The sequence below is a fragment of the Pezoporus wallicus genome, unplaced genomic scaffold (genome assembly GCF_028554395.1).
Source record: "Pezoporus wallicus isolate ANWC-B61680 ecotype Strahan unplaced genomic scaffold, APGP_CSIRO_Pwel_v1 contig_14428, whole genome shotgun sequence".
Lineage (NCBI taxonomy): Eukaryota > Metazoa > Chordata > Aves > Psittaciformes > Psittacidae > Pezoporus > Pezoporus wallicus.
This window is the reverse complement of record NW_026642838.1, coordinates 1-135,806: the sequence shown is the minus strand read 5'-3', so window position 1 is coordinate 135,806 and position 135,806 is coordinate 1. Positions and strand designations below refer to the sequence as shown.

Here is a 135,806-nt window from a genome sequence, read left to right as displayed (position 1 = left end):
GGCAGAGCTTTGTTATGGTTCTGGGGCCGCAGGAGGCAGCGAGAGGGGCCTGGCCGGTGAGTGCGGCTCCCACACCCCTCCTTCCGCCTCTCCGCCGCGCCTCCCCATCGGCAGCCACCCCGGGACCCTGCCTGTCACCTCCCGTCTGCTTTGCAGCTCCGGAACGGTCCGGGATCGGCCTCCCGCCAGGCCGGGACCCCGCTGGCGGTTGGCGGCGGGCGGTGCGGCCGCCCTGGGGGTGGGGGGGTGGGAGGGAAGGGGAATCCCTCCGCTCTCGGCCCGGTGCGCTCCCATCCTCGCGTCCTTCTGTGGTCCCGTGGGGAACCCAGTCCCGAATGCGGCGGCGAGGGGCTCCCTGCGGGGCAGGGCCGCCGGGCCGGGGGAGGGCGGTTGGGGCCGAGGCTCCGTCGTTTATTGTTTCCTGCTTAGCCGGGAAGTTCCGAGCGCTGGACACGGCCTGGGCGCTGCCGCGGGCCTGCTGGCTCCCGCCCGGAGTTTAGCCTTGTCCTGTCATCGAGCTGGCCGGTCGGTGGGGGGGGAGGAGGAGGGGAGGTGGCGGAAGGACGGGCCGGAACGCCGCGTTTCGCCGGGGCTGCGGGGTGAAGTCCCCGGAGGGCGGTTGGGGGGGGGGGGTGGGGGGCGGTCAGGCCGGGGCTTCCTGCGCGGCGGCCCCGGGCGGGCGGAGCGTTCGCGGGTGAGGCGCCGGGGCTGTTTTGATTGCGAGCTGGAAACGAAAGCGGAGGATCCGTGCTGGCTCGGGCCGTTTCCCTCCGGCTCTGCGGGGTTCACGGCCGCGCTTTCCGGCAGGCGCCGAGCGGTGACACGTGTGCTGCGGGCAGCCGAGCCCCTGCAGCCCCGGTCGACCGGGGCCAGGGCAAACGGCGGCCGGGAAACTTGTCAGGCGCCCCTCGTTATCTGAGCACAGCAAAGCAGCGCTTGGCGTGAGCGTGAGGTGGCTTTTTCTTTCGTCGTGAAAGTTATTTCTGTGTGTCCGGTGTATTTTACGTCCTGTTGGCCTGCAGTTTTGCGTGCGGCTGTGGCTGGACTGGATCAGGACAGCTGTGTTCACACCTAGCATTGCAAAGATGCGTTTCAGACTTTGAATTCACTTCGGTTTAGTAATAAGCTGTTTTGGAACGATTTTAGAGCGGTTAGTGGGCGTCTTCACAACTTACAAGTTTTTAAACATCTTTAGAGGAACAGTCGCTATTTAAATCCTTGTAAGTAATGGAGGAATCGTGTAAGAGCATTGCTTAAAAATGTGGAATGATTATTAACATGGCCAGGTAAGTCGGCCTTGCTTTCCCCGCCCCCGAGGTCGGAGTGACACGAGTGTTAGTAATATTGATATACTCTGAAACGTTGCAAGCAAATGAGTGGAGTATGAAAACAGCAAGAGGGTGGTATGGAGACAAGAAAACAGGTAATTGCGAAGACATCAAAGTTGAGTTTTCTGTGGAGTTGACGTTGCTTCCATAAAAATGTTAGGTGGTTACGAAAAAAGCTTATGCAAATGTTACTTTGTGAATGGATACGGCTGGTATTTCGGTGGAAAGGTTCCTCGTGCTCGTCCATGTGGAGACCTGTATTTTGAACTTCCAGTCTCTGATTTGGGAAGGAAATAGGTATAGAGCAGTAGCAGGAAGAAATAAAATCACCAGGTTTAAGTGTGGGTTTTACTATGACATTTTTTCTGATCGTTTCTAGAGAAACGTACCTTAAGAAGAGCTTGTTTCAAGTTTCGTATTTTGAACAGAAAACTTTCAGGTGGTACTTCCCTCTTTGGGTTTGTTTTTTCCTTTGGGTTTGTTTTTTTTTTTTTTTTTTTTTTTTTTTTTTTGCTTCTTATTTCTAGGGAAGTGCAGCCTCTGTGTTTTGTATTCATCTCTGGGTTGTAGTCTGAATCCTATATGACACAGAAGTTTCCATTGCAGATATACTAAGACTTAAAGTGAAAATATGCAAGGAACAGATGGCATTTAAAAAAAAAAAAAAAAGGTTCTGTGTTTTCTGCTGATGTCTCAGAAGTAGGATTAGCCGAATGCAGATGTGATATGTAACAAATCAAGTGAAAGTGCACACTTTGATTGTTAGGAAAAATACTTTACTTTGAGAACGTTTTGTGGGTAATGTGTACCTTGTCTCACATGTGGCTGCTTTGTCCATGGTGTCACTGCCTCTTGACATTCCTATTTTAAATTAGGAGATTAAGTCATGACGGAAAAATAATCTTTGCTAGCATTTTCATGAAATGCAAAAAAGTATTTCAAGAATTGTGGGCTACTTGTTTTTAATACAGAAAAATACTGCGGTTGGATCTGTGAATTTCTTCAGGAGTGTGGGTGTCAGATAACATAGTTCTTGGCTTTACCCAAGTGATCAAAAACTATTGGCTCAAGAATTAAAGTTGCTTTTAATTTGATTTCAGTGTTGCAAGATGTTTGAAGTTAGTTGTGTAGCTGCTGAATTGACATAGTTGTGAAGTACACTTCAGAGTGTGCTTTATTCATCTGTATGAACAGATTGGAAAAGGGCTGTGACTGTTCAGTAGAGCTAAAACATAAAGCACCTCTCTTCAGTAAAGTGCTGGCTGCTCTTGCCTGGATACAGCGTTTTCTTAGGGCTTTGTGAAAACACAGCCACAGGAGGACAGTTGCTATAAGTTATCCAGGGAAAGGTCATATTTACTGAGTTTTGCAGTTGGTGGGGTAGTGTGTGTACTGGGAAGTTTGTTTGGGATTTTTAAGTTCATGTTAATGTATTTGTAGAGGCAGGAGGGGTTTAGATTTTCTTCTGCTACTTTTTTGTTCTAGCAGTTTAAGTAGACATTTTACTGCCACTTACATAGTGACCAGGATACGAAGTAAATCGTATGTGGCCTTTGTTTCAGTAAGTCATTGAAGTGTGTGTTCTCTTTACTTGTCAGATTTGATGAAAACCAGTGAAGTTGGCAGAAACGTGGTCCTGCTTAGAATACTTCATGAATGCCAGGATGTTGTTTAACTTGTGTACTGTAAGTTAATATGTTCCTGTGAAAATGTGCCAAACTTTAATGAGTTACTGTATGGTCATAAGATAAATTTACATTTTTGGGAGGGGATTTAGGAAGAGATTGATAGTGGCCAAGTATCCACCTCCCCATGCGTGTGTGTACAAACACTCTGCAGACCTAAAATTCTAGGTTAGTGAAGGCCATTAGCATGACAATAAGTGGGAAGGGAAGCACATTGGTTAAATTAATCATACATATTAGTGATCAGGCTGTACCATTGCAAACTGGAATTTCTTGATTAAAATCTGCTCAACTATTGCAGCTCCTGCCTTCTTTAGCTGCCCTTCCAAAACATCAGAAGAAGAATTTTAACACTTCATGTTTTTCAGACCTTTCTGTATATAAAACAGCAGAAAGGCTTTACAAACTGTTGTTGTATGCAGTTCCGTGAAATGACTAAGCTGAAATAGTTCCACTTCCAAGGTCTGCCTTAACAAAAATCCTTTGAACCAGTGTATCCAAACAATATCTTGAGGTTTTCTGCAATAAATGATGCTCAGAAACAAATATTTTTGCAGAGTATGACCTTGTGCCTCAGGGACTGTTGTACACAAGAGAGTTCACTGGGAGCTACTGAAGTTTCAGGATTTACAGTCATTCTAGCAAAAATGCCAATGTCTTTTTTGTTTTCTTTTTCTGTTTTGTTTTTTCCTCTCCTTGAATTTTGTTATCACTTCAGTGTTTTCATAGTGTTACCTTCCACCCTGAAAGGAGTATCACAGCTTCATAGTGAGATGTTGGTGGCTGTTAATAAGCAAAAGTGGGGGAGGGTGGTGGTGGCGTATAATTTTGTCTAAAGGCATGTCCCTGGTTTTAGGAAACCCCCCTTTTCCAACACAGGAAAAAATGTAGAATTTTAAATTCATTTCCTTTGGAGCACTTTTATTTCAGTGTCTGTTCTAGGTTCAGGTAAATGTAAGGGTGAATGGTGGTATGGCCAAGAATGACTGGCAGCAGGGATAGGGGTTTAGTGTGGCAGGGTCTGCTCTCCTGGGTATCTCTGTGACCCTCATAGCATAGTTGCAACATACAGAACATGTGGCAATGATCATCACTCACTTGGAATTTGTCATCATCAGTTTGTGACGAACAATTACCTTGTAAATAAAGGACTGAGTCTGCCATGGAGGTACATGGTATTATTCTGGGCGCATAAAATATTAGTATTCACAAAGTTGCTGGTGGATTTGTACAGTGAAGATTCCTATAGGTCTCCAGCCTTTCAGCAGAAAGAAGTGTTTTGCCATTGTGTTCCAATGCGTCATCCATCGTTAAGGAATTAATCAGGATCCAACTGAGGTGGTCTAAAAAGACTTTTGATGCTAATCTTAAAAAACTCACCAAGGAAACTCTCTCACCATGAAAATGTTATATGTGTTGCGAGCTTTTACTGTTAGTTTGGGCAAACTGTCTTTTCATTTACTTTGAACTCTAGTTAAAGTAGAGAAACAGGTTAATAATGACTTTAATATCTTCAGGTTGGCTGGGGCTTATGGAATGTATCCTACAGTATTTAGGGAACTGACAGCCCGTGGGAGTAGGAAAAGTTCCAGAATACTGAAAAGAGTTGAGGAGTGCTTCCCCTCATAACATCCAGCAAAAGGCAGGACCTAGATATGTTCAAAGGAAGAGTGTTCACATCAGGGGGCCTGTCCTGGGTCATGTACTGTTCTGTGTTTTCACTTCTCTATGTTGAAATAACACTGAACACACAGATGATATGATCTTGACAAATTCAAGAAATGGCCTGAAATCAATAGCATTGATTTTAGCCATTTTGGTGTAGATGGGTTCAAATTACTGTGCTTAGGAATATTGCATTATGTGGACAAGTAACAGCTGGCTACGCAGCAGTTCTGTGGGAAGAGTATAGAGGGGTTGTAGTGGTTCCTAAATTGTCATGAGTCAGCAGCATCACTGTCATGAAGATTTCATTTGTCATACTGGAACGTATAAGAGCACTGTAAATAAGGTATAAAGCAGTTTACCCATTCTGCTGAGGAGTGTTAGGTCTTCACCTGAAAGCATCTTGTTCAGTTTGTGATACCATCAGACTTTGGGAAACTTATGGCTGGATAACAAGATCTGTAAAGATACCTAAGTCTGTAAAAGAAATAGTGAGGATGGGGGGGGGGAGGGAATCCTTAGCTCAGAAACAGCTTTATACAACTTGTATTTTCATCAGACATCAGCAGGTGATCTACAAAGCAGCTTAAAAAAGTTACCTGTAGGTATAACTGGGAGGCAGCTCTGACATCCTGTCACAGCCTGCAAGCTGTCATGCTTGGTAGGTGGGTCTCATCAGCTTTTTCATCCTCAGTGCTTTGAACTTAAAAGTTTGGAGCTTCAGCAGTAAGATTGGAGTGGTGGTGGTGGGTGTTTGGTTTGTTTTTTTTTTAAATAGACTATATTTGATCCCAGAATATGACATTATATACTGTTTCTGCTGCCAAATTGTGCTGGAATACAGGGTGGTCTAAGAGGCTTACCCCATGACCCCCTCCTGCTGACATTGCCTTTCAGGCAGCGAGTACTGAAGTACTGGTCTGGAGAAAAGATGTCTTAAAAGGTATCTGCAAAGAGAGGTTAGTCAGCTTGCCATATCTATCATGAATAAAATAAGTTATGAGTTGAAACTGCAGAGTGTATTTAGGTTAGGCATTAGGTACAGGGACAGGCTTTCAAGCTGTAAGAATAACCAAAACAGATTGTAGAGATACGCTGGAGAGTGTGGTATGCTAATAATCTCTTTTGATTTACAGCTCCCCCAAAAATATTCCAGTGGAGGTATGAATAGCTGCATAATGAATTCCAGTCTGCTGATAACAAACTCATTTTTTCTGATACTTTTTGAGACATCTTTGCGTTTAATGTTTGGGCTCCTGCAGCCTGAAGATCACTACAAATTGGTGGAGGAGGGCATTGCTTAGTTTGTTTTCAAAGAGATCTGATGGGTAAGGGTAGAGCTGAAGTGTTTTAAATCTCGGGAGAAGGAGATGAACTATGCAACCTTGAAGATTTCACCCATAATGTTTTCCTAGTATTCCCTAGTTTATTGTAGGACATAGGATAGGAGGATGATGTTGTTTAACTCCTAGCCTGCACAGAATATTCTCTGTAAGATCTCTAAGAGTTTCACAGACAAGATCACAGAGGACGCTCCAGCAAAACACTATGAACATCCAATAAGAATATATATACCAGCTGCAGCAAGTCATCAGACCACAGGATTAGGATTGCTTATTCCCTTTTTATTTGGTTTTTAAGCCAAGACCAAACAAGTGGAGTATTTATTATTTGTGCAGTTTATTTTGTGTTTATAGGACATGTTTAAAACTGAATTGTCTTGCGTGACTTTTCGGCACTGATGTTTGATAATGCTTTATCAATTAAAGAAAGTGCTGAAAATGTTAAGCTAGTGGAATGAAAACATAGCAGACAGTGAAAACTTTGCAAAGTGTAACCCAGGTGTTGTACACATGTTGAAAAATGCTGAGTGAACATGTCTTTGTTGTGCCCTAGTCACAGACAAATAAATGTGGAGTTTGTTCATATTGTCCTGGTCTTGAGGTAAAATGGGTTGGAAATAATCCAAGTGGAGGGAGGGGCAGAGAGGGTATGCTCAGTCCCCCAGTCTTAGCCTGTTGTTTTGCATGGGAAGTACCTACAACTGGAATGTACTGCCCTTCCCAGTTTGGGGGACTGGTCGTGTAGGGCTGCAGTGGTGGTATCAAGGGGAAGAATTACTATAATACTGTTTAGGAGAATGGTCTCTTTATTGCTTAGTGTCTTTCTGTGTTGAGTTCGTTGACTCTCCTCTTTGCAAGTGACAGGCCTTCTCTTATCCTTCATCTGGAATGCAGATCTGTACTTCCCTGTACTTGATTTATAGTCTCTTGCCTCAACACAAATATTTGATAAATAGTCTGGAGTATTTGATGCTCTTTTCCAAAGGAAATATGTTTTTCTCAGCTCCAAACAGAATAAATTTAAATGTAAATGTACTATAGTAGTGATAGTAACCCTTGTAAAATACTGGCTTATAAAATACCCTTAGTGGGAAACACCCAACCCATAGTTTAGGGTTTTTTTTAAGGTACTGGAGAGCTGCTTACTTCACTTCTCTTTAGGCTCTCCCTACACCTCTGGAAGACAGGTAGGCAGGAGGTATGTAGTATGCAGCAGGGATAAACCAGTAATTACATATTTGCAATTCTTTCCTTATGATGGGGAACATTATCCTGGCATACGTTACTGAGCAGAAGTGACTTGGTTCATTAATGCTTTGGGCAGACCATACAGATGGGTTCTTCATTGCTGTTTCACTCATTCTGTCCTGAGGTTTTGTGGTGATACTGGTACCTTTAAAGGCAGCCATGACAAGGTGTTGTGCTTTATAAGGTTCAGAGCAGAACAGCCTTAGCTTGACTTCAGATACTTTCAAAAGGTCTGTAGATCAAAGTGCATTACAAATTAGATGTTTGATTTTGTTCCCTTCAAGAGCTAAAAAGACCTTTGGATTTGATTAAAATTAGCAGAATGCCTTCTCCAGATTTAAAATACTTTATTTAATAAAATGCTAAAGCTGGTTGAAAGTTCAGAACATTGTTCACATTTAAAGCCTAATACTTTTTAAAATGTGTTTCTTTGTTTTGTATCAGTAATGTCAATAGATACACTTGTTTAATAGAGGTGTGTACGATCCCTGGAACCTTAGTCCCTGCAGTAGGCAGAGCAGTGAGCAGATTTTAATATTTCAGGTAAATACTGCAGTTCTCTAACATAAACAGTGCTAAAGACTGTTAAAGGGACATCAGAGGCAGGTGGAATTTTAAGTGGCATAGGAGAGAGGCATAAGGGATGACAGTATTGCCAGTGACTGTAGAGCATAAAATAGCCAGGAATAATTATTGGTAGGCGTAATAGTTAGGAAGTCTGTGGTGTCCCCATTCTGTGCTTATAAGGAATTGAGTCTTCTAGGTTTTACATATTTAAAATGGTCCTTAGTACTCGGAGTAAACTCAAAACCCGCTGGAACGGTTCAGTTGCAGTGTATCACACTAGCTGGCTGAGGGTCAGAGCCTTATCATCTTACACAGGCTTCTGCACAGGTTCCCAAAGATGCTGCCTTTTCCAAAATGTGCTTTGGGCTTTTGTGTTAAACACAGCTTGCTTCCAAAGGCAAGCTTGCTGCTTTGGGTTCTGTGGTCCCCTCGATGCACCTGATACTGTTGACCCAGTAGTGATGTAGTGCTGGCCTTGCTGGCAAACATTTGGATCAGCTGGGGCTGGAAAGGCAGGAATCAGTCAGTCAGTCAGTATTGCTTAAAGTGACATTGTTGTCAGTGGTGTTTTCCCATTCAGTGAAGTCTTTCCTACATTGCAGTCCTAGAAGTCACTTCCCTCTGTGATTTGGTTATGTGACTCTCATATGCCCTTGTATCTAATCGCTGTTAAGAAAAATACTCTGATCTCAGTGTGTATTCACAAGACTGGGCTTTGCAACCTACATGGCTGTGTGCATGTGTTTGTTCCAGAAATTTTGAAGGAGGTAAGATTTGGTCAGTGTGACCTTAGAGAAGTGAAAAATAAGTAGGTAAATGGCAAGGTTGTTTGTGAAGGAGTGTTCTGTGAGACGCTAGAGAAAATGGGTTTAGGGTGTAGACATGCCTTTGTTACGTATATGGTCCTTTCTTAACTTATTTTCAGTTTGTTCAAGTTATTCATCTGGTTTGCAAAAGTGATCAGATACATAACAGTTAATATGAATTTCCCCACCCCCAGCCTGGAAAAACTTTTGTATAGACAAGCTGCTGGCACGTTTTCATCTTGGAATATATAGATTTGCAGTGTTGTTTCTAGAACACAAAACAGTTTTGATGATTCTGCAAGACAGATTTGTTTGCTTTAAACTTGAAAAACAAGGTGTTAATCTGTCAGTAATAGCTGGTTTTCACAAGAACTTTTAATATCTGTATCTGGGGAGATTTGGTTTGGTACATGATTAACATTTTAATCCATCATTTAGTGTTTTAATGGGTTCGTGTTTCCAGAACGTTAGAAAAGCTGATGTGAGTGATGCTTTGCATTTTTAGCTGCACATACAATTTAAACAATGTTTTCTGCAGTATTTTTAATTGGCAAAAGTGTCCTTTTTATTCGAGTAACCCTTTTGGGGGTCTGGCTGTGTGATATAATGGAAAGAAACAAATAATGGTGGCAGATCTATGTGGTAGTTATTCTGGTGCACAATACCTCAGGTGTGTGAGCACTACCAGTTGTACGTGCCGTTCTGGAACAGCTACATTTGTCCTCTCAAAAGGTAGCCATATTTCAATGTAGACAGGCTGAAGGTGTGTCTAGACAATTGTACTAATGGAAGCTGAAAGCAAAATAGGAGTAAGTTTGTTTTGTAAGATATTTTATGTAGGTGAACTGCAAATAAATGATTTCAACTTGAGATGAAGTAGCTTACCGGTTATGACAGCTATTAAGCTAGTAAAGCTGCACTTGTGTCTTTTATAGTAAGGCCTAATAATGCATTCAAGGTTAAAGCAGGGTTTATAATTACATTGTTTTAACAGGGCTGTGCACCCAAATATGATTATCTTATTCAGTAAAATGTTTCTAATAATAGTAAGGCCAAGCAGCATTCTGCTTTTTTGGAAAACAGGATAATGAGATTTCATGTGTGGCTTTTTGCTATCCTTAAGGAAATTTGTAGTGTGCTTTTGACTCTTCCTAGGTTGTGCTCCAGACTGTGACTCCCTGTTTCTGTGAATGTGTTGGATGAATCAAAAGGTGTGAGAAAAAGGTCATATTTTAGTAAATATATATGGTGTTAATTCTTTATCATAAACTACCATACACCTATTAAATGGCAACTCTATCTACTCTGAAGAGTAGCTAAGTGAAAAGGTCTGTTGTGTATGCTTAGGCATATCTGCTTGATTAAATAACTTTAGAAGAGCTTCACAGAAAGAAAACTGATGAGGGAAGTAAATTCTGTTCTGCCTTATGCATCCATTAAATTGTTCACTAATTTTTCTGAATGCTTTTGCAACCCAGCTGACATCTGATCTTTAGGAATATTATTGGAATCCCAATTGACTTGGCCAGCTAGAAAAACAATTTTTTTTTTTTTTTTTTAAGTAAACATGTTCTATTCAGAGTCATACATGGAAATGCAGCGAAGTGAACTGAAATTGTGGCAGGGATAGACAGATGTTGTCCTTGTGACCTTTTATAGCTGCTGGTATCTGGATTGATAAATATATAATGAAGGGTACAAGTTTACTTTTTTGATGGTTTTCTGCTAGAACTTCCGCATCTTTGTGATTTGCTGTTGCAGGGGAGGAGACATGGAGCTAGCAGCCGTAATTAACAGGATTCTAGGTAGACAGCAGGATTGAAGGGACCTGAGGAGGCTTGCAGGGTATGGTGAAGCAGAAAAAGCATGCAGTAAAACCTGACCGGTTCAGAAATGTGCACTGCAGTATGTAATGTGTGCAAAGGTTAGAAGCCCTGGTTCTGGGTATTCCCTGAAAGCTGGTGTGCTGGAACAGCACAGTGTGGCCGGCGATCTTGTAACTCAGGGCAGATTTTGCTTCCTATTGGGCTTTTCCAGTCTGTAGACCAAGGCAGAAGATGGAAGAGAAGGTAGTAGGAAAAATGTACTGGTTATAAGGCTCGTCTGTGTGCTTTCTTAGGACTTTTGAAACATCTTGATCTGTTTCTAAGGAGTCATTTCATAGCCCAGTGGCTTTTGATTAGCTTGTCTCTGGTCACATTTTGGTCAGCATATACCTATACTATAGTATAATAGTATAAGTATTTGATACATATATATTGAATATCTCCTTGGTTCCTAGTGCCAGGCACATCTGGATACCTCAACTTGAGAATCCAGGCTTTAGAAACTCATGGTTTAGAGTAGAAATGAAAGTTAAGAGAAAGATTAAAACAACTGAGCAACTGTATTCAACTGCAAAACAGCCAGAACTCTTTATGAATGGTATATGGAAGAATGGGGATTTTTTTTCTTGGACTACATATGTTTCCTTACTGTGGTCTGTGTCTCTTCTTTAAATTGAATATGATTGTATGTTCCTTCCATTCTCATGTCAGTTTCTAATGTTTGTTTAGATGAATGCACAATGAAATCTGGCAATATAAAAGATTGCCTGACAACTTTAACTTGTTTTGTGATAAGTATCACTTCTTGCATGTTGAATGGCATGGTGAGTGATATTTAGATATGAAACTTAAGCACTTGCTTAAGGGGAAAAAAGTACTTTTTGTAACAACAAAAAATTACAAAAAAGAGGTTGCTCTGAAATAACAGTTAAAACATTTTTAATGCAACATGGAAAACTTGATAATTGAAATTATTTTCTTTAAAGGTTAATTACTGTTAGCAAGTGGAACCCAAGTGCTAATACAGAGTTTTAACTTTTTACGTGCTTATATTACTCTCTAAAGACTTCTTAATTTTGATCAGTGAAAGAATGTTTTGAGGGTAGTGACAGACAACCTTTTTTTCTTCAACAAAGCTCATTAATGCAGATTTCATTGTTCTGAAAGGAGGTGTCTGAAAGGATGCCTTTATAGAGCATCTCATTTAGTGATACTATTATTATTTTCTCTTTTTCTGAATTGTATTTCCAGAAATAATTCAAACTTGAATCCATTTAAAAGGAGAGAGAAAATGAATTAAATTTGCATTGACAAGCATTTTCATTTGCCTTTTTTTCCTGGAATTGGGAGTGGCTACTGGAAATGATCTTTGTCCTTGCTGTTTTCCATAATGAAGCAGAGACCAGTTTGACTGAACTATAAATGCAACATGAGAAGAATTGGGAACTTTGCCTTCAGGGAATGCATGAGTGTATTTGCACACACGTGTTTATGTGTGTGACCAGAGAAAAGCAGGCACCCATCTGTATTTTGAGGAATCTCTTTGTTCTATTCATTATTGAGTAGTTGGCAAAGGCCATTTCGGTTCTGTGTAGTAATAACAAAACAAACAAGAAACTATGTTAAATATTAAGAAGCAAGGTTAAAAATTGCACAGTTTTGCCACTGTATAAATTGGTTATTCTCCCAAATCTTAAACACTTTATGCAGATTTGGTGGTGTTTTATCTAAAACGTACTGTAAAGACTCATAAGGATAGTTCAGAAAGCTTCCACAAAATAGTCTGATTTAGCCTGGAAGAGGGATGACTCAATGAGTACATATATCATGTATACAACCATGAGTATTGTAAAAACAAAATGACTTGAATGTTGTTGGGCACAAGAAAATATTTGATTAAATTGAGGCTGACATTTTTATAACCACAAATTGACTTTTACACAAAGCACAAGTAAACTGTGCCCTCTCATTTGGGATGCAAAAATGTATAAGTCATAGAATCATAGAATAGTTAGGGTTGGAAAGGACCTTAAGATCATCTAGCTCCAACCCCTCTGCATGTGTCTAAATACAAAGGAATTGAACAGATTTATGTAGAAGCACTGACTGCTAATAAGCAGTCATACAGATCCTGGCTTAAGTCTAAGAAAGTATCCTGAGAGCCCCAATGCTGTTCACTTTTGTTCACGCTCTTTTTTTCCTAAGAACTTACTGTAGGTTGCTGTCGGAGGAGGTAATTGAGAGGCTTTGACTCTTGCCCATTATGATTTTGTGATACTACTGTTGTCAGGAGTATGGTAGGTTATGAAAGTGGTATTAGGTAGGTTGAAGGTGTTGTGTTGGACAGGATTCAGGGTGTGTTTGTGAGGAGGCTGTAAAGTTGAGCATGTGGGCTAAGCCTGAATTCTGAAGTGCTTCAGTAGTAGTGTAATTTCAGTGTTTCACGTAACAGAAAAAATACTGCATTTTAATGTCACATACCTTGTTCTTTTTGTGATAGTGTGTGCACAGAAGGCTGAAGAGCAGGATATGTGCCTACCGAAATATGGAGACAGCTACAGGCTGTGTTGGCATATAGTGCATTGGCATATAGCATTCAGTACCTTGCTCATGCCAGGAAACACAGCTTTGAAAGGGCTCAAGACATAAGTCTGCTTTGAGTCTACTAGCTGAAGTGTGCCTTCTGTGCACTACCTGAGGGTAAGTGTGTGGATATTAATTTAGGTATCTTGCTTTAATTTACTGCAACCTCAGTGCAGAACCTCTCAGCCACTGTGACACCCACAGATGAGATTGTTTCAGAATAAAGGTTACAGAAGTGTCAAAATACGTGCTTAGAAGGTTTGAGTTGATGCGGAGGTTGTTCCTTTAACAAGTATAAAGTTTTCTGATCACCAGTGCCTAATTCATGCTAACTGTTCAAGCATGATGTTTGCAAGATTTGGACATTAGTCCAAAATGTCATGTCTGGAAACCGCACTGGACCATTTACGTGTATGTTAGACACTGCTCCCTGATGAACTATCCTGGTCACTGATACTAGCAGTGATATCCAAATAGCAAGTTAGGAGACCTGAATCTTCTGCGATATCTTTTCTAAATTGATGGTTGGAGTTTCGCAAAGAGGTTCATCTGGGTTTTGATTGTGCTGAAATAGAAGATGATGTCTTGCACCATCACATGTTTTGCAGACCTTTTCCCAAAGATATTGGGAACCTTTTTGTGAAGTGGAACCTGAGTATTACATTTTTGTGATGGTTTTATTTGTGCATTGTACTCAGACCTAGTTCCTCCTTCAGAACAGTAATTCTCTGACATTCATTTATTTAGATACCCTTAAATCCAGAGAACAGTTCTGTGTGTGCTTGGCTCTGTTTAGGTCCATTTTTCGTATCACTGTGAATTGTTCTTATGGTTCATTAAATCGACTTCTTAAATTGTATGAATTCTGACAATAGTTTGACATGGCTTAATTGCTATACAGTTTGTTCTGAAAAGCATATTTATTCAGAAGGTAATGAATCTTGTTTAAATATGGTCAACTGCATTGACTTTTTCCCAGTTTCATCATCTACTTACTACTCAAACATTTGGTAGCAGCCTAAGAATGCCATATCTGAAGGAGTTCTGTGCCTGTGCTAAGTTCAGTGTGATGGGAAGACTGTTCTGTCTGCAGTAGATCACAGAATCATAGAATACCAGATTGGTAGGGGTCCTTAAGTACCATCTGGTCCAGCCTTTCCTGTCAAAAGCACAGTCTAGAAAAGATGGCCCAATACCCTGTCAAGCTGAATCTTAGGAGTATCCAGTGCTGGAGGGTCAACCACTTCCCTGGGAAGATCATTCCAAATGGCTGATGGTTCTCATTGTGAAAAATTTTCCTTTTGTGTCCAACTGGGATCTCCCTGGGAGTAACTTGAACCATTGCCCCTCATGTTTTCCATGTAACTCCTTGTAAAAAAAGTCTCCATCATCTTTGTAGCCATGTAGTGGTAAGGTCTCTCCTTAAGCCGCCTTTCCTCAGAGGCTGGATGTTCCAGTATGTCCCTATTCACACGGAAAAATTACCCTTTCATATAAAAACAGGCCTTGATAAATTAGTGCTTTTGTTGTTTGCAGTGTATGATGCTTACTAGCTTGTGGTATGGGATGCTAAGAAAGTTCCCAGGTCAGTATTGTGTGTGGATGGCCACGTTCACTCTGGTTTTGCCTCATCTTGGCTGATAGTTTGTAGGGGTTGTAGGGTGACTTCTTGTTGCTCTGTATCTGGAAATGTTGTCATGGCTCACAGCTTGTGTGCAAAAATGCTTCCCTCCTTCTAAAATCCACTACACAATAACATCTAGTTTCAGAAAGAAAAAGAATATGTGAAAATTAGGGGTTTATTAAAGGGAATGACCCAGAGGATGAAAAGGTGGTGATTCTTTTAGCGTTCTTTATGTGTATTTATATTGAGCCGCAATCAGAACAGTCTTAAAAAAAGAATGGCATTACCAAAACTGATCAAAGAATGGAAACATACCCAAGCAAAGAAAACAAACTCTGATAAATCAAATATAAAGGTATAATAAGGCACACCTAAAGGGATCCTGAGAAACCGCTGATGGCATCAAAGCAGTAATGTAACTTTTCTGGTGTTTCAGGAGTAAATCTGGTGTTTTCAGGAGTTTGCTTCTGGTTAGGTAAGATGGTTCAAGGAAAACCAGGCTGTAGCAGAAAAACTTTCTTTTTTTCTGTTGCTAGTATTTTCTGTGGAGGAGTTAATGGCAGACTGGATGTATTACTGTCAAGAGCCTCTTGGGAGGGGAGTCTGGCTGTATTGGAGCAGGTGAGGAATGATGTGGGCACACAGAGGAGATAAGGCACGTGGAATGGCCAAGCCTACCTGTGGCCTAGAGTATTACTAGTATTTTAGCAGCAGGTTTTTAAATTGCTACAAAGTGTGAAATTCCTTTCATCAGCCACATGCAGTTCCTCTGCTCTTCCCTTTACTCTGATTCAGCTTGTCTGTATTACCCTTTTTTATAAACCAACTCTGGGAAGTGATCATGTAAAAGCAAAAATGCCCTTTTCAGGGACCCTTTTTAAAAAAAAAATTAGGTTATTTCAGGTTTTGAGCAAGGATCAAACAGCTTTGCGCACTTGCACTGTAGTTGCTGAATTTCTCCTTCTGTTTTTCTCTCCAGTCATACTTTGTCATATTTATGGTGCTTATATTGATGGGAGTTTGTTTGTTTTTTATAGTGACTACAGTTCCTGTCTCACCTCTTTGATGGAAGAGGACTATAACCCAGAAGTGAACTCTCCACTGTAGAACAAGAAGCCCTTGTGGAATAATTGTGTCCCTTTAAAAGCAGCAGCCAGTCTACAAGAAATAGAGTAGAAGAAATTATTTTTGGACCTGGCATTTTTTTCGTTCATGTGACCTATGTTTCAGCATGTAAATGGTGAACAACGAGGAAAACATTTGTGCCTGCTTTTGAGCTTTATATCAAGTAGTGCTTAGCTCTGTGGAGCGTTAGCCAACTTACGTGAAGACCAGAGTATATCCTAACTTTCTTTTTTTAAAAATAGTATACCTTTTTTTAGCAGATGTATGTGATAAAAATGAAGTTTATATTTTAAGAGCATTTGGGCAGATGCTTCTTGTTTAGATCTCAGCATTTGGGGCAGAAGTTTTTACGCAACATCGTCACTTTTCCAGAGAGTTCAGGCTAATCTGCTGCAGATCATGAATTATCCAGCAGACTTGGGTGTATCTGTTCAGTATTAACCATGGTGTTGCTCTGAATACTGTCATGCACACTTGACAAACCTTTTTGTAATGTAAAGCCTGACTTCTGCATTACCACGACCAGAGGAAATTTAATGAGGTGAACGTGGTCGTGGCTCTTTTTTTTCAATATAAATTACCTTCTAGGGTATCTTTTTTTTTTCCTTTTTTTTTTTTTTTCTTTTTATAGTGAGAGAGCAAAGAGAAGTTAAAATGAGCAGTTGAGGGAGTGAAGGGCACAGTTGGCACGAAGTGCGGCCTCTCGTGCTCTGCTTCGAGACGCACTATTGCCTCAAGGCTGGCCTTAGAGCATACTGGGGAGGGAAGGAGCCCACAGGTCAGTAAAGCACAGAAACTGAGGACATTGGACTGCAGAGGCCAAACTCAGGGTAAGTGACCATGTGTACTTACTGCTTTGGTTATGTAGTGTTGACTTGTTCATAGGTAAATTAAAGTTGAAAAAGAAACAAAATGGTAATCTGGAGAAGCTTCCATAGACAGAATTCAGTTATACAGAGCAATAATGGAATTTTCATTATTTTGAGCAGTGGAAATTGCTATGACACGTTGGAAAGAGCAGTCCAGTTTCAGATTGCTCACTGAGATGCCTCAGCTGCTCTTCAGTTGAACTTCCATTAAGGTCCTTCAAACACCTTGTTTTCCTAACCATTTGGATTCTTAGCTATAATAGCAGCTTCAGCATGGGATATTCCCTGTGCATGACAGTTAGGGGATCTGGATATGACTTTAATTTGGAGGTGCAGGAGCTGGCATATGGTTGTCTATCAGGTCTCTGATCTGCTCTCAGCATCCAGCATCGCTGGTTTGGTCTTATTTGATTTACAGCACCTGGAATAAGACATGCAGTGATTAACCCCTTGTAGACTGAGACATTGAGCAGTGTATTAGAGCCCCACATTCTGTCATGTCTTGATTTTACACGTTTTTGCATTGTATGGCTTTCATGTGCTAGTTGATCTACTTCCTTCCCACCTTCACACCCATCCTATCACGAATGTTATGGGTGTGCTCATTGTAAACAGGAAGTAACTGGGAATGTTTAAGTTCTTACCTGTTTTGGTCAGAGGAACAAAGTCAGCAGGGAAAAAAGTACTGAAGTGTAATACGAAAATACAGCACTTTGCCCCTCCTATTCACGTAGGCCAAGCTTTGGGAAATAAATGGTATTAGTATTTCAGTTTGGAAAAGATGACAGAGAATGTTCTTTTCATTTACAGATCCTGGCCATGAGGTTTGATGCCTCATTTTATTGAAGGGAGACACTGGACCTAAATGGCGCAGCATGACTTTGTTCCTGCCTGGCTTAACTTCTCAACACCACAGTCAACCAAGGTAACATTAATCCAGATCACCTCCTTTTACAGCTATGACAATAATAACAGTTTAAAAATTGCTCCAGAGTTTTGTTGAAATTAGAATGTTTAACTTCTTTTGTGTTTATAAAGAAGGCTTTTGGAAACTAACACGGGCATAATGTTGGTTGTCTTTATTTCAAAAAATGTATCTTATTTCGGAGGAGGAACAATCTTTGTGTTCAGACGTGGAAGTAGTTCATGTCTTTGTGTTGAGAATTGAGTGGGATCCCAGATAGAAAATCATTAAAGAAATGGTTCTTAATCTTTGTGAAGTCAAGACTCGAGCTGCCACTTACTTAGAATTCAGCATATAATTTGGGTTTGATTTATGAAGATAATCTGACACTTGCTGAGTACTGTATTGATGATGAGCCCTGGGGCTCTAGCTGCAAACTCAAAAATACTCATTAGTTTTTTGCAACTTTAAAATGAGGGCAATTTGCCAGACACCTTTCTGAGACTGATTCCAGAGGCGCCTTAGGCTGACCCACGACTTCAACAGTTTGTGTTACTTGTGCATGGCAGAGAAGACAAACATTTTAATATCAGAACAGATCATGGTCAGCAATGTTGATGAATAAGAAAGAGTATGGCTTTCACCTTCATGCTTAAATACGAGAACACACAAATAATGTAAGGATCATTTTGATCCATTTAAAACAAACCTTTAGCTTGAAAGTTAGTACATGAAAATTAGTACAGGAATATGAGGGTTTGGTTTTAATTGTTTTTCAATTAACAGAAATATTGCTGTTGGACCAACAGGCTCCTGGAATGCCCTAATGAATGCTTTATTAAACCACTTTTTACTTTCTGCAGTCCCCTGCAGCCACCTTTGAGAAACATGGAGAGCATCTTCCACGGGGAGAGGGCCGCTTTGGCGTGAGCCGTAGGAGACACAACTCTTCGGATGGATTTTTCAATAATGGGCCCCTCCGAGCTGCGGGAGGTGAGTGAGAAGGCTCAGAATGCAGCCTGAGAGCAGGCATTTCGAAATGTTCTACAGAATGAAGAATTGTGCAGAATATAACCAGCATTTTTACCAAACTCTACATTCAAAATGTCACATGAGAAATTTGTGTTGTTCTCTTCTCCCATGCCATGTGCTCAGGCCTGAAGGGTTTTTTGTGATAGCTGTATGTGCATTGTGTAGCTTGGTTTGTTTGCTGATAAAATCACACAATAGCTTAATAAGTTTGGCATAATAGGTCCTTAGTGAACACTGAATTCACAACAAGAACTGCAGCCTGATATCTCCGGTATTCTCCATGCTGTGTTGACTTTTTTAATTGCATGCTTTTCTTCTTTTGTTTAGACTGCTGGCATCAGCCGTCCCTTCTCCGCCATGATTCTGTAGATTCTGGTGTTTCTAAAGGAGCTCATGTTGGGCTTTCTGGCAGTCAGCCTGGCTGGCACGGTCCTTCTCGGGGCCATGATGGTGTGAACCAGCGTGGTGGAGGAGGAACTGGAGTTCATCGCCACTGGAATGGCAACTTCCATTCTCGGAAAAGTTCCGCCTTTCAAGAAAAGCTGCCTGTTGAATCCAGGGAAGAGAAGAAGGAAGATAAAGAGCAGTTGCAATTTGAGGAAGAAGACTTTGTAAGTTGTAGCTTCACACTAGAAGTAGCACCTGTGAGAAGTGGCTTTTCACTTCTCATTTATTAGCATTGATAGGCGGCAGGGATCTGGAGTTGCGTTCCATTCCATGTTTGAGATCACAACAGATTATTCCAGTGCTAATTGGCACCCAGAGTCCTCAGGACTTGATGTCCTGTTGGATTATAGGGTTTGTCACATACGTTTTAACCGTATGGTTATTGTGAACTGAAGACTGTATTGTAACACACAAGCCAGATTGTCAGCAAAACCCGTAAGGTAATACCTGAGTCTGCCCAGGAAGAGCAGTTGTATTGACTTCATGGCTCTGCTTACAAAGCCTTTTTTTTTTTTTTCTCCTAAGTACATCTATTCAGCTTATTTTCAGTCTGCATGTTGTTCCTGTCTCCTGCACTGTGGTCCATGTTGGTGTTTGTGATAACCTTTCCAAGCTTATTCATGACATGCTCAGGCCTTTGCAACCATCTGTCTTGAGTCTTCTGGAATAGTATTTTGTGATCGGAGATGGTTTTCTATCTCAATTTGTGGATTCAGATTTCTCAAGATATTTCTTCCATCAGTATCTCCAATTCATGTTCCTATCCAGCATTCTGATTCACGTGGTATTATCAGTATGATAGGCTCTTACATCTTGGCTCTATTTTACCGGAATGTCTTCAGTTTTCCAAACTTTACCAATAGTACTTGGACTCACGGTTTTCATCCTTACCATGTGCATTCTTTAATGTTATTGCTTTGAGACATACACACCTTTTGTGCTTTCTCTTTCCAATTAAATGCATTCCCCTGTCCCTGAAGACCACCCGTTTTGCTTTTTGCATCTTGTTTCTTGCTATCTCTAGTCTCGTAATAACATCAGTATCATCTGTAAGGTTCTGGTAACTCAGTCCCTTTATCTAATGCAGTTCTTCTGACTTTATCTCCAGTGCTAAAGCCACTGCTGCATCCAGTAATGAGAGTTTTTGGTGAGAGTGTGCACCAAGAACATAGTTGTATCACCATGTTGAGCTTTTTGCTCTCCTGTTCAGCATTTATCTCTGGAAAGCTGTTTACAGCTGAAATTGTCATGGCAGTTTGATGGCACTGCTTCTATCAGGAAGTTAGGAGTTGGAATGAAATATATGAATGCCTGTAGCTGCTTCAGGCCAAAATCTAGAGTCTTAAATTGTAAAACTTAAATTGCCACAGGAGCCAGTTTGATTTAAGGTGCTGGGTTTTGTCACTGAGGTGTCTGGGGGGTGATTGCATGCTCTTGTTCAGCTGCTTCTGCTGGGAGTGGTAGCGTGCATGATGGGGCGGTTAACACCTGGAGAGCAGTGATAAAGCTTGTGTGTGGATTTCAGTTAATCTGATTTCTCAAGAATTTCTATAAGCCACCTCTTTAATCTGTCAAAAGCTTGATGAAATATAAAGTTACTGTAATGACTGGAGCTGTGCACTGTCATAGTCTATCTTGGTCTTGATCTTTCTTCCACATCCTTCTTCATTCTCTTCTTCAGTGCCTTGACAAGTGCCTTTCCCCATGTGCAGGGCTGTTGCTTCTGTAGTTACCTCCCCCATTTTTTTTCTAGATGACCACATACTGTTTAGTAGCAAGCATTGCTAAAGAGCTCATGTATTGTCTTTGCCATAGGTGGTGAAACTAATGTATACTGTGCCGAAGTATGTGGCTGTTAGGCCTGTGTGGCTGATGACTTTTCCTGGAAGGCCTGCAAAATAGTTTGTTAGTCCTAAATTCTCCTGTGGTATGAGCACGCCTGCTATAAAACTGACCTGTAACTAAAAAATGAAGCACTGAAACAGAGGAATTTCCAAGGTCTGAAGCAGGAATTTATGCTATGGTGTCACATTTTTTCCAAACTCTTATAAACAGGAATGCCTACTATTTCAGAAGCTCATTATTAAAGACTTACACTGTTGCCACAGTAACTAACATATGAAGAATTCATTAAAAAGAGGAAAAGGATGGCTTTATTTTGAACTGAAGTTATTTGGGATGGGGTAAGAGGAGTAGCTAATCAGGAAAGCTTGACAATGAATGTTGAGATTTTCTGTACTCTGCTTTGAGCTTGGACATGTCCTTAGTTGTTCTACTAAGCTGAATTCTGATACTGAATTAAAGGTAAGTCTGCAGAGATCACCGAGTATGCATGCGATATTGTCCTGACAAGCGGACCCTGAAGCTTAACGTTAATTTACATGTAGTTTTTTTGTCAGTAATTGTATATGTATTCATTATTCCTTTACATTAGGAGTCTAGTATTGCTTCTGGGTGGTGGTGTGTTGTGGGGAGTTTTTTATTTGGTTAATAATTGTAATTATTATATAAAAATATTTGGGAAATTAGACTAGAATCTTCAAATACTGATGATGTGGAGTCTGTTTTATAACTCGAGCTGCTGATTAAATTCTTAAATCTTTCATGTGTTTATTGATTGGTGAAATCTACTCAATTGTATAGGAGGAGACTAAAGGGCTTATCTTGAACCCACTGATAGTTCTGTTGAAAATACAGCAGAAGCCAAGGAGAATACAAACTTGATTTTCGGATGTCTTGTGACAAAGCACTCTCTTCTAATTCAGATGCTGTTCGGAGAAATTCACCTGTATTCTGGGTTCCTAGAAGCATAATATTATATTAATGATGAATTATTTTGTTATGTGCAATATAACGATACACTCATTTGCATTGTCTTTCTACAGCCATCTTTGAATCCAGAAGCTGGAAGACAAAACAACCAGAACAAACCTTTAGGGACACCTTCTGGAGTATGGGGTAGGTAAAGGTATTTACATAGCTGTACAGAATTTTCTGCTGAAGCAGAAAGGTGTTACCAATGATTTACATGGTATTTTTTTCACTCCAAACTATTTTAAAGACTTGAGTGAAACTTTGTTGTTTTCCTCCCACAATCCACTAATCTCTTGGCTTTTTTGTCTACTTGAAACTGTGCTTGTCATTGAAAACTACTGGTGGCAGTAAAGTCACTGTTCTGCCTTTGCTTCCTGGCTTACTCCAAGTTTATAATTTCAAGACCTCACTTGAAGGGCAGAGTAGATTTGACTGAACTAGACCTCAGTTCCTGACTTGTGATCTTTGTATTTGAAATAGAGCAAAATTGTCCTAATTCTGTGGTTTGGATTTACTTGATTTTTTTTTTATTTTTTTTTTTTTTAACTCAGAACAGGCTTGCTTTTTATTTTTGGTAGGCAAATATATGGAAAATAGAAATAAACAGGGTACGAGTTATGGCAATTAAATTCAGGTTTGTTAATACCTAGTTAGAATGTAGCTGCATCAGTTGGGTTAGATACAGTAAATAGTACAAATAAATCAAACCCACTTCTTGCTGCAGTACTGGATTGTATTCAATAGTTATTGTTCAGCTGCAAAAATAATAACAATCAGCATTTATGTGGCTTTTACCTGTTTTTGAAAGCACTGTGTCTTTTGAGGTATAACTTATGCAGTGTATTTTTGCTGTGTTAATGGTTTTTCAAAAAGATGCTGGTATCTGCTCTGATTCCTGTAGTATGGTGGAAGGCTGTTAGCTGATATCACTTAGTTTTTTTCCCTTCAGCATCAAGGGAGCTGTTGTGGTTAAATGAAAAAGATTGGACTTTGACATCTTTTTCCAGTATCTTTGCTCAAAGCTGAAACAAAAGAACATTTAATAGCAGTCTCAGAATCAGACATGTAGAACCTAAGATTGAGAGGGCAGAAACCAGAACAGTGTTCTGAAGCTGTTACGAAACTGAACATCTGTATTTCAGAATCTTTCTCGTTCTGTTCTTACAGAAAACCCCCCTAGTGCCAAGCAACCTACCAAGATGCTGGTCATCAAAAAGGTTTCAAAAGAGGATCCTGCCGCTGCCTTCTCAGCTGCATTTACATCACCTGTTTCTCACCTGGCAAATGGCAACAAAGCCACCACCATTGTCCCAAGTGTCTACAAAAATCTGGTTCCTAAACCTGCAGCTCCTCCTTCCAAGGTACAGGAAAAGTTAGTGAACTGCAGACCAAGGGAGAACTCTGTCCCTTGGCAAGTGAATCAGTCCCCTAACAATAGCAGGAGCTGGGATCCAGTAGTTTCTGGGGTAGGGGCTTTCAAAGCAGAGGTCTGTTTACTACTAAAATTGTTGTTCCCTGTTAAAATGCCATTTGGTCTTGTCCATACAGAGAATTAACTTCTGACTATAAAAATGTTTGAATGTCTCATGTATTAGACAAATCCTTACCTAAATTAGACAAAACAAGCAATGCTGGAGAAGTGGAATGTGTGCTAAGATGTGCTTGAATTGTTCACATGACTACCTTGAAAAAAATCTTTATTTGGGTTACAGCACTTTGATGTGTTTAAAACACAATTGAGGCAAAGATCAGATTAGATTGTAACATCCTGCAATTTAGCTCTAGTTTAGTTGAGCCTCAAAGACAACCTGGAAAAGTAATGGGATTTGTGCTACAATTCTTTTACTGAAAGAAATACGGGAGTGTTGGGAAAAAAAAAACCCAAGTATTTTCTTTTGTTTCTTAGTTCTATGCTTTATCTTGCCCTTTATTCCAGAGAACCTACATGTGTAGATGCCTTAGAAACTTTGTAGGATTGATAGGAAAAGTATTTAAGAAGCTAAAGGAAATTACTGGTTTGGTGGATCTTTAAAAGTGTGTCAAAATACTTCGAGTTCTGAAATTTAATTTATTAATTACTAATGCTGGCTGCAGCATTCCAGCAAAATCTTCCCTGTGATTAGTCTTACACTCTTCAAAGGCAAAATAGGAAAGATTAAGAACTTTTTTTGTGAGAAAGCAAGTTTTAGAGCTTCTTTCCTGTTGATAAGTTTTCCTTAATTCGGGCTAAATTCTGCCAGCTACAGGAAAAATCCTAATGGATAAAATGATTATCAGCTAATCTTGTGTAAACCCTTATTCTGACAAATGATCTCTTCCTCAGTGAGATGGGGTAAACTGACCCCATTTAACAGGCTATTAATAAAAGAGTTTTTCACTTTGCATAGTTTTCAGTCCATAATGTACTTGTTTGGAAGAGTTAAACAAGATGCAGCTTGTGATGGATAGGGAGTCTCCTGTGGCTTTTATTTTTGCTTGTACAGCTTGTTTGATATATGTGTGTATATAGTCTTACCTGGCTTTAGTCTGGATGTTTTGAATGGTCTTTGAAACAAAAAGCCAAAAATACAGTTTCTTTGCAGGCTGTTTGATTGTCTCTTTGATTGTTTCAAAGTAAACAGAATTTTAGTGAACAGGAATGCCAACAGCTTTTCTCGCTTAGCTGCTCTTGAGGGCAAAGATAACTTGTGAGGTCTTAAAGTTAGTGCTGTACCAGGTGTAGGGATTGAAAGGTTGAAATGTGGTTGTGAAAGCTATGTACATGTCTTGTTACTGTTACTGTTATTGAAGGTTTTCCTAACTGCATTCTGAAATTAGACTTGGAAGTTTTGCTTCTTCCGATTAAACAAAAAATCCATTAATCAGTGCTCACAGTTGGAATAAACCCTTTAATTTGTATAGAGAATTAGGTAAATATGGTCTGTTCTTCTGAGGCAGCCTTGTGGGTGGTATGGAAGTTCACCTTAAAAATAATAGTAGGGCTTCTTTTTGTTAGCTTGTTTTACATGTTAGGTAGCTCTCATTTGCATTCCAGATTGTGAATCTATATTTAAATCAGAGATTGTGGCAATATGCAGTGGTAGCTGCCTAAGTTCCTTTTAAGTAAGTATTTACTGTACTGAACCAGTTGGTAAGCCCAGATTCATACCTGAAGTATTACAGTATTGATAATATATGAAATGTTATTTGGCTAGTGGAGGAGGTTATAGGCCAAGAGATCAGTCATTTTAAGTAAGCATGTTGTAAGTATGTACTTACTACGTGTGTATGCATGACATGGTGCTGTGATTGTTGGCCAGTATACTGCTCCTCAGTGGTGGCAATTGCAGCAGGGAAGAATTGTTTGCTGATGTAATCAGTAGCAGTTCTGTTAATGAATGGAGATCGTGTAGCAAAGCTTAATAAAGGGATACCAGCATAGCCTTAGCAAGAAAACCTGTGTGCACGATGCCTTTTTTAAAAGGTACAGACATAAAGCAGCTATGGTAGGATGCATTATGCTAGAGACTTCTAGAAAGTTGTGCAGGAGTTGCAGTGCATTAAGTAGCAGAGAGCTCAAAATGTCCTTTTGACAAAGACAGTGATACTGGAAAGCTGTCACAGGCAAACTGAGTGAGAAATGTTTTTTTGTTAAGTTATACTGAGTAGTGTTGAAAGGAAGAGAACTGGTGTCAGTGAAACAGGTGCATTCCTTCTGGGCTAATTGTGATGGCTCACAGTCAAGAAATCCATGAGGGTCATAATCTGCAAACGATTCCTTTTGATACTCATCTCTAGTTGTGCTTGAATCTAGTGGCCTCCCTAAGGAAGCAGTAAGGGTCTGTCTTTGAATTTGTCTGAAGTGCCCCTTTGTGGAAGCTGGGAGAACAACAATCGGCAACAAAGAGCTGGGCAGCCAAACAGTACAGCCATCAGATCTGTGGAAACTTCTTTGTCACAGTAATTTTAGTACCAGCCAATATTGCACAGATCAGGATATTTTCTAGGTTTGAAGGGAATGTTTGGAATGTGTGCTGTGAATGCCGAATAATCTATTCAGTAATGTGGACTGCTCTTGTTTTTAAGTTGGAGTGGAAGAGTAATGCTGATGGCCTCCCCTACTGATTTGTTTATTCAAAAATGAATAAAATAACCCAGTGGAGAGTGAGAACATACTGCAATAATGGCTTCTGCTCTCATTGCTTGCAGAATGTTTTTTCAGTCTCAGATTTAACTGGATCCCACTTGTGCATGAGTTATTGAAGCTGGCTTAAAAAGTCTGATGGGTCACAAGAGCCAGTATGTTTTAATGCTCTGACAGGTGTATTTCTGTGCTATTTGATAACAAGTTTCTTGGTAGGATCCTCTTTGTAAAAGACTTAGCAGTTCACAGTGTTTGTCCTTGGTTGATAAGAGAGGCTCAAGGATAACATTCCAAACAACAAAACCTTATCTTTGTTTTTCAAAGTCTTTGTTTTTCAGCCAAATTGCTAGTGTGTTTGAAGGGGTACTGCAGAGTATGCAGAGCAAAACAGCAAGTGCTCATGCACTTTAATGAACCAGCAGCTTTTCCTCCTTTTTTTATTACTTTTTTCCTTGTAGTTGCTAAATCAGTGCAATGATGGACACTTTCAGAGCCCTAGGAAATAAATAATGTGCATTCTCAGCCTGGACAGAAATACTCCTTGATAATGCTGCTTCCTCGCACAGGGGAAGGTCCTGTCAAGTGTTGCAAACCCTTTCTTTGTGGCATACAGTGCTTCCATATGAAATGTGAATTTAATTGGCATTCTTACTGCCCATCTGTGGGTAGCTGTAAGATTACATTGCTTTACTTGGTGGTGCTTCCACTTAATGAAGAGCAGTGCTGCATTTTCTGAGATCTAATGGTGTTTTACTGGAGGGTGGTGCCCGTGAAGCAGAACTATGTGTGATTTGGGGGAAACAAGAAGACAGAGGAACAAATAATTGCTGTCAAGGTAAATTTGATGAGACTGTTCTTGTAGAGGGGAAAGAAATATCCACTTAACAGACAATGTTGATTTGTTTTATTTCTTGCAAGCAACCCCTTTTTGTGCCTTACCCTTTACTGACCAGTATCTTGTGTTCTCTTCAATATAGCCAAGTCCATGGAAAGCCAACAGAAGTGAACACAAACCAGGCTCGCTTTCCTCCAGCCGTGACTCTGCCTTTACCAGTCCAGTGTCTGTAACCAAACCAGCGGTACTGGCGAGTGGCTCAGTCCTCACCTCTCCCAAAGAGGTAAGGGGTTGGGTTTGGGAATAGGGTGGGAACTCTTGTCACTGTCACCTGCTGTAGCTGAAACATAAGGTCCTTTCTGTATATGGTACCTACCTTTGCACCCATGAAGAATGAGTCGCTTGTACATTCTTAGCATGTTCTGCCACATCTGATACACTAAAAGAAATAAAAATGTGGTTTACCTGAATATAAAGCCATTGGTGTTTGAATGTATTAGAATTTTCCTCAAATATGAAAAAACACACTAATGCTTTAAATAGTGTTGCATAACTAGACATGCACAGACTTGGTGGTACTGGAGTGCAGATACCAAGTACTGATGTAAATAGATAAGTAAACTGATTCCATGTGGTTCTTCAGTATGAGGAAAGAAGGGGAAGGAGAACAATCTGCCTCATATTCTTTCTCTAGGAGCACAACAGGACAAGCAGTGACCTCTGAGGAGGTTGGAGGAGTTTAACATGTGTGTATGTGTCTTCAGCTACAGTGTCTGGTTTTAATTTTGGTGTTGGAAGGAAGTAATGTGCTGAGGTGGAAACTGACTCCCTCTGGTTTTGGTCTGAAGTACAGAGAGAGCCTTGGTGTATAACTCTAGTAATGTTTCAGCAGTAATGATGATATAACATGTTTTGGCCAGCATTCCTATGCCTTGCTCCGTAGCTTGTATAGAAAATGCTGGTTTGGACCTTGGAAGTCCACGACGCTAAATAGAAAAGTGGCACTGAATAACTTCTCTCCTCTGCTTCTCAAAATTTTTGTGAGCATATGTAAAAGGAACACAAACAAAACCCAAGACTGTGATAGATGACATTCATTCAAGTGTAACAGCGGGTTGGGGTTTTCTTCTAGTTGTGCATTTGTCTTCTTCCTTTGCAGATCTTACTTCCAAAATACAGCCTTGTCATCTTCATGATTCTCTGCTTTGCAGGCTTTACAGTAGCATGTACTTTCCTGCTTTAGCCACTGCTGAGTGTAAAAGCAGTCATTAAAAAGCAATAGTTAACAAGCATAGGCCTGTCACTGACAAATAGATCTTACACTCCATTCCTTTCCCTTGCTTTTGTCTGTCCTTAGACTGAGTCCTTTGTGCTACTGACAGCTTGCCTTTTTGTGTAATGCACAGCACAGTATGGACACCTTTGCAGGATAAATATGTGAAGTTCAATAGGCAGATACTGAGAAGGGCATTCACTTCACATCATACAGCATATCTGTATCATATGTCAGTAACGCAAGTCGTCCCTTCCCCCCTTCAAGGTCTTGTGTGAACCTTTAGTCAGCAAAGATGCCAGATACTCGTCTGACAACCAGAGTAGGCAGCTGGGATTTCCCCAGAACAAGCAGTGCTGCCTTGAATGCTTCTTGTATTACCAGTGTCAATCAATTGAACAAAAGGGCTTAAAAATTCCTCCCCACTAAAACTGAACATTTTTTTTCTTTGAATCTGTTGGAGACTTGCAGTATAAAAACACAGGAGCATGGCCAGCAAATACTACTGTAATCCTAGTTCCACAGGCCTGATGCAAGCAATCTCTGCCTTTTTATTTCTGAAACGGGGATAATGACCCTCCTGCAGAAGTGTTGCAAATAGCACTTCTATTCATAAGAGACCGCAGTGTGTTGAAAACTGAAAGGGTGCCAGTGAGCACTGACACTGTGTCCCCACAAACCAGTCTAAAATAACCAGGTTAAGATACAGTCTGAAGTCTTAAAGTGATTCAGGGTGACTTTTCTGTAGGAGTAGCCATCCCTGTTACATAGATTGACATCTGAACAATCTGAGATGATGCAGTGCTCTCAATAAAATGAAAACAGCTGCCTTGATAAGTCAAAGGGTTAAACTTACCTTTAGAAAAGATGCCAAAAATGCCTACTTGTACCCCTTTAATACTAAAAGAGAATGGTATGTAAAACCATTTCTTCTGGAAGTTCTGCATAAAACCAGAATTGAGGTGAAATTAAATTCCCTTTCAGGAATCTGTGTTTCTAAACTTTCAGCTGTTTCCCACTAATGGGTAGAAATTAAGTTTTAGTACCTCAGCAGTTTATGAAACATTAAAACAGCCATTAGCAAAGAGCTAACCAGAAAACATCGAAGTTTTAGCCTCATTTATTGTTACCTTCCGTCTCTGAAGTTAAGCTAGTTGCTGTGTTAAGAGCATGATTTCAGTACTATGCTGGCTTTTTTATCCTGATATTCACAGTCACTTGTTACATCTGTTACGATTGCTGCTGTGTTCTTTACTGTGTTGAATTAGGCAAAATCTGCGAAGGCTCCTGAGAAATACTTACTGTAAGGCATTCCTTTCAGCACACACTTCCCTGAAAGGTGTTATTCCACACGTTTTATGTGCAACAGACATGACAAATTCAAGCAGCAGTTGCTGCCTTGGTTTTGTTTTGCTAAATATTTTAGTTCCCGTCATCATTGCTCAAAGAGCTATGAGTCTGTTAAGAAAGTACTTTACAAAGGAGATTCATTTTGAAGAGCCTGAATTTGCAACCTTCCCATCCTAGTTTTAAAAAAACCCAAATGGGTAAGAGAGAAATGCTACAAACTTTAGGAAATGTTACTCTGGTTTAATATTGAGGAAAAAAATCCAAGTAAGTGAAGGAAAAGAATAGTTTTGCATGCAAGAGGCTGGTGTCAGGTATCCTTATTAATGAATAAATTCCTTTTCTTAGAGAAAACAGACATGAAATCCACATGAGCAGAAGGTTAAGAAATCAAGAACTTTCACATAGTGTGCTTTTAGATTTCTTTTGTGTGTACAGTGGAAATGATGGAACAGATTAAATTGAAAGTTCATCTTCTTTAGCAGTGTTTTTGTTGCAGTATCATGGCTGGGCTACTGGTAATGCACAAACTGTTGTGCCTTACCCCTGGTTCACAGCTTCAGAATCATTAAGAAAGCTTAAACACTGTGGAAGAGCATGGGAGGTTACCTTGGATTTGTGAATTGAGCTGAGCAGAGTCCCCACAGGCTTCAGGGTTGTCTGTGTCTGGCTCCACACTGAACCATCTGGGCTGTGAGTGTACACAGCAAGGAATCAGCAGCACACTCTCCAGGGGAGGATACTGAGGCTGTGGCTACCTATTTCACATCACTTGTGGTTAGTTAAGCGTGTGACCACTCCCTGAAAGGAGATTATAACCCCATAGCATGATTTCAGGATAGAGTCTGTCAGGATGTCTTAAGATGCAAATTTTAACTGAGCCTAATCTTAATTTTTGGAGAGTAAGAGTCCTGCATGAAGTTCTTTGCCTTCATATTGTTGTAGGCTCTGGCACTGCTTTAGAGTTGCATTGGCAAGAAACAAAATAAACCTATTCATGGCCATGTGAATTGGCTCCTAGGAGAAGAAAAAGTTACGGGTTGATACTGATAAGTGGGGAGAACAGTGTACTGAAGAGGGCTCCATCTTTGCAGAAATACAGATTGAAGGTCTCTGTTTTCTACCTTCCTTGTCTAGAGTCCTTCCAGCACCACCCCTCCCATCGAGATCTGCTCTTCACGCCTGACAAAGCTGATGCGCCGTACCACTGATAAGAAGAGCGAGTTCCTGAAGGCACTGAAAGATGATAGAAATGGGGAGATAACCGAGAACAGAGAATGTGACAAGCTGGATGATGTAAGATCTCTGTCCTTACTGTATATGTGATCATTATGTATTTAAGGAGTTGGGTACTGGAGGAAAAAAAAAAACAGCTGTGTATGTAATTCAGGCCCTGGAGGAAGAAAGGAATGACTTCCAGTGGTCCAGCATACATGCCAGCAGCAGTAGTACACAGCACTGCCATGAAGGGAGATCTTAACTTGATGAAATACAAATGCGTAAGTAGTGAGATGGAAAGGCAGGTCTCAGATGGTGAAGGTAGTCTAGATTTTTGCAAGGGTTTTCTAAGGAGTGAAACAATACCATATTTTAATACTGGAATTAGCTTTCGAGGTTCCTGAAGCCACTGATGATGGTTTTGTAATGCCAGCACTTAACTCCTTTCACACAGAAGTGCAGTCTACCAAACATCATTCATACTGTGTTGTCACAGTCAGGCAGAAGTTGCATTAAACCACTGTCAATGCAGGCTCTGTAAAAAACACTGACTCAAGGTGAAAGGCTTGACTTTACTTCCAAAACCAGAAGCGTGGACTGGGAAATCTGCTATTGGCATGGTCTTTGCAAGCACTCTTTGATGCTTTTGTTTTTCTTTAGATGGAGAGCAACAGCACACCAGAACCAAAGGAAAACTGGGAAGAGAACTGCCATCAGAATGGCCTTTCTCTCCCTTTGCCAGAGGAGGGGGAAAACCTCTCTCATTCATTGGAAGCAGAACACAGGTGAGTAAATGGCAAAATAAAGTGTCTTGAGTAAAGGAGGGTGAATCCTTGGACTGTGTGAGGAGAAGGAAACTATTTCAGAAGCAGCAGTAGCTTTGTGCACACTAAGCCAGTGTGTGGGCTTCATGGGTAGTGCTGGACTAGGTGGAGCCTCACTGAAATTAAAACAAGACACTGATGACAGGTGAGCCAAGACTTTACCATGGTCTGTAATTAAATTCCAGTGCTTCTCCAGTGCCCACGTCCCTGTGTGTTAATGCTGCCTAGATATTTACCTGCCCACACTGGGAGTCAGCATGAACCTGGTGTGATTCTGGTTGATGTACAAGCAGGTGTCCTAAATGTAATAGTCTGAAGACTGAAGATACACCCTCACACACACACACACACCACTTCCTTCTGTTTGTGCATAGAATATTCCTGTGCTGCTTTAAATGCTGTAAAAGTGGAAGAGAGTGAATAAAGTGTTTACCTACTATCTAAGCTTGTATCTCCCTTCAGTAAACAAGCAGTGTGTGAGCATCTGGCGCAAGCAGATAGGAAGTTTTAGGACATTCTGAGCTGTGATACTGGTTTGATTGCCTCATGTCCTTCTTCAGTATCCTTGGGTAGAATTTCAAATCTCTGCCTTGCTTTTTTGTCTGCCAGGCCAGTTATTTACCCATTGTACAAGACTCCTCATGATTAAATATTTGTAAAAGACATTGAAAAATGTTGGGTGAACATGAAGCATTGTTGAAGTCATGTCTAATATCAGAAGTTTCCCTGGTGATTTGGGAGTGGTTTACTGCAAAACCTTGTGCTTTGTGGACAAAACGTCCTCTCCTTTGCAACTGTTGCCTTGCTTTAATTCCAATTTTTATTTCCTCCACAAATCAGGTTATTGAAAGAAATGGGATGGCAGGAATATCCTGAAAATGATGAGAACTACCTTCCCCTCACGGAGGATGAGCTCAAAGAGTTCCAAATTAAATCAGAGCAGGTATGTTTTACAGCTCTTGCCAATTGTGACTGCTCTTCTCCCTCTCCCTTCTCATGCACAGGTTGTCTGTGGTGTAGTTCTTACAGATACTAGAAAAGACAAAGGGTTGAATTGAAATTGTAGTGCAGTCAATGACTGCATTATCCATGCAGTGTGGGTGTAGACAGTTAAACATGTAATTTGTGCCCACAGATGGTTAGTGACAGTCACTCTCCATGCTTGTGCTTGTTTCAAAACTTACTTTCATTCCTACAGCGAAGAAGAAATGGATTTGGGAAGAATGGATTTCTTCAGGGCCGCGGCTCCAGCCTGTTGTTCCACTGGAGAAGCACTTTTAAGACAAAGATTGAGGACTCAGACACAGAAACTAGTAGCAGCGAAACGTCAGATGACGATGCCTGAAAGCGGGCACAAGAAAATTAAAATAAATAAAACCAACCCAATAAACTCAGTTCATAGTTCAACACGTGTTTGGGGTTGTATAAACTAAACAGAGTTTATTCTGTCTCCAGTCTGTTCAGTTTTTTTCTTTTGTTGTTGATACTTCATGCACAAGGGAAATAATTGTATCCCAAAGAGAGAAATTGGCTTCTTTAGCTTTTTCTTTTGGTTTTGCCCTAATGCTTAATAGAAGTTTGTGCAGCTAGCAAATTTTGACAAAAATCCCTTGTGGGGCAGTGCACAAGTTCAGTCTTGTAAGCAGGATACAAGTGGCTGACTGATCTTTGCAACAACAAGCTTCTAACAGTGCCGCCCGCATTACACAATGGCGTGCGGCAACAGTGTGCTAAAACAATCATTGTCAATGACAAAAATGGCTATTGAAGTTCTAATTATGTTAAATTAATGCTAATAACATGGATATTTTATTTTATTCTATTTTTTTTTTGGCGGCTCGGGGAGCTTCATCACTTAACCAGGCGTTTGTGGTTTTCTTCTTTTTTTTTTGGGTACAGCTGTAAAATATTTGGATATAGGAATTGTTTGTGTTCTTCTTCTTGCAGCCTTGATATTCAGGGTGGATTGTAAAATATAAATTTTTTGTGAGATTTCAAAGATTAAGATTATTTTGATAACATTATTTACAGATTTAAAAAAGTGACTATCACATTGAGTCTGTATGAGGGGGAAAAACTACTGCATCAAAAATAACTAACTTGGAATAAATATTTTGCATCAGTTTGCCAATTCTAATTGTCTTTCTTATGTAAGAGAAGCTTTCCTGTAAAGGGACTTGCAACTTTGGGGGATTTAATAGCACTGGGGATAAATAGTTTCTTCTCCCACTGTATTTTTTCCACTTGGCAAACATCGCTGTAGCACTCAGACTGCAGAAGCTAAACTCTCCCTTTAAGATGGGAGAGGGAGAACAATGCTGAGATGATAGCCCATGGTTGGTTGGTTTCTCTTTTGGGTTTTGGTTTGTTTTTTTTTTCTTTAAAGAAAATGATTCAAATTCTCTTCTACTGAAGCAGTTTGCTGCTTTTTTCTTTTTCCCGCTTCATACAAAATGGTGAAGCTCGACCGGTCGGTGTCACTTGTTCCTAGTGCAATGCTGCTGTTTCTGTTCACAACGTGGCAAGGGAATGTCTGAATCCAAAGCTGTTTTCATTGAAATCTTTTTTAAAACTTCATGAAAACATTTCTATTAGATTAAAAAGGATTTTACAAACAACTCAGTTGTGGCCTAAGCTATTTTAGTGTCTGTTTTAAGTTCAGCCGCTACACAAACGTTTTGGATTGGAAAGCATCCGCATGGTTGTGCACTGTTTGCAGATGGGTTGGAGGGAAGTGCTCGGGTCTCACTGACCTGAGGGGGTCTCACCCAAGGTCTCGCTTGGGTATTTCTCAATCCGCTGCTGAGCAGGCAGACAGGACAGATGTGTCATGGAACGGGAATGGTTAGTTGTGAATCTTTTCATCTGGACTCAAGGGAACACTCAGGGACACCAGGTCTAACTGCTGTTTGTGCCTCCAGCTCCTGCAGACACCAGAGCTCAGGAGTCCTTCTTCATGGTCTCAACCCTTTCCTTTGGGGAAGTGCTTTGGCTCCTCTTAAGATACTTCACAGATCACCTGAAGTTCCTAATGCTTTGCTGCTATCAAACATCATTGGTTTTGTCTGGAGAAGTTTGTCCAGTTTATAAAAGTGTAACTCCTTACCTCCATTTCAGTGAAAAACTGAAAGGTGCTTGTGGTGGTGTCAAGAAATGGGGTAAGTTAAATCAAATCCACACTGACAGCCACCTGTGGTGGGTGAAGTGGTGCTGAAGAGCTGCCTGGAGTAAGGAATAGCCTGGTAGAGGGACAGCGCAGCAGGGCACATGGGTAATGAGAGCTCTCTGCTTTTTGGTCTGATCTCTTCCTGCATTTGCTGTGTGGCTGCCCTCCTATGGGCTCTGCGTGGTTTAAACATCAGTGAAGCTGCTGGAGTGTTACTGGCTTCCCCTGGAACCTCACTGAGCAGTCCCTCACACACCAAACTGCTGCTTCTTCCTGAGTAAATCACCCACTCTCACCAAATCCCAGACTGGTTTGGGTTGGAAGGGACCTTAAAGCTCACCCAGCTCCAACCCCCTGCCATGGGCAGGGACACCTTCCACTAGAGCAGGTTGCTCCAACCCCATCCAACCTGGCCTTGGGCACTGCCAGGGATGGGGCAGCCACAGCTTCTGTGGGCAACCTGTGCCAGTGCCTCAGCGCCCTCACAGGGAAGAATTTTACCTTATCTGAATCGCAGGGGGAGGTGACCGGTGCCCTGAGGTGAGCCTGGCGGTGCCAGCAGAGAACGGGGCAAGGACCGAAGGAGGGCAGGGGTTCTGGAGACGCCTGTGGCCGTGACGGGGGGGGGGGGGGGGGGCAGTGGCTGGATGGAGCCAACTCACTTCGGAGGAGGAGCTTAAAGACTGCGGGGCACTGCTGTGAGCGGCCGCCCGGAGGAAAAGGGGCACGGCGGGGCCGGCGTGGCTGGCAGGAGTGCTCTGTACCCACGGAAGGGAGAGGACTGCGGGATGGGGCCTCCCCAGCCTGTTTGCTGTTCACTTCTCAAGCGCCATTTTACCCCCTTTCTGGTGCCCGAGCAGCGGGAATGGGCAGGGTGAGGGTGCGGCCGCGCGCCCAGCTTGGCCCAGCCTAGCAACGGTGGCTTCAAACACGGCAGCCACCAGCAGCACGGAGCAGGTCTGTGCCACCCCCAGCAGAACGCCCCGTTCTCCCCTGGCAGGGGCACCCCACAGTGACCCCCTCGCTGCGCTTCCAGGGTGCCGCATGCTGGACATGGCGGCCTTCACCTGCCCCCGCTGCCGCATGGCCTTCAGCTCCCGGCCACTGCTGCGGGCGCATGAGGAGAAGCTGTGCCTCGGGATTCCGGCGGCCGCCCGCTCCCGCCTCCCTAAGGGGGACCCGCTGCCTGTGGAGGGGGCTCCGGGCATGGTGGGGAGGCCGCAGGACACGGTAATGTGGGGATGGGGACAGGGACGGGTGCTGCGGGTGAGGAAATGGGGGTTCACAGCCACACCGGCTCCGTGCCCCACACACACACACACACCCCCCATCACACGGGGAACCCTTGGTGCGTCTATTGCCAGGAAAGCTCGCATTAATTAAGCAGTTTTTTCCCCCTTCCCATTTGCCTCCCGGAGGCCGGGGTGCCCCAGGCTGGGGACCACGCCGGGCCAGGCCGCCTCCTCCTGCTTCCCGGCTCCTCACCGGCCATGCAGGGGCCCAGGCGAGCACGGGAAGCTCCCCTGGGGGCCGTGCTCACCCCCCGCGAGAGGGCCCTGCTCCGTGCGGCCGAGCCCGCGTCCAGGAGGACCACAGTGGAGGTACGGCCAGCCCCGCACCCCGGGGTGGGCATCGGCTCCCTGCCCCATGGCTGGTGGGGTCCGGCCCCTCCCGCCCGCTGCAGCTCCCTGTGCAGCAGGATGCGCCCGCCCAGCGGCCAGCCCCACCGCAGGGGCACCGGCAGCGGCCACAGGAGCTGGTGGAGGCCCATGAACGCCACATGGCCGAAATCCGGGCCAGGACCCAGCAGCTGGAGCAGCAGAGAGAGGGTGGGTGCAGGCAGGGGTTGGGGTGGGGGGGAGAGGCACCTTGGGGTGCAGTGGGGGGTCGTGCTGAGCCCCTCAGTGTCCCACAGGGCTGTGCCAGCGGCTGGCGGCACTGCGGGCTCAGGCAGCCATGGAGGCCCAACCTCCCAGCCAGGGGGATGTGGAGCTGATCCAGGCCCCCGCAGCCCCGCAGGACCTGGTCGGACACCTGGATGCAGCACACAGACAGTGAGGCCTGGCTGGGAGGAGCAGGGCTCTGCACCCCATCACGGAGCACCCGTGGAGCAGGTGCTCTCCATCAAGAACCCCGTGGCCATTTCCCTGTGCCTCCCCAGGGCCACCCTGCACCTCGACAGCCTCCTGCCAGCCGCCGGGCCGCTCGCCGCCGAGGCCAGGTGAGGGCTGTGGGTGATGGCGGCTCTGAGCTGAGCGTCCCGATGAGCCCCAGCACCGGCTCATTCCTGGCTGCGGCAGGGCCCTGCGCCTGTCCTACCTGCGAGCTGGGGGACACGACCCGCACATCCTGGACCAGCTCCTCCACCTCCAGGTGGAGGCCACGGTGCTGGAGAAAGGACCCCAAGGGCAGCAGAGAGGCAAGAGGCCAAGTAAGCACTAACCCCAGCCCCATTGCCCAGCCTAGGCCCTGTACCCACTGCTGGCAACTGAGCCCCCCCAGCTGTGCCAGCAGAGCCCTCCAGCACTGGTGCCCGGGGCCTGGATGCGGCGCTGCTGGTGGTAGAGCTGGAGAACCGGCGGCTGGAAGATGAGCTCTTGGCAGTGAAGGTCAGGAGGGAGAGGAGAGCTGATGCCGGTAGGTGATGGGGAGAGACTTTTTAGCAGGGCCTGTTGTGACAGGGTGAGGGGTGATGGGTTTAAACTAAAAGAAGAGATTCAGGCAGGAGATGAGGAAGAAATCTTTTACAATGAGGGTAGTAAAACACTGGCACAGGTTGCCCGGAGACGTTCAAGGCCAGGTTGGATGTGTTCTGTGCAACCTGATCTAGCTGAAGCTGTGCTTGCTCACTGCAGGGGCTTGGAACTGGAGAACCTTTGAACGTCCCTTCCAACCCAAACTGTTTTAGGATTCTTTGATTCTCCAGTTCTGTGGGTTCAGGGAAGGGGGAGCCCCATCGGCACCCCACAGCCCCTGGGCTCATGCAAATACGTGCAAGTTGGGGTCTGTAACTGCACAGCCCACGGTGGGGGCTCTGTGCCTGACCTTGCACAGTGACAGCACTGACAGGGGGACAATGTTCCCTTAGACACTGCGTGGCTAACAAGGGACAAAGAATCAGAACAGCAGCACAAGTGGAACCCCCCTCAGTGACCCTGAACACGAGCCCAATGGGATCCCGAGAAGGGGTTGCTGGGGGGCTATGGGGCAGTATAAACCCCATGGTGATGGTGATCTGGCCCCCAGGCTCACAGGCAGCCCAGCGGCAGGCACAGGAGCTGGCCCAGCTCCAGGCAGAGGTGGGGATGCTGCAATGCCACACGGAGTGGATGGGGCCTCGGCTGCCCCCCACCAACCTCCCGCCCCCCGTGCTCCCCCCCATCCCACCAGCCTTGGCTGCACCAGAGCTTCTCGTGGTAAGAGCCTCATCTGAGGACAGTTTCCATCTCTGCGGGGAGGGGAGATGGGGTTGGGCTGCAGAGCCGGCTGGGATGATGGCTGTGGAGGGATGAGCTTGGGGAGGTGGTTCTGGAAGCGCTCCTTTGGCTCCAGCTGGGAACATGGGTGTCCTCGGAGCTGGGGCCACTGGAGCAGGAGGTGTGTGTCTTCCCAGTGCGAAACCGTGGCTTGCCTGTGGCAGGACAGTGCTGGGACCCCCCTCCCATTAAGGCCACTTTCCTCCTTTTCCAGGACTTTCCCAGGCCTGCCCTGGGCCCAGGCAGCCCCACAGCCCCCGGCCACCCCCATGTGCCCCGGGGCCTCACCTCTTTTGTGGCTTTGGAGGATCCTCCACCACCTGCTCAGGAGCTCCCAGCACAGCACAAACCTCCCCATCCCCAGAGGTGAGCTGGGAATGGGTCATGTCCACACAGCGCTGCCCCAGCATCCCAGTGTCCCCTCACCAGGCTGGAGCAGGAAATTGGGGCTTTGTTAACAAGTGTGATGAGGGGATGGCAAAATTTGTTACAGCTGCAGGGATGGGGCTTGGGCCCAGCTGTGTGATGAGCACAGGGCCCTGCAGTGCTGGGGAAGGGGGGAAGCACACGGGGCCCCTCCTGGGACCAGGGAGGCTCTGAACATTTTGACAGCATCAAGAGCCACCCCAGGGCTCAGCCTCCACCTCAGGCTGCTCCTTGCCCCAGCAGTGCCCACAGCTGAGTTGCTGCATCCTGTCATGGGGTGGTGGTGAGGACTGGTGGTGGGGCACAGTCGCTTTCCCCCTCTCCCCCTTTTCCCTATAGTTTAGCTCCACATCACCACAAGCCCGTTCTAGGGGAAGCCCAACAAGAGGTAACCACAGCTCACCCCTGAGAGAGCAAAGCCCGTGGTGAATTTCATCGTATCTGCCACGTTTAATAAATAGCTTCAGCCTCTTGGTCTTCAGTTCTTAGGCACCGTTTGGTTTTTATGTATATACATACACATATAAAACATATACATTTGCCCCAGAGCAGTCTCTCATCCACACTTGGGCACAGAGACTGAGGCTGGCTCAGAGAATGGCACCTTCACATCCTTGTGAAAAGCCATCACCTCCTGCCCCACCCCTCCCTCAGTCCACCCATGCCGGTTGAGCACAGTCCTGGCAATTACAGAGGGTGCAGGGGCCAGACAAGCTCTTATCAGCCATCCCCAGCCTGTTTAGCCTTGAGCAGCGTAAGGGAGGGACCCCAGAAACTCACCCCAGGCTCAGGGTAGGAAGAGCAAAATAACCATAGCTAGTATTCAGAGCAGCCCTGGGGAGGACTTGGGGATATTGGTCAATGAGAAACTTGAGATGAGCTGGCTTCAGTGTGCACTTGCAGCCAAGAAAGCCAACTGTACCCTGGGCTACATCAAAAGGAACATGACCAGCGGGTCAAAGGAGGTGATCCTGCCCCTCTGCTCTGCTGTTGTTAGACCTCACCTGGAGTATTGTGTGCAGTTCTGGTGTCCTCAACGTAAAAAGGACATGGAAATGTTGGAACAAGCCCAAAGTAGTCCATGAGGATGATCTCCTGTATGAAGACAGGCTGAGAAAGCTGGGGCTGTTCAGCCTGGAGAAGAGAAGGCTGCATGGAGACCTCAAAGCAGCCTTCCAGTATCTGAAGGGGGCCTATAGGGATGCTGGGGAGGGACTACTTCATTAGGGACTGTAGTGACAGGACAAGGGGTAACGGGTTAAAACTTAAACAGGGGAAGTTCAGGTTAGATATAAGGATGATCTTCACTGTGAGGGTGGAATTCACTGGAATGGGTTGCCCAGGGAGGTTGTGGATGCTCCATCCCTGGCAGTGTTCGAGGCCAGACTGGACAGAGCCTTTGGTGACATGGTTTAGCGTGGTGTCCCTGCCCATGACAGGGAAGTTGGTACTTGGTGATCTTAAGGTCCTTTCCAACCCTAACTATTCTATGATTCTACAACCCCAGGGCTTGTGCCCTAGCCCAGCAGAAGGCAAAAGAAGTCTGATCTAGAGTTGCCTTAGACACAGCTACAGTGAATTTTATTCCTTTCTTCTGCCCAGCACCAGCCAGCCCAGCCTGCCCCAGCACCCACCTTCCCTCCTGCCTCATTAGGCAGATTGGAGTGGAAAGGCTGAGGCCCCACACTGTGCCAAGTCCCCCTAGGGAGGGGACTGAGGAGCAGAGGCTGCAGTTTGTAACAGGGAGCAGGTCAAGCCAAGGAACATTTGCTTACAATCTTTATTGAAGTCATACAAAAGTTGCCAAAAAGTGAAAAAATACACTATATACAAAACCATTTTCCTTGTAAGGAGAGGAGTGTCCAAGGTTAAAGAATTATCATACTGTGCTTTCAACTGCAGCCCCTGATTCTGCCTGTGGCCTTTTCTCTGTCTAAAAGAGAAGAAAAGGGTTTGGTTTTAGAACACAAGGGACTCCCTGACAGCACCGACTCATGCAGCAGCTCAAGGTTCCTGCAGTCTGAGGCCTTAACTGACTCCTCCTGCTGGTCCTCAAAGCACAACACTACCCTAACATACTGACAGGAACCACTGCAGCCCAGGGGTATTGACAATTACTTGGGGAAAGGCCCTGTGCTGTAGCTCAGCACCCAGAACACATTTCTGTCCCACCCGACAGGCTGCAAGTCTCCACAGCTGTGTCTGTCCAGCCCATGTGGTGTTTGAGACTATGGTATAACACAAGTACCATACTATATATATAAAATATAACTGCTAAGTGGGGAATGTTCCCACCTCCCCTGGGAAGCCTTGTGAAGGCCAGCAGGAATAAACCCAGGCACAAACCCACACCTGAACAGAGGAGGGAGGAAAAAAGGAAACCAAAGCCCAGGGCAGGGTCCTGCCTCAGCTGCCCACCTCCTCTTCCATTTTTTCTGCAACCTCATTTCCACTGGGGACAGTACCACCACCACCACCATTGACAGCCGGCTCTGGTTTAGATTTCTTAGCTTCATTGTCTCCCTGGTGAGTCTCCTCCTCTGGTTTCCTCTGAGGACAAAATGTTTATAGTCTTCACTATGTAGAAATGAGATTTTAAGTATTTTTTAGAGAGTTAGCACCTAGACATCATTGCATATCATCTGCTCAAGCTCTGCTTGCCGGGTTCAACATGGATACTTCAATGTTCATTAAGATTTAACCAAAGCTCTGTGGTCTCAACCACAGAGGATTTCTAGTAAGCCACTACTGAAATGCTGGTACCTATAGTGCTTAGTTATAGTTTGGCAAGGAAACGTTCAACTGCTGAGCCAGGTAACAGTTAAAAGGGATGGAATTAGAACATCTATGACACAAACACCTGCATAAAGCAGATCAAAGTTGCTCCAGGCAAACCTGAACTGAAAGAGGCCAATAAACATAACACAGGCCAGGCTGTGCCACAGCAGCATAGAAAATAAAAGCTAAGATCCTGTGAGGGCTCTTCTCAGTACTATTAGTAAGCAATTCTAGGAAAAACACAACACACCTTTGAAGGAACCTGGTGCTCAATACCTGTCTGTTTAAGAGGCAGTTTATCATTACTACCATTAAACTGGCTTTGCTATTCATTAAGATTTAATTCTCCTTTTCCACTTGGAAATAAGGGAACCCAGCTCAGCCTTGCTGCTTGCGCTCAAGATCTGTAGGCAGCCCTGCAGCTCTTGCAGGCCCTCAGCAGAGGAGGGCACTCCTGGCCAGCAGAAGCCACACAACTCGGTCTGAAGTTAAACCAGTGTGAGTCAGGCAGGGTACTGAAGCACCCGGAACAGACTCCTGGAGGCTGGATGGTTCCCAGACTGCCTGGCTCCCAGTGGAAAGGTGTTTCACCCACTATTTCTGGCTTTCATTTTAGAGGGCTTTTGATCATTATAAAATTAAGCTCAGAAAAAAGCTTTAAGACAAGAAATCCAATGATGCAGAACAAGCCAGTGGTACTCTACCAAACTGCTCAACCAGTCACTTCTGGACTCACCTTTTTCCTGACTAGATGAGAGATGTCTGTAACACACTGAGATGCACCATCAGCTGCTTTTCTTACCGGAATCTATTACAAGATAGACGTGGACACATGAGTAACACCAGACAGTAATCCTTACAGCAGACATGAATTATCAGCATCCATCTTCAGCTAACTTACTGTGGAAACAGAGCCGCTGTCTTCACTTTGTGCAAAGCCAGATGTAGTTCCAACCTTCAGAAAAGCAGAAGAAACAGTGAACAAATTCTGGCAAGACCATGTTAGTTCAGAAAGGGACAGAAAACAGAGACCCTTCATGTCTTACCACTCCATTCTACATACACACACAGGACAAGTGCAACACTTGATCTATTCTCACATTTGGCTGATCTGTCATTGCCAGCCCCGACACATTAAATTGTGACAGAAGAGTACAGAATTCAAGTTTAGTTTGGAACACTTAATGTCAGGGTATTTATAAATAAAACACCCTCTCTTTAGATATCAAGTACCTCAATTACCTTCTCAACAATCACAGCCTGTAACGAATGTGAGCAACCACCAGCCCTCAATCCCAACAGCCAAGTCTGAGCTCCTCCCACTATGGGTTTACTTTAAGTCTCCCTGGAAAAGCGTTTGGGTAAAAAGAAACCACAGGACACACTAACCAGAGTTGCTTTCAGTGCCAACTCAGCTACTCTTGCACTCTTTTGAGACTCCTTTGAATCTTCTATCTTTTCTCTGATTTCAGGAAGCAGTCCCTTCAGTTCTTCAATCTCTTTCTCATCTTCAGGACACCCACCTTCTGCCTTCTTTATCCGCTCAGTAAGCATTGCTAGGATTAAACAGTTATCATGGCAAAAAACAAAAACAATCAAGACAAAGTAGCTGCCCACAGTTAACACCCAGAGGCAAGCATCCCCTAACACAGTTTCAACAACCCCGTATCAGTATAGCCTGCTGCCACTTTCAGACCAGCAAACATTGTCAAGGCAAGGTAATAAAGCACACTTAGCTACCTGTAGTGCAGTTAAAGTCTGCTTTGACTTGTGAAAGCTCTCCTATTCAGTATGCAGCTTTAGAAATCCACTTACCCAGCCTCTTGTCAATGACCTCCACAGATTTGCCAAACTGCAGAACGGCCTCATCGAACTGGCTGTTGTAGTGATATGCCAGAGCCAGCTGGTAGTGGCTCTCAGCAAGCAGGCGGTCATGAGCCTCCAGGTACTTCTGCTGCAGGGCAAGGCAGGCCTGGAACTCTTCTATAGCCTGTGTGTAGTTTTCTAGAGAGGAAAACCATGAGGTCTTTACAAACCACACTCATTTATCCAAACAAGCAAGATCTAAACCCTCATTCACTCTCTATTTTGTTACACTTCATACAGTCTGAAAACAGAACCACCATTGAACACAGCACCCGAGTTCAACGCCGGGCTGCTTTAAGACTATCAAATGACAACACTGCCTCCCTCCTCATAGATTTAGAGGCCAGTTCCTCAGGAGGGCTTTGTCTATTGGCAGCACCACAGTGAATTAAGCAGCCAAGTCAACCTAGGCACACAAATCCTCTTATTTTACCTGCTACCATGAATCAAATGTACCTGGTCACAACTGCAGCTTGAATCTAGAGCTAAGGATGGTCCCTTGCTACCTTCCAGTCAAGCTCTTTAGTGACACAGAAACACAACCTTCATTTTGTAGTCCCTGTCCAGAAGCCTGTCAAGATTATTACCAGTGCTTGCCATAGAGAAACATTATGTTCCATCTGGATTTACCAAGATTAAAACACTTTAAATGAAGGGCAGATAAGACACATTAGAAGGTGCAAACCTGGGGCTTGTTTCCTACTCTTCCTGATGCATAGCACTCTTTTCTGACCATACATACATACATACATACATTTTGGAAAGTTTAAGAGAATCAACCATTCTTCATCTGCAGTCTTTTTGTTCTGGACAAGGCATGGTACCAACACCTACTACTGAGCTCAGTGGCTCACTCCTTCAATAAGGAAAGTGTCTCCTAAGTTTCACAAGCTAACCAAAACTCGCCTATAAAGCACAACACAAGGTTGGTTTTGATCTGGCAACACATTACTTCTTACTCAAAGCATTCTTCCATTGGTCTGGAAAAGCATGGAGTATCCTGTTTAAGGAACCAACTTGATCATCCATTGATTCCAAAGCTTTTCATGCAGTGGCACCATCATAATTAGACAAAGTATTTTGTTTTCATCTTAACAGCCTTAACTCACCCCCACTCATCTGAAAGTCTGAAAGAGAGCTGGCAGGAAGTGGAACTGAATCGGTTGTACATGAGAATTAGTATGACTTACCAGATTCAATGCTAACTTCTCCTAGCTTCAGATGAGCTTGAGCTGCATGGAGCTGAGCTTCTTTTGTTTCTTGTCTGAAGAGAAATAGTTAAATCTTGATCAGAATATGCCACACTCACTAATTATGCCACCCCCCGATTTACAACGAGTTTATCCAGCACATGTCCAAATTAGGACAGAAGTCTTTACCTCTTGTAGATGACTTTTGCTAACTCCAACATGTCCCAGGCCAGCTCAAGATTTCCAATTTCATCCTCCTCACTCTCCTGTAAAGACTAAACGTGCATTAAAGATTAAGTGACTTGGTTACGTACCACATCAAACAACAACACCAAGTTTCTAAGCAGTGTTGTCAAGGAATAGATTTCAAGAGATATACAGTTTACAACAAGGAGGAAAAAAAAAGAACACGAAGATATTATTGCATCAACCGAGACTTTGCCTGCAGTGACGATGTTTTAAGTGAAATCCAAGCTTACATTGTTAGCTGATATGGCCTTAACATTTTTCCAGGAACAAGGCACCAAGCACCAATATTATCCCAAGAATAAGATTTTGTTTGAGGTGCTATTTAGATGAATAGAAAGGAGTTGATGTTCCACTTTACTGCACTTCCCATCCTAATCACTGGACTGGGTACATTCAATATGACCATAGTGAGACAACAACAAAACAAGCAGTGAATAAACTCAGAATTCCAAGTAACTCTTGCAGCAAGCTAAAGCAACTCTCCCTGCCTGCCCCTGCATTTACCAGGCTGCACTACTTATTAGCAGACCACAAGTGTTTGTTTCAGCATAGCTAAACAAGCCCAAGTTTATAGGAAAGAGCTGAGCAGCATCCTACAATGCAGACTATGCGCAATATTGCCTGAGGAAGGGGCAGAATTCGTTTGCAAAAGTCATTTCCTAAACAGAACTAGATGAAATACAGTTGAGCTTGTATAAAGATACTGACATGACATTTAGACAAGTACCATACTCCCCCCCCAAGCACAGATAACAGAGCTCACAATCTCACCTTGTCTTCCACTGTCAATTCATTCTCCTTATCATCTTCAGCTTTATCATTTTCTTTATCTTCTTCTTCAGATTCTTCTGTTTCTACAAGGAAAGTAGACGAATGAGAGCAGTTGTTGGCGCTACACTTGCTTCACACGGAGTCAGGTAGAACGTATCGTATCCAGCCCTCATTCTTCCAGCGACAGGTTAGATGTGCAAGAACAGTACATATGTATTAAATTCTCAGCAGCAGCAGCCATCTCGCCAAAAGTGTTGGGCACTGTAGACTCGAGTAGCTCCAGACTACCTTAGTCCACATTTTAAGTTCAACTTTATGAAGTTAAACTATCTAGAATGGAAACTTACACAGAATTGTGAACCCTCAATGAAGCCCTTGCACCCTGAGCAGCCCTGAAGGTACTGCTCATTTGCTGGACTTCATGCAACACATAGTGTTTTCAGCAAGATAGCTGCCAACTGTGTACAAGTAAGACCATTTCTGAATTAGTGTTCCTCACATAAGACACTTAAGTGGCAATGTTATTAACAAACCTGCTATTGTGTGGCACTGATTTGTCTTCTGATAAGAGCTATTCTACCAGTAGAACACATTCTGAGGACATGTGCAGTGAAGGAATATGGTCAGTAACTTTACATACAAATCAATTAGTGTTCTCAAGTCTCACATTTAATTCCTGCATCATGACCACTGACTAATTCCAAAATAACAGGAGCTTGATGAGGTGGGAACTAGGGAACCCATGAGCCTGTTTGTCTAGCTCCCCAAAAGCACACACCTACCACTGAAGGAGCCAAACCTGCGAGTGTGAGGACAGCTCGATCAAAGGTAAAACAGAAGAGATGTTAGGAAGTTAAAATTTAAGTAGTGGGAGGAGCCTGGAATAACACAGCACCAGACCAAGAGTATCCTCACACTTACAGAGCTGGGGACAAAAAGCAGCAGTGTGGGTACATAAGCAGCCTTTCACAGGATGGTGAGTGGATAACTGCTCTTAGTTTACGTTCTGTTCAGAGTTTACACTCTGTTCAGACAGCCACTTTGTTAGGCAGCTGCTCCACCACTGAGCATTCACTGTGCTCAGCAGCACAAATGTTTCAGTGTCCAGAACCATTTAGCCTGAATGTTTGCTACTCCCAATATGGGTTTTCCTGTGAAGCAGAGTTACTGACAAGCAAAGCTTCAATTATCAGCTCATCAATCTGTGCAACACAAAGCACTGGCCTACTAAGACCATACAAGTAATAAGTCAAAGTGCTCAAGTTTTACTCTGAAGTGGGTTACTTTAACATTATCCTGAAAACAACTGTCATGAAGCAGCGAAGCAGAATGGCAGAAAAAGCTAGATAGCTGCAAGACTGCACTAGATAGCAGCAATAAGCCTTCAGGTTCCAGGGCAAATGAAGTTTAGATTTGCCAACCAAATTCTCCCTGCAGTTACAACCAGAAAGACTCAAATGGAGAGTTCCTTCACCCCACTAAAAGCACATTTACTACATTAAGGCTTCAGCTGTTCTTACTTTTCTGCTCCACTGTTTTAAAATCAAATACAACACCAGAGGCAACTTGTGCTTCAAGTTATTTGGAGGTTAGTGCACTAAACCCAGACGCATGCAAGTGAACATCCATTCAGTATTCTCCACCAGCCTAGCCATTACTTACACATTTCACAGGGCTATAAGTTTGCTTTCAAATAAGATTTGCTTTGCAGTTAGTTAAGCGTTAGTCTGGCGAAACTGAGACTATTCACTACTCCTTGAAACTTTACTTGGATGTAAAATCCTCCAAGAGCCCCTTTACTGTGCCTTTTCCTTATTCTAAGGCAAACAGAAAATCCTGAATGGAACACTTTTTACCCATTGTTAGCCAAATCCATCAAGTCATCCACCCACAAGTACTTTTCTCCTGTTACCTTCTCCCTCTTGCATGAGGTCATCTTTCTCTTCTTTCTCTACCTTAGCACCTTCACCCTCTTCCATCAGGTCATCTTTCTGTTCCTCTTTCTCTACCTTAGCAGCTACTTCAGCCTTTTCTTCCAGGTCCTTAGACAGCTCTTTACCCTCTGTGGGCACAGGCTCCTTTGAGGACTCTGTCTCTTTAGATTCATCTGGCTTATCTTCCGTAGTGGTCTCTACTGGCTCTTGCTTCTCCTCCACCTTCTTCTGTTCAGCTGCCTCTGGTTCCCTTTCTGCAGTGTCCTTCTCCACAGAAACTGCTGCCTGTGCTTCTGCTGTCACTTGTGCTACTGCCTTCTCATCCACAGCTGTCTCTGCCTGCCCTTCTACAGCCTCTCCCTTCTCCACAGCAGGCTTTTTTTCTGTTGCTTCTGCTGCCTGCTCTCCCTTCTTTTCCACAGCCACTCTTCCAGCTCCAGCGTCTTCCACAGCTGCCTTTGCCTCCTCATCCATCACTTCTGTTGTGCTCTCCATCTCCTCAGTTGCCTCTGCTACCTTGTCTTCAGACATCACCTTCTGCTCTTTTTCCACTACCTTCTCTTCTGCAGCTGCCTCCTCTTTTGTGGCCTCCTTCTCCATAGCTTCCTGCTGCTTCTGCTCTTCTGAAGCTACTTCTTTTTCCACAGAAACCTCCATTTTCTCTTCAGCCTCTTCAGGCTTTACATCCTTGTCAGCACTTCCTTCTTCTGTTTTTTCTTCCACGATATCTTTCACTTCAACATCCTTCTCTATGTTTTCCTTCTCAGATACCACTGGAGACTCTCCTGTTGACTTTTTGGCCTCTTCTTTTTCACCCATAGCGTTATATACCTGTTCTCTCAAGTCCTTCCTTGCTTCTTCTACATGATTGAGGAAGCATAAACATTTCTTCGAGTTTAGTGTTAAAGACATTAACGGGCACTGACACCACCACCCTCAGACCCTCCAGTGTGTTGATTTGCCATCAAGTTAGATGACATTCCTAAAAGCTTCATTTTCAAAGTACAAGGAATTAGGACAGAACCAACACAGTAACTCAAACTAAGCAAATCCCTTCCCCTGACTGTATTATTGCAAGCGGCTGCTCAAGCAGTGTGCAGTTCTGAGCGCTAGCGTTTAGTCACAGCTAAGCAAGAGATGCCAGTGTTTTAATAGCCTGGATGGACAGGAATTCCTGTATTATCTCCAGCTGCAGGGAGTATAAAATAGCGACTGTTCTTGGACATTTTACTCCAACCTGTCCTACTACACACACTGTACTGTTGCAAGGTTACAAAGCAGGTCGACTGTGAAGCTTAAGAAAGCAAGTTTGAGTGCAGTGTTTCACAACACAGACACCTGGTGGCCATAACACATGCTTTCAGTGACCAGTTCCTTGCAGTTTTATTCAATCTTTAAGCTAGATTAGAAGAACAACAACAAAACAAAGTCTGTTAAGGCTGCTTAGTGTCTCAACAGAATGCTTCAGTCTACCCAAGATAAAGGATCATTCACACCAGAAAACGCAGCTTGGTGCCTCCATGACGCATCTGACAGCTTTACATACCATCAGCAGCTGGTAATGCAGAATCATCTTCAGCTTTTTCTCCTTCCTCTTCAACCTGCACCCCTTCTAAGGCATTTCCCAGCACGCCATTTTCCATTCTAAAGGGAAGAAAAGCTTGTTATCCCTTAGCTCCTGTAACAACACCATTTCAGTTCCACAAGCTGCAATGCCACGGCCCATCCCACCCAGCATAGATGAAGTTTAGTGTGTATTCCAGTCTATATGAGGGTGGAATCCTGTTACACCAGTTAGACTTAAACAAGAAACTGTCAGCGTACCTTGCCAACTCCAGAAGAGATTTCCCATAGTAAAAAAAAGCTTCCGCACACTCATCCGCTGTCTCACCGTATTTCTTACCCCTACAAAAGTTAATGAAGAATTATTTCCCTGTGCCTACTCTAGGTTTTAGTACCTATAAGCTAAAGACGCCTGGACAGGAAGAATCAGTTTGTTAGCTCAACTCCCACTGTTTCAAAGAGGTAAAAAATGTCTGACTTTGCAAGACACGGCTCTCCAACACCCAGCAAAGCAGATTAATCTAAAACACAGAGGCATCACCCTCAGAGTTTGATCAAGACGTGTAAACAAGTTACTAGCAAGTAACGCTACCTCATTATTGTCCTATTAACAGCCACCAGAACCATACACTGCAAAATCAAATACCAAATCCCTTTTCCTCCTTTGGGAGCTGCACTGGCAATTACTATCACACAAAGGCTGTCAAAATTGCACACCAACTACAGCACTGTCCAATGCTTGAGTTAAATCAAGTAGCTTATCCTAAGGTAACAATTTATGTCTTCTTTGTGTAAGACACAACAGCACAGACAAACTAAACCCCACACCCTGCAAAACCACACACAACATTCTGCTACTCACAGTAAGCTCGCAGCTTCCTGGAATGCATTAACAGCAGCCGGAATATTTCCCATTACCAAGTGTTTCTGTCCTAAACCCAATAGTTTCTTTGATTCTCCATCCACATCCATACTGGAGGGGGAATAAAACAAAACAGTATTCTGTTAGTTTCCACAGTAATTTCATATCCAGCTTCCAAATCTGAGTCAGCTTTACATAAGAGCAAGTTGCAGATGTCACACTGGTTGGAAGGACCAAGGCAGGGGGGTACTTTGTTTTGTTTAAATCTGGACCAACTTTTACTTGTTATGACTGAGGGCAGATGGTTTACTTTAACCAAACACTGCAAGAAGCAGGTATCAGAATCTGGTATGACAATGGATGCTGAAGAACATACTTTAAGAGTCACACAATGAGTACTGTGCAGTGTCTGAGCAGACTCCAATGCTAGCTAAGCCAAGAAAAAGAAGACTAAATCCAAGTTCTGACTTCTCATAGCACGGCATGATGCATTTGAGGAATGGCAGATGCAAGTTTTGTGTCAGTGCAGCACATGTCACAGTTTCATTTCCAAAAGGTCCAGCCCAGCCCAGAACCTTGGGCTGGGACAAGCGGAGCTGCACACACACAGAACTACTACACACTAGTCACCTACTGATACCTGCCCAATGCTTCCCCAGCACTAACTCAAAGATCAAGAACTTCCCAAACAACAGCCGGTATTTGTGTGTTTATTACTCCCTGAAGGCATTTTATTGGACTAGATTCATGCAGACTACAGGCGAGTACAAGTTGTGAGCATCTACAGCAGCCCCACCAGTTAAACTTCAAGCCTAACAACCAGTTTGAAGGATGACTTCTTCGTTTCACTCAATAATCCGGTCTAGTGGAGGGTACCCATGGCAGGGGGTTGGAACTAGATGATCTTTAAGTTCCCTTCCAACCCAAACCACTGTCATTCTTTAGTAACTGACAAACCTGACTCCCATCTCACCTGTCTGTCTTGTCTGTGGATGTGGAAGGAGCTGCCAATTCCTCTTCCATCCTGCAAACAAAATATCGAGTGTTTATGCCAGGCCGCCCGTTTCACGACGGGAGGTGCAGAGGCAGGGCCAGGAAGAGCCTTCCAGGTGCTCAGCCATCCGGAGCACGTTCGTAAGCTATGTTTTGGAGAAACGTCTACTTTCCGTTTTGTTTCCCGTTTCCACGAAGCGCTGTTAGGGAAGCAGCTGCTTTCACGCCCAGGATGTATCAGACCAAGCCCTGCCAGCCAATCCACCGTGTAAACTTGGCACCACCAATCCCCAGCTCGCAGCGGCTCAGCCCTGTCCCCACACGCAAACCCGGGCAGTTCCACCCCGCGTTTCCTACCAGGAGACCCCAGACCCGTGCCCACGGGGCCAGTGCCGCCGCTCGAGGAGCCCGGGCCCTGGCCACGGCCCCCGCAGGACAGCTGACAGGCACGGGGGGGACCCGTGGCCGCGGAGCTCCTGGGCGGAACAAAGGCCGCCCTCCGGCGGGCCCGCACGCCTTGACCTGCCATGGGGCAGCGGACAGGCGCTCCCCGCCGTGGGGCACAACCAGCGCACGCAAGGGCTCGTAATGCTCCACTGGGCGGTTGGGGCAGCAGTAGCGCCCCTGCCCTGGTGTAACCTCAGCCCATGCGTTTCCCACCAGCCAAGGCAGACATGGCTGCTGCTGCTGCAGCTGCAGAGACGGACAGAGAACTCGCACAGCGGCAGGAAAGCCGCTGGCAGAGAGCTGAAGCTCATTTCCCCTTGCGCTGTTTCAAGATAGAAGTTCAGCGGCCCCAGCGGCACCCTGTTAGTGCATGGAGTCACAGAGCTGGGAACTGCGGGGTCGATATGCCGAATTTAACTGCTTTCCTTAGGAATTCTCTGCCTGCTTGCTTACTCGCATTAAAGGAAGTAACTACAAAAAGTTAATTGGGGCCCCGACAGGAAAGAGGGGGAAACAGTCCCGAAGTCATACACCGAGTATTTACTTAAGACATGCAAGTGGAAATCCATGCAACAAAAGCCGCTCTCCTTGGCATAATGACTGCTGTTAACATCCCACACAGCGCCTGCAAAGGAGAATTGCTTCCCTACTGATGCGCAGTAAGAACTGTAGTTAAAGTCACCCGCGTTTGATTAGAATAATAAAACCCCAAACGGCAGGGATTTCATTTCCCTTAGAGAAAACGTTCCAGGGTAGTACAGATTGTTAATGGAGCTGTAATGGCTTTCTCCACCGAGGTAAATTCAGCAGGAATTAGGAAACACCCAACACAGGAGTTCTTCGGTTTTTACATAAGGATTACAAAGAGTGATAAAACAGGTTTGTCGCCGTTAAGCTGCATGCTGTGAGGCCCAGGGCAGGAAATACGTACGGCAGCATTCTGCTCGAGTTGAACATGTAGGTTTACTATAGGCCTACTGTAAATAAAGTTATCAAAACAGAAAGCTAATTCCTTTGAATTTTTGAACTATCTGAATACAGAGGATTATCTTTCTAAGTGCTCTTTATTTCATTTACAGTCAGTTAAACTTTCTTTATCCTGCAGCAAAGGAGAAGTCTATGACTGTCTCTGATTGGCATCAACAGAGATAAGAGAGTGCCCTTATTTTACATTTGAGAGGCCTTTAGAAACTGCCTTGCTACTGTGCCTGCACCAAGGCAAATGAGCACTAAGCCTATTTTACAGGTAGAGAAAACCGAAGTAAAGTGTTAACACTGCTAAGGCCACAGAAGGTATCACCTTCAGAGTACTGGTAGGTGCTGTCACCTCACAGCCTTTGTACCGATGGCTGAACAATTCCTTAAGAGACTGAACTGGTGTTGGAGCTGGAGTTCCGGTCCTGCTCAGCAGTGTATCAGCACTCCGTAAACCAGCTCCCACCACGGAGTAACATGGAGGCATGTCAAGTAGGAAAAGAGGCACAGGAAAGGCAAGTGACTTGCCCAGTGTTGCCAGCAGGTCGGCAGAAGAACAGGGGGCAGGACCAGCTTTCCCAAGCATCAACCCAGCAGCAGTCCAAAATGTGACATTAAAATGGAAGGGGCCCCCTGACAGGTCTTTGTTTTTAAAATCTTGTGACCTTTCAAAACTCAAACTGGGCATCTTTGGTAAAGGGACACTGGGAAACTACAGGAAAAGCAGGCTGGTTTGCTACAAGACTTGCAAAAACAGTCTGGATCCTTTTGTGACAGGATGATCAGAGCTACTGTCAAGAGCCAAAACCTATCCGTGTGAGAAGCAACACAAAAGCTTGCCCCAGAGGCCTGCACCAGGGTGCGCATTCATTCTCCTCAAATCTACACGCAAATTACAATAAAAAGAGAAAGGGAGAATTCCAAGTCCCACAAGTACTCAAAGTGGATAAAAAACACTGGGCATGGCTGGTTACTTGGGTTTTAGTGCATGGTTTACGGACATACTTCAACCACAGTAATTTACGCAGGGAATAAAGATATCAAAGTTGATGGCAAAGCAGTTGTGCAGACTTAAAATGCTTTCATTCCTTCACCTTGTGGTTTTTGTTTCCCTGCTTTGGCAATAACTAAAGCCTTCAAAACCGTTTCACAGACATTAACCCCGAAGTATTGCCCCAGCCTCATAACAACATGTTAGTAACTTGATTTAGACTCCCCCACTATTTATCTAATTCCCAAACGATTGATGCTTCCAGGAGCAAGTTTATGGTCATTGTAATAAATCCACAAACTTTGACAGGGAAGCTACAGTATCTCCAGAAAGGAGGTCAGTTAGAAGCAGTGTAAATAAACCTACTCAGGAAGGAAGGTTCCATCTGGACAGAGGATTTTGACAATTTGTGGAAACAATTACTTTGTGGAAACAATTATTTTGTGGAATGACATGCAGAGGAGCATGTTCCTTAACACCTTATTTTCTTGTAGTTAATAGGGGTCATTGAAGGGGTAGTGCGGGTGTCCAGCATCTCTGGCCACGAGCTTGCCATCCACCTGTGGAACAAGCAGACTCAAGTCAGAAGGACAGAAATTCATTCTTACTCTCAGTTTCAAGGTTTGCATGATTTCAGTTTCTGGGATAGGAAGATCCAAACACCTGGGAGTCTTTTTCAGCTTAAACAAGAGCCGGTTCCCTGCTCCCGAGTCCTCCTAGCACTTTGTGAAAGGAAAACTTAAAAATTCATTAAAAAAAAGGAGACAGGTTTCTGTAGCCTGGAGCAAGTCTTTCAAGCTGCTGAGACTCGAAGAATTAGATTAAGAATAGTTAAAAGCCTTTTGCCTTGTAGCTGTTATTGAGTCAATGTTGTAACATGCAGACTTCAAAACACTTTATTGGAATTGGAGCTTTTTCCCCGTGTTTCCATGATGGAGAGTTGCTGGGCTGCCAATTTTACACATGGGTAAGATGAAACGCATTGGAATGACTTGTTCAGGGTCACATACTGAAGCATTAACAGTGTCACTGAACTCCCTCACAGCACTTTTTGCTTAAGAACATTTCCATGGAAGACCAGCTTCTCCAGCTGTAAAGTGGGAATACTGAAACCAGTATTCACAGGTAATGAAAGAGAGGCTCCAGCTGGCCCAAAAGCAGATGTGGTCATGCAGAAGTCTCAATTCCTACATCCCACACCTAAGCACTCAGATGCACGGACTTAATGCATTTTTATTTGCACCAAGTCCATTGCAACACTCCCCAAGGAGCAAAGGTAAACCCTTGCTCCTCATCTGTAATGTCTGGGGAAATTTAGGTGCAGCACTGGTAGAAGACACACACATCTCCCTGGGCGACAGACTAGCAGCATTCAGCTAGAACTTAGATTAAGTCCCTCTAGTAGCCTTCAGTATAAAGCCTGCATTTCAAACCAACTGGAATCCCCCATGATGAATGTCACAGAGACTACTGAAGTATGAAATTAGTCACTTGGGGGCACTACAGAGCAGAAAACTAAGATGTTAAGGTTTGACTGATGCTCAGATTAATATGAAGCTGAAATGAAGCTGTCAACTGAAGGCAATCTTTAAAACTGTGGACAAGTGTCACAGCATGCCAAGACAGCAGCTGCCAGAAGCAATGTTTCAGGTACCTGATTCCAGTCTAGCACAGGAATTTGAGAGAAGGCAGTGGGGTAAAATCAGCAGTGAGCACACAGCAGATCAGTGGTGCTATCAAAAGCAGGTAATTATGTGTACAACACCATCACTCCTGCTCTTCCTGGCTTGCGAGTCATTCAGGTTTCACTTAAGTATATTCCCTGCTCAATTAAGTGTTTCCAAAAGTTTGGGATTTCAGGCCAGTGCAATGCAATTTCCAGCCTCTATGCAGATAATGAATTGTTAAAAGTATAAAGCAACTTGAATTGCCTACATGCAATGTAACAGCTTCTTCTTAGGCTTTAGACAAGACAATGTGGAGAGGAGCGGCACAACTGTAAGAACTTGTGGTTACGTATCAATGAAGCAAAACAAGGAAAAACTGTCTTGTCAGTTATGGCAGAAGCTCTGATATCACTGCTGTATCACACGTTGAAATCCAGAAACTGACTCAGAGGGGAGGTAGGCATAAAAGGTTAGACAGGAATTTTAATTCACAGTTGATGAAAATTCTTTTCTTTGAGCCCAGAAAGGGTGAGCAGGAGACAAAAGGTTCCACTAGAGATCTTACAGCTGCAGAGTCACCTTTTAATTCTCCTCATCGTGCTTCTTCCCATCTTGTTATCTGACAATATGGCAGTATCTTTGAAGCCCAGCTGCATCATTCACCCTTTTTCTAGTTGGATGGGCTAGCACTTTGAACTCTGTTTCATCTCTCCTTTGTGAATCACTGTGATCTGATCAGGTCTCCCAGGTAACAAAAGCACATGACAGCCCGGGCTCACCCAAGGAGGCTACATCCTAATGTATTTTGCAGTTTCATTAACAAAGCAGCTTTGTTTGCAGCACGAGTCGCAAAGCAGTTGAAAGAAACATCCTGTCAGCAGCAGGTGTGCTTGTCACTACTGCACACACAGATCAGAGCTAAGCTTGTCGTTTGGTGTACAGACTCCTGATCCATAAACACAAAGATAATTTTGGCTGCAGGGATGTGGGGGGTTTATATTTACACACACATACTGAAGCAACATACAGTTAAGAGCATGGCCTTGAAGCTCTTGGAAGCTGCAATACGACAAACAGCGAAAGCTGTAACCAGTATCTACCCTTGATATGAGACAGTTACTCACCACACTCACTTATTTTTTCTAATTCAGATTAGTCACTGACATGCTCAAGTACTCAAAAAAGCGCTATGAGAAATCCTGGAGAAAAGCTTTCCCCAAAAAAATTCCTATAGCTATAGCCAGCAGCCACTGACTGACTAACGAAGAATAATCTACACGTAGACAAACTGCTTGCAGAGGCAAGGGTATGCTTGACAGCTTCCAAATCTGCAGAGACCTACTGTGTTAATGCGGTGTACTGTATGATAGAGAAGGGATACATCACTTCAGACTCATTATAGCACAGTCTGGTGGTCAGTGACACACAAGGGAATGGCAACAGCTTTCTGTGGCATAATCAGAAGCAGGACAGTAAGAAATGAGGAATACTATGAAGACAGCAGACAACATGGCACTGACTTGGGTTTGGGGTTTTTCTTTGCACGGAGAGGAAAGGAAAAAGGTTAGTTCCTTTAATATAAAGGAAGACCAAGAGGACTTCAACACATACAAAGCTTCAGTTTCTCTAAAGCCAGACTGCCAACTGATAGCAGATGAGGTAGAAAGTTTCATGTGACAAGAGTAAAACTACTGATGCTAAAAGATGCTGCAGCTAATGGATGTGGACAGAAAAACAGAGCAGCCTAAGCCAAGCTCCTTATATTGGAGGAAAGTCATTAAAATAGATTTTGAAAGGGGGGACAGCCACTGGAGGGAAGCGGACAAATTACCCTCCATGACTTCTATGATGGGTATGGAGAACTAAAAGCACCTTCAGTCTTCACCGATCCTAGAGGCTTATGGTATAAAGTAGATGGGGACAGCTGGAACAAGGACTACTTCTGAAGGAATGCCATGGACCTCGGCCTGTTTGTACCTGAGAAGGACGTATCAGCAAGAGTCTGCAGAGATCTGAAGTAAGATGGGACTCTGGCTTAAAGGCCCATGGACAGGTTTGTAATGAGAACTCCCTCAGTGGCCAAAACAGAGGAGGAAAGATTTCAAAAAGCGACCTTTTTTGTACCTAGCTTCTGAAAAATCCTTTCATCTTAGATACCTTAAGAAGATAAAGTAAGTGCATCTTCTACTTAACATACTTATGCATACTACTTATGAGTAAGTAGTTCTGATGGGGACAGTACAAGAAAGAAAAATGCAGAAAACCCAAGCTGTGGCCACATGCACATAATGAAAACTATGAGAAACATGAGAAATTTACCGTGATCATTGGCACAATGTAACGCCAGTTTTTATTCAGGCTTCCAATGTGGCTCATCTCTTCTTCTGTGAGGCTGAAATCGAACACCTGAGAACAAAAGCAAGAGGCTTTATAACCACAGGTTACAATTAGTTTGTCTTACATTCATAAACACGATGTTGCCATTAAAATTCATTTTATAACAAACACCAAACAGAGGCTTAAAGTCTGAGGTGTTCATACACTTGCCAGCTCTAAGCCTACACTTGATACTGCAGAGCACTCTTCCAAAAAGATAAAAAGCAGTTGGACTGTTCCAAGTCAGTCCTGCCAATTGAATCAATGGTCTCTTCCCACACAGCACTAAACCTCAGTTAACTGCAGAATTTACTCAAGTTTCTGGAGATTTCTAGCAGCTTACTACACAGCAAGCTTTGTTTTAATGGGAGTAACAGTTATAGAAACAATTCCTAACAAGTGTGTAACCAGCCAATCTCTACGATTAAGGGCTGAGAAAAAGATCACAAGAGGTGATTCAGAGACCTCCCTCAAGGTTATCTGAAGTCAGTTTCCACACAATTCCTAAAGTGAACTCTCTCTACTTCAGAGCAGAAGTGAACCACATTTACTCCTTCATCATCATTAGCATGGCAGTTTGCTGCAGAAATAGTCAGCAACCCTCACTTACAGGGTAGAGCCACTATTATTCATCAGTAAGAACCACTGAATGTCATCAGAAGACTCCCTTGTTCAATAGATTTGTACCTCAGATAAATTTCAGTAAAGATTTTCCACTCAGACTTCTACAAAGTACATTCTTTACCTTTTGTAACAAGACTCTGCATGTGTACATGTGCACATGCTCACACACTTGCTTAAAACATATCAAGTTTGTTTTCCAAAAGTCTTTACCGTCCTTTTCAAGTCTATGCACACATTGATGAACAAGTATAAACCAAGTGCCTCAGCTTGTTGCTCTGCATGTAGTAGGACAGGACATTACTCACATGAAAAGGGCATTGCTGAAGCTCCTTTCCTTCATTTATACTTACCTGGAGATTCTGCTGAATGCGAGCAGGAGTGACGCTCTTGGGAATGGCAACCACTTTACGCTGCACTTGCCATCTGTTAAGGGGAGGAGAGAGATTTTCTGTGTGTGCAGCCCAAAACCCACAATGTTTATTTTGGTTGAGTAACAACCTGTGTCAGCAGGGATGCCACTTAGGTTTCTATGGGAAATGAAAATACCCAGAAGAGGGCTGGCATAGCACTGTACTCTGTTAGGAGTATGAGTATATGCAAGCTCAAGCAAGACAGTAGTCAATGAATTAAACAAAAGGAAGACATTCATGCCTTGAAAAAACAACCAAAGTTTCAGGTGCTTTAAGTAGAAGCCCAAGAAACAGTCACAAAAATGTACTTCAGCATTTTATGCAAGTTCTAACACAACCACCAAGAAACCAGAAGAAAACCCAGATCCCTCAAGTGCTTGTCTAGTGGCTCAAGCACAAAATCTTGAACTTGTTCAGCTGGCAGGGTAACTTGCTGCTGCCCAAGACTGTGCTAGTGAAATTAATAGATACAAAGCCCGACAAACAAAACAAAAAGTGAGGATAGAACCCAATTTTATTTTACAAGATGCTGATCACATTCTGGATATTACTCAACCATCTTGTCTCCCAGTATCCAGTGGTTCCGCAGTGCAAAGAAGGAAGGTCCCTTCCTCAGCCCCTCTTCCTGAGGGCCTACCTGAATGCAGCAACAAGCACTCCAGGGTTTAGCAACTGGCCAATATGCACATTCAGTAGGTGGCCCTCAATCTTGGCTCACTGCTGCAGTTATGCTACTGCTGTTTCACAGTGGAAATGGGTGAACTGTCCCAGGCATGCATTCAGGCCCTGAACAGACCCTTCTGATCCAGTCCATCCACCCACCCTAAGGCAGAGCGAACTCTACCAACTCTGTCAGACAAGCACCAAACGGGGTTTGCTTTTGGCACTTCCTGTGATTTTAACTCCCCACCGATGCAGAAGAACACACACTTTAAGTAGATTCCTTCTAACGTGAGTGTTTTGCTTCATTTAAGGCCAGGTCCCAAACGCCACCCTCTCTGACAGTTGTCCTGTACCTGAGGATGATCTGTGCAGGTGACTTGCTGTACTTTTCTGCCAGCTTTTTGATCCCAGGTTCTTCTAAAAGCACAGGCTCATCTGGGTGTTTCCACATGCGATCTGGAGAACCAAGGGGGCTGTAGGCAGTGACAACCAGTCCTCGCTTCTGGCAGTGAGCTATCAGCTCATTCTGAGCTAGGTAAGGATGGCATTCTACCTATTAAAATGTCCCACAGTGAGTGGCTAGAGAACAAGATAGCAACACAAAACTCTACACAAATAGGAAGCCAAAGAAGTCAAGAGCACAGCAGAACCAAACACATCACAGGAGGTCATTCCAGATTCTAAAAAGCCTTATAAGGATAAGGTTTAAGTTAAGTAAGGTATCCTTATGAGGATAACTTACTACCAGAATGAAAAAGCATCTGGTAGGCTATGTCTACAGGAAAAACAACAGATACCCAACTTTAGAGCACTGGATTTTCCCTATGTACCAAAACAGAATCCAACAAGCAAGGAAACTCCCTATAAGAAGCGATTCAAGTTACTCTCTCACAGTGCTTCTTCCTTATAGCCTGAATTGTCCCTCACAGGGAAGATGAGCTCTTCCCACAGACCTGCTTAACTAAGCAGATATAAACGACCACAGAATGTGGACATAGGTCACCTCCCCAACAAACTAATCTTCCTGGAATGATAGGCTCTGTGTGCCTACTCCTGCAGAGCTGGCTGTATTCTTCCCTGTACATAAGAAGCTGAACACCTTGTGCTAAACACACAGCATTGGTTTGAAGATTCTTCACTTATGGACAAACAGAAAAGTTATTTGTCCTCTTCTTTATTTAACTTACCTGGAGCACAGCTGGTTTGACAGTAGCCACACTGAGTATATCATCGATCTGACGGCTGTTGAAGTTTGACAGCCCAATGGCTTTCACAAGACCTTTTCCTACCAGCTTCTCCATAGCCTTCCAGGTATCCTTGTAATCAGTGTAATCGTAACGCATTGTGTTATCAGGATTCTTTGGGAAGAGATTGTCCCCTCGTCTACAGTAGCAAAGGTAAAGTGTAAGTACATTCACCACATTTATATTATAGTTCTTCACTAAAAGAAACCTTCCTGTATTCTTAAAAGCTTGCACATAGCTTAAAGGGTGGAGTACATACTAAGCATATTTGTCTGTTCAATGCACGAATTATGGCAACTTCACCTATAAAAGATTATTTCACATACAGCCTTTCCTATGGCAACTTGTTAGGCAGTACTTTGACCTACTTACCTATATAGTAGTGATTACACAGATAACCGATAAGCCACCATATACACGCAGCAGCTCTTTGCACACTTTGATCCTAGCAAAACAGCTAGATTTAGAGAGCACCAACTCAGAGGGTAGCTTTGGTTTCTCACCTTGAGAGGATTGATTCTTCATAGTCTGTTTGGAGCCGGTACAAAAGTGATCTTGGTTTAAGAGCTGTCTAGAAGAGACTGTATTCAAAGCACACTGGCCTTCCCACTCCCTCTGGACTCTATAGCAGTGACAGTACTTGATACAAGCACAGATTCTCACCGAAGTCTTAACAAATACATGTTGCTTATAGGCTGGGTGTGTTCCCAGTTAGTCATACCAACCCATTCAAAAAACACGATAAAGTAAAACACAAACCCCACACAATGAACCTGCTTCTGCCAAGTGACACCACCACACTGCCAAAGGGCTATGACTGGCCTCTGAGCAGTCCACACTCGGAGGGGTACATGTAATTCCACTGGCAGCATGCTTCTTATACCCAGTGCAGGACTCTGCTAGCTCAGATCTAAGAGGCTGCTTTACACTGCTCAGCTAAGCAGTGACATGGTGTGAGGAATGAGAGCTGGGGACAAGGGGAGATGGTTCTTCTTCATATCATTGATAAATCTAGAACCAAAAATAACTCTGAAAGCCTTATGAGCTCCCAGCTCAGAAAAGCAGCCTCATGTCAACAGTAGTACACAGTCAGGGATTAAGTTTCAAGACCTAGAGGCACTGTGACTTCCAGATGGAAGCCTGTTTTAATTTCTAATTAAATAACATTCATTTGCTCAGCTTCCCAGAGCTGCAGGCATTACAGGTAACCACACATTGCAAGAGTTGAGGCAGAGCTAATAGAAAACCGGAGAGTGAACAGTTTCCAATGAGAAAACATGAAACTGCTTTATTAGAATGGCAGTTTTGTCAACAGTTTCCACAGCATCAAGCTAATTTAAATATTAGTAATACCTAAACATACATCAATATTTGTGTTACCTGTCATTATCAAAGCAGTGTTTAATGCTGGGGTTTGTTGGGGTTTTTTTTCCAATCAACTGGGAAACAAACCTGTTTCATAACAGGGGAATTTTTAACAGCTCTTCCTCTGAACCAGCTCTAGTTGGCCACACTTCCTCATTCTGTTAGGCTGAGGAATACATTTATACTTCAAGCATCTTTCCTCTAATCATTAATGTTGTATGCTTTGTAAAATTCAGTTCATATCACTAGAAGCAGTCAAAAAATTCTTATATTTGCAGAAGAGACAGAAGCCCCTTAAACTGACAGGGGCTTATCTCCATGCAAGCATCTGGTCAGGAGATTTATCCTCCCCCTTCCATTTTACTGATTGTAAGGGGAAGTGGGGAGGACCAACAATGGCTTCCACATCTGCAAGAAAATAAAGCAAGGAACTCTGGTTCTGATGGGGCTGTAGGATAAGTGCATTTAGCGCTTAACTGGAAAACTTCCTTGTCTCTCATTTCCTCAAATCATAGAATTACTGCAATTAAAATGTTATAAGAAGTAATTTTCATTTCCTCATACAGATGTCACCATGACACTGCATGCTTGGCCACTCCAGTGCAGTTAATAACTATTAGTGAAAAGTGTGGCCTTTCAAAAGGCTTAATTCTCATTTTACAGATAAGTAAAGGAAAGGCACAAAGCAGTTTTGTTCTTTCCTCAGGGTTACCCTGTAGGTCAATGGCAGAACCAAGAAGAGCTGCCACACTTCCCCAGTGCCTGGATGAAGGCACCAGGCTATTTAAGCTTCTAATATATTTTAAACTCAGATTTCACCTCACAAACCAAATTCTCAGCTAGTATAAAATGGCAACCTTCAGTACAGACGCTTGTCACATACAGCTTCATTACTTTTTCCCAGTTAGACTAGTTTCAGTTACCTACCTTTGTCATCACTCATGCCAAACTGTAAGAAGTTTAGCAACCCTAATTTCATCACCTAGCTGTTCTCACTAGTAAAAAATTTAAGTAATTGCTTCCAGATTTTAAATGAAGATTTAATACTCATAATTGCTAAATAATAAGAACAATCATCCCTTTTCTATTTACAATACTTCTGCACAAAACAAGAAGTTTTGTCTCCTGTAATGTATGCTTGCAGACAAGCTACAAATCTGACCTAAACAAATCTAAAATCTACAAATCTAAACAAACTCCCACCAGACTAAAATTCAAAGAATGAAAACTGTTTCTGTGAACACATATGAATCAGTGCATAGGTTACAGGTAGAAAGTCGTGTCTATGCGACAGTCCACGGAACTACACTATTTAGCCACACTACAAAAAACCATCTTGCAGGCCATATACTCAGGAAGAAACTCACAGCTCACAGAGAAGGTCCTGAGGATGTGACACCAGCCACTCATGTAAAACTGGGGCTTCTGCAATCCATGCCCTTTCCACACAGAACTTACTCAAAGGCATGAGGCCAATGCATGAGGTACAGGTCCAAGTAATTCAATTTCAAATCTTCAAGTGTTTTCCTTAATGCTGGCTCTACGTCTTCTGGGTGGTGCTTGGTATTCCAGAGCTTTGATGTTACAAACAGGTCCTCCCTTTTAATAACCTTTAAGAAAGGAAGGAGAGCATAATTTACTGGAACGAGTTCAGGAAGAGAATTGCAGCAATTCCCCAACTACCTTTAAAACCAAAGAGAACAATTTAAGTTTTAATAAAAAAGGTAACGCATGGAACCCACAAATTAAACCTTTCAAAATACACTAGATAGAGAAAAGCAAGAGAAACACACACTGGCAAGACCTAAAGTGTACCAGATAGTTCACAAGTTCTGAAATACAAAACAATCCTCTCCACACACACTTCCCAATTCAAGGCTAAAAGCCACTATTAAGTGTTGAATGGTCAAAGGAAAGATTATTCCGTTTATTCCTATGTGACTTTTGTAATTCCTATCTAACAATTCAATTCTCTAGGCACAACCAGCTAACTTACTAGACTCATCACATGTTATAAACCAGGAATGCTTCTCAAGGGAAGGGCATGGGAAAATAAAGAAAAGGAGCTTCCCCAAAGCTCTGCACTTAAGTTTCTAGTTTCTGGAAGAAACACACTAAGAACTGAGTGCCCTGAACCCTGTATTGGAAGGGTAAGACACAGAAATTAAACAAACAGGGAGCTGCTTAACCAGGAAGTATAAAATGCAAAAGGGAGATCACGTTTGGAAAGCTGAAGCACAGCACAGCATCAGAAGGTACTTCTCACTGCCTTGTGTGACCAAATTTCACTCAAATCTATACTTTTCAGAAGATGGAATAACTAATTCCCTGTTTATCTCCTCCAACCATTGTTATTTCTGTTTCACATGTGGCTGTTGTGTTCAAAGAGAAAGATGTTTTACAAATTCTAGTTTTAAATTAGCTAGCTAATATGAATTGAGTAAGAGCCTCCTATGCTTCCCTGTGTAAGTTACCATATCTAGTAGGAAGGAATCCCCGGAGCAAGCCAAAAGCAGCCTCTCTTAAGCTACTCACATAACAAAGAGATTGCCCTAAAGCCAAGGCAAGAACAGCAGGAAAGCAGGAACATAAGAACTTTTCTTCCATGAGCTCTGAGGCTGCACAGGCAATCCTTCTGGCCCCCTGGGCTAACAAGAGGGCAAGGGGATGAATTTAAGATTCCACCCGAGGTCACCTATAGGAATGCCTGCCACATTACCATATATTTAGGTCATAGACTCTCAAGTGCAGGCCCTGGAGCCACAGTTATCAAATCTTCAAATGCAATCACTCTTTAAAACAAAGTACATATTTACTTACTTATTTTGTCCATAATCAAGAAGCCCCACAGTCACCAAATTTGCTATGGCTACTGACCATGCTATCCCAGAGGAGCAAAACAGAGTAATTTTCATATAAATCACTGCAAATACTTTACATTATAGCTACTGATTCTTGGTACCTCTGACTTCTGAACAGCCAAACTGGGATACTTTGAAAGGGGGAAAAGGGGTGGGGAGGGAATTTTAAAAAAAAAGGGCATTTTCTTTAGCTCCATGCAAACATTCCTGAAAATCTTTCCTCCTCCTGACAGCCAGGATGGGTATAAGAGGAGAGAAAGCCCTCTTTCATGCCTGCTCCTGATTAGTAACATACATCTGGGATAGACCAGGAGGAAGAGCCACAGATGTTAACTTTACAGTCTACTTTCAGGTCACAGTGGTAAATTTTGATACAATACCCAAGCAGTGTGGTGATTCTTGTGTTTTTACCTTGTTGGGCCCAAGGCACTCCTGGAAAGCCTCACCAATCTCTGTTTCATTGCTGTAAGCTGCTGCACAATCGATGTGGCAATAACCAACGCTTAGAGCATATTTCACCGCTTCTTTCACCTGTAATCAAAAACAGGTAACCCAATGTGATCACTGAAAAGGGACACATCACTGGGGGGGGAAGGAATCAAAAATTAGGGACTTAGTGACGAACACCCCCAAAGTACATAAGGTCATGAGACTCAAAGAGTAGGATATGGTCCTCCGTGGCACAGGAGTGAAGAGCTAACTGCTAGCAGACAAAAGCAACAAGAATACAGGCCATGCACACAAGCCAAGCATGCAAGAACTCACCAGATAGAGCAGGGATTAATTATTAATCATACTTCTCATTTTTCTTAAATGTAAAATGAGCTTTAAGAAGCAGTTTTTAAATAAATGATGGCATGGGAAGACAAAATTTCCTAACCCAATAGATGAGGATTCATCTATTAATTATCTCCTATTATATCTCCTCTCTCCCAGTAAAGGGAGAGCCTGGTTTCTAACTCCAGAACTGCCAGAATTCAGGGTTGGTTCAACTGCTCACACCTAAATTCCTAAGATAATGATATTTGATGGTGCATTTTTTCTTCAGGTCTCATTTGCACTGACTGCACAACAATGGAAGTCATTATACTGTTGTGTATTAATTCATGGCCTGCAGGGAATCTCCTGATGATGCTGACAACTCTGCAGTTTGCTTTCCACATTGTTGACATAGGTGTTACCAACAGCAACACTTCCCTTGCTACATATTATTACACATAAGCCAGAATGGTTGGGAACCAAGGCACCATGCTGCCAATCTTTTTGCTTTTTAAAGTTCTAACGAAGCCCAAGTACAAAAGATCTTCACATGCAGACCTCAGATATGAAGCAGGTCTAGAAACCAAGGAACAAAACACAGAACGTCATCTTTTTGAGGACTTACAAGCAGCTTCTGAATAAAGATTTCTAATAACCAACTGCACAAGAACCAAGAATTACCACAGATTCCACTGCAGGCATCATCTTCCATTAGGCTGATGAGCATTAAGTAAAATCTTAATGTCATGTCATTTGACTTCCAGTGGAAAGTAAGCACATGCTCTTTTACATCTATCCATCCAAAGTGCTGCAGTAAGAGTACATCTTACCTGTACAGGGATTCCTATACATTGCTCTTCACTGACTTGTCTCTCAAGACTGTGAGATTATAAATTAGTGTATAAAGCTTGATGCAATAGGGCCCCAAAATATTTACAGAGATTACATCTCTGTCATCAAGAGATTAAAAAAAAACATGTTCACAAAGGCTAGAGAGAGATTGATTTCTTTCAGTTTAATCAAAGTAGCACCATTTTCAATTTTAAAGCTAACAAAACTAGTAACAGCAATTAAAGACACGTACAGTCCTGCTTTCAGATGCTACAGAAAGACAAGGGGGAATCTAATGGGAAAAAGACCTCTCTTTCTCTGGTGGATTTCATTTGTTTTCTTGTCAAGAACAGCAGTAAAGGCAGACACAGGACATTCTGACTGCATTCTTTGGCATTTTGAGAGGAAAAAAAAAAGAAAAAAAAAAAAATCAGACCAGTTTCCCTTAGTCAGGATCACAAAGCACTTCTACTACAGCAGTGAAGTAAACTCTTCCTTTCTCCAGCAGGATGGTATTTACAGCCCTTGACGAAGACATTCCTAAGCTCCTACACAATCAATGTCATGGTAATGCTGAAATCACTTGAGACATACTAAAAGGCTTTTAAGATTTGATATCTACCCTTCAAAAAGTTGAGAGCTGTGGAGCTGAAGCAGAAAGGAAAACCAGCACTGTCCTTTGCCTGTATTAGTCCCTCATTTCTTCTACTGGATAATAAGGAGGCTTAATTCAAATAGGCACAAAATTTGCCATAAAATTAAAGTAAGAACCACTTGCAGGAAACAAGGGATAAAGCACTCCAAACATATCTCTGCAAAGCAATAAGCAGGAGGCTGCATTTCTGTATCAGCATGTTTTGATAAATTTCCAGCACTGAAAACTGGGACTGGTTATTTAAATAAGGTTTGGATTTGGACTAAATCTGTATTTGCTACTGTATTAATACTGTATAAATCTGCACTGAACTACTTTCAGCCTGCTAAGACATTCCAATGTAAACCAAGACCTCCACACAAAAGGCAAACAATCAAGAGAAAGCATGCAAAAAAGGCATTTCTTGGGGGGTGCGAATAACAGATAGATGTAAATTTAAGAACTTTAACAGAAAGTTCTGTAATTTTGAGATTATGTTCAGTCAGGGACATGCATTTCCTGGGACACAGAGGGGAAAAAAAAGCTAAAGACAACAGAAGCAGTTAGAGATTCACATGCTCTGGATATCTGTCTTGTGAAGTAACAACAGCCAAAGAATCCCTTGAACTTATTCTTTAGTTTAGCCTGTCAAAACTGCTATGGAAGGAACAATCACCAAGTTCATTTTCCAGTAGGCAAGTCAAGTCACACAGCTTAAGTGTGACTCACCAATGTAGCATCACAGAGCTACAGAAAGTAGGTCTGAAAGGATCTTGAGACATCACCAAGTCTATCCTCATGCCCCACAGCGGGGCCAACTAAGTCTAAATCACTCCTACACATATTTGTCACAACCCTTCTTGTAAGTGACAGGCAGTCTATTCTAATGCTCAGTTATCTTTTTTCAAGGCCAGGTTGGACAGAGCCTTGGGTGGCATGGTTTAGTGGGAGGTGTCCCTGCCCATGGCAGGGGAGTTGGAACTGGATGATCTTAAGGTCTTTTCCAACCCTAACTATTCTATGATTCTATGATCTTTATGTTCAAAGCGTTTCAGGTGTCTAACCAAGAACCACATGGTATTCCTTACAAATATGAAATCCACAGCTTCCCCTTTGTGAAGGTTTTTTGTGCCTTTTGAAAGGGCCAACATGCATCTCTCAAACCCCTCTGCACCATGTAACTGTAGGTGCTTCCATCTCTCATCACAATTCACCTCTCTCAAACCTTGCATCATTGCTGCTGCTGTCTCATCAGTTGGTTCATGCTTTTCTTTAAGTGGTTTGCCCCAAAACAGACACACTGTTGTAGCTGAAGTCTTACTCTCCTTCATAGTATAGTAAAGCCCTAGGAACTACACTCCCATTTATAGAGGCAAGGGATTTGGCCTTTCTACCCACTCTCTTTTCGCTCTGAGGATGGAGGAACACAGTATTGCTAACAATCAGTGGCAGATTCAGAAACTGAGTCTGTAAGTCCCAATCTAGTATACTATCCATGCCTAGATTTCCAGTTCTTCAATGTGCCCATCACAAGGTGAAAAACTAACAAGCCAACTTTATGCTTCCAAGGAGCATAGAGTTTACGTGACTAGGAAGCCTCTTCTGCATTGCCTCAACCCATTACAAAGAGGCCTTCCCTCTCACAGTCCCAGTCATTAATACTTGGAAAGAACAGGCTGAGTCTCCCACACTTCTGAAAAGTTGCCACAATTTAGCAGTCCCATCTGCTGACAGGAAACAGGAAAAAAGCAATAGATCATGGGTTCACATCATATTCAGATGCAATGACCAGTAAGTGTTGCTAAATCACAGTTTGTCCATACCACACTAAAATTTGCTGAAAAAGAACTCAGAGCACCACGTAAGTAATGCCAACTTCAGAGCTGATGTTCCATAAAATACATTTGCCTCCAATGCTTCATATAATGAATTTAAGTCCCTCTCAATACTGACCAGCAGCAGTGAATTTTTGTGCATGTAACTAGGATTCCCTAACAAACTTCCAAGAACTAAACAGCCTCCTCCATAGTTGCAATCCCATCACAAGATACCCAGTCTGACTGGTTTGCTGAGCCACACATTTCCTCTCCAGCTTTCCGGACGTTTCACACAGAAATACAACTTCTCAAAGCCCAGCATCCCTTTCCCCCACAGAACCAGTCCCTGCCACAGCAGGTTAGGCTGTTCATCAGGTGGGGATCAATCTTCCAGATTGAAAGCATGGCCCACTTGAGAGAACAGAACAAAGCATTAAAGGATTACAGATAATCAAGCCCTAATATTAAAACAAAACATGCAACTGATATTCTTGATGTTCCTGTCTGAATGGACTTCTCTTTCAACTCACTCATGCTGCCAGTTCACAAGCTTCTGTATTGTGTTCCCTTCCCATTCAATAGCCCTTCATCGTGTCCCTATGGTAACACATCAAACAAATTTCTCTTCCAGCATTTGCTCATGTAATACAGAAAACATCCTATTATCCTACAGTCTTCCAACATAGATTCAATAATTTACTCTCCATATTCTTATTATCTAGAAAGCTAGGGCTGCAATGACACCTTTGTACTGGACTTCTAAGGTCTAGCTACAAGGTCAAAGCTTGTTTAGTATCAGGAATAGTAACAGCCATAATAAAGAGATTACTCAAGAGAGTAAAGTCAAGACTGAAAAGCAGCTTGACAAGGAAAACAATTACAATCTGCAAAATATTTACCTGAAATAATTTAAAGGCCATCCATTTCCACTCTTGCTTCTAATGCAGCCCTTGCACAAAAAGCTTTTCATAAATAGCCTCTACTTGGGAAACAGATTAAATACAGTCAATAAGCGTTCTGCTTCTCTACGGTTTTGGCTTAGTCTTAAATTTGTAATTACAACTATTCTCCCTGAACTACATCATGTTCTTTTAAGGGTGAATCATATGCTTCCCAGTTTTCAAGAGTTATGAACAGGAATTTATTTATTCCAGAGGAACAGCAGCAGCTCCTGAAATTCCATTTTCACTGTGGTTTCCAGATTTTGCCTTCAATACATTCTAGGAATGTCTTTGAAGATAGATGTTCCAAAGAAGCGATTCCCAATGGCTTCCTTGGGACTCCAGAGAAGATGGCTGGTTTCAGCTGCTGAAGCACTGCTTACTATAGCAAAATCCATCTGGATTCAGTTTAGATTATGCACGAGCAGGATTTTCCCTGGTTCTTTTATAAGGCCGCACTTTCCTCAGAACAGTTAGTGCACAAAATAAACAAACAATGCATTCAGATTTTGTCTGTTTTGTTTCAGGCGTTGTTTTTAGACGACGCACATTTAACTGCCTTGAGTGCACAGAAATTCATCTTTTCAGTTGCTGCACATCAATAAACTTAATTTGGTTGTCAGCAGATGTTTTAAGTGACAGAGCTGAACACTCATTGTTTAGCTCTCGTCCTCATTTAAGAGGTTGACTGAGCTCTCACACCAACTTAGTTTCCACATTAGCAGGGCTTCTGTTCCCAATACATTCACTGTCCGCTTGTTTGGACAGGGAGACCAACAATAAAATGGCTCTGAAAAGATTTGATTTTTACAGCTTATTTCCCCATATTTTCCTCCAGCTGGTATGAGAGAATAGCTCACCATCTTGAGAAGCCTTTTAAATTTCCCTCTCAGTCACAAAGACAATGTCATCCAATCTACTCAAAAAAACATCATGGAGTTAATGCAAAACTATGCAGCATTTACTGTGCAGACATGCAAAGGTACACATAATCCAGAAGGCATTATAGACAATACTATCTAAGAATTCCACCAAGCAAAGGACGTTGCCTTTCACAGCAAGTGTGTGCAATTTCTTCCCCCAGGAATTTATCTTTTAACTAAATGAAACAAAGAGGAAAAGACAGACAAGGAGAAGAATTACAACAGGAGGTACAGTCCATAGCAAGCAAGCATTCCCACAGACAGTTTGTAGTAACACACAGAGCTGTTTCCCAGCACGGTGTTTGCCAATTCATTGCATTAGAAGCAGAATGAATGTCAAACGACACATTAGTCATCTTAGTCTAAAAGCAGGATGACCCAAGCAAATTCTGTTTTTCTGCTAAACACTGGAGCAGGACTTATTACAAAACCAACTGGAGTTCTTGCCTCCCAAAATAATGCTTTCAGCTCAGTCATCAGCCCAAGCCAGAGGAATGTCTGGTCAAACTGGCAGCCTGAAGATTTGCCAGTGGAAGTCCATATTAGAGCTACATATTGTAGCTACAGCACTGTTCCTGCCTCACCACACTCATTGGTGTCTTTCTGGATTCATCTCCCAAAGCAGCACTGCCTGAGGCCTGCATTAACAATTCTTAAAGGATCTGCTGCTGCTGCTTTTGTGCCTTAAGTCATGCAAATGCATACATCCCATTGACTTCAGTGTGCCTAAGATTAAAACAATTCAAGCAAAGGATCCAGGCAGCAAATCTAGGATCTTCAAAGAAGGTGCACAAGCCACAAATACTAGTTGAGAGCACAATATCACATTGTTCTTTGCTTACTTGGCCACGCTCACTTTTCCAAGTTCCCAGTCCTATGAGAGGCATCTTCTGCCCAGTGTGGAGTGCAACGAAGTCGCATGCTGCAGACATTTTTGCCTGAAGAAGAACAAATTCAGTAAATTGCAACAGTTTACCTTTTCTATGTAAAAAAATAGAGATCCGATATAAAAAATAGATGACAGAATAAAGATGAAGTAGGTTCTTTACAGTTTTTACCAGTATAAAGGAGACTAACAGTTACCTTGGAAAGACTAGAAAAGGAGCCCTTGAGCCTAGACTTCTCTCTCATGCTTCGAACTGTGATATTGAAGCATCTTCCCTGTGAAATTCAGCAGAACAGGAGTCCAACAGGATATTCCACTCCCTGTTGCTGGCCTTATAGCTACCACAAGCAGCAATCGACTACGAGTGTCAAAGCTTTTTTATCAAAAAAGGAAGCTTTCACAGTGTGTCCCAACATCCACACAATCTATGTTTCTAGTCAAACTGCTAAAATGAAACCACATTCAGGATGAGCTCCACTGGTGGCTAGCTGATTTCAGCAGAAATTGAGGAAGTTACTTCCCAAGTTCAGCTGTGTGCAAACTCATCATGCTATTTGTTTAAAAACAACAACAAAACCAAACCAACCAAACAACGCAGGAGTGGAAGCATGCAATGTTGGCTGAATAGCTGACTATGTAGGAAGAATGAGTATTTTCAAAGCAGAGCATTCACACAGCATACCATCCCAAAATGGCTCTGCCTTCTCCATGTTGTTAAAATCTTCATCAGCCAATGGATGTGTTCACACATAAGGTTTATATTTTCAATTTCTTGCTTAGCTTCTCAAGCCACATTCTGTAGACTTACAGCAGACATCAAACACCACACTTGGTTTACAGAGACACCTAACAAAGTAGTTGGAGTGATCCTGACCTGAAGGCCATTGTACACCAAGGAGCTGGTGATCCAGGTAACAGTTAACCCAAGCAGGTCTAGGCTTCCCTTGTGCTGTGATTCATGTACAGCCTGGCCTTCAAGCCTGCATTCTGGGGTATGCTCAGCAGCTGTAACAGATGAGTCTGCAGGCAGCTTGGTACCTGTGATTACACCACCTACATGTCCTTACCTTCATCTAAAAAGGCAGGACATTCTCATGCAAGCATCATTTGTTTGACAGAAGAAATGATGAACAGAGTTGTTTTCCTGTAAGAGGATCCCTAATAGCTCAAGTGACCAAAACAGGGTAACCCCTTCTACAGACAGGGCCTGTAGAGCACATTGTGCGCGAATCAGAGGAGACCTGTTCAATACTGCATAACTTGGAGCTCCCAGCTCCTGAAGGGATGCAAGATTATCAACTCTATCCTCTTTCTTTACAGGGTTAGCTCAACGAAGAGCATTTGATATGATACTTCAGAGAGTCTGAGTGACTTTCTTATCAGAATTGCAATGGACCAGCACCTCCTGGTGCAAAACAGCAGTTAAAGACAAAAATAACGGCTCTGGATTTGCATTGAGATGTATTAAGTCCAGATACGGGTGCTGAAGACAATCAGCACCTGATGAAACAAACTTTGAATGTACATCTAATTTCTGGGATATTTTTGAAGTCCATGAAAGTAAAATGACAACGCCAACAGCATTCCCTTCTATTGAATTTCATAGCCATTTTGTAGCCAGCAAACAGGTGCTTTTTACCTGAATTTAATTGTTTACAGGTACCTGCATATATCATGCAATACAACTGTAGACTTAAGACGTTTTGATTCACACTGGCCTATAACACAGATAAGGCAGAACCATATGCTTCACACAACCATGTTACACAATCATCTTAAATGCAACAGTTTGCCCCAGAAGACAAGGTACACATGTTTAATCAATAACTAGCATCAGCACATTTTCCAAGACCCATCCTGCTTCATTTAACACTGTCATATATTAACATTGCAGAGAGAGAACTACAGCCCCTGGAAGAATGGAAACATGCCAGAATCAGAGACAGTGGAAGACAATACACGAATTAATACTTTCCACTCAGATTCTTCCCCTAACAAGGAGATGCAAGAGAACCACAATATCTGCTAGCCATCATTATGTGGCTCATTAAAAAGCAGGAAGCCTCTTTGTAGAAAGGCAAAGACAAAAGCAAACATACAGCAAACCAATTCCAGACAAGTAAGATGTGGTTTTGGCTTTACAATACCCATCGATTGCCATATTTACATCAAAGAGTTAAAGCTCAGAATAATTCAAAGGCAGCATAAGCAGTCCAGCTAGGAGGATGCACTAACAACTACAGAAGTGTAAAGTACACCTGCGCATCAACCCATAGTTACAACTCACTTTTAATCCAGTTTAATCCTTTAAACTTAAGAAGACTTCCAACAGTTACAAGCATATAAATGTGTATTCAATTAACATACATAAATATGTAAATAGCTATACACTGGAAATACGGAACTCCCTGCTACCGAATCGCTCTTCCCCCCCCAAACAGGAGCTAACCCCAGAGGCGCCAAACGCTCCTCGCTGGGGCAGCGCGCCCACCACCCCCTTATCGTGGCGGCCCAGCCTCACATCGGGGGGACGATAAGACCCCGCCAGCGCCCCGCCACTACGGCACTCACCACCCGCCGCCGAGCATCACCCAGCCCCTTACCGCGCCGCCGACCGCTTATACCGCTGCCGCCTGGCCCCGAGCTTGCGCTTCCGCTTCCGGCCGGGAGGTGCCAGCGGAGCGGAGCGGCCCTGTGGGGTCATCCCTGCCCGGAGGGAAGAAAATAACCCAGCAACGTGGGGACGGGAAGGGCCGGCCTCTTTGCCGCCCGTCCTGTGGCGAGGGGTTTGCAGGTCCCTGTGTGCACCCCCCCGGCACGGCCTGCTCCCGGGTCTTCCATCGGGTTTGCTCTGTTCATCTTTCTTCTCCTCGCGGTGCGGTTCCCATCGGGAACTTCAGACAGCCCCCAGTCACAGCCGAGTGCGATAAATCAGATGGGTTTATCCGCCCACCACATGGAAGAAAGTACAAATACAGACTTAACGGATAAAGGTCGAGTGCATGAATTCACGTACAAGTCTCCTTGTCTTGGCCTCTCAAAGCTGGTTTTAACTGGTGAAAAACAGAATTTCCCCACTCTTATTCGCAGCCCTAAATAACAAGAATGCAGCTGAAGTGCAAGGCCGGTCACACTCGTTTTGCTTCAGCTTCTGTGCTGAAAAGTGCGGAAAAAGAAGTGGCACTTTCTGAAAAGCCTGAGGTTCCTTCTGCTGCAGGCACTCAGGAGTGCATGTCCTCATCCCAGCGAGACTGAAAGGAAGATTAAAGCCAACTGATTTCAGCATAGTTTTGCTTACGGGTATGTACAACCTTACTACTGTAGTCACAGATGCAGCCTGCAACTGGAGCGGACTGTGGCCTGCAACTGAGAGAAGACTGCACACCCAATATTAAACGTAACAAAAAAAACACAAAACAACCCAAACCAAACAGTTTTGACTTTTACTCCAGGCTACCATTTTTGTAAATAACTTACAAACATTCAAAATTTGAAAACAGTACGATTAGATGAGAAATAAGGCAATAAAAATACCCAACAGGGCTTTGAAGAGGCTGTTACTTATTTCCAGAAAGGTAATTCTGCTGCAGATTTTTTGCTGTTCTGACTCAACCTGCTCAGGAGGCTTAAAGGCACAAAGGTTAATGAATCCCTTGGGCATGCACGTGACCAGCTTTTTGTGTTGCACAGCCTGTTTTGAGCAAATACAGGAAAGTGGAAGCAGAGTGCAAGGACAAGATGACAAAGAAAAATAACAGGAAATAGAAAATTGAGAAGAGGAAAGAAGAAAGGGGGAGGAACCGCTGCTGGATTTGATTTATCTTATCCATAGTCTTAATACAACAGAAGATGCTTGAATTATATGACGATCACGTGGAAACTAATAAACCTCAGCCTTCAATAATGTAATAGGGAGTACGAGAGAAAAGGTAAGAAAGACTGTAACCTTTTGCCATCAAAAGACAGTGATTATTCAAACATACAGTAACAAAGTTTGTTAATTTAAATTAAAAAAAAGGATATGCAGAGAAGGAAGAGGTAATGCAAAACATTTTGACCTAGAAACAGTCTTCACTTGAGCAAAACAAGGAAAGCCAACACATGCATTGTATATTTAATAATATGTAATTGTTTTGATTAAAACTATTGTGCACCAGCTGCTTGTGCATAAATGCCCCACGGCTTGGGAACATGTGAGCTTTGAGTTTTCAGGTGACTTTTTGCATATATTATATTATAATGTCCCATGTGGCCAGGCTTTTACACTTCCTGCACCCCTGATATGTATACAGGAGGCTCAGCATGTTCTGGATTCAGCAGACGTTCTGCACATGCAGTGATGAGCTCTACAGAACATGTGTGATGATGTCCTAAAGTGCTGCTTTAGAGGGCATGCATGGATCATCTCCACTGTTGCACTAACATGGATATGCTCAAGTGGTGTGCCAGTGTTGCCCAAACCCAGATGACACTGCTGTTCTAAGTTCATCTTACTCTAGAAGTCCTGGATACGCTTGCATAAAATCCCCAAATTCTCTTCTGACAAAATGTGTGGAAACCTAAATGTGTGGTAGTGTTCTCATATAGGACCTATTTCTTTGCCTTTGTTTTTACACGAGGGGGTTTTGTTTTTCATATCAGGAACCCATTCCCAATGTACATGGGAGATACAAAATGATCCATGCAAAACCTGGCATGGTTACCAAGTTAGAAATCTTCAGGTAGTTTCAGTGCTCTGACACTTCAGGGCCAGCCAGCTCCTCATGTTAATACATAAATCGCTTACTGTGGCCATATCTGTTTGGATGCAAAGGGGCCTGCACTTGGGCTCCTGATGCTCCACACTAACCAGGTACGAGCTTATCCTGTCTAGCAGCGGTTTTAGCAGAATACTAGAGCGTGGTTAAGCCACTGTGTGAAGAACAGAGTGTAGAGAAGCAAAGTATGGGAAACTCTTGTCATTCCATCACCTGCTTGGGCAGACATGCTGTGTTTCTCTTGGAGAAGTCTGGTTTTGGTTTTGTTTTTTTTTTTTTCAATCTAGGTAGTATCTTGCATCTAAAGATTGAAAGAGGCTACAGAAACCCATCTGCTCATGAACAAGGAGTGGCTGTGGCAAGTTACCGCTCCAAAACCTACAGAAACTGATGTTGGAAAGACTAGCTCAGAAACTAATAAAAAATAATGAGGCCATGGACATATGAATGGAAATGTAATGCTTAAGGTGCAAACCTGGAACAAACTGCATTGTGGCAGCTATGTGAAATGGGTGTATTATGCATCTGAAAGTATGAGAAATGAGCACAAGCATTAAGGGAGTCTGAAGCCATGAGAAAGTCATTACTGCTTTGTCCATTGGTAAACTTGCCAGAGATGCAGTAAGACTACATTGTTCTAGTGGTTTTAATTAGGACTGCTTGACCTTTCGGGTCAACAGGGGTTGATAGGTTCATTTACCTGCCTGGGTTAATAGGTAGGTATATACATGTCTCAATTTATAGATGTTGATTGCCATCACAGCATTGATGTTAAGAAAGTAACATTTCTTTTTGTAAAAGACTAAGTATGCTATAGCAACAGAAACAGTAGCAGATAAATTATTTGCATTAAGGGGAATGCAGATTTTTTTTCTTAAGTACATGTATGCATGTTACTTGCTTTTATTATTTAAGGACTAATTTCACCTGGAACTGAAACCAGTTGTCTCTAGGGTGAATCACCATATGGGTATGATCACCCAGCAACACTACACAGTGATGCAGATTACAAACATTTAAAGTTTGTTAATCCTTTATGGTTTTCTCCACATTACAATTTATAATCAAGTTTTTAACAGGTAGAAGAAACACAGCTGTAAACTGCAAAATAGATGAGTAAAAATCAGCTGATAAACACCTTATCACTTTTGACTAAAGCAAGCAGCTTGTCATGGATATGTCCTTAATGGCCTTTAGTATTCATTGTCTAATAAAGCTTTTATATTTAAATTCAGGGTTTGGTCCTCAAAAAAGCACCACACTACTTCAGTTCAGTCTTGGTTCCAAACGCAATGTTTGTAAGGATTCACAGATGCTAAGTGTTCCTCAGAATTGCTTTCACTCTGTGAATGATGCAAAACTCCCTGAAGTGAGTAACTGTAGCTGTGTCTAAGAGTTTCCATCCTACTCCTCAAAGCTCAGAGGTTAGACTTTGATTTCTTATTTTAGTTTTAAGCTTTTTGCTGACTTGCACGACTTGGATCAGTCTTCCCATTGAAGGAGATCAGTGAAAGCTTGGGAATCAGTTTCAGGTTGAGGAGGAAGTTGGTAATGCAGAATGAGAGGATAAAAGATTTGACCTGCGTTAACACTGGGAACGCCTATTGCTCTGTAAGAGGAAGTCTGGCTTTACGGAAATCACCACCAGGTCCAGTCCGTCCCAATGATGTGCCAGCCATCTCTTACTCTCCCTCAAAATTCTGCCCACCCTTCGCCTCTTTGATGACTTTTCATATGTATAGCTTGGACCTATTAAGACATTAATAAAGCAGTTTCTTCTTGCAATAAGCCGCCTGAATCATCTTCCCGTTATTTGTTTACAACCATTACATTGCCCATTTCCACGGCACCTCCCAGGACCCCATCCACCGCATTATCTCCCTTTATTCGAATTCCTTTGCTGCTTTCCAGCAGCCCGCCGCAGTGTCTCCGTTCAGATAAGGGGCACCTTATCCCCGTCGGGGAACCAGCACAAACCTGCCGAGTCATGCTGCCCTTGCAGGCAGCCCGAGGCGGGCTGGGAGAGGCTCTCCTCGCGAGATCGGGGCGGCTATAAAGCGGGCGGTGCGGGGGGAGCTGCCGCAGTTTGAGTCGGCCGGGTGCTGTAGTGAGGGTGCGAGCTGCGAGGAGGCGCTTTGTGTAAGTCCGGGGGAGCGGGCCGCGTGCGTGCTGCAGGGTGGTGTTGGTTCAGGGTTTTGAGCAGTCTGTGTTTTCCGTTTTTTTTGTTGGTTTGGGTTGGGTTTTTTTGCGTTTATTTGGGTTTGTTTCCCCTCCCCCTCTGCGCGGATGGGCTTTTGAGCGCAGCGTTCAAGGGCGAGCTCTCGCTCCGTATCGCGCCCCCTAAGGAGCGCCGCTTTCTTTCCTTGTGCGGTTTTCCCCTTCTTTTCTGCGGGAGCACGACGACACACGACCGCAGAGAACTTCCCTGCACCCTGCCTTTATCGGCTCTGCTATTGTGCCGCAGGGGGAGGCTGGGAGCGAAGCTTTCTCTGCGTCCCGCTGCGCTGGAAGCCGTGGCTCGGCCTCTCGCTTCTAAATCCTTAAAACCCCTCAAACTAATGCTGGATTCGGCTTGGTAGAGCATACACGGTGGCAGGTGTTCCGTGTAGCAGGGCGATGTAGTGGCCTTCTGCGCAGGTAAATACTTAGAATTGGCGTAAGAGGGTTTTTCAGCGAAGCGCGTTCCGTGGTCTGGGTGTAGCTGGCTGCGGCGTGCTGGAACCCAGGAGGTCTGTGGCGATATCGCTTTTCTGTGACCGCAGCCCGGTAGTTTAACCGCGTTTTGGTGGCAGTCTGAAGGTAGCAAAGCGGAAGGTGGGTGGTGTGTTTTGAAATGGCCTTTCGCGTTTGTTCAGGATGTCCTAAAGGTATGAATTGCTGGCTAAGAGTGCAGGCCTGGCTTATTATAATTGCAAGTTGAAGATAATTGAGGCCGTGTGTGGCTGTGAGCAACAAAGATGTTCTGACCTGATTCAAGTGTACTTGATTGGCAGTGTCCACCCTTCTGTCTAGAAAGAAGAGCGATCGGTTCGACTTAGTGCCAGGTCATGCACTGGGGTCACAGCAGCCCTGTGCAGTGCTACAGGCTTGGGAAGAGTAGGTGGAAAGCTGCCTGGGGGGAAAGGACCTGGGGGTGCTGGTTGACGGCCAGCTGAATATGAGCCAGCCGCATGCCTAGGTGGCCAGAAAGGCCAGGAGTATCCTGGCTTTTATCAACAGGGTCACGGAAGTGATCGTCCTCTTGTACTGGGTGCTGGTGAAGGGTGCACCTCGGATACTGTGTTCAGTTCTGGGCCCTTCACTGCAAGAGGTATTGAGGTGCTGGAGCAGGCCCAGGGAAGCGCAATGAAGTTAGTGAAGGAGTGGCTGAGGGAAGCGGGGCGGTTTGGTCTGGAGAAAAAGGATACTCAGGGGAGACCTGTCTCTACAGTTACCTCACAGGAGGTTGGTCTCTTCTCTTAAGTAACAAGCAGTGGGACAAGAGGAAGTGGCCTTAAGGTGTGCAAAGGGAAGTTTAGATTGGATATTAGGAAAAACTTCTTCACTGAAAGCGTTGTCAAGCATTGGAGCAGGCTGCCCAGGGAGGTGGCTGAGTTGCCATTCCTGGAGGTATTTAGAAAGACATGTAGATGTGGCACTTGGGGGTGTATTTTGGCGGTGGACTTGGCCGTGCCAGGTTAACAGTTGGACTCAATCTTGAAGGTTGCTTCCAAACTAAGCAATTCTATGGCTCTATGAAATAACATTGAGTCTGGTCTGTTCCTCTGTGGATTAGGAAATGCTGTGGTTAAAAATCCAATCAGAGCATGTGAAAACACATGCTCACCCCACACAGAAAACCAGAAATGTTGGCCAGTCAGTCAGTGCTCTGAGGAAAGCAGATGATTCTCCTGCAGTACAAGACAACTGAAATCTCCTGCCAGTATTAAAAATACTCATGTAAACTAAAAAGAGGGCAGTAACTTGCAGCTTAGAAAGGGGAAGTATCAAAGAGCAGTCTGACAGCTTTTGACATTGAATGCATAGTAAATACTCCAAGGGATTGCTGGTGGAACAAATATAGGACTGTCATAGTACTGAGCAGATGGATGACCTTGAGTTTGAGTAATGGAGAAGAATGTGATTCAGTGATAAAATAAATGTGAGGTCCTGCACTCCAGACAAGAGCAGCTCTTGCTTTTGAGATAAAACTTGCTACTTTTAAGCATCTCAAGTAAATACTGTGCAGTGGCTGTCCTCCTGTACCTACTACAGAGCTGCAGTTTCAGAATTCCACCTGCAACACCTGTCACATGTGATGCTTGGCAGAGGGATTATTAATGCCTTCCTGCTAGGCTGCTCCTGTACAATTGTGTGAGCACTTGATAGTTCTGGCCACCTTCATTTGTAAGTCTCACTCCCAGCCTGCTGCAGTTGAAGACTGAACCCTTGTGTTAACACATGGATAAAGAATTTTATTGCAAAAAGCAGCTAGAAATGCTGAATGTATTGACACTCCTCAAGATGAAAATTGAGAGGTAGTTGATTACTGTCAGGGTATTGAAGATACCCTTTCAAATGTAAAACCGTTACTAAAAATACTAAACTTGGATTGAAAGCTAAATGCTTATGACTTACAGGCTAGTTTTTCAGGAAGAAAGTGGCTGGCAAGGGAGAAAGAGCCAAGAAATGGGGTAGGTGTTCTCAACCCTTTTTATAATGGACTTGGTGCCTTGCAGGCAGGACTTGGAAAAATCATTGAATCTCAGCTTTCATTAGTAACATGAGACTCATGCTAACCTTCAGAGGTTTTTTTTTTTCCTATTGTCAAGGCAGCTGGTGCTTGTAGCAGTGTAGGGAATGACTTAAGTGAAATCACTTAAGACTCCGAGTTGAAGAAACCAGGTTCATAATCAGTCAAATAGATAATCTTATGCTATGGAAGTAACTGGAATTCTAAAGTGATCCACTGCATTCCCAGACAGAGCAAAAATACTGTACAGGGCGTATTACAAATGACTGGCTTTTAGGGCAGGCAGCCAGAAGTAAAGTTCTCTTGTCCTTGTGTGCCCTCTTACTTTTTTCAGTAGACTTGGGGGGGGGGGCGCGGACGACAACCTGGCTGTACTGGTTTAAGACTTGGTGAAATTTTAATTGCTAACATAGGATATGATTGCCATGTATACAATGAGTCTTGTCACAAATAAAACAAGGTTTAATTGTTTGAAAGGCTGGAGTTATGCAGAGCACTGGTCTCTGGGGATTAACAAAAGTTCTTTTGTTCTGGAATCAACGGGAGGATAAAGTTTGAGGACTTAAATTCCCTTGTAAAATTGAACAAGGGTCTCCTCATGAAAAAGTCTTTAAAAAAAAAAAACCCCAAAAAAAACAACCCACCAAAAACCGAACCGAAAGTACAACTAGACTTTAGCTCATCCACCAGAGTGGAATGGGAGGGTGGAAAGATTTACAGAGTACTACTGAAATTCTGAGCTAGCCCTGTCCCAGACTCTGAGCTGTTCCTGGTCAAAGATCACTATTACTGTATCATTAGAAGGTGAATGAACCACAGATTGTGAAGTGCTAGTAGTGTTTATAGCAGGTTTATCTGGATATGTAGACTGAGGGGAGAAGTTAGTGCGTTGACTGGACTATCCAGGTGACAGAACTAATTTCACTCTTAAGCCTTGTGTTGCAAGACCAAATGCTGGAAAACTGTCTTCAGGGTTCAGTCTAGATTGATAGGATACTTTGAATAAATGCTTACTTCCAGGTGTAAACCTACTATTATCTAAACTATATTGTCATTAACCCCTATGTAGATTAAATCAAGATGTCTTCGGGAAACGCTTTCATTGGAAAACCAGCCCCTGACTTTACTGCCACAGCTGTGATGCCAGATGGACAGTTCAAAGATGTCAAACTTTCTGACTATAGAGGTAAGCTTCTGTGCTTCTCTAATCTAGCTATATGTAATGGTGGATACATCTCAGTTTGGTTTTGAAGTAATAGTGACCAGTTGTCAGTGGACTGAAATACACCACTTGTGTAGTGGTTCTCAGGCATAGCTGGACTGTGCTTGGAAGCTGTCAGCAGCATGGCTGAATGTCCCAGCTGTGGGAGTTGTGGGTAATTAGCATAAGATGCCTCTAAACTGTAATCTTGGATCAGATGTGTTTGTCCTGTCATACTATGAGACTGGTGTAACATCTTCAAACCATGTGGAACCAGCAAAATCTCTTGTAGACTGTCAATGGGAAAGTGGTTTCATTCCTCTAACTAGTGAAGTTCCTTTCTAGAGTACTAGTAAAATGTTTGCCTTGCCAAAAAAACTTACTAAAATCAAAGGGAAAGCCTGAAGTATTTGAATACTAATGTGGATGGCTTTAGAAAGAGATTTCTAAAGATGCTGTGGCTTGGACTGTGTGAGGGTGGTGAGTAGGTATAGGCTGGTCACCCACTCAATTAAAATGTCTCCTTGTCTTGTAGCCTTTCAGACCTGTGGTATTGCTGCACTCCTGTTAGTCAATCACAGGGTCTTCTAGTGTGTGTACTCTGGGAAGGCCCATGGGAGTAGACCCAGGAGATAGGCATTCCTGGTCAAATATAACAGTCTAGTTTTGGAGACTGAGTTGGGCTCTTTATTAGCTGTAGAGTGGCCTTGAATACTGTCGTAAATGGTATTTGTCTGAATTACAAATCCCCCAAGGTGCTTTATGGGCTTGCCACCTATATAGCAACTCTTAAAATAGAGGCATCTGTAGTTTTCCATTTGATCTTTAAAGTTGTATCAAGCCCTTTCTCTTCTACCGGTATTTGAATGGTTGATATTGAGTATGACATCTCTTGTAAAGGTAGGAGAGATTAACTGGCTGTACTGCTCTTCCAGGAAAATATGTTGTGTTCTTCTTCTACCCCCTGGACTTCACTTTTGTCTGTCCAACTGAAATTATTGCATACAGTGACAGAGCCGATGAATTCAAGAAAATTAACTGTGAAGTAATTGGAGCTTCTGTTGACTCTCACTTTTGTCACCTTGCCTGGTAAGAATTGGCCTCTTAACCTAACAGGATGTTCTGTCTGGTCTCGGTTCTTGCAGGAACTGAATCCTGAGTGTATTGAAACTTGCTTACTGAAGTATCAAAGGCACTTGAAGTATTGGTAGCACCAAGTGCTTCTGAACAGATCTGAGGATACGGGTTATCTGTTGCCTCGTGGCAAGCCAAGTACGATATTGTGGAAGGGATCAGCTTCTGTTATACCTTACATGGACAGTTTAGAATGAAGTGTTTATAACATTTGAACTGCCTTTTTTTTTAGGATCAACACTCCAAAGAAACAAGGAGGTTTGGGTACTATGAAAATCCCATTGATTTCAGACACAAACCGTTCCATTGCCAAACAATATGGGGTACTTAAAGAGGATGAAGGTATTGCATACAGGTAAGGTGCAAAAGGTAAACTTGCTGTTGAAGTTGTATGGTGCAATAGAGCATGTCAGGTGAACGCAGCTTGCGTATATTTGAACACCTACAGCGAGCTGAAGCTATTAGCTACTCTAGTTGTAAACTGCTTCAGACTGTCAGACATATCCCTACAAGGGGAGATGCTGCTTAGTTCTCAGTATTTAGACTTCATGGTTCTGGTAAGCAGAAGAAATGCCTGCTGCTTCCCTTGGGTTACCGATCTTCACAGTGGAAGTCTCTTGCAGGTGAGCTGCTGCAAACGTTGGTAATGCAAGACATACATAGTGAAGGCAGTGATTACAGGTATTTAGTAGTTTAAACCCAAGTACAACTTGGGTTTTAATTAATCTGTATCTTGTAGTTGACTGTTCCCTTAAAGGGAGTTGAACTTCTTTTAATTCTTAACATGACCTTGGAGGAATAAATGATGAGCCATTGCTGGGTTGGGTTTTTGAGAACAGTGTGTGTAGCTTTTCTTTGTATATAAGAATGCCTCTCCTTCACTTTTTTCCTTGGGCTTCTCTTCCACTTTGTTTCTCTGCTTGTATCTTCCTTAAATAGGAAGCACTGTTTTCCTGCCTAAGTGTTTTGACTTGGCTCCTGTTCCTCCTAGTTCCTGCTGAATGTTAGGCTTTCAGCTGCTAATGTTCCTGTGCTATGCATACACCAAAGGCTTTAGTTTTTAGGAAGAGGTAGTAATACAGATGTCACAACTTACTGCCATAATGGAATACTGAGCTTGAGTCTTTTGAAAGCTGTGTTTAACTTTGGGGCTGTTTTGTTTTTTATTTGTGGTTTGTTTTTTTTTTTTAGGGGCCTGTTCATAATTGATGAGAAGGGGATCTTGAGGCAGATAACAATCAATGATCTTCCTGTTGGCCGTTCTGTTGATGAAACCCTCAGGCTTGTCCAGGCCTTCCAGTTTACAGATAAGCATGGAGAAGGTAAGAGTTCTTCCTCTTTCTAATCTTGAGTGTGTTTTTCTAGAGCACAGTATTAACAAAGCAAAGCAGGTTAAATCAAGGTTTGCAGAAAGGTATGCAGTACATGTATTAATTGCAGGTATTAAGTACATGTAGCAATCAGTCTGAAATGGCACTGGTTCTGTAAAGCTACTTGTTGAAGGACACCATAGTGCTCTGTCTTTTTCCACTTAATTGTCCTTAATTTCCACTTAATTGTGCTGAAATACCATTTAAATCAGTTTGGTGCTGGGTGGCTTGCTGAGCACATAGTAGTTGTATCCCTTTCAGTTAGATACAGAAAATACTTGAGATGGAAATTAAGAACATGTAATAATTAAGCTGCAAGGGTAAGCATAATTTAGGCTTTCCTCTCAGATTTGGTAAGTTGAGACTATTAATACTAATGCAAAGTTTTATGCAGTGTTAGACAAGGTCTCCAAATTCCCAGAAAGCCTGCTGACTTTTGGCCCTGCTACACATGGACACAATGTAGTGAGGGGAAGATAGATGAGGGGAAAACGGAGTCTTTGTGCCCATAGTTCAGAAACGATAATGTGCTTCAGGCTGGTAGCTTTTCTGCAGGTATTTAAAAAAATAAAGGGCAATGGAGATGGAAGTTTTGAAAGGTTATGGAAACTCAAAATTGCTGTGCAGGTGTTAGCAGTCTTTGGCTGTCACTGGTTAAAGTACAGTACATGTGACTGCTGGTCACATGTAGCTTGCTTCAGAACTGGTACATAAATGGCAGGTTTTATTAAAATGAGCTGTAATTGTGGCTAGGTGCTAGCCTGAAGAGATTCAGTGTTTCATTTGTATGCCATCCTCTGTCAGCTGAGGACATGTCCCTAATACTTGATGGTGGAGTAGTCACATGTCATGCAAGCGAAGCCTTTGGGGATTTACTGTGCCCTGGAGTAGCCAAAAGCTGGCAAATTTTCTTCCAGAACTAGTACTGCAGTCTCATCTAAACCAGGATAGACCAGAGTAAGGTGTGGAGCAACAGTCAAAAGCTGACAATACTATAGTTAAGACTGCTGGTTGTGTGTGGAGCAAGCATTTTGCTTTGCATGGCTGTAGATGAGGAAGACCATGTCCAAAAAATACTGCAGTTTTGAGGCCATGCAACCTTTGCATCTTGGTAGCATTTTGATAGCCATATAGGGGATCTAGAGTTTAACTTTTCCTCCCCCTCCCCTTTAAGCTGGAGGATGTAACTAAGGTTGACTTAAAGATGAGAATATAGACTTGACTGGATCTAAGCAGAGAAGTAAACTGTAATCCTTATAAAGCCTTCCTCATCCAGGCTGCTGGAGTTGGTGTGACCTTGCTGTCAAGCTTCTGTGAAGCTTTTAAGCAGGGTGGGGATGGGTGTATGCGTAAAGGGCCCTCTGTTCCATGGTCAAACACAAAGTTCCTTGCGTGCTACTACCTAGTAAACAAATGTAAATGAGTAAAATGAATTTAACATATTGCTACACTGAATAATTCACCTTCTGTATGTTGCATAGGCGTATACATGTTTTGAGTTGCTAGTTTGCTTTAATGTTATGTAAAAAACATGTTCTGGGGGAGCAGCTGGTAAGACTTAAAACATTCTTATCATTTCAGTGTGCCCAGCTGGCTGGAAGCCTGGCAGTGACACAATCAAGCCTGATGTTCACAAAAGTAAAGAGTATTTCTCCAAGCAGAAATAAACCTCCAGTCTGCATGGAAACTAGTATGCCTTATGTAAAGAGCAAGCATCAGTTACTGAACTTTGACTAAGTCATTGCATCTGAGTCGAGGGATCATCCTATAGGTATAAGCAGTAACTTTTTTTTTTTACTTGAAGGAAAGTTTGTCCTGTTGACAGTACCTTCACAGAAAATCTTAATGATCAGTATCTGTACATTAAGCCCTAATGACTTTAGTGACAATGCAGTGTATGTGGTTAGACATGTGTTGCATATAGAGCAGTGGTATCCTTTTGTAACTCTATTAAACTTGTGGAAAGAGCATACTGTCTACTGTTCTTATGTATCATCATCAGGAGACCTGAAAGCAATGCAGGCTAAACTTCTGAAAGTTTGGTCTGCTGAGCTGTCTGTAGATATCTCAATTCTAGAGGCCTTTTACAGCTCTATTAGAATGGGGATATTAATGGTTTTCATGTTGCAGTAGTAAGGTACTCTTTACACTTGCCATAACTTTGCTACTAAGTAGTGGAGCATGATTTGATCTGTCACAGTTAAGCAATACTACAGTTCCCAGAGCATGAAGCATAGAAGTGACTAACAAAGGCTGGCTGTATTTTTCATGTTCTGTGTCAATTTGGTAATTTCTAAAACACAGGTCAGAACTGTGACTATTTATGCTAAATTTCTGGGCATCAGTACTCGGTTTCAACACTTCACAGAAGTGGAAGACTGGCCTTTCTGAAGGCAAGCTTCCTTGGATATACAACACTTGTCCTTAGTCTTTCCCACTACATGGAAGTGAGAATATGCCAGTTACCCATTAGCTTGTAGTTGTATGATTAAGATCAAAAGAAGGGCAGCACTATAAAATCTGGCACTTGGGTGTGCTCAGCCTTGTCTTTTATCTTTGCATTACAAAAGTGTGCATAATGTAAACCGAAAAGCACATGACTGTGGCCTTAAGTTACATTAAAGCTGTGTAGCTTCCTGGGTAAAGGTGGCCTGAATAAAGTCCTGAACTTCAGAGCTGGGGATTTGGGTAAGGAGCTATTGCCTAGTAATGGAAGTGAATTCGATCACATAGAACCCTGTGATCTTGATGTACCTGTAAAGATCAAACTCTTAAAGCCTGAGATCTTGCATATAACTTCAGCTCCTCAAGCAGTAAACAAGTTCTGTCCTGCTTAAAGTGAGCAGTAATGAAGTTGAGGCCCAGGGCAACTCAACATGAGTCAGAAGTGAAAGTCGCATTCCTTCTGCAGTTGGGAGAAGTACTCATTGCAGAAGCCTTGCTGGGGAGTATTGCAATAAACACTACAGTAGCTAATCCCCTGGGTCTTGCTTAAGTACCACAAATCTGAAGCTATATGAAAGTTTTGCTTAGTTGGATAACTTTTTGCTTTAGTGTTTAAATTCAAAATTCTCATCAAGATTACAAATGAGGGTAACGCTGTAGGGTGGCATTGAGAAGTAACAGGAGTGTTTGTATAGGGTTCAAGGTAAGTGAATGAATACTGATCAGTTTGATTGGAACTAGATGATCTTAAGGTCCTTTCCAACCCTAACTGTTATATGGTGACCTTCTTTCCTAGCAAATGAAAGGGAGTAAAATCAGTGCTAATCTAATGTAAAATGTATGTGAGTCATGTCTGGCTCTATTAGCATTGAAATGTTGTAAAATTGATTACAGCAGTTTAGAGAGTGTACAGTATTAGTGTGTTCATAGCTTGTGGAATGGGGAGTCTTTGGTGTAACTAAAGTAACTTCTGCTCTTAGAAAAATTGCACCTGTTCTAATTTGGCTATTTTATATATATACGCACACACAGAGAAATGCTGCATGATGTCCTCCTAACTCCTGATAGCATAGCAAATAAGGCTGTTCTGTGCCAAACTGAGGGCTTCTACTTTAATGATGAAGTTCAGGCCTTCGCTATGATAGAAACCCCTTCTCAAATCCTTAACTGTATTCACTCATCAGATGCTAAAACCAGAGCATTTAAAAGGAATAGTTACTGGCCGCCCGTGCTGTAGGGGTGAAGGGGTTCTCTGGACTTGGACCTCCTTCCCAAAAGCCACAGCGAGCCCCGCCGTGCTTGTCCCCGGCCCTGGGTCCGCCCGCCGCTCCTCACCACAGCGAGCCCTTCCTGCCGCCGCTGCCTCCCGCGCTTTCCCAACGGGGGCCGCCGGTTGGCTGTGGGCGGAGCCTCGCCTCACACAGTGCCCGGGCCGCCCCCCGGCGGGAGCAGCGGTGTCCAGCGGCCTCCGCGGCGTGGCTGCGGCCGGGAAGAGGCCGGGGTTGCCGCGATGGGAGATCCGGGAGCCGGTCAGAATAGCTCTTGTCCTCGTTTGTCTGACCCGCTCCTCTGATGCAGTGAGTTCGGTGAGGTGTTTCCTTTGAGTAATGGTCAAAGAGAATGGAGACTCCACTTCTGACAGGTTTGGTGTTCACCCTCCTTGCTAACACAGCTGCACTCCTGCTTTGAGTGATGTCTAGTGTTCAACAACGTATTTTTGACACCTCCCACCTTTTAAATATGCCAGTAGTCATAGTTGTGTTCATGTGCTAATTCTTCTGTTCTGAGAAGTGGTTAATCTTGATCACTACTTAAATAGCTATTAATTGAGGAAAACTTTTGTGACTGAGAAAAACCTTGCACTTATAACTGGACAGCTGCTGTCCACTGCGAGTTGGACCACAGAGACACTACTAATGGTATGTACTTAAATATCATAGTGATGGTGGAGTATTGTGTGCAGTTCTGGTGTCCTCAGCATAAAAAGGACATGGAACTGTTGCAACAAGTCCAGAGGAGGCCATGAGGATGATCAGGGGACCGGAGCACCTCCCGTATGAAGACAGGCTGAGGAAGTTGGGGCTGTTCAGCCTGGAGAAGAGAAGGCTGCGTGGAGACCTCATAGCAGCCTTCCAGTATCTGAAGGAGGCCTATAGGGATGCTGGGGAGGGATTCTTCATTAGGGACTGCAGTGATAGGACAAGGGGTAACAGGTTAAAACTTAAACAGGGGAAGTTTAGATTGGGTATAAGGAGGAAGTTCTTTACTGTAAGGGTGGTGAGGCACTGGAATAGGTTGCCCAGGGAAGTTGTGAATTCTCCATCCCTGGCAGTGTCCAAGGCCAGGTTGGACAGAGCCTTGGGTGATATGGTTTAGTGTGAGGTGTCCCTGCCCATGGCAGGGGGGTTGGAACAGGAGCGATCTTAAGTTCCTTTCCAACCCAAGCTATTCTATGATAATATGGAAGTTCAAACAGCCAAGAGTCAAACCACCTGTGAGTTAGGAACTGTCTTACATGTTTACACCAAATGATTGTGGGAATTGATGCAATTAAGTATTTTTAGAGTTTTGTTTATTCTTCAGGCATGTGAGGAATTCATGGGAACATTTGTGAAATTGTCATTTTAATGTTTCCAAGAGTAGTGTAACACGCAGTATGGGTAACGCTTACCACTTATACAGATCAAGAAGAGCCTGGGTTTATTTCTTTGCTTAAACTTAGCTCAGATGTAACTTGGAATTTCCAGTAAGTGTTCTAGGGTACACCTCACTCCTGGTATTGTAACATCTTAGATTGGTGTTCTATGACATTCAAATAGCTGTTATCCTCATTAAGAAACATTTTTTCATGTACCATTTTCATTACAGTTATGAACTGTTTTGATTTCATGATCAATGGTGTCATTTCCCAGTAAAAACACATCAGCAACACTCAGTTTTGGTAGCAAGACAGATAGCTGTTGCAGTGTCCTGTCCTGCTTACTGGGATTTTCCCTGAAGGTGTACACAGCAGATGCCATTTAGAAAGGATGGAATCTCGAGTCTGGTGTTTGCCCTTTTTAACGTGTGAGTAATTTCATCTTTCTTATTGCCCATTTTGGCTGCTTATTATAAATACAACCTTGTATTCATTGGTTTCTTTATATCTCAGAACAGTCAGGTGAAGGGAAACAAATACATCTTACAGTGTCTCTTTCATAGTTGTCTTTATTTGTAGCTGATTGCTGTGGTTACTGGGGGGTTGTAAAACTGGCTTGCTGCTTTGCTAAAGAACGTTTTACGAGCATGGGAAAATTTTACAAGCATATGAAGTTTCAGTCTTAAGATAATCTCTGAAAAATTATTTGTATCGGAGAAGGACAGGGGAAGATTATTCACACATTGTCACAGGCAAAACACTCATCTTGGGGGGGGAGGTAATAGCTTAATTTATTACCAATCAAATCAGAGTAGGATAATGAGAAATAAAAACATAATGTCTTCTCCACACCCCTCCCTTCTTCTCAGGTTTAACTTTACTCCCGAATTCTTTACTTTCTCTCTCCTCCAGCAGCATCAAGGAATAGGGCATGGCTCCTTTCTCCATCAAGGGGAAGACTCCTCAAACTCTTCCCCTGCTCCAGTGTGGGGTGCCTACCCCAGGAGCCAGTTCTTCACAAACTTCTCCAACATGAGTCCATCCTGCAGCTCTTCACAAACTGCTCCAGTGTGGGTACCTTCCGTGGATGCAGTCTTTCAGGAATAGACTGCTCCAGCGTGGATCCCTTCTTGTGCACCCCCAGCCTACTCACTCATGGGGTGAGGAGCAGAAAAAGTTTTGACTCTGTCAGCACTGCTCAGCACTTAACAAAAACATCCCTGTGTTATCCACTGTTCCCAGCACAAATCTAAAACAGCCCCATGCCAGCTGCTCTGAAAAAAATTAACTCTATCTCAGTCAAAACTAGCACAATGCTATTTCAAAATTAATGATTGTGTATTTATTTCTAGATGTTTTTAAGAACAGGAATGCTTAGTAATATTTAAAGAATTAACATGGTTACAAACCAGGTTTCTCACTGGCTTTGAAAAATACTCCAAACTGTTACTAAATTTAAAAAGTACTATTTTCTTGAGTGCTCCAGCCTTTTTATCGGGCCTTTGAAGAGCAAGTTGGATTACCCAACAGATCGATACAGTTCAAAGAACAAAAGCAAGTAGTTTACACTTAGCAGGTATTGCAAAATGATGTACTTTGGTTAGGAAAGCATGTTGACAAAAGCTCCATGGCTGTACTTTTTTGTAATGTTGTACATCAAAGCAACAGTCATGTAAAGATTTTGCTAAAGTTAACAGGGTTTATCATATTAATAGTTGGAAAAATATTACATATATCCTCTGAAATTTTCAGTGGGTCTGGTGTTTAATATTAGAGGACAAAATGTGTAAATATATATTCTGAAGTATCTTGCTAGACAGATAAAGCATAGAGGGCTCAAGACAGAAACATCATGGTTCTACTTTGCCAAGGGTGAAATGGAGTAAGTGCAGAAGAGTGGGCTGAAGCCACAGACTGGTGGTTCTGTCTAGCCTGTACTAGTAGGAACATACACTTACACATCAATTCAGAAAGTGTGTTAAAGCTGTCAGTGTCTTTTTTGGATACAAATCAATTGTACACACAGAACACTGCACTAGGCAGTCAAAGAAATAGGTATCATTTTGATCATTAATATATAAGCTTCTATTTTTAATACTAGAAGATAAAAGAAACCCAGATTAATTTGCATTTAACATACAGCCAGAACTGATTTAACTTTGGCTGTTCACATGTCTGTGTTTCTATCAAGTCACTAGTCAGTGTCTTCACCTGTAATGTTGGTGTAATTCAAACACGTCACAGAACATAGGAGTATGATATTACAGCATGGTTTTGCAGGCCAAAGCCTGTACAAATCAAACACCTGCATAATGAACTAATCTATGCTGCACATGCTTACGTGGCTGCAGAGAACAGGTTGCCATCGTGCTTTAAGTTGTTTGCAGTTCTCTAGAACAGGAGATGTGCCTGTGTAAGCTCCTCTCGCCACACCTAGTGATGATAGGTTTGGACTTTAATGTGAAACTTGGCTCTTTCAACTGAAACTTAATTCATTGTGCGTATTACAGGACACGTGTCTCAATTTAGTCTTCCTGTGCGAGATACCACTTGACCATAGATACACGAATATATGTGAAGTCACTAAGATTGTGCTGTCCTCTGAAACTGTGAGCTCAGGAGTTTTGTGTTCCATGTTCTAAAGCACCATACTTTTGAAGTATCTGCACTGACAAAGAAGAGTGATGTCCTTCATCAAGAGAGAAATCTTTAATCTACACTTATTAAAAAAATGTAATTAAAAATTATTGTATTCCATGAAATTTAGTGTTCACAAAAATAAGGTGATTTCCTTACTCATTTTTATTGCTGTAGTCTTTTATATTTTCACAGAAAAGCCTGTTAAAAAAAGATTGGCTGGTCAGAACAAGACTGGAAAAATGGTTCTGACATGAAATTAAAACCTAAAAGTAGCTAATTCTTTTGCAAGGAATAAGAGGTTTTATGCATTCATAGAAAAAGTAAGGATTCTGCATAAATTTAAGATTCTGTAGGGTATTTTTCAGCCTCCCAAATCCACCCCATCCTCTCTTTAATTTACTTGCAGGAATTCTCCTATCTTAAAAATCAGAAAAAGTTCAAGCTCTCTTTCAAAATTTCCTGTAGGAACTGTTTGGGAGAAATAAAACATATGGAGTTATTAAAAATAAATTTGCTTGCTCACTGAATTATGTACAAACATCAACAAAAATACAAAATGTATTATAGATGTAATATTAATGAATGATAGTTATGTGTTTGATTTTTTTCAGGAAGTAGCCATTCCAAATAATTTTATACATAAATAGTTACATTTTGCAGGTTGTGGTAGAATAGTGGAGAGATTTTAGAATTCCACTAAAATATCTTATTGCTCATTCTGTGATAGCATATTTCATTTTTTGAAGTTTCCCACCATATTTCCCATTGTTGTGTTTCAGTTATTTGAAAAAAAAAAAAGCACCTATTTTTTCATCTAAATGACTGTTTTTTCTAAGGAATGTGAACATCTGTCTGTTGTTTCAGTCACAGAGAGAAAAGTATGTTTGTGTTCCTTGGCTGTTTCTGTTTCCTCCTTGAAAACGTAGAAGGGAAGTGCTCTGAAGCAAACATGATGGATGATCTCTCACAGGATATATGATATGACATGAAGCCAACTTCACAGCAAGAAAAGTCTCATTAATACCCACGTTCATTTTAGTAGATGAATTAGTGACAGTTGAGGTTGCAGAGGGGCAGCTGGCTCTCTGCTGCAGTAGATGGCAAATCTCACTTCCCCTTAGAAGAACAACTTTGCAGCTCTTGCCACTTATGTCAGTATTCAAAGGTAACTTTTTACATGTATTCTTTGCATGAGGCTGAAGAAAGAGTGCTGATAACCACAGAGGTGCTGATCAGTAGCTGCCACTTCTTGGGTTTAGAAATACAGGAGTATTTACTCACTTTTTTTCTTTATAATCAAATTCAAGTCACTGCATTTTCAGTAATATAACCTATGTTAAATAGTAGCTATACCACCAATAATTTTGTTCACAAATGAATATAAGACCACATATACTACACTGAATGAGTAAAATTATGCTTCTGACCCAGAGAACAATCTAGCCCTGAAAAAACCCAAAACAAAACCCAGTGTCAAAACAGAAGAGTGCTCTGCTGTCGTAAGATTGGCTAGTTCTGACACACCGCTACTGATTTATACAAGCAAACCATCTTCAGTCTTTCATCGTTTAGACAAAGCCAGGATTGTTACAAGACACCCTTTTTATAGAAGAAGGAAATAAGGCAATATTGGGAATTAAGTTCGCCAAACTCAATTTCATACCCTAAAGAAACATCAGTGCTTATTCTTGTACCACTGAGATGTAACTGATTTAACTGGCACAAAAGAAAAAAAATCAAACCAGCATTTTTTCAAGTGTTTTTCCATTTCTGAGTAATAACCCTGATGGCTGCTCATCACCAGACTAGACCATGCTTTGCATTTGATCAGTATTTTCTGTCATATCTTTACTCTTAATAAAAACATTGTTTTAATGAAGCCAAAACACAGGAAATTTTAATTGAAGATGAATGATGTCATGTGCACAAAAAACATTACAAATTTGTTAATTCTTGAATATTTATTAGCTTGAAATATACTGAGTATTTTGTAGCTAAAACTTAATTCAAATTAAAGTAGCTTTTAATTTAAGTTTGGGTTTTTTTTTTACTATTCAGTTCTTGAATACTCACTTTTGGTTATATTGAGGAAAAAAGATACTTTAATATGTGTAAAAATTAGGATTTGGATAAACAACTTACTTGTCCAAAAACATAAGAGGTGATCCATGAACAAGTAAATCTATTCAAGTATTTGCAATTGCTTGTATTACTTGTTTGACATTTCTAAGTGCTGAAAATAAGAATGCCTTCGCAATGCCCCAGGATCCAAGAATGATCTGTTCCTCACCATGTCTAGTCTTGTCCCAAGAGATAAGTCAAACAGGTTCTCAAACTTCAGTTTTAAAAGACAAAGACCATTATACACTCCAACCAGCAAAGACAGAAAATTACCAGCTGCAGCTGTGGGTCTCAGTAATCCATCTAAGAGAAAGGCAGTAAGAACCAATCCAATTCACACCAAAATTACTGTAGTAGGAATGGAAATGTTATTAAATACTTGTACTTCGTTCTGCCTAACTATATTGCCAGAAGCACAAAGAACACACATTTGCCCTTCCTGTGACTCAGTATTCATTAATTTGTTTAATAAATAAGAATTCCCATACTTACAGGTATTACTTTTAAGTTCCTGAGGGAAAATCCCTCAAATATCAGTTATGCATCACTGGACACCTTGAACTTTTGTTACTGCAGGAACAGAGGAAAATATGAAAGTGCATTGTCATGTGCTTTCTGAAACGACCTGGCAAATATAAAAATTTATTAGACTTAGTCATGATGTGCTATATGTTTTACTTTTTGTTATATCCCAAGCTCAGAAAGCTGGGGCTGTTCAGCCTGGAGAAGAGAACGCTGCATGGAGACCTCATAGCAGCCTTCCAGTATCTGAAGGGGGGCTATAGGGATGCTGGGGAGGGACTCTTCATCAGGGACTGTAGTGATAGGACAAGGGGTAAAGGGTTCAAACTTAAACAGGGGAAGTTCAGGTTAGATTTAAGGAAGACGTTCTTTACTGTGAGGGTGGTGAGGCACTGGAATGGATTGCCCAAAGAAGTGGTAAATGCTCCATCCCTGGAGGTGGTCAAGGCCAGGTTGGACAGAGCCTTGGGCAACATGGTCTAGTGTGAGGTGTCCCTCCCCATGGCAGGGGGTTGGAACTGGATGATCTTAAGGTCCTTTCTGACCCAAACCATTCTGTGATTCTGTGATTCTATGAGCCTGCCATAATAGTTTACTAATTTCCACCAAGATAACTAACTTTTTCTTTTGTTTTCAGATACTGGATTTTGTGTGTCTTAGGTAGCTCACGTTTTCAGTATATTAAAAACTTAACTGATTGTTGCTTAATCTTTAGCTCTCTGCAAGTTAATCACTGCATTGTTTAAATAAAAATATTCAGTAACAGAGGGTTACTTACAACTTTGTATATTTTATTAACCAAAATACCATGTGAAGAGAAATAAATTACGAAAATTGAAATGAAATGGCAACAGCAACCTGATTAAAAAAAAACAAACAAATAAGACAGACTTAAATATATGTAAGAAATCAACCCCAAAACAGCAAAATATTTTACTTTAAATTGAAATGTGAAAAGATAAATCTGATTCCTTTCTGTATTTATCCTTCTAAGAGAATCAGTGTTTTGTATATGTTATTAATATGAACCATTAATTCAAGTCCCTGTTTAATTACAGTTCAATTGGAAAGGTCTGAAAGTTCAAGCAACACTTTAACCAGAAGTAATTCTATAACATACGAACAGAATTTATACAAATTTCCTTATTTTGCTTAAATAAAAAATCACAGTATCACTACCGCACAGTAAATAAGGTGTCTGCCTTAGTCAGATGTGAACAAAGCATGGAAACCAACAGAGATGTTTCTGTAACAGCAAATACACTGAACAAATCCAGTTCACTACTGTGTTTACAGGAAAACAACCTTATTACACTGAATTTAGATTGTGCTTAGTTAATATACAGACTATGAAAAAGTGTATCAAGCAGTGACTTAGTGTGAAGGCAATCTTAGTGTTTGAGTCTCCAAAAGGCACCAAGAATAACAATGTAAAATAAAACGAAAAGGCTCAGTTCTGCAGAGTATTTTTACTTCATCATGCTGATAGGCAGGGAAAAAGTGCTTAGAGTTTGCAGCACTGCACTCTAGTCAAGTAACAAAACTCTCACAAAATACTATTTTACTTTATTATATTATTTCAGTGAGGCCTGAGCCTCAAAGTACCCTCAGATAAATTAAATTGCAGATTCCCAGTATGTTGTAACCTCTGGACAAATCTAACAGGAGAAAATAATGAAAAAAAAAAATGTTTCTGTCTGAAAATATTTTACCCAGCAATATGTCACATGAATGTCATGAATATTTTCTCTTTTCTTCTCTCTGCTTGTTTGCCTGTGTACAGGACAGGCAAACCTGTCACACATTCAAACATTCATGCAATGGCTTTTATGTGTGTGCAGGTTTACCTCCCCCATACAGAAAGCACAACAGGAAGCCATGGTAGTAAAACTGTAGTGTGTGTAGCTTGTACCTTAAACGTAAACCTCATATACCTTAGGAAAAGGTCATGAGAACTGTCTTTTTCAGTCAGTTATTGTAACATGAATAAAACGAATATTCAGCATCTTGCTGAAGATGTTAGTTGGCTGCTCTATACAATGGATTAAAATTGACCTAAAGACATCACCTTGTTCTGAGGAGCTGACCCTCGGCCAAGAGGAAACGGCAGGCTTGAGCTGTGACCTTTGTACTGTCCTGTTCCCTTTCGTAACTACCCTGAAGGAGGTAGCTGTCGGCTCTGTTTTCTGTTTTCCTCACTCCTGCTCCATGTGCACGACCACACTACTCAACAAAACAATCTCTGGAGAATTTTCTTTTGGATGTTAAGGAAAGGAGACATTAAGAGTTCTTACTTAAGTTCAGCCAGCTTCACTGGAAGTGAAGGAATGCAGCTCAAATTTCCCTTCTGAGGAAGGCAATATTGAAAATACTGGACACTTACTCCCTAGGGAGAGTTATGACACAGGGGAATAAAACGCAGGATACATCTAAAAAAGCACCTGCCCTGAGGTCAGGCAAAATATTCTGGAGTACAAACGACTGAAATTTTACTTGTACACAGAATAAACCCAAAACATTTGGAAAGAAAATTCTTCAGAATAAGAATGACTTCTCTAATGAGCAGCATGAGTTTTCCAGCTGCCAGGGTGGCTGCACTTTTCCCAACCAATGGCTCATCGGCATCTTGCCGGACTCCCAAACAGACACAGCAAATCAGCAACAGCACAGACTGCTCCCACCTTCCTCCAGACCACAAGTGCCACGATGGCAGCGCTCCCTCTTACTCTGAGGAGCTGATGTTTGGATTGAGACACTGCACACACTGCTTGGATTTGCCACCTCTGTATCAGCGTATTGTCTTCGTCAGCACCATGGAAAAGAAGGTGCTGATGAGTTACACTCCACTTGCCCTCTGTCCCTTCATAGAACTGTGTTACTCAGTGAAATATGCTTCTGTGGACTTCCTGGGTCAGCCCTAGCAGTTTGAATCTCTCTGCTGGAGGGGTGGCAAAGTAGGCTTTCTGTTCCTCTGAATACTTTTCCCTCACTTCAATTATGTCCCGGTAGCGAGTGTCCTGCCAGTGGAAATTGAATTGCTCCAGCAACTCAATTCTTTGCTCCTCTGTGCTCACACAGTCAACCGGGGCACGCTGCTCCAGGAATGGTACCTGAATATCTGGGAACAGGAGAAGACCTCGGATAGCAAACCAGCCACCATACCTGGGATGGATACATACACCAAAGATCTTCTGGAAGAAAAAAAAGAAGGATCTGGGATGTCTTACTTTACCTCTAGTAATGGTTAGAGTTCAACGGATCAAGTTGCAATGCAGCTTCTTACACTCTTGCCCTCTGTTGGGGTGCCACACAGAGAAGAAAGGAATTCCTGAACATGTGGCTCAAAGCATTGCATTTCATTCCCATTTTCCCATGCCCACACCACCCTGCACTGTGGGGAGAGTAACCTTTTTGGAAATCTAACAAAGAAATTAAATATGGTGCAGTTTTTTTTTTTCTATTTATAATGCTCCAAGCAACAGGTTTTCTTTTACACTGAAATCTCTTGTCTAAGAAGATTTCATAGCTCAAGGTATTTTTCTCCATGTATGCATCTCCCCACTACCCTGAAGAATCCTGGAAGCTTCTGATTCCTGTCTGAAACACTTCATGCATCTATATGTAATCTGGACTTTGTATTTTCCAATGGGAAGAACTAGTGAGTAAACAATAGTTGTATGATTCAGTGACTGCAGTTTAGTGGTTCTTCCCAGGCTGTGTTTTTTGCCTCACCTTTTCCCCCCAAGGATCAAGCTTCACATCCTTCCTTTGGTAGTAATACGCAGCTCCAGAAACGTGGGCAGCTGTCTGAGCCAAGAACTTTGGCTTTCGGTTTGGCAGAAGCTCATAATCAAACATGATGTCCACTGTCTGGTCAGAGAATTTCTGGGAAAATTAAAACCAACAGTCAGCCCAGGCTCATGGAAAAAGATTTGCCACTACTTGCTGGATGCTAGCAAATCAGGCACCTGTGAATGCTCCAGACATCCTGCTAATGAAACCTATCAGCTTGTGGCCTTGGTTTTTCAAACTATGACTGTAAAGCACTCTACATTGCTACAGGTTGTAACGGCAAAGAGACAGAATATGTAAGTAAAGCAGGTCAACAGCCTGTGGATGCTCTTACAATCATGAATAATGCTTTACCCTTCTAAAGAGCACGTGCAGGAACCTGGAAGGCATTGTCTGCTGCTCAACTCACCCAGTTACATACAACAATAATAAAAGGAATCAATGTTTCAGGTTCTTACCTCCTTCAAACGTGACAAATGATAAGAAACACACTGATCCACAGGATCCCGGATTATTTTTAACCGTTCTTTGTTCACAAAAGGTTTAAGGGCTTTTTCAAACATTGAAGGTGTGCTGAGTACCACGAAGGCCAGTGTGTCATCTGGGTAGGGGAGATGAAAGGCGGGCTGCACAACAGCATTGTACCATCCAACCTTTGGCAAAGAAAAACAAATCTCCATTAGAACAGAGGCGCCACTCTTTGGCTACTGGGCATGCAGGAATTTAAAGAAGTGGAATGAAGTGTAGCCACCTTCATTTGCAACCTGAATATGCAGCCTCTCTGCTGCCTTCCATTCAAACCAAGTTGTTTTGCATATGGGATTCGGAGTTTCTGGAAACTGCCCTGTGAGGTGTGCGTGAGAGATAAGAATCATCTACTGCATTCAGCTCAAGGCTGCCCTTTATCCAGCTCTGCTGCTCAGAAACCCTAGAGGGAAGTAGCAGCAACCAGTTTTGCCAATGCAAATCAAGTGTTTTGGTTTAGATAAAGCTTTTACGGGTTGGGTTTGGGTTTTTTTTTTTTCACATCTTCAGCCAGAAAGAAACTGGTACTTCTGCTCATGTGACAAGTTGCATGGTTTATTTCTTCAGCAGGAAATGTTGATGTGTGAAAATGAAGGATGTGAAGCTCCTAGCAATGCTAAAACCTGCCAGAACCATCAGCTGTAGTGCATGGATTGTGACACACACACATTTTGGTGTTTGTTTCAGGGCTGGATGTGTTGTAACACAGTCCAGAAATGAGGGATCACACCGGGGCAGCAACAAGAGCAAGAGGACAGGCCTGAACCAGCAACTACCAGCAGGGGGAGGAAATGGCTGAATCCCCCCGCACCCCACTACTAATGTGCTGCACAATAACATCAGTCTTTTTAGGGGTTAGTACAACTTCCACTCTCCTGGGCTGCCATAAAGACCAGGACTAACGTTCAGAGAGATGTCAAGTAACAGAACTCTTACTATTTAGTCTGAAAACACAAAATACTGGTCACCTCTAAACAGTAATATTTCAGAAAGGAATCTGAAAGTGACTTTGCAGGTGACACTGGCAGCCAGGCCTGCCCACACGGAAACACAGGTTGAAAACTAAGTTTAATATGAAGATACATTCTTGTATCAGACCCAAAGTTTAATCAGTTTTGTAGCTCTTGTTTCAGATGCTGAATCAAGATGTTACAAGAAAGTACAGAGGTGAGAATCTAGGGTTTGCTGGTTTCCCAGTGTACAACAGTCAGTGTATCAGGTCAGGAGGTATGAAAATTAAACCTGGGAAGAGATACAGCACTATAAGGTTTCCCTCTGGCAGCTGTAGTCTTTCTGATCCGGGTTCTGCCCCTAATTCTGCTTCTGTGTTTTGGGAAAGCAGTGTTAGATTCTTCAAATTCTGGAGATTTCACTGCTCTCAGTGCCTCATTCCCTTCAATTGTCAGATTAAGAATGTAGTTGGAAATACGACTATTTCAGGTGACAAATACAACATTCCCTAAGGAAGGGAAGGTCATGTTTATTGTACCAATCTATATTTGACTGTCGATTTGTATTTGATATTGCAGACTGGTGATTTACTGCAGATTGCGCCTGTCGTGGGCAAAGAAGGAACCCCCAAGGTTTGGTGGGAGCTGAGGGAATACAATTCAACACAGAGATAGTGGAAGAGGCTGCCTGCTGTGTAAGCAGCCACTTACCACGATGAGGCACTCTGTACTGTGCGTGTTTGAGCTCCGTTGTGTGCAGCTTGCAAGCCTCACCTTCCTCTGTGGGTAGGAGCCGCTCACTAAGGCAGGTAGCACGGTCTCTGGTGATAATCCTTTTCTCTTTCCCCACCCGAAGGTACGTGCTCTTTGCTGCTTCCCTGTTCTCTGCCAACACATTTGCTATGTTGGAGACCAAGCCTCAGATTGGATTTCCTTACCCAAAGCTACTTAACATCATCTTTATGGTTCCTGAGCAACGTTCTCCAGCCATTAATCCTGAGTTTTATGAAGTGTCAGAGCACCAGACCTGCAAGTTCTTGAGGTCACAACTACCTCAGATATGCAAACCTCTTTCTTTGTGGAGTTCCCTTGTATCTTCTAGAACCCCAAGACCTGTTTCTTACGCTCCTCTGCAGGAGGAAGCAGAAGCATCCCTTGTAAGACTTAAGGTTTGCTCTCTCCGTGTCTCCCTGTGTTCCCAGCTCCCGAAGTTGAACCAGCCTGCTGACTGTGTTCTTTCCTGGAGTTGTTCTCATACCAAATCTGGTTTTGTCCATCTGCTCAGCTCACTGGATCGCTCACTCATCTGTGAATTGACTAAAGCAGGAGAAAGAGCTCCAGCAGGAGCAGATCAGGAAGCTAGAAGGCAGTGAAGGTAAAGGCCCTGGAACTGAAGCACTGATGGCTACAGGAGCCTCGCACACAGATTATTTCTTGTCTAGGAAGCCTCTGATGGTGGTTAGGTCAAATACGTGTATTTTTAATGGGCATCTTGCCTGTTTTTCTGTCTGAATCTGGTGGTCCAGGAAGACATGGTTCCTGTGGTCTGCTGAGCATATCACATAGTGGCAGAGGGGAATTCTTGGGCTACTCTGTCACTGTCGGGGATTGGTATGTGACTGAACCTTAAAACCATCTTACTGAGTGTTCCTTGATCCTATTCTTATTCCTTTTGTCCCAGCAAATGAAGAGCTATGCTAGGACCTCAACACCTCCTGCCTGTCCTGTTTGCTGTTACAGAGGAAGGATGCTCAGTGATTGTAAAGCAGCCTGGAGTTCTTGTCAAGGACAGAGGAGTTGAAAGATGAATGCTATAGTGAGTAAGTGCTTCCCAACAGCATGGAGATTGCACATCTCATTTGTACCCCAATGCCAACAGTCCACAAGAAATAAATGAGGTCAGTGCTAAGACCTTTGTAGATCCAGGATTGGTGCAGGGAACCAGAGGAAAATGTAACTTTTGCCACTTTCTTTAAGCAGTGAAAAACTATTGTGACAAATTGATAAATGTGTGAGGAAAGACTTGCAGCAACTGCAGCATAAAGTCAGTGAGTGGTGGTGTGTTCTGCTCCTTGCACGGTCAGAACTCTGATTCTGCACAGGACAACCTGCTGCTGCCCAAGTGGTCCAGCAGAACCAACCCCCATGGGAAGCACTGTAGTGTTCATAATGGTTTATTACAGGTGAGGATCTCTGCTTGGGAAAATGAAATCAGGGAACAGTGCTGAACAGGCAGTGCTGGAGGAGAAGTAAAGAATACACAGGGCTGGCAAGCTGTGACTCCATGCTGTGCTTTGGGAGAGCTGTGGGAGGAGAACATGCGTAGGGCTTGCCTGCAGCCTCTAAATCCACCCTTTGCCTTGGGAGAGATGTGGGTGGATAGGGTTCTGTAAGGTTTTGCCTGACAATAGATGGAAAATCAGGTGCAGGATGCAGGTTAGCCAGAGCCTTTCTCTGGGTCTGTGTGAGGTCAAGTTGGTTTACTGCACAGCTCAACAAGAGGAGGAACTACTGAACCTGATGTCTGCAACTGATTAAGTTAAGAGAACTTAAAGTCGACACTGCAAGGTGGGCTGCTTTATAGTCACACCTCTTCCATCCAAAATCTGGCACTGGATGGTTTGATGGCCCATGGCAGACCTGTTCTTGGAAGGAGCAAGCTTTGCTACTGGGATCTGTGGAGGAGACCTGAGTGTTGAAACTGATGTATAAAGAGTTTAATGAATAGTAGCCAGAATGAGAAATGCTGTTGCTGCCTGCAACAGAGGAAGTATTCTTTATTAAGAATTGCAGTACCACTAGAATTGTGGTGCTACAATGTTCAGGGTTCTCTGCAAGTGCCTTTCCTGCCTCACAGGCCTTCTTGTTCCAGTGTTGAATGATGGAGGGCAGTTAGAAAGGTATCTTCAAAATAGGTACTAAGTGGGGGGAAAAGATAAGTGTTTGTATGTATTCTGATAGAACAGATCCTACTGCAGCCAGAATGAAATCAATCGTTCTTTCAGTTGTTGCAGAAGTAGATGACCTTTGCAAAAGGGATAATCAGAAAAGACTTGATGGGAGAAGAATAGGGAATGGACAGAGCTGAGGGGTAAGGGTTGAAATGAGAGTAGGGCCGACAACTGGCCTATATCTTTCGCACCAAGCAGCATGTTACCATTCTTCTGGAAACCCTGTGCTGCAGGAGGATCTTGCACAGCCAGGGTTTGTAATCTGCTTCCCAAGTGGAGGTGGAAGCATGCTCTCAACTGCACTGTAGGGTGGGCACTGTGGGCGAAACTGCTATTCCACCTGTAGAAAACCTTTAATGACTGCCGAGGAGGACTAGCCAGGTATGGTATGCCAGGTATTGTGGTCTGAACCCAGAAGCATAGACAGAAACCAAGCATTACCTTTGGTACAAGAAACATGAAGTGTTCAGCGGTGGTGGCGTGTTCTATGTCCAGCTCTCTCCTATCTTCTCAGTTTTTCTGGCCTCATCTGGACATGATTTTTCTGCAGGGCTTAATGCTGGTGTGCTGTATCATAGGCTGCCTCTGGGACATGCTTGGAAGTGATTGTCCCCTCTTTCTCAGGTGCTAGCCACAAACCACAGTCTTAGAGTTCAGACAAACTCAGGCTGGAACTGCGGAGCACCTAACAGAAGCTTGGCCACATCAGGTAGAGGGGGTACCTTCAGGGATTTTGCCCAGGTCCGCGCATGCCTGGGACATGCTGCAGTGACAAACGCAGCTCTTGCATTTCAAGGGGATTAACTGCCTGAGAGCTGCAGGCGTGTGTCACATGAGGGTGCTCCTGGCTGGTGGCTGTTCAGAGCTCTGTAGGACAGCTCTTGCTGTTGCAGCTCGGTTTCACAGGGGCTGGATTGGCAAGCTCAGAGATGCTGGGGACTGATCTTGCTGTTCTTGTTTACCAGCTGGCCTTTGTACAGGCCTGGATAGAATATTTGTCTTGTGGAGCACAGTTCATTTCCATGGCTAGCACAGTACTGGCTTTACTAATACTGAAGGTAGTAGATTTGTCAGCTTTGTGAGGTGAGGTCTGTTTAAATCTTGTGATTAAATCCGTAACTGGTAAAGCTTGAAGTGGGTATGGCTGAAGTGTCTGCCCTCTCCTGGAGATAACCTCTGGCTTAGTGCAGACAAAACATTCAGTCCTTCTCAGACAGTTAGTCTGACACAGTTAGGGTGAAGTGGCAGCCTCTGTTATTGAGACATTTATATCCTGAAGGTTATCACCTTCAGCTTATTGCATGTAGGTGTTGAGAATAGGTACCTGCTGTTCCCTTCCCAGCTGCCCTTAGAGTTGAGCTGTCAGGATCTGAGTTAGCTCACAGCCTCCTCTCATCTGCCTTGTTTAATCCGGAGTGTTTCTGTCCCTGTCCAAGCCCTCTGTCAGGGTAGTGGTGGGCTCCATATGCTCCACTGGTTGCTAGTTGAACAGAACCTTACTTGTTTTTGCTGAAATAACTGGAAATAATACTCGGTCCCTCCAAGAAGAGGTGCCTAAGCTCTAACCCTCCCAGTTTCCCCAGTTGCCTTCACTTTCCTTTCTCACCGTGCTTGGCTGGTGGGAACTAGCGTTGCTTGTGCCTCTAACCTATGCAATCATGGCCCTTGCTCTCTTCCACCTGTACCTGAGGGCTCTGACCTGCTCCCTGGAGAAAATGAGCGACAGCAGAGCTTCCTTGTAGAGGATCCTTAGATGTTTCTGGCTCTGTTTAATTGTATCCTCTTCAACCCCATCTGCCAGATGTCCCAACTGTCACAGGTTTAGCTGAGGATTCATGTCACTGTTTCCAGTGTTTGTTTCCTCATACAGCTTTATGCAACAGTAAAACAGCATCCAGAGAATATGCATCACTCCCCTGGGGGAAGGCAGCGATGTCTCTCTGAAGCGTCTGTGTCCCAGGTATGGGTTTGGTTTGTTTTATTATTAGGAAAACCACAACACTCCCATTCATCTCCCTCAGGCTAATGCTGATGTCACAAGAGCTACAGGGTAATTTGGTGTCATCATAAAGTATTCATGCAGAAAGGTTCTTTCATCTTCTGTGTTCTCCAGAGCAGTAAATAAGTATCACCAGGACACAATGTTGGACTGCTTATAACATAAAGGACTTTCCTGCTGCATTCCATCCACAGCTCTTGAAACCTTTTTCTGATCCGGTTAAAGAACTATTGCTCTGCATTAGGTAGGAGCCCAAGAGAGAGCCACATGAATAGTTTGAAGACTCATGGCAATTTGGTAACTGAAATGGAGTTAAAAGTTATCTTAATTCCTTGTCTGTTTTTTCTGATCTTTCTTCCTCTTGACCATAAAGTGGGGAAATATTGGTGAGTGTGTAGGTCAACATAGCTCTATTATTAGGTTTCCTTTGATAAAAGATATTGTATCAACTTGATGAGAGGTTTTCAATAATGGAGCTTCACTGCAGTTCTACTGTAATTAAATATCGATTCCCTATTTCTTTCTATAAAAGCCTAAGGCCTTCCCTCATGTCACTCTCCCACGTCTTGTCAAGCTGTGATTTCATGAGATGTGTCTGTGCTGTCAACATCAGCTTAAAATGTGCCACCCCTTTGCTTTCTCCTGCCCTGGCCTCGCAGCACGTTGCCCCCCGAGTTGCTGCCGTGCTGTAAATCCCATCAAGGAGCTGAGCTGGTTCTAAACGTATGACATTGTTTTGGTTTGTTGTTTTTCCCCCCTGCAGTTGTGTGTGCATCACAGTGCTGCTGCAGGACAAAGCCCTGCTGGCACAAGTGAGATAACAACGTGAACAGGGCTTGGTGGAGAGGCAGAGGCTCTGCTTCCAGACTGTTCCTCTGCTGAAAGCACAACTGAATTGCTCATCAGAAGTGCCCTCTGCTGCTATGGAGGAAGACTGTGCCAGAAACCCTGGCAAAGGGGTTCCCACCCCATCCTCATCCCAATAACTATTCTAACAGGTATTGCTAAACTTAAGGGACTGTCAGTGTCACCTTTTTGCTTTAATCAGATCCACAGTCTCTGACCTGAAAGATCAAGTGAAAAGTCTGTTCTTGAAGGAGATGCCATCCACTGAGCCTGCAGGAAAAGATAGATCATAGAAACTATTCTTCACTTATTCCACGTGTACTAACACGTGGGGGCATGGTATTCCAACCTCCCTTTGCTTTGGAGATCTCATGGTTGGGTCAGGTGCCCTGATGTCCCTTTCCAGCACAAACTGACCCCTGTATCAGAAGGGTTTGGCATTGTAGCTGTGTCTTTGAACAGAAATGAGCCCATTCATTGTGTTTTAAATCTGCATGATGTGGAGCTGGTTGGAGCCATTGGTGTCAAAGACAGATGAAATCCAGTTCATGAACATTTTTGCCAATGTGTTTTCCTGCCTAGGTTTGTGTATCATAGAACCTGGTTTGTGCTGCCTCGTGCCACTGCTTATATCATGCAAGAATAAATAAAATGCTATTAAATCAGAATAGCAGCTGTTTCTCCAAGTGATGAGAGGTGTCACAAAAGGTAGACGGTGGAGGCTTAGGCTCAGCGAGTTCATCCTTGAACTTTTGACCTAATTTGCTGCTTGCTTCATTTCTTTCAGAGAGAAGCAAGAACTTGCTGAGAGAGGCAGAGTGGTTTTCAGCATCTTTGGGTGAGGTTTCCACCTCAGACATTTAAGCTCTGATGAGCTTTCCAGCCCTGCAGAAATCCGGGTGCCTGAAGGTTAGTGTGGCTGGTTCCTGCTCCCTCAGGATCTGAAGAACCCTAGCAGGGTTTTCCACAGTAATGCAGATGACAGAGGCCTGCAGAACCTGTCTACTGCTCAGGGCATTCCAGAGGTCATACAGATAATTTGATTAGAGGCACTTCTTGTGCCCAGTTTTAGTGGTAGGGATGAGTATTAGGCACCTAAAGGCAGGAAGGCAATACAATTTGGAGTAGTGGCCTACCACCTGAGCTGCGTTTAAAACTTTGCTCTGAGAGCACTACTGATGTGCCAGGACAGAGGTAACATGTGCGTGCGTGTCTGTTCTTTCATCCTCCCTCCTTCCTCATTTAGTGTCAGAGTAATGTAAAGCTGTATGTGAGGGCCAATTATGATACTTATCACTTCCTCTGACAGTGCCAAGATACCGCTTTTTAATGTGGCTCCATTTTTGTTTTGGTGCTGACACACAGCCAGTGAGATTAGGAAGGTGAAAATTGCTCACTTCAGGAAGGTTTGTCTCTCAGCCTCTTCATACCTTTGGATTTATGCCTTGATTTTAGGATATAAAAGCCCCTTGTGTTTGCATTAACACTTAGAATTAAAGGAAATCAGGAACAGAGGGCTAATGTTCCTTTAAAAGAAAAAAAAATCATGCCCTACTTTAGTAAGATGCTTAAGATTCTTGTGAATGGAGGCTGTAAGGCATATTAAACTGCTCTGTGTTCTGGTTTTCCAATTTACTAATCCTGCTGATTCAGACTTTACTGGTAAACGTGCTACAATTAACTGCTTTGTAGATGCAGCCCTAACACGTCAGGTTGCTGTTAGCACAATGCCTAAGGAGTCTTTATGTCCCATCAAAGGGTTAAGTTTTTCTCTTTAACTTTTATTCCGAGGCACGTGCCAGGTAGGGACTAATACATAGAGCTTTACTGATCAAATGCTCAAGCAGTACCACTCATTTAATACAAAGCAGATAGTTACCTGTTGCTTAGTGTTAGTAGTAAATATTTATATTGTAGTCGCATCAGAAACCCTGGCCAGTATTACAGTAGGGGCACGCAGTAGCTGTGGTGGAAGCTAACTAGGACACTTGGAACCATGATTCACTTACATAGACACCTATTTTTATTTGAGTTTATGTAGCTTGTGAGGATGCTTCTTGGTATTTCTCTGTTTCCACAGAGGATGAATGAGGATGTTTTTTATTAGAGTTTGATACTGACTGCAGTCCACACTGAGCAGTGCTGGAGAGGCTAGACATAGGCTGCCATTAGGGCTAGCATATTGGGTAAGGAATCTGGGGAAGGCTAATTCCTTGTTCTGTTGGTGTAGATTGTAAAGATATCTCCATGCTGTGTTTTGAGCTGAAGCAGTGCTGGAGAAGAGGCTGGAAATAGTCAGAGCAGGTGACCTCAGCAGTGAGCTGTCTGACAGCCTGCCTGAACTAAAGCTGCATGACCTTTAATGTTAACTGAAAGATATGTTCTTTACTGCAAGGAACAAGTAAAAGATAGAAAGGATATTGACTTCCCTAGGCAGGAAAACTCTTCTTGAGTTGTTTGTTACCTGGATTTCCCAGACCTGGAAGCTATGAGGTGTGGGTCTTACCCAGGGGAGGCAAGTAAAGGAAGGGAAATAGCCACTTTGAGAAGTCATTCACAGATCTGCCCAGTCCCACTCTCCACCCGAGACCTGAAATGCTGGCTGTCATCTCTCTCTCTCTTGCTTAAACCTACACCTTATGCCTTTACAACACAGTGTTCTTTCACTCCAGGTGACAGACACTGATGGAGGGCCTGATTTGTGGTGCCTCAATCAGCTTCTGCTGTTGCCAGCCGGCTTGCAGAGGGAGAGATGCTGTGGTGCTTGTCTGTATTGTGGGATATCCTCAAGGGTCAGAGAATTCCTAGGTGCAGCCCTTTTCTTCAACCCCCTCCCATGGGATGGACTGTACAATCCTGTCTTCTGAGCTCTCTCTTACTTGGTGGACCAGAACAAATTGAGAAAAGAGTGTGTGTTGTCTCTACTAATGCCTTCAAATGTTCCACCCCCTCCAATATACCCCACCAGTATTTGGATTATGTTGGATATTGCTTAAGTTGTTGGCTAGATAAAGCTCTGGGATATCTAGCTGGGCTTAGATTGTGCCATTTAGGGAGACTATACATAGCAAGAACAGATATAGACTGACCATATTTTCACTCTGTTTGACAAGACCTAATATGGAGCAGCTGATTTGACAAGTGTTGGTAAATTGCTTCCTCTTATATGGCTCAAACAGAGTAAGAAATGCTGTTCTTCGCACAGAAACTTCTGCAACCACCATAAAGGAGAGGTTGCTGGGTTTGTTTTTGAGAATGAAGTGGCTAAAAGGGGCCTTGTGAAATTTCCTAATGTGGTTTGAATTTTTTTAGTCCTTTTTCTTCTCAGAGAACTTACTTTAGAATTGCAAGCTGGTGAAGAAGGGAAGAGGTGAATGAACGACACTGTGTTCAGAAAGCCTTGAGAGTATGGGGAAAGAGGACCGCTGCCTATTTGATGGTGAATGCTTTGTAGTCTAGCAGATGGGACAGTGAAGGAGACAGATGTATGGCATTCTCTTTGCTGCCTACTTCTCAGTCAATACAAAGGACCTTGGGATGTGGGACTGAGTCAGGATACTGTAAAGGGAGGGGGGAGGCAGCACAGCTTGTTTAGGACTGGTTTGAAAGGCAGGCAGAGACTGGTGGTGCTGAGAGTAGCAGTAGGAATCGTCAAGTGGAGGGTTGAGCATAGATCAAGACAAGACACAGTGGCAGAGGCTGCTCCTGTGACCTCCATCTCATTCAGCTGCATAAATCATGGCTTTGAAGTTCAGGCTGAGATCAGTTAGTTTTCCTTCTCCAGTGAACAGCTGCTTCCCAGAGTTCAACTCTACTTCTTAGAGTGAACCTGAACGTGTGAACAGCCATTGGCAGATCATGGCCAGGATATAAACCCCTGCCTGAGTGGCTTGGATCTAACTGAAGGTGGACTGGAAAGTGACCTGATGCATCCAAGAAAAAGACTTGAGCAGGATGCAGTGACCAATTCTCTATCACTCAGTGTGATCCAGCAGGTTACACTTTGTAAAACAAAGGGAACTTATTTTCCTGGAGCCTCTCTCAGCCCTTTTTGAAAATGGCCTCTCTTTCTACTAGCCAGCCACAAATAGGGTTGTGCACCATTGCCTTCCACCTCTGAATTCTCATCCTGCCCCAAGCTTATCAGGGAAACTGAAGTAATGATTAAGTTAGTGGCTTGGTCTGCCTGTGTGATCAGAAGGGACAGCCAGAATTAGCAAAAAGGAAAACTGCTTATTTTGCAGTTGTCCCCAGTAAAACCCTTTTTAGAATCAAATGAGTACCTAAATCTGGCTGGAAGGCATGTTCCAGAACCCGTGAGCCTTGTCTTGTTTCAAGCTTCTAGAATTCAGACATAACAGCACATTTTGTAAGAAAACACTGAACAGGGCTGAGTGCTCATCCCCCTTCCTGCAGCTCCCAAGAAAGCCCAGTGTGAAAGGAAACACTCAAATGCTTCTGAGAGTCATCCTGTGGCAACTGATGTGTCTAATTTCAGAGCAAAAGTACTTCTGAAGGGCAGAGGATTAAAACAGGGTGGGGGGAGAAGTTACCCTGCGGGAGATTGTCAACAGATGTTCCATTATAGTTCAAAGAGCACCAGCAAAAGGCTTCTGCTGCAGGGATATATTAATTCTGGGCAGTTCATCACAGGGAGACCTGTTTTATGACTGGGAGGGTACCTCTGGTAACTTAGCTCTTTATTTGAATTGTGGGTGGGGGATTGGGTCTACCTTTAAACAGGGAGCTGAACAGCACAAACAAACACATATTTTTTTACACAGTTATTTCCTTGCTTCTGTGGCCGCTGTCCGCGGATCAGGATCAAGCTGGTGTTGTGGTTCAGGGGGTTATTTGACTGATGGGTCTTTCAAAAGGAACAATATTAGAGAGGAACTGAGGCTAACCATTGTTAAACTGCTGGTGCACATGAAGCAGACCTGTGCCGACTATATCTTTCAAGTGTATTTATTAGACAGGAAGTAGGAACAAGCACAAGGAAGGCTGTGCAGGCTGTCAAACAGATGAATACATCCATCCCTTTGTCTTTAGAATGCACACATCTATCAAATTTGACACTGTCTAGCACCCTATTTGTGCTTCCTTGCTGTAATAGTTAATGGTTTCTTATAAAAGGTTACTAACGTTGCAGAATCAGCTGTGGTGGGGTTCTAGATTACAAGCTGTGTAACACCAGCCACAATTAGAAAGTCTTCTGGGCGGGTCTAAGTGTTTTATTTTCTGAGAGTGTTCTGAAGTTGTGCTTTGGGTGAAGGTTGATTTTTCTCATGTCTCTGAGGAAATGTATCCCCTGTAGCATTAGAACGGGGAAGAGTCTTCATTCAAATGTGGTGGATGGGGGAGTTTAAAGAACTCTGTTATCTTACAAAGTTTTGGGGGAATTAAGAAAAAAACCCAAACAACAAACAGGTTTTGGGGCCTAATACTGACGGGAACGTTTATATTAGCAGTCATGGTCTTACAGATTTGCTTATCACTTAGCTATGTAGCAGTAGGACCACAGATTTGCCTGATTTATGGGCAGGAAATGCATGATTTCTATTTGCTTTGTGGGGGATGGAAGGGAGAGAAGAGCGAGAAGATCCCTTTCTCACTTCTCTGTGTGGCGAGACAGAGGTAGCAGTAGCTGGGAACATCCTTGGCAGAGCCTCAGGAGGTAGTTTAGAAAAACTCTTCCCCTCCCCCATGACAAATCCACATTTATACTGAATTGAATGTAGTCATAGAAAATCGAGTATAAATAATGTGGAGGCGTGCAGCATCCTGTTTCCTTCCTTCCTAGGTGTCTGGGAAATGACAGTAGGCATTTTCTGTTGTCTCCTGGGTATGAAAACAACACTAGCTACTAAAAGCTTCCCAGGTTATACATCATTTCATAGCCTTCATTACTGAAAATTTACTGCTCTGACTTCCTGGCTTGTTCCTGCATTCCTGCTCTCTGGATCAGTACAATGCCTTTTTCATTCTGCTTTAAGTGGTAGCAAGCACACAGGACTCTTATCCATGGGAGAGCCTCATGGGGTTGTTGGTCTTATGAGATCTACACGCTGCTTTGTACACTCGTGCTCCTCAAGGTGGTTTCTCTGTCTCTGAACACCACCTGCAGCCTTATTTGACACGATGGTGAAAATAAACAGTATTGAAAGCTAAAATCCCTGCTCCATCCCTGGCAGTGTTCAAGGTCAGGTTGGACAGAGCCTTGGGTGACATGGTCTAGTGTGAGGTGTCCCTGCCCACGGCAGGGGGGTTGGAACTTGATGATCTTAAGGTCCTTTCCAACCTTAACTATTCTGTGATTCTATAAAATCCAGGCACTGAGCCATGGAGGACAACTGAATGGGCAGAGAACTGGCATGTAGCACAGGTAGCCCTGCACTTAGCACAGCAGCTCTGGCACTGTCATGTTTCATCTGCTTAGATCCCCTACCCTTCAAAACATGAGTCTGCAGAGAGGAGGGGACGGCAGAGAAGGCAGGTGGGTCACAAACTCTGCTTTTACCTGGGTTTCTTTCCTTCCTATTTAGCTTGAAATGTGATTTGATTGATTCTCATCCCCTCGTTAATTAATAGCATAACTGTACCTTAGCCTAAGGGGCATTAAACTAAACCTCATCAACAGCAAGAGCTGTGTTCAAGGAGACATGCAGAAACTGGCAGCAGTTGTTTTCTGGTTCTGTCAGTCTGCTTTGCTGCTCATAAGGATGAAGCCTACACAACTGCCCATGATCCCTCTTCAAACCCGGCCACTCAGAGACTGCTTCACCTGGCTGGGAAGTCAGAACTTGGCTGGGCAAAGGCAGTCAGCTTTGTGCCTCCCGAGACCGGCTGCCTGCATGAGCCTGTCCTGCTGCTGCCTCTCTGGCTAAGGCAGATCTGCCTTGTGCTACCTCTTAGCAGTTCGTTCTGCAAAGAATGAATCAGCTCTGAGTGAGGTTGGTGGTAAAAAGGCAGAACAGAGGAAACTCCGACATCAATCACTAGAATGATGCTGACTTCAGGCCTGAGAAGAGACTGGCTTAGTTGTAGCATGTTTGTTCTGTTACTTAGCTCTTTCATTTTGTATGGTTGTATGTTGGGACAGGATTGAAATCTCTGCAGGGTTTAGAGCTCACTTGCAAGTCTTCCAATTATTCAGAGCAAGGACTTTGCTAGGCTGTGAAGTCTTTGTTTGCTCTCCCCTTGTTCTAGATCTTCCAGAGATTTGCTTTTATAGAGTAGTTTCACTCGCTGTACTTTGCTTTTGCAGTAGCAAATCTCAGAACACAGTCTATGACATAAGCTGGGTGATTTTGCTGAGGTATTGTAACAGCTCAGGAGAGACTCTTATCAGCTCTGTAGCAAGAGCTGGGCTTTTGAAACAAACCACAAATGCTTACCTTCGTGTTGGTCCGAGCTCCAAAGAGAAGAGTTCAAAACAGCTATAACGTTACACAAAAAAGCACGTGCCTTTCAATTTGCTTTGTCTTCTGTACTATAGAAAGAAGCATGACAGATGATGCTACTAAGGTTTGGATTAGGCTGGTTTTCAGGATATTTCTATAAATAGAGTTTGGGGTTACAGTTGACAACAGATGAGAATAAGGGTATCTTCAATCAGAGGCTAAGAAACAGAGTCTAAAGGTCTATGTTAGATTATTTGGTCTAGTGTGTTCTCTGAAAGAGAATTAAACTGATTAGACCACATAGAAATTAATCTCATTCAACCCAGACAGGGAATGACCCTGACAAGAAGCAACACAAGCAGGGGGTGGTGTCCTTCTGAACCCTTAGAGCTCTGATTTGTAGCTGTCTGGCATTTTCATCAGTATCAGGTCTGTGAGTCTTCCTACCCCAAACTACTGCTGTTTATCTACCACAGGATTCATTGTGATTTACAAACACTTTTCAGTTAGATGTTTGCAATGAAAATATGAGGACCAGGACACCATTGGCATTTGTAACTTTATTGCAGAAAAAAAAATTCACTATTAACATATTTTACACAGAAAGTTGCACTTTGGTGTTGGGTGAGTTTTCTTCCTCACCCCTTTCCCCTGGACAGTGATGCATGGGAAACCAGAACCACCAGCCCCTGCCCTTTCTGTTATGTGCAGAGACACTTTGCAGCTCTGCCAGCCTGCACCAGATCCACCCAGGATGGAGTTCTATTTTCCACCAGTAACTTGCCTCTCTTTGTGCCAAAAACCAGTAGCACCCTGCCCTCCAGCAGGGGAAACAAGTCTGTAGTTAGGGAGATTGCTCTGCGCAGACAATGCTTGATACAAAAACTTTGGAGTCGTGACAATTGCCCTTTAGTTTTCATGCAGTAATAGTAGGAGAGAACCAACCCTCTTCCCTATTTTACTGGGCATCCTTACAATAAACAGATGCAAGGCCAAAGCCAACATCAGAACCCAAATTGCACTGCAGCCTTTTGTCACTTCAGGCAGTAGTAGCACAGTAAGGAGGAACCACTGCTTTACCCAGTTCATCTATTTGACCCAAACCAGTTGTGCTCCATCTTTGGGCTTTGCAGATAATTTAAGACCTGTTGACTGGAAAATTGCCCTTTCCCTGCTAAGACAAGTAACGACAACACTGGAAAAAAAAGGTAGTTTTGCTAGTGAGGGCTGGTATCTGTCCTTTGTGGGGTCAGTGAGTGTTGCTACTGAGAGGATAGACTGAGGCTTGTAAGAGCAATGTGATAGACAATCTCTGTCTAGCTCTTTCTGTATCCTGTCAGGATACAGAAAACACTCTAGAGAAGGTATCTGTTTCTCTTTACCTGCAGTCAAATGTGAATTAGAAAATAGGAGCAAGTGTTAATTACACGAACATTTCCATGTCATGCACACTACCGTCTTTCTGAGGCAAGGGCACCAAACGATCCTCAGACTTACACTCAGAGACTCTGGTCCATTCCTTGAGGGGACTCAGGAGGCTTGGATGCAGTCTACAGCAGTGATACTTTGAGGCAAAAGTGCAGAATCTCATCAGCCTAACATCTAGAAAGGGAAGTGGAGGAAGGCACCTACACCCAAGATCTGTCTTCGTGATGAGATGCCAACTGGCATAAAGACCAACATTAGAAGGTAAAGGAGCTTTGACCTTGCATAGCAGAGGAGGCAGAGTGCAGTACTAGTTTTGTACAACAGCTTTCAGCAACCAGATGCTAGCAGCAAAATGGGAGGTACCTGAGGAAAGGCAAGTGTCAATCCAGGCAGAGAAATAGACTAAAGCATTCACTGAGCCTGGGCAGAGTTTACACATATGCTGAAGGCATCAAGTATGGGAGACACGGTTTCCTAATTTTGGTGAGACCAAATTAGTGTGTCTAATTGCAACAGACTGACTCCTATCAGGCCCTGTTAAGCTAAAATTATGTTCATTTTCCTCCCAGCAACTTCAAAGCAACATCAAGTAGCAAGGGCACTTCTCCAGTGGCCACAAAACTGTTTTCCCTGGTTAAAGAGAAAAGGTATGCATGTAGGAAGGAAGCAGAGCAGTCTGTCATCCTCCTGGTAGGTGTTTCAGGATGGGCTGTGCCAATCCTGGGACTAAAGCTGAAACAGGAACAAAAAAAGTGCAAGAAAAAAAACCCAAACCAAACAACCTTAAAAATAAAGAACAAGAAGGAGCCCAAGACAACTGCTTTCCACATCCTTGGCTCCCTTAGAAAACAGCAGTCTCCTTTGCTAGCACTGTGCTGACACCACCAGTGTTAAGAGCTCTTGTATGGATCACTTGCCCACCTCCTTTGAAAGCAGCAGCTGCCAAGATGGACAGAAGAGCTCCATGTGGAACATGATGGCAAAGGTTGTCTTGGCTAATTGGTCACCACACTAAAAGGAGGAGGCACCTCTTCAAGGCATGGTTTCAAGGACACCCTGGAGGAAAGGGCCAGACTTGGGCTCTGTTTCTCAGCGTAAAAACTTCAACATTGAACTACTGAAAATGTCTAAAACCAAAAGCCATCTGAAAAGGATCTTTCAGTTGTGTGCAAATCACAGCCCCTCATTCCTCAGCAGATCGTCTGGGACCTCAAGAAGTCCTCAAGGCCTTCTCCTCTGGGAAGTTCAGCCGGCCAGGCAGAGGACAGCCTGGTTGCCTAGTAGCTGTAGAGTGAGAGAGGGGTGTCCTCCATCATGTCATCCTAGAAGCAGAGAAGAGTGTGCTTTAATGAAAAGTCTGCATGGTGGCACACAGTTCCAGCCTGGAAGAGTGCTGTGCAGGCAGTACAGCCTTCTCATCCACACTGTCACAGTTGTGGTCATCTGCCCAGCAATCCTTCTAAATCTGTCCCTGTGCAATTCCTTGAGCTGTCACTCTCTCTTCCTGCTGCAGCTTTTGGAGAGAAGAGGTGCATTCAGGAAGAGCCTGCCTGCTGCAGGGATGTGGAAAACCCTGGCTGTGGAAAACTCCACTCAGCTTGAAACAGCATCAGCTTGCTTGCTAGCTGCAGAAGTTCCCTTCGGTATTCCTCTGTCCCAGAAAGCACAGTGAATTAGTTGCATTTTCCCCAGAGCTAATCCAGCCTCTCAAACCCTTATATGTTTTTATATCCCCAAAAGCTCAAACGCAGACAGACAGACAACCTTGCTGGAGCAGAGCACGGAATCTGCTTTGTTAGAGTCACAAAGCAAATATATCAAGAATACAGGAGGAGCAGCTAGGAAGGTGTCATTTCAGGGGAAGATGGGATGGAGCTCCCCTTCCTCTCTCTATTTAACCTCTTAGCATTCCCCTGCAGAGTGAGGGAAAGGCAGAGAGCTTCTTTAGTGGCCAACCTTGAGACTTGCTGTCTTGATTCAAACCCTGGATTGAAGGAGAGGGACCTAAGAGGGAACAGGAGTTGTGATCAGCATTCATGCTGCTGCAAATACCCAAGGCATTACTAATGTGGTAGAAGGGGAACTGCAGAGCAGCCAGTAGCAAGCCGGACCATGTCAGGCTGGGCTGAAGGCATTACTCACCATGGGCAGGTCCTGCAGGCGCCGGAACTCCATGCGGCTGTTGTGCTGGCGGTATCTCAGGAAGCCCAATAGGCCTAGGATGCCCACCATGACAACGAAGACAGAGATCACGGTGATCACCAAGGGATCAGCCTTCGTTGTATCAGCCAAAGGGGAACTGGGGAGCTCTGCAAGGATACCAAGAGAATGAGGCCAAAGGAGAACCTTCAAGGCTGGAGTAGCAAAGCCTTGTCTTTGCTGGTTGTGCTCAGTACAACTGGGAGGCAATTTGAAGTAGCCCCAACTCTTTGTAAAAGCAGGAACAAAAGCAAAGCATTTACCTGGATTTTCATCATCACCGACATCCAATACAGAGGCTTTCTCATGTATGGGCTCTAATGCCTGCTCCAGTGTAGGTGTGCTGGTGGGGATGGCAGCTGTGCTAGCATACGTGGAGCTGGTCACAAGGGGTCTCACTGTCACAGTACTGGAGGCAGTAGCAGAGGACATGCTCCCTGTGGTTGAGATGGGAGCAGAGGAGGTTCTGGGCTCTGTGGTGCTTTCCTCTGTGGCATGCACAGGGCTCGTTCCTGGCCTGGTTTCGGACCTTGCTGCTGTGGGTCCCATGGTCTGCCCACCAAAAGGCTGAGAGCTGTTACTTGTTGCTGCAAAATAGAACCAATCAATTATTTCAAAGGATAAAGTGGAAGTGCACTGTTCTGTGACAAGATGTAAGCAGGGCTGTAAGGATTACTGCTGGGACTACAGGAATAGCACCTTACTGACAACCCTTCAGGAAACAAACAGGTTTTATAGCACAGCCACAGTGCCTGGAAAGTCTTCTTGTTTTTCGTACGTGCCAATGTGCAATGTCAGCTAACCTCAGCTGGGTCCACAAGTCCTGTCCTCTTGGGGACAAAGGACAAGCAGAGTAGTCTCAAACAGCTCTGCACAGAGCCGAGGGTCACCCCTGAGCAAGAGACTGGGAAAGAGTTCTCATCCCTCCTTACAGGGACCACAGAAGGGGCTGCCCAGGGACTGAGTAGCATCATCCCTGTGATGATGTGTCTGTGTGTCACAGAACAGCAGGACCCCGTGACACCAGCCAGGGTGAAGGATGCGGTTGTGCATGACCACCATGCACATCAATGGTCAATCAATAGTTGCCTTCCATCAGGGGTGTGTGACAGCCTGGCAGGCCCCAGGGTGGGTGAGACTGGGATCACAGACCTACAGCCAGTCCTCACGCTGCCTAGGAGGGATCTGGAGGTAGGGTAGGGGTTCCCATGGTTGCCCAGAGATGGATGGGCTGATGCTTGTGCCTGCCCTTCTCCATGCTTTGTTTAAGGGAGGGTGTGCTGCCCCATTTGCTTGCAGCAGGGAAAAAGCTCCTATTGAGCCCCCGGCTCTGGTCTTGGACGAGCCCAGCTGTGCAGCACTGCTGAAGCACATTGTTTTGGATGAGATCTATAAAGGACATCCCTGCACACAATCAATGTCCTCATCGGAAAGCAGCCAGCACACTTAATACCATAAACTAATGAAGTTTGCAAAGTGGATGGTGACTTAACAGCAGCTCTGCAAGTCAGTCCCACTGAACTGGCCTTGAGAGTTCACAGGAGTTTCCAGGTTGTGCACCCTTGGGGCAGGACGTTCCGCACAGGCAGAAAAGGCAAAACCTCACCTGTCACACTGTTCAGGGGAGGCGTGGGGGTTGCGCTACTGGCCTCCTCCATTTCTTCAGTTGTGTTGAAAGGCTCAGGGACCTCGTGGTGGTGCTGGTTTTCTTCCAGAGTGCTGGCAGTTGGGATAGGGGAGAGGATTTCAGTGCTGCTGTTGACTGACAAGATCATGTTGTGGTGCTCATGCTGTGTAATGGTGATGGTCTCGGTGCTGGCAGTGGTGGAAGCCTGCAGTGTCTCTGCCTTGGTGCCCACCATGGGGGTGGTAGGGATGGAGGCATCCTCCATCTCTGTAGCGTGGGCTCCAGTGGCATTGAGTGTGGCAGCAGTCAAGTTTTTCTCCAGGCTTGTCTCAGGAATGGCAGCAGTCACTGCACTGAAGGCAGAGGCTTCCCTTGGCTGATGTGAGGTTGGAGCTGTGCTAAGAAAAGGTGGTGTCACCTCTGATGTCTTCTGACCCTCTCCTATGGAACAGAGTAAAGAATGGATGAAAAGTTTGTCAGAGATCCCACACTGAGAGGAAAAACGGAGGGGAAGACCAGGAACTGAACCTCTCCATCCCTTTAACTCCAGGTACACACTTGAGGAAGGGGTACAGCTCCTCTGTAAGGTGGGGACCTCCTCCCCGCTGTGCTCCTGTTCTGTTCTATCCTCGAGCACCTTTTAAACCCTTTAAGGGATTTGGGTTTTTAAAAGTACCACCTGAGACCTGATTGTGTGAGAACCTTAGGTAAGTCTTCCTTGGTTCGTTGGGAGTCAGCAGTGTACAGGAAAAAATACAAGTGGGGAAGAAGTGGCAGTAGATCCCCAGCTCCCCTGGACTGACAGAGTGTAGAAAAGCATTTAAAAAGTCTGTGCTGGCAAGGGTAAAGCATATATCCTAGTCATCTTAGTAGTAGTGTGGGCTTGCTGCTAGAGGGAAAGGTGAAATGGGTAGCAAGTGTACTACAGCTAGCAGGGCTGGTGGGGTGCTTTGGGAGCCACCTTCATGAGCTATTTATGAACACATCACCACCATAAAGTGCAACTGTTGTCATAGAAATGGGGGCTACTCAGCCTCCCACTACACCAACGAGGCCAGCTTCCTTAGAAGGAACCTGCAGCAAGCAAGGATCCCCCCGGATCCTAAGCTGCTAGACAGTGTGACAGCATGAGGGAGAAAGAACACCACAAAGCTCTAACACTGCCCATTCATAAACATAGGTCCTGTGAGGATTTCTCAGCGTGTAAACAGGAAGAAAACAGAGAAATGGAGCGCCAGCAGGATGGACTCTCCAGACAATTTAAAAACATTGCATGGTCAATATTTTGATGATTTCTGTTCAAGTTTCTAACCAAGCCACAGAGGCATGAGGAGCCAACTGCAGGAAAAAACACAGGTACTGAAGAAAATCCATCTTCATGCCTGCTCTCCACAGTGGAGAAGCATCTGAGGCAGATGCTGTACCCAGGAAGCATTCATCCACCAACAAAGCAGCCCACTCTCATACCAAGGCTTTGGGGAAAACTCAGGAGTTTTTAAAAGCTCTTCAGAACGGACACAGTTATCAGAGCTCTTCCCCAGCTACAGCACTTAACAGGCCCTAAAAAAAGACACAATGCATCTCTCTCAAGAGACCTTTGCAGTACCCTGACCAGCTGGAGAATTCAAAACCTAACAGCAGCCTGACAGAGCTGTGCTTCCCCAGCCCAGGGCCCCAGTCCCAGGAGGGCTCCATGGGGGATGCACAAGCAGGCAGCACAACTCTACTCCACACATTAACAGAGCAAGCTTTCAAGGGGAGCCCCAGCTGCAGCAACTTGAACATGAGGACTGAAGGTATAAGTGATGCTCCCTTTGGCTTCACCTGGATCCAGCTGTCTATAGCCAGAATGTGCCTCTAAACAAAGCAAGCTGCTCTCTGAAATCATAGAATGGTTTGGGTTGGAAGGGACCTTAAAGCTCATCCAGCTCCAACCCCCTGCCGTGGGCAGGGACACCTTCCATTAGAGCAGGTTGCTCTAGTGCCCTGTCCAATCTGGCCTTGAACACTGCCAGGGATGGGGCAGCCACAGCTTCTCTGGGCAGCCTGCGCCAGCGCCTCAGCACCCTCACAGTAAAGAACTTCTTCCTAATGTCTAATCTAAAATGGATCTAAGGTACACAGTACACCAGTAACACCTAGAAGGAAAAACCCAAGCACTGCGTTTCCCAGGATCAGGCACCAAACCACACAGCCTTTCATGTGAGAATTTCCAGCCTGAAACCAAGCATGCTGCCTCTTGGGTGAGATCCCAGCAGTTCCAGAGCCTGCACTGGGGAGAATGCTGACGGATCCTGGCTGGGCACTGGCAGATGCTTGCTCTGTAAACACCCAACTACCTGCTGCTATGCAGCAAGACACACACAGAGCTGCGCTGTCACCGTGGGGTAAACAGGAAAGGTGGTGGCCAGGTGCCTGGCCAGTGGCAAGCCTGGCTACGTGCTGCTTTGAATAGCTGGCTTGTGCCCAGGCCAGCTCCTGCGGGGTGGCAAGCTGTGCCTGGGGTCACGCAGAGGAAAGATCTGGGAAGAGCCGTCTTGTACAAAGGCCCGAGCAGCTCTGAAACAGTCACATCAGTGTCAGGAGCTGGCATCCCTGCCAGGAGGTGCTGTGGGGCAGGAGGGTTTGTGGGCACAAGCAGCTCCCCTCCCCTGTGAATAAGGATGGGCTGTACACACAGCTCCCTGCTGTCTGCTAGAGGGAGAGCTAGTGGGAGTTGTATTCCCCTAAGTTCTTGTATCCTTATGTAGCCACATGTCTCTTTGCCGCAGAACTGCTCAGTGCCCGCAACCACCGAGGAAGTGGTGCCTGGGTGGACAGGCTGCTCCAGACCTGCATCGCACAGGAATTTAGCAGGACCATTGCAAACAGACTTGTGCTGGCCGCTGGCCCGGCTCTGGTGTAACACAGCACTGTGGTGTGTAAAACCTGCTTTGTAGAGAATTGCAGAAGAGATTGCAGAAAACTGGCAGGTATGGAGCAGGAAAAGGAACCACTGGGGCAGCAGGAATCCCTTCCGACGCCTCTGAGCATGGCAGGTGTTGATGGCACCTGCATTAGCAGATCATCCAGCCTTGCTTATCACAGTGCTACCAGCTCGGGAAAACAAAGGAGAGCCTGAAAAAAGGGAGAGCCCAAACCTGGCTAACACAAAGACTCAAGCCATTAACAGATAATGGTGGTAAGATAGAGAACAAGGCAAGAGCTTAAGATGGATAAAGAAACAAAGGACAGTGAGTAAATAATGATCACCTGGGGACAGACAGACAGATCACCATCTCATCTGTCTGTCAGCTCTTTACGGTAAGAGCACATCCAAAGCCAGCACACAGTCGCCAAGCAAAGCACTTGGGGAAACACCCTATAGGTTCAACTTGGTGCTTGTGAGCGTTGGAGTGCAAGCACTAATGAGGCGTAGTTCAGCTTGGTCTCAAAATAAAAGCACTCCCGCACAGTGTCTTGCATTAAGATCTGCTACATCATTGCTGGAACGCCACAACTTTGTTTCCCAGAGTTTTATCACTCATTTCCACCCAGCCCGGTGCAAACCCTGCAGTCCTGTGTGGGGAGCACAGCTCTGCTGCTGCTGCCTGTGCTGGACGAGACCCAGCAAACCCAACAGCAGCTGTGATCCTCCAGGGTCCCAACACTGTGGTTTGTTCTGAATCCCTGGTGCCGAACAGGTCGGAAAATCCCCATCTCCAGCACTGTCCCTGCTGCTCCAGTCACCGAGCAATGATGTCTTTAGCTGTTTATTAGTTACTTACAGAGACACAGGTCAGAGCTCGTTACTCTGGCGTCTTCCTGAAGGAGCTCTGCTTCCTGCACCACATGCCAGGAAAGCTGTGGCTGCATTGCCTAAGGCATCACCCCCATCAGCTCCTGGAGACAAGAAGGAACCACATGCCCATCTTGTCTCAGGTGCAAATGGGAAGGACTTAGTGTGGATATGCTTCAACTTCTCTGGGATGCTCCAAAGCCTGACAATTGCAGCACCCCAAAGCAGGTGGTGAAGGTGCAGTCACTCCTGGATCCATAATAAAGCAACTACGATTGTGCTGCAAGTGAAGAAGCAGGAGCAGCTGCAAGCAAGAGCTCTGATAATAACAGCATCTCTGGGAACCAGGGGTGGGTTTGCTTTGGTCACGCTACAGTGCCTGTTAAAGCAGACTGCCGGGAGGTCCCCTGGCTGCAGCCCCGGGTCTGGGCCAACCACCAGGCTCAGGCTGTGCATGGTGAGAAACAGCAGGCTCAGACCACACTAGGGCAGGGAGGTGGATCTGGAGCGGCAGCTCCCATCAGACAATGCTGACTGCAGTGACCTCTGTCTGGGAAACGAGAGGGGCGAAGGAAGAGAGCAGTCCCAAGGGAGGAGGGATGCAGCCAGCCAAGAAGCCCCTGCCTTGGACAAGGGTGGGAAACTTCATGAGGGAAGGGAGGGCTCTGAGCATCAGCCCACAGCTTCAGCCCCTCTCCAGCACTAAGGGACCTCCATGCATCAACAAGAGCTCCCAACAGCTCCAGAGTAGACATGGTATAAATATGCCATAGCTGAGAGGAGTGAAGGAAGCCAGCTCTGCAGGAGATGGGGGGGCCGTTCCTCCTTTGTGTTCCCTGCCCAAGTTTCAGGGCTGAGGCCAAGTTTCAGGGCTGAGGAAGGTTTGCACAACCAGCAGAGAGCATTGCTGCTGTGTCAGGGCAGCCATGCAGAGTGGGGATGTCTCCTCCATCCTCTGCCACAGCAGCCACCCAACATCTATTTTGATCTCAGAATAAAACAAGTCAGTGAGAGACAGTGCAGGGCCTCAGCTGGACCAGCCTGCAGACGAGCTCTTGACACAACCCTCCTGCCACAGTTCCAGCAGCATCCTCTGCACCCTCCTTATCTCAGCCAGAAACAGCAGCCTGAGCTCCCCAAGGGACAAAACAAACCCAAACTGAAATCCATAGGCTTCTAAATTCCCACAGGGTGAGATGCAGGAGAGCCACATAAGGTAAGGAAGGCAGCAGCAGGCTGGCTGCTGGGGCTTCTGGGGGAGCAGGGCAAAGGGGTGCAGGCTGCAGTCACCACTGGAACAGGCACAGAGACCCAGGTGAGAGCTGAGCACAAAGACAGGAAAAAATCCACCCAGGATTTCGGGAAACCACCTTTGGGAGCAGGGCTCCCTGGTGTGGATGAATCCTCCTGCACAGGCTGTCACTGTCTGAAGACAGCACCTCGCTTCAAGCAGCTTCCTACAGAGCGCACGTCAAACTGCTACTCTGATTCATTGAAAAGGCACCCGAGCCCTTCTAAAATGCTATTTTCGTTCACTAACTGAATTCAATTCCCATTTAAGTTAACAGCTCAAGTTGCAAACAACCTAGTAAAATGCAAAATTAATGTTTAAAAAGTAACAGCGTAAGCTGTAACCTATACGTATTTAAGCAATTATATTATATCCTGTTGCTCAGCAAAGTACTCCATTAAGTGTAGAAATTATCTTTTGTTGCCAGTTATTACATTTTTATGGTTACCAACCAATGGTAATTAAACAACCTCTTCAAGGAAAAAGAGCTTGAGCACAAATGCAAATAAAACCATACAGTGGGATTTAAAACCGAGGCTCTTCATTTCATGCAAAAGTAGAACCAGAGTAGCTGCTGATTAGACATTGGCTCAGCCTGACCTCTTCTCCTTAACTCAAGAGCTTGGAATAAAAAAGCCCCAAGTGGCAGAAGAGATTTATAGAGCTCTCCAGGTAGGTGCCAGATGCACCCAGGGATGCTGTAGAGCAAACACCGTCATCGCAACGAAGCAAGGCTCGGAGATGGAGATTCGGTACAAAGGGGAACTGCTTTGTAAACTCAGCTCCAGTTGGATACCTGGATACCTCTATGGAGGCAGGATGTCACCGGGCTGCATTTGCTGCAGGATCCAGTGCTCTCTCTACCAGGGCTGATGGCAGGACTGTTCCCATCCCCATCCCAGCAGAGAGGCTGAATAGGCTCTGTCTGCTGCGAGGAGCCTTGGTGCAGGGACAGATCAGACCTCGCAGCCTCCTTGGGACCACAGTGAAGCTCTCATGTGGCAGCAGTTTAATTCACCACATGTGGCCTCTGTGAGCTCAGCTGTGCCCTGTTGCGCAGGCAGCAAAACTGGGGGGTGTGAACTGGCGGTGCTGAGTGCCAAGCACCTCCTGGAAAGCTGCCAGGCCAGGCACGCTGCAAAGCCACGGCTGTGGTAAGGGACAGGAATAGAAACCGGGTCTCCTGACTGAGAAGCTCCTTCCAGCCTGATAGGCAGGTGTCCACGAGCTGAGCACGAGACGGGGCTCAGATTAGATATGGGGTACTGAGCGCGCACAGCTCACTCAGTTGGGTGCTGGGGAAGGACAGCCCAGCACCTGATCTAGCTGAAGATGTCCCTGCTCATTGCAGGGGTCTGGACTAGATGACTTTTGAAGGTCCCTTCCAATCCAAACTATTGTATGATTTTATTGGCACCGCATTTGGAACAGGGACAACCAGCCCACGGTGGCACAGCACGGCAAGGCAGAGCAAGAGTTTCAAGAGCAGAGATGAGCAGCCCTGGAAACAGTACCATAAATGTCAAGGTCAGAATCTTCTGTACTAGAAAAACCCATAAACAGCACAGACGTGCCCTGAGCACACAGTGGTACTGGAGCCTGAGTCAGGGAGGGGGCAGCCCCAAGGAGAGATGCAAGAAACAGCTTTCCCACAGGTTTGCATGAAGCCCCATCACTTATCCCCCACTACAGAGGTCAGAAGGCTTATCCCAGATTCCCATGGCAGGGCAAAAGGGGAGAGCAGGATGCCTTGCTCAGCCACCACTGTCACACCAGCCAGTTATTTTCCACTGGCAGCATGCAGCTATGAAGCATCCTGCTTGGCAAGAAGGTACCCTGGAAGCTCCCATGCTGTTTGCTTTGTTCCTCGGCAGAGGGATTGAGCTGTGATGAAGACCCCTTTGCCCAGAGGCTGCTGGGGACACAGGAGCCCTGGGAAGCCTTCCCTTCTCTGGGGCTGTGTAACCCCAAAAATACAGCAACAGCAGGAAGCTCTGGCATCAGCCAGCCTAGCCCTGGTCACCTCAGGAGTCACAGCTGCAGTGGAGGAAGCACGCACATCATTAGGAGAAAATTAATTAGCCAGTTGCCTTAATAACAGCTCCATGTCAGCAGGGAGCCTGATCTCCAGTGCAGTGTGGCATGAGCTGGGGGGGGAGTCTGGACATCAAGAAGCCTGCTCAGCCCAGAGCAGGACCTTCCAGCTGTGAGGCTGCTGGTTTCATGGGCTGTGGGGCTTGGAGGGTGCATCCTGCCCTGAGCAGCAGCAGTTTGGGTCATGCGGGGCAAACACATGACCTGGCCCTGCCTGGAGTAGCCCTACAGGGCTTGAGACATGGCCCCACACCTGAGCAATGCTGAACCTTATGAGAGCTGCCCCATAGAGTGTGGTGGGGATGAAGGCAGCCAGAGGCACCACAAGGCTGCCCCACGGAAACCCCTGCAACAAGAACTGTGTCTGCCCACCCAGAGGGTCTTGGTTGAAAGGAAGGAAGGAGAGGGGCCTCTGTGCTTTGGATCCTCCTTGCTCTCCTTTGCCCAGAGGAATGAAGCCAAGGGGTCAGGGCATGGAAAGGCAGTGGGGAGCCAAGATACACTCTGCACCTGGAGCTGGGGGAAGAGCAGACACAGAAATGGCATTGAAGACAGACAGCATGACATGATGGGGCTGGGCAGGGAGTGCAGGGTTGGGGCGACCCCACACAGACAGAGGTACTGCCCTGAGGAGAGGACCGAACTGTGGCTCAGTTCTGGGTGCAGAAGATTTGGAGCTGCCCCAGCCAGGTGGGGTTGAATCTCATAGAATGGTTTGGGTTGGAAGGGACCTTAAAGCTCATCCAATTCCAACCCCCTGCCATGGGCAGGGACACCTTCCGCTAGAGCAGGTTGCTCCAAGCCCCTGTGTCCAACCTGGCCTTGAACACTGCCAGGGATGGGGCAGCCACAGCTTCTCTGGACACCCTGTGCCAGCACCTCAGCATCCTCACAGTGAAGAATTTTTTCTTACTATCTAATCTAAATCTCCTCTCTTTCAGTTTAAAGCCATTCTCCCTTGTCCTTGTCCATCCACTCCCCCTTGCCCTGGGCAAAAAAGGGGAACAAAAATCATTGCAAATCTATTGCACAGACACAGACACTGCCTGCCTGTGTGCGCAGCCCTGACAGACGGGGCTTTATGTGCTCTTGCCGCCCTTGGCCCCACACCGTCCCCTCTGCTTGTGAGGCAGCTCGACACGGGAGGGGAGGCAGCAAAATACCCAGGACAGAGTTACTTGGGGTTTTATTCGTACGGCCGACGGTACTAGAGGAAGTGGATTTCCGCAGCCAGTGAAGAAAGGCTGCATTGAGAAGCTGAGGTGGGCAGAGCACAAGGAATGGCAGCCTGAACCCCTCTGCGGCCCCGCAGCAAACCTGTCCAGGGAGCGGGAGCAGGAACTGCTGGACCAAGATACAAAGAGGATCTGCATCAGGAGCAGGGCAGAAACCAGCTCATGGAGCTGGGATGAGCCCGATTGTAGATCGGTTTGTCTAGGGACTGTTGGCTTTGGGGACAATCTCCAGGTGAACCTTTCCCTTCCTCCATCACTGTCCTGATGGATTCTTTGGTGTCTCGATATAAGGGTTGGGTTTGCCATGGGGCATTTTTTATTGGTGGCATCTCTTCCATGCCATCTGTTTTCAGAAAACATTTGCTCTCTAAACTGTGGCTGGGATTAGCTAGAGGATCCAAAAGCCATGAGGACAAGGAGCAGGCCAGCTGCATAGGTGCCATTTCCTGTGACTGCGAAGGGACTTTGGGATTGGGACACTAAGAGTGAAAGATTCCAGGAAAAACTCAGCACAATCTTAACTCTGTTACATTCCAGCAGTTTTGAGTCCTGGACTTTGCAATGAGACAGCTCCTAGGAGCCAGCTGGGGCAAGGGGCTCCCAGGGGGTACCCCAGGGTGCCAGGGGCAGAAACGCTGCTGACACAGCCAGCGCAGCCCTGGCCTCCTCCTGCTCCCGAGGACAGAAATCCCAAGTTGTCATTCCTCTGCCAGCAAGTCATTCCTTTGCCAGTGCCTGCTCACGTCCCTGCACCCCATCACAGCACAGCCATACACAGCGAACACAGCACTACCCGAAGCTTTGCCCACATAAACGGGGCTGGTTTGGAACTGTTTCCCTGCGCACAGCCTCAAACCCAGCCAAACTGCATTCAGCACCAAAAACCGAATGTGTGCATGAGCACTGCTCTCACTGCTGGAGCTCAGCCCTGCAGGCACCTACACCAGGGTTTTACCAACACAGTTAACTATTAGAGACCGAAGTTTCTCTGTGTCTCTACTGCTTCCATCACCCTGACAGAGTCTGGCTAAGAGTTTTTTCTCAGCCGCAAACAAGAGGAAGCACGTTTGCTTCCCGAGCCCAGGGCAAGTCCCTAGATGCCAGCTCAGCCTCTTGTTACTGCCGGGGTCTGGTGGCGGGGATGCCAGCAGCCCGGCTCGGGCCCGCTCCCGGCCATGCGGCAGGGCCCGGCGCCGTGCCGGTGAACGGGGCTGTCAGCGCCACGCTGCAGACTGCGCCTGCCCACGTGGGGACGTGTTGCTCATGGCATGCTGCCGAAACACAGCGTGGGAAACGCTGCCCGGGCCGGGGTCTGGCTCCTGCTCCATCCCGGACGCCGACAACGCTCTCCCGCAGCACGGCGGGACGGGCGTCCGGTGCGTGCGGGGAGGCGGCAGCGCTCGGGCTTTGTCCGGGGTCCCTTCGATGGGAGCTCGGCAACTGCTTGTGGGGACCCGTGAGCTGCAGGGTGGGACAGAGCGGGCTCGCAGGGATGGGGGCCGGTAGCAGAGTCCCTCCGGGCTCGCCGCTCCCCTCCCCGAGCATCCCCTCGGTTCCTCGCCGCGCCGAGGAGGTGATCGCGGGCCGGACCCTCTGGCCCCCGGCGGAGCCGCGCTGCCGTGTACGGGCAGGGCCGGCCGGGCGGCCTCGCTACCGCCGTGAGCGTGAGGCTCGCCGGGCTCCCCCCCAGGCATCTCCGGGCCACTCTCCCTGCGCGCGGGCCGGAGCCAGGGCACTTGGGCCGAGTTTCGGGGGGCTTTTCCCAGGAGGTTCTCGTCCCCGAGGAGGAATCCCCAGACCCTTTTCCCGCCGCCCCACCGGCGGGCGGAGGAGCCCGGGCCCCGGCGCTGCCCCGACGGCTGCTCCCGGCGGTGCTCTCCCGGCCGCGGTGAGACGGGCGGGACCCCCCCGAGCCACCTCCCCGCGTTCCGGTACCCCTCGGGCTGCCGTCCCCAGTACCTGGCAGGGCGCAGAGCAGGCAGCAAACAGCGGCGAGGCGGAGCAGGGCGCGCCGCGTCCCCTCCATGCTGGGCCGATCCGCGCTGGCTCCGCCGGCGGAGCCGGGGCGGTGCCGAGGCGGGGCGGGGCGGGCGGCACGTGGTGCAGCCCCCGGCCCTGGAGGCGCGGGGCGGGGACCGCCACTGGCCCCCGCACTCCCGGCCGGCCCGGGCCCGGCATCCCCGAGCGTGTTCCGTGCGCCTCCGTTTCGGTCAGAGCGCTCCGGGCCGATCCCGGTTCGCTCCCTGGCATCCGCGGTCCGGTTTGGCACCGCCACCGGCATCTCCGGTCGGTCCCCGGCACGGCCGGTTCGGGCTGGGCGCTCTTGGTCCAGTCCCGCACTGGCTCCTGCATCCTCGGAGCAGTGACCCCTGGTTCGGGAAGCTCGGCCCCAGTCCCGTCCTTCCATGTGCTGTGCATCCCTGGTCTGGCTCTGAACCACTTCATTATTCTGTGCTCGTCCAAGTGATCCGGGTCCAGGCCCTCGACACCCCCCGATCTGCCCCTGGCACCCCCAGTTGAGCCTGGCACCCCACTTCTGCTCCATACAGGGATGGTGACAGCAGCCAAGTCCAACACAGGACATTGCCCTGGGGCCTCTGCACTGTTTTTGGGTACCCGTGTGCTGCTCCAAGCACCCCTGAGTGCTGTCCTGGCTAGGGCTGAGCCGGGTGCTCAAGATGCCACTGCTGGTTTCTGCAGCCCATGGGGAGCCCCGTGGCCCCACATCCCTCCCAGCCTCCTGGGTGCTGGCCAGCCCAATCCAGGCACTGTGAAGGTCCTTCAGAAAGACTGACTGCTCTCTTCTGGTCAGCATTTCTGAGGAAGAAACCCCATTGCAAAGCTGGCAGTGGGCAGGTGCCCAGCCAGGCACCCTGTGTCCTCTGGAAGGACCAAAAACCTCTTTGCAAATATCTTGTAATGGTGCTTCCTCCCCAACCCAGCCTCATGTGGTGCAGATGGAGCAAGCCCTCCTGTCCTGTCCCATCAACTCTCACAGAAACACACAGAGATTTGGGGCCTTTCTGACCTGTGAAAGTGCCCTTTGCCTGGAAGGTACAAAGAACACGGGGCCTTGAAGGCACCTGTGGTTCTTGCTGACACTCTCTTATGCTGCTTTGGCAGAGGCAGGGCTGTGGCTCCCCTTCTCCATTCCAATACCCGTGTCTGCAGCACCACAAGGCAGGGGAAGAAGGTGGAAACATTTTTGTTCCCCCAGAAGTGTTGCCTTCCTTCAATGTGCGATCCTCTGTAGCTCCTGCCCTCAGTTCAGGGGCAGCGAGAGAACACTGATGCAGAACTGATCACATCTTTTACCAGCTCATTAAAAAAACCCAAACATTAAATCTCTGCCCCTCATTGGAGCAGCTGCTTGCTACTTACCACCACCGAAACCACATGTACCATTTTCTGGCGTCCCATTAAGGCAGAAGTGATTGGTGTTGTACAAATGTCCCAATTCTAAGGGGAATTATTTTAAGTGTATTTACAACTTCTTGGTAAGTTTTAAGTCTTCTACTCCCCATAGTCACCACAGGGCTGCCGTGCAGAACAAAAACCCCTTTGCACCAGACAAGCTTGGGCTCTTGGTGCTGCAGTGTGCATACCTAACCTAGCACCTCATGCCACGTCTCCCCAGCAAGAGACCAGGGTATTTCCAGACACCCATCCTTGGGGAGGACATGAGCCCCAGGGATGTCAGCACTGCTGGCTGTGACCACAGTTCATGAGCAAGTCCAACGCCTGCAAGCTTCTGACTCACATCTCTTCTCTGGTCTCTCTCTCTGGAGACGCCAGAACGATATCCGTCTCAGCTGGCTTACAGATAGTGGCTCCCAGTCGTCAAGGTTACCGGTCCCTCTGCTTTAATTAAGCATATAGACATGGCACGGGTGTTTTCAGCAGCTGGGGGACAAGGAGAGCGATGGGCTGGCATTTCCCCAAGGGTCTTGTGAGCAGCACGATAAACCTGAGCAGATGAGCCCCCCTGCAGGTCACTGCTATTACTTTAGCTGATCCCTGCACTCATTAGGACTGTGATTAACACACTAATGAGGCATCTTCCGCTCTCCATAGCACGGAGGGGGCGGTTGGAAGCAAGAGAAGTGACTGCATCAGCATGACGGTGTTTTTGTGGTGACACTGATGCTCTCTCACCCTGGAGAAGGGAGCAGAACCAGGGGGCACTTTAACATCTCCCTGTTGGTGCACAGCCTTTCTCATGGAACAGCAAAAACCTCCCCTTAGACACCAGGCAGCAGCCCCCTGTGTCCGTGTGGGTTATGTAGGTGCTCTGATGTGCTCAGGGGTAGTTGCCCTGAGCTGTCTTTGAGGATGACTGAAAACGCCCTTGGCAAACCCATGCAGTGCCTAGGCCAGACAGGTCTGGGTAGCAGCAAGAGTTGAAGACTTAGAATAACTTCTGAAAGAAAGTTTTGTGCTCAAAACCATCAACTTCTGCCAGTCTCCACGCTCTCTTTTGCAGTGGCTTTATTTAGTTCCTGTCTTTTCGTTTCTGGACGGTGGCCAAAGCACGGAGCAGGCCAGAGATTATAATGTTGATTACGTTAATTTAATAGGAAGAAGAAGATCACAGAAAATAAATGAGTGGAAAATAGTGGCAGCAAAAGGGCTGAGGGGAAGTCAGGGTATAGGTAGGAGGGAGGGAAATCTTGGTCCTGGGAGAGATGTGTAAGCTCAGTGCTCGGGCTGTGCCCCCAGCCCCCATAGTGAGCAGAGAAGTGGTGAGGCTTTGGTCCCATTGCCACTGCCACCTAGCACGGCCCCACACAACCTGAAGAGTGATCGCCTCCTTTTTGCAGCATGGAGGTGAGTGGTGGCAGCAACGGGAGCCCTCTGGTAAATCATCCCATTTCTTGTGCCCCTCTCTCCTCTGCCCTTTGCCATGGGGCACTGGGAGCAGCACTGTTACACATACAATCTAGAATGGTTTGGGTTGGGAGGGACCTTAAAGCTCATCTAGTTCTAAGCCCCTGCCATGGAAAGGAACACCGTCCACTAGACCAGGTGGCTCAAAGCCCCGTCCAACCCGGCCTTGAACACTGCCAGGGATGGGGTATCTCACCCTGGCCTCGCAAAGAGCTCAGTGGATCCCAGCCTGCTCCATGGCCCCCTGCAAACCTGCTTTTTTTCGGAAGGACTGGGCATGATTAGGATTGGTGTTGGGTTACACGGGCCAGTATATTACCCCTAGATGGCTGCTCTCATCCTCGTGAAGCACTTTACTGCAGGATAGGAAGAGGGGCTGCTCTCAAAGGGACTCAACTCAGAACTCGGGGATTTTCAGTTCCCAAGGGAGCTGGTTGCCAGCTGAGTGGAGCAGAAGAGCTAATCCAAAGTGAGTCATCCCCCGCTCCCCAAGATTGAAATATTAACAGGTTTTTATGGGAAGCAAATTAAATCCCACAAGTCAGAGCCAAGAAAAAAAGGAATTCATCAAATAGCAGGAGATGCTATGGGTGACTTGCAGGCAGGCAGAGGGAGCATTTGCCCAGCAGCCCGGGATATTGCATCTCCTCTGTCTCTCCTCCAATGCAAAGAACACTGCCATTCATCTATTTTTAATAACAATGACGCAGGCAGTGAACCTGACTTCAAGGCAGGGAGCTTGTCTTCTTCCCCCTGCGTATCTCTCCTGACTCATCTTCCGCTTCAAGAGCTCTTCACAGCGAAGGAAGAAACCAAGAACAAAACTGAAGGAGACAAGGAGATCAGACAGCAAAGCATTAGAGGCAAAGAACTGTTCTTGGAAAGGAACAACAAACACTGGGATTTTGCTGGCTCAGGGAGCCAGGGAAAATTAAGTGTCTGGGATACCTGAATGTATCTGGGGGCATGCTAATCTGAGAGTGGGATCTCTCAGCTGAGAAGGATCTGGTAGCAGCTGGATGCTTGTAGGTCTTGGAGCTCTGCAGAAAGGGCTCGAGGAAGCCGGGGGAGAGCTACAGTGCTGGGGTGGCCAAGCTGAAGAGCTCTGCTGTGGCAGAGGTCTCTGATTTCAGTGCCGTGAAAGGAACGGGTCTCTGTACCGTTGTAGTTGCAGACATAAGGGCAGCAAGTGTGAGGAGTGTAACCAGAGGAGGGGAGGCTGCTGTGCTTTCATCCCAGACAGGAGCTGGGCTGTCTGGGGAATGAGAATGCTCACCAGGCAAAGAAGGAACTCTTTCGGGCCTTGCCATGGGGCAGGAGAGGTGGGACTGATGGTCATTTGAGCTAATGGCTTCAATATTTAATAGGGCTGTGGTCTCTTTGGGTGTCCACCACAGTCCAAGCTAGTGCAAGTCTGTATTTCTGCACTCTGGTGAGTGTGATGTGGATATACCTTTGTCAGATGTTGAAGGTTTTCCCCTACAAAACTGGTATTTTGGATTCAGACAACCCAAAACCTGTAGGGCTGCTGAGAGGAGCTGTGCCCCAGGCCTGCCCTGAACAGTGGGACTCACCCTTTCCCCTCAGCTCTTGAGGGCTTGAGCACTGTTTGATGGGCTCTGCCATGGCTGACACCACTCAAGCACAGTGACATGGGATCAGTCGTGGCTCACCATGCCAGTGCTTGCACAGCCTCATAGCTGGGTGCACCACAGCATCTATGCTGCTCCAATGCCCACGGTGCCACCAGGAACCTGGCTATAGCCATGCAACAGCACCATCGCAGTGTGGACAGGCTCCAGATAGAAGCCAAGACAGCAGATGGCCATGGTGGGCAGGGAGGGGAGCACAAGACCATGACACTGGTCACAGCATGGCAGCTGCCAAGTTGGGAACTTCCATCTGCCCAGCACAAGCCCTCTCTGGTTTGTGAGGCAGGGTGCCTGGTGCTTGTCAGCCTCCTGCCTGGGCTCTGCCCAGTCTCCTGGAAGAGCAATGTGGAAGATGCTCTGGCAATCCCATGGTTGCCAGGTTGCATGCAGAGACTCGTGGTGCTGGTTTGGGACTGACACAGCAGCATGGCTTTGTGCATGAGGGCATGCTGATTGCCTTGCCCACTCTGGTGGTGAGACAGAATTGAGTCCTCATCCAGAGCCCTCCTTGCTGTCAGGAGGATGGTCATGATATGACAAGGAGCACACAGTCCAAGGGCAGCCCCAGTTCTGCTTTCTCTGCTCAAAGTGGTGGGAAATGCCCTCTCTCCCATGAACATGTTGGACTGCAAAGGGCACTTGCAAGTCTGGCTGAGGGAGGTGCAGGCAGGAGGGTGCACCTTCAGGGAGCCTGTGAAGATGCTTTCTGAAATCTAGTTTTGGTGTGTGACTGGAAGCCTGAAGGGATCATTTTCCATGGACAGGGGCTAGGAAAGGGACAATGCTGGCATTAGACAAGAGCAAATTCCAGGCATTCCCTCTGGGACTCACTCCTCCAGCTCCAGTGGCATGGCTCCAGATGCCTGCTGGTGTGAATCAGGGCCGGATTTGACCAATCCTATCTAAAGAAGATGTTTTTCCTTGACGTGTTTCATTACATGAAGTATTAAATGGGTTAAATTACTAAAATGCCCAATCTCATCACAGTGCTGTGAAGTGAAACCACTCTCTTGGTCCCTTGGGAGGGGAGAAAACAGTGCCCTTTGCCTGACATTAGTTTAATTTTGGAACCTCTCTGTTGAGGCAACACCTGCTCTGCTACAGGGGAGGCAAATCTGCGTGGCCACATTGCAGCAGATTCCCCTTTCCCAAGGAGAAGTCTTCCAGACTTCTCTCCTCTGGGGCATTTCCAAAGCCCAGAGGAAGGGAATTCCCCCTCCTTCCTGCTCTCACCCAACTTGTCTCATGCCTATTTTTATCACCACCCTGTGAATTCACCCTTGGCTGCTCTTTTGCCAAACTGGTTACCTTTAAAAGCAAAAACGGTCCGTCTGTGGAGGAGAGTCAGCCTGAGAGCAGCAAACCGCAAAGCCACGGAGCTGCTCTTTGGAGTGGCTGAACTTTGCACGGGGCAGCCAGCCTGGGGGCAGCTGGAGAAGGGGAATACCTGCGGGGAGCAGAGCTTCCTGTGGTGTTTACAGGCAGCCTGACCCTTCTGGGATGCAAAGAGAGACATGGCTAGAACAAAGTACGCTGTGACATCTGCAAGACTTTGCCTGTAATGAGTCTCTTTGATGAGTCTTCATGATGATGCATAGTTAATTTTCCTCTCTCTGGGAAGGCTCCAAAAGTCTTCTGCAGATTTCAAGGCCACAGATTTGCTGGGGTGCTTCCGTCGGCTGCCAGGAGGGATGTGGGACTTCCTGAGACAAAGGTTATGCTCTTGAGGCACAAACACACATGGTCACCAGCAAACCCCATGTTTTTCTGCTTTCAAAACATAGGCCTTTAAGATAAAACCGTAGGAGGGGTCATAAGACTGTCTTATTTCCCTCTCAAACCAGGAATCATCACTGACATACATCATGTGGTGGTGTATAAAATACAGTGAGAGTGTTTCCAACTGAGGTTTAACTTTACTGAATCGTACTGGCATGTTTTAATGATGTTCCTTTGCATGAGCCCATGGGATAAATGCTTATTCATGGATATCACCAGTAAGACATCTGCAGGCCAAAAGCTGAGACAACATATATCTTGTTTGGGAAGCAGAGAAGAGGCGAAATTTATGATGGGCAACTGGGGAAAGATAATTCATTTGCTTGAGTGCTGGGATTAGCTCCCAGCAAGAGAAGTAATAAAAACCTACCACCAGATGTCATCTTGAAGCAGACGAATAACTTCCAAACCAGCAGGGGCGAGGGATACCGGGGAATGCAAGATGCAAGGCACCGGGGTTTCTTTAAGGGGACGAGGCTACAGGGATCACTGCACCCTGGCACGGAGAATGGGGACGGAGATGTTCCAGAGCTGGCTTTGCAAAGTCTTTCCAACTTGTTTGGATAAATCCCAGCAAAACATGAATGTAACTTTACAAGGTAAGTTCTAAAAGATCAGTCTTGCTGAAAAGCCCCA

The 135,806-nt window shown here is 44.7% G+C and overlaps 7 protein-coding genes and 1 long non-coding RNA gene across 19 annotated transcripts; 4 read left to right on the top strand and 4 right to left on the bottom strand.

The window, feature by feature from the left end:
* GPBP1L1 (GC-rich promoter binding protein 1 like 1) lies at nt 1-33,617 on the top strand. Of its 3 annotated transcripts, XM_057432345.1 has the most exons (13): nt 19-56; nt 2,927-3,013; nt 15,713-16,630; nt 17,480-17,594; nt 18,437-18,566; nt 18,933-19,216; nt 21,938-22,010; nt 23,034-23,227; nt 26,967-27,107; nt 30,582-30,740; nt 31,323-31,447; nt 32,327-32,429; nt 32,685-33,617. In XM_057432345.1, the coding sequence occupies exons 4-13, from the start codon at nt 17,535-17,537 to the stop codon at nt 32,829-32,831; spliced, it is 1,416 nt and encodes a 471-aa protein (XP_057288328.1). In that variant the 5' UTR covers nt 19-56; nt 2,927-3,013; nt 15,713-16,630; nt 17,480-17,534; the 3' UTR covers nt 32,832-33,617. The 3 variants fall into 3 exon arrangements, with proteins under 3 accessions (XP_057288327.1, XP_057288328.1, XP_057288329.1); XM_057432344.1 differs by lacking the exon at nt 2,927-3,013 and having other exon boundaries at nt 1-56; XM_057432346.1 differs by lacking the exons at nt 2,927-3,013; nt 15,713-16,630 and having other exon boundaries at nt 33-56.
* A 2,088-nt stretch (nt 33,618-35,705) lies between these two features.
* CCDC17 (coiled-coil domain containing 17) lies at nt 35,706-37,094 on the top strand. The gene is made up of 6 exons (XM_057432337.1): nt 35,706-35,882; nt 36,071-36,253; nt 36,352-36,481; nt 36,568-36,706; nt 36,814-36,873; nt 36,953-37,094. The coding sequence occupies exons 1-6, from the start codon at nt 35,706-35,708 to the stop codon at nt 37,092-37,094; spliced, it is 831 nt and encodes a 276-aa protein (XP_057288320.1).
* Nucleotides 37,095-40,320: 3,226 nt separating this feature from the next.
* NASP (nuclear autoantigenic sperm protein) lies at nt 40,321-50,830 on the bottom strand. Of its 3 annotated transcripts, none has more exons than XR_008975256.1 (14): nt 50,741-50,830; nt 49,768-49,878; nt 49,167-49,247; nt 48,889-48,986; nt 47,321-48,202; nt 45,409-45,491; nt 44,578-44,663; nt 44,389-44,462; nt 43,148-43,336; nt 42,722-42,888; nt 42,234-42,287; nt 42,069-42,140; nt 40,907-41,104; nt 40,321-40,487 (listed from the first exon to the last, which is right to left on the bottom strand). XR_008975256.1 is itself a non-coding variant. In XM_057432335.1 (14 exons), the coding sequence occupies exons 1-14, from the start codon at nt 50,788-50,790 to the stop codon at nt 40,434-40,436; spliced, it is 2,133 nt and encodes a 710-aa protein (XP_057288318.1). In that variant the 5' UTR covers nt 50,791-50,830; the 3' UTR covers nt 40,321-40,433. The 3 variants fall into 3 exon arrangements, 2 of the variants coding, with proteins under 2 accessions (XP_057288318.1, XP_057288319.1); XM_057432335.1 differs by having other exon boundaries at nt 40,973-41,104; XM_057432336.1 differs by lacking the exon at nt 49,167-49,247 and having other exon boundaries at nt 40,973-41,104.
* Nucleotides 50,831-53,600: 2,770 nt separating this feature from the next.
* AKR1A1 (aldo-keto reductase family 1 member A1) lies at nt 53,601-73,898 on the bottom strand. Of its 5 annotated transcripts, none has more exons than XM_057432331.1 (9): nt 73,772-73,898; nt 71,131-71,228; nt 64,795-64,914; nt 62,981-63,132; nt 60,101-60,296; nt 59,267-59,466; nt 58,191-58,263; nt 57,160-57,246; nt 53,601-53,733 (listed from the first exon to the last, which is right to left on the bottom strand). In XM_057432331.1, the coding sequence occupies exons 2-9, from the start codon at nt 71,218-71,220 to the stop codon at nt 53,668-53,670; spliced, it is 984 nt and encodes a 327-aa protein (XP_057288314.1). In that variant the 5' UTR covers nt 71,221-71,228; nt 73,772-73,898; the 3' UTR covers nt 53,601-53,667. The 5 variants fall into 5 exon arrangements, with proteins under 5 accessions (XP_057288314.1, XP_057288317.1, XP_057288316.1 ...); XM_057432334.1 differs by having other exon boundaries at nt 71,131-71,226; nt 73,778-73,885; XM_057432333.1 differs by having other exon boundaries at nt 71,131-71,226; nt 73,746-73,785.
* A 4,033-nt stretch (nt 73,899-77,931) lies between these two features.
* On the top strand, nt 77,932-86,338 carry PRDX1 (peroxiredoxin 1). The gene is made up of 6 exons (XM_057432343.1): nt 77,932-78,070; nt 81,733-81,849; nt 82,800-82,953; nt 83,231-83,353; nt 84,190-84,320; nt 85,950-86,338. Exons 2-6 carry the CDS (start codon nt 81,744-81,746, stop codon nt 86,033-86,035), a joined length of 600 nt encoding a protein of 199 aa, XP_057288326.1. The 5' UTR covers nt 77,932-78,070; nt 81,733-81,743; the 3' UTR covers nt 86,036-86,338.
* Nucleotides 86,339-95,621: 9,283 nt separating this feature from the next.
* MMACHC (metabolism of cobalamin associated C) lies at nt 95,622-99,696 on the bottom strand. Of its 2 annotated transcripts, none has more exons than XM_057432342.1 (3): nt 98,985-99,696; nt 98,467-98,619; nt 95,622-97,922 (listed from the first exon to the last, which is right to left on the bottom strand). In XM_057432342.1, the coding sequence occupies exons 1-3, from the start codon at nt 99,204-99,206 to the stop codon at nt 97,614-97,616; spliced, it is 684 nt and encodes a 227-aa protein (XP_057288325.1). In that variant the 5' UTR covers nt 99,207-99,696; the 3' UTR covers nt 95,622-97,613. The 2 variants fall into 2 exon arrangements, with proteins under 2 accessions (XP_057288325.1, XP_057288323.1); XM_057432340.1 differs by having other exon boundaries at nt 95,626-97,925; nt 98,985-99,694.
* Nucleotides 99,697-100,725: 1,029 nt separating this feature from the next.
* LOC130611548 (uncharacterized) lies at nt 100,726-108,449 on the top strand. 2 transcript variants are annotated; one of them, XR_008975258.1, is made up of 4 exons: nt 100,726-100,787; nt 103,577-103,661; nt 106,585-106,706; nt 108,028-108,449. It is a non-coding gene; the product is annotated as an uncharacterized LOC130611548 (long non-coding RNA). The 2 variants fall into 2 exon arrangements; XR_008975257.1 differs by having other exon boundaries at nt 106,585-108,449.
* A 6,105-nt stretch (nt 108,450-114,554) lies between these two features.
* Nucleotides 114,555-128,937, bottom strand: LOC130611545 (uncharacterized). Of its 2 annotated transcripts, XM_057432339.1 has the most exons (6): nt 128,812-128,937; nt 118,434-118,895; nt 117,091-117,414; nt 116,771-116,937; nt 116,585-116,632; nt 114,555-115,950 (listed from the first exon to the last, which is right to left on the bottom strand). In XM_057432339.1, exons 1-5 carry the CDS (start codon nt 128,876-128,878, stop codon nt 116,606-116,608), a joined length of 1,047 nt encoding a protein of 348 aa, XP_057288322.1. In that variant the 5' UTR covers nt 128,879-128,937; the 3' UTR covers nt 114,555-115,950; nt 116,585-116,605. The 2 variants fall into 2 exon arrangements, with proteins under 2 accessions (XP_057288322.1, XP_057288321.1); XM_057432338.1 differs by lacking the exon at nt 116,585-116,632.
* Nucleotides 128,938-135,806: the final 6,869 nt, after the last annotated feature.

Excerpts from the sequence above, each read along its gene's own strand:
- MMACHC (XM_057432340.1), bottom strand. The coding sequence starts at position 99,206 with ATGGAGATTTGTTTTTCTTTGCCAAAGGTTGGATGGTACAATGCTGTT. Across the intron at positions 98,620-98,984 it reads ATTTGTCACGTTTGAAGGAG|AAATTCTCTGACCAGACAGT; the intron begins GTAAGAACCTGA and ends TAATTTTCCCAG. Across the intron at positions 97,926-98,466 it reads TTGATCCTTGGGGGGAAAAG|AAGATCTTTGGTGTATGTAT; the intron begins GTGAGGCAAAAA and ends TTTTTCTTCCAG.
- LOC130611545 (XM_057432338.1), bottom strand. The coding sequence starts at position 128,878 with ATGGAGGGGACGCGGCGCGCCCTGCTCCGCCTCGCCGCTGTTTGCTGC. Across the intron at positions 118,896-128,811 it reads CCTGCTCTGCGCCCTGCCAG|GAGAGGGTCAGAAGACATCA; the intron begins GTACTGGGGACG and ends TCTGTTCCATAG. Across the intron at positions 115,951-116,770 it reads GCCTGCAGGACCTGCCCATG|GATGACATGATGGAGGACAC; the intron begins GTGAGTAATGCC and ends CTCTGCTTCTAG.
- AKR1A1 (XM_057432331.1), bottom strand. The coding sequence starts at position 71,220 with ATGTCTGCAGCATGCGACTTCGTTGCACTCCACACTGGGCAGAAGATG. Across the intron at positions 64,915-71,130 it reads GGAAAAGTGAGCGTGGCCAA|GTGAAAGAAGCGGTGAAATA; the intron begins GTAAGCAAAGAA and ends TTTTGATTACAG. Across the intron at positions 63,133-64,794 it reads AGTGCCTTGGGCCCAACAAG|GTTATTAAAAGGGAGGACCT; the intron begins GTAAAAACACAA and ends CCTTTCTTAAAG.
- NASP (XM_057432335.1), bottom strand. The coding sequence starts at position 50,790 with ATGGAAGAGGAATTGGCAGCTCCTTCCACATCCACAGACAAGACAGAC. Across the intron at positions 45,492-47,320 it reads CCTCATGCAAGAGGGAGAAG|AAACAGAAGAATCTGAAGAA; the intron begins GTAACAGGAGAA and ends CTTTCCTTGTAG. Across the intron at positions 42,889-43,147 it reads GGTCATTGACAAGAGGCTGG|CAATGCTTACTGAGCGGATA; the intron begins GTAAGTGGATTT and ends GTTTAATCCTAG.
- GPBP1L1 (XM_057432344.1), top strand. The coding sequence starts at position 17,535 with ATGGCGCAGCATGACTTTGTTCCTGCCTGGCTTAACTTCTCAACACCA. Across the intron at positions 17,595-18,436 it reads CAACACCACAGTCAACCAAG|TCCCCTGCAGCCACCTTTGA; the intron begins GTAACATTAATC and ends TACTTTCTGCAG. Across the intron at positions 22,011-23,033 it reads GACACCTTCTGGAGTATGGG|AAAACCCCCCTAGTGCCAAG; the intron begins GTAGGTAAAGGT and ends CTGTTCTTACAG.
- CCDC17 (XM_057432337.1), top strand. The coding sequence starts at position 35,706 with ATGGCGGCCTTCACCTGCCCCCGCTGCCGCATGGCCTTCAGCTCCCGG. Across the intron at positions 35,883-36,070 it reads TGGGGAGGCCGCAGGACACG|GCCGGGGTGCCCCAGGCTGG; the intron begins GTAATGTGGGGA and ends TGCCTCCCGGAG. Across the intron at positions 36,874-36,952 it reads CCGCTCGCCGCCGAGGCCAG|GGCCCTGCGCCTGTCCTACC; the intron begins GTGAGGGCTGTG and ends TGGCTGCGGCAG.
- PRDX1 (XM_057432343.1), top strand. The coding sequence starts at position 81,744 with ATGTCTTCGGGAAACGCTTTCATTGGAAAACCAGCCCCTGACTTTACT. Across the intron at positions 82,954-83,230 it reads CACTTTTGTCACCTTGCCTG|GATCAACACTCCAAAGAAAC; the intron begins GTAAGAATTGGC and ends CTTTTTTTTTAG. Across the intron at positions 83,354-84,189 it reads GATGAAGGTATTGCATACAG|GGGCCTGTTCATAATTGATG; the intron begins GTAAGGTGCAAA and ends TTTTTTTTTTAG.